Source organism: Erpetoichthys calabaricus, chromosome 2 (assembly GCF_900747795.2).
Source record: "Erpetoichthys calabaricus chromosome 2, fErpCal1.3, whole genome shotgun sequence".
NCBI classification, from domain to species: Eukaryota; Metazoa; Chordata; class Cladistia; order Polypteriformes; family Polypteridae; genus Erpetoichthys; species Erpetoichthys calabaricus.
In genome coordinates, this window is record NC_041395.2 from 34,343,621 (window position 1) to 34,487,799 (window position 144,179).

Genomic DNA, 144,179 nt, shown 5'->3' on the forward strand with positions numbered 1-144,179 from the left:
GCTTCTGGCTGCTTTGTCTTTTACATCTTATTACTAAATAAGGAGCCATTAACACACTGAATGCAGCTGTTCAAGATTGAAATAAGCAATTAAGGGCGGGGAGACTTAACAAGCGAGACCACTAAAATGAAGCATCAAACTATCACTTAAGCAATAAGTGTTTCATCAGCAATAATTGATTGCTCATTAAGAAACTGGGTTGGAACAAAAACCTGCAACCACTGCGGCTCTCCAGGACTGACGTTGCCTACCCCTGGTCTAGCTCCATGCCAACAATAGAGCCTGCCTTCCTCACCAGTTTGTCCAGGCGTGAGGCATCTTTCTTTTTAATGCTGCCTACCCAGCACACCACCGCGTAGAAGAGGGCGCTCGCCACAACTGTCTGATAGAACATCTGCAGCATCTAATTGCAGATGTTGAATGACGCCAGCCTTCTAAGGAGGTATAACCGGCTCTGTCCTTTCTTACACCGAGCATCAGTATTGGCAGTCCAGTCTAATTTATCATCCGACTGCACTCCCAGGTATTTATAGGTCTGCACCATCTGCACACAGTCACCTCTGATGATCACGGGGTCCATGAGGGGTCTGGGCCTCCTAAAATCCACCACCACCTTCTTGGTTTTGCTGGTGTTCAGGTGTAGGTGGTTTGAGTCGCACCATATAATAAAGTCATTGATTAGGTCCCTATACTCCTCCTCCTGCCCACTCCTGATGCAGCCCACAATAGCAGTGTCATCAGTGAACTTTTGCACGTGGCAGGACTCCGAGTTGTGTTGGAAGTCCAATGTATATAGGCTGAACAGGACCGGAGAAAGTACAGTCCCTTGTGGCGCTCCTGTGTTGCTGACCACAATGTCAGACGTGCAGTTCCCAAGACGCACATACTGAGGTCTGTCTTTAAGATAGTCCACGATCCATGCCACCAGGTATGAATCTACTCCCATCTCTGTCAGCTTGTCCCTAAGGAGCAGAGGTTGGATTGTGTTGAAGATGCTAGAGAAGTCTAGAAACATAATTCTTACAGCACCACTGCCTCTGTCCAAGTGGGAGAGGGATTGGTGTAGCATATAGATGATGGCATCCTCCGCTCCCACCATCCCCTGATATGCAAACTGCAGAGGGTCGAGGGCGTGTTGAACCTGTGGCCTCAGGTGGTGAAGCAGCAGCCTCTCCATGGTCTTCATCACATGTGATGTCAGAGCAACAGGCCGAAAGTCATTCAGCTCACTAGGACGTGATACCTTTGGGACTGGGGTGATGCAAGATGTTTTCCAAAGCCTCGGGACTCTCCCCTGTTCCAGACTCAGGTTGAAGATGCGCTGTAGAGGACCCCCCAGCTCCGATGCACAGACCTTCAGCAGTCGTGGCGATACTCCATCTGGACCCGCTGCTTTGATGGCACAAAGTCTTCTCAGCTCTCTGCTCACTTGCGCTTTTGTAATTATGGGTGGGGATGTCTCTCCTATTCTGGTATCAACAGAAGGATGTGTGGAGGGTGCAGTACTCCGAGGTGAGAGTGAGAGTGGGTTAGGGTGGTCAAACCTGTTAAAGAAGTTTGGTTTGCTCTCTTCACGTCTCTCTCGATGGTGGTACCCCGCTTTGAGCTGCAGCCAGTGATGATCTTCATCCCATCCCACACTTCCTTCATGCTGTTATTCTGCAACTTCTGCTCCAGCTTTCTCCTGTACTGCTCCTTCGCCGCGCTGAGCTGGACTCGGAGTTCCTTCTGCACGCACTTGAGCTCATGCTGATCACCGCCTTTAAAAGCCCTTTTCTTCTGGTTCAAAAGGCCCTTGATGTCACTTGTAATCCATGGCTTGTTGTTAGCATAGCAGCGTACAGTTCTTACTGGAACTACAATGTCCATACAGAAGTTGATGTAGTCAGTAGTGCAGTCAACAACTTCCTCAATGTTCTCACTATGTGATCCCTGCAGGATATCCCAGTCTGTAGTTCCAAAACATTCTCTCAGAGTCTTCTCAGCCTCAGGGGTCCACTTCCTGAATGATCATGTGGTTGTAGGTAGGACCCTCACTTTTGGTTTGTGAGGCTGAAGCAGAACCAAGTTATGATCTGCTTTCCCAAGTGCAGGCAGCGGGAAAGTATTTCTTGCAAGAATTTCAGTATAGAGATATACTGAAATGTATAATTTACTTCAAATTCATATTCTCTTGGCTCCAGTGTTGCTGAGAGTCTCTGCCTCCTCATGACCTTGAAATGAATTAAACAGGTTTGATAATTTTATGTTATTTTAATTGAGGTGTGCTTTTGCCCATGAGGTCAGCTAAACCCAAATGGTACAACTCTTGGGGCCGAAATGAGTCTAGAAACAAACTAGTAGGTGAAGATCAGTATATCAAATATATACACAGGAAGTATGTGTTTAAACACTTTTTAAATGTAGTAAAGAATCTCAAACTTCTTGCTGAAAACTGCAAAAATAAGCATCAGATAGGGAAATGAAAATCTGGAGGCCCTGTAATAAAGAATAAAAGAAAGTTAGCTTAACATAATTAAACTATAAACTATAAATAACTAAACTAGAAAAATTAACAATGAAATTTGTATGTTAATTTTCACAACTGATAGCTTGAATATCACACTAAAAACTAGAAAACCATTCTGAAAAATGCTAGCCATACGAAAAGGAATTATTCAGTCAATTAAGAAAAGGTTTTTCTTGCTAGGTTTCCTTCCTTGATGAGGCTTTCTATGCTTATATTCTTGGCTCTTATTTTTTCAATAGAGAGAACTGGTCGTACGGTTTTAAACCGTAAGACCAATGCCAGCTGCTGTTAGAACTTGTAAAAGGATCTGTCATTGGTCTAACGGGCAGGGGTTCTTAAACTTTTTAATCTGAGGACCCAAATAAGACACCAAACTTGGACCCAAGAGAAGGATTATTACCATAATGACAGTAGAACCAATAGACAATGGCCATAATAATAATAATAATAATAATAATAATAATAATAATAAAAATGATGATGATGATGATGAAGAAACAGTAAAAGTTGTCTTTTATTTCAAGCATATTTCTTACGTAAATTGTTCTAAAAATAGAAAGTAAACACATTGTTAATAAAAAACAATTAGTATCACTCTGGACAAGTAAAGATTCCTGAAGTATATCACTGACCGTGTAAATGCTTAATGTAAGCTTTAGTAAAGCTGAGAGAGAAGAATTCTTGGGTACAAATCTGACAAGGACAGAATGGTCTCTTTACTTGGCTGCTTGCTTAACTGTGCCACATAAGGATTAAAGTAGTCCAAAAATAATTATTCAATGCAATTTATTAATATCTTGTCTTGAATAGGATATTTATTTATTTTTTAATAATCATTTTTAAATGAGCGCCGCCATTAACAATACATAAATTAGTTCGCAAATAGTTTAGCATATTCCGCTTTTCATTTAACAGTTAAATAAGCTGGGAGAAAGTAGCTAAATTATTCCTAAAAATGCGCTATTTTATGCAGGGGATAGGATAATTCTTCAAGAATAATTAGGTGAAGCACTGCTCGTCTCGAACCACCCTTACTTAAAAGAAGAGGACGACATGCATCAAGACTCTTTGCAGTGTTGGCTCCTCAGTGGTGGAACGAACTTCCTCTTGCTGTACGAACAGCGGAGACCCTCACTGTCTTCAAACGTCGTCTGAAGACACACTTCTTTCAACAGCACTTGGACTAAAGTCCCCATACTTTTTTTCTACCCTTTTTCTCAAAAAAAAAAAAAAAAAAAAAAATTTTTGTACTAACAACTTACTATTTTCTTCTAGCATGGTTTTTGTACAACTTGGTCAGCGGTAACTTGTTTAATGACAGTAGATTTAATCCTAGCCTTAAATACTGAAGAACAGTCGTAGACTACTAAGCACTGTTGTAAGTCGCTCTGGATAAGAGCGTCTGCTAAATGATGTAAATGTAAATGTAAATGTGAAGTGATCCGTTTTAAATGTTTAATGCTGCCAAACGAGATTGTGCTGAATGTCTGTCACGTGGTCTTAGGAGTTTGATGTTTTCGGGTGTTCTTACGGTTCTCAAAGTTCCAAACATGTCTTTCACACTACCAATATATAGAAAAATTTTTGAAGCATTTTAAAATATTTTGACGAACTGGTATTATTCCTCACCGAGGCATATTAAACTTAACGCAGAATCATCCTTGCACCTCTGCTATAGATTTTGATTCAATATACGCCTTAGTGTCGAGCACTCGATGATCTTTTGCCCATGTCCACTAAAACTGCTTTTAGTATACAACATATATATCCCAATCTTATTCACTCGTCCTTAATAACACTCCGAAATTGTCGCATTCTTCTAGTACATCAGTTTAATTCAGTTTGAAATTTTAAACTAGCACCGCGGTTCCCTCACCTCACAATCTCATCTGTCATTCCTTCATTTTGCCCCCTTTCTTATTCATATCTATGCTTGATGGCCATGTCTTGTCGATTGACAGGGAAGATGGTATTGTGCAAGGGAAATTTTAAAAAAATATTTTTATGCCATACTTGAAACAAAAATAACGGAAATATGACGATAGTGAACTAGAGCTCGTGAGAAAAATCCATTTTGGAGCCGCAAAGTTTACAGAATGGAAAATATAGAAAGTAATAAAAAGTGAAAGGGGAAAAATAACAACAATCGTATATATAAAAAAACACGTTTCATTGCTTATTTCACACCATTAAAACTACAAGAAAATATATTTTTAAAGTGAAACACACCCTAAACGAAAAGCTTTTACTGTACATGCAAAGAAAGAAAGAAAGAAAGAAAGAAAGAAAGAAAGAAAGAAAGAAAGAAAGAAAGAAAGAATCTATGTTTTGAATCTTCGCTTATGGTTATTTAAGTATGTGTGGTTACGGAGTTGTGCAGCCCGCTGTGTTCCTGTGCGGCTTTATAATTCGTCTCACTCGCTGTGTCTCTCGCACAGTAATAGACTGCAGTGTCGTCAGCTCTCAAATCGTTCATTTGCATGTAAAAATTAGCGCTGTCTTTAGAAGGAATAAATCGTCCTTTTATTCCACTGTTATAGTACTCGTTCCCTGGGCTGGCATAGTAAATTAGCCATTCTAGTGATTTTCCTGGCGCCTGTCGTATCCAAGCCATCCAGTAGCTACTCGGGGTGAATCCTTCGACTGCACATTTCAGCTGAACACTTTCGCCGGGTTTCGCTTGCAGCGCACCAGGCTGTTTTAAAACGATCTCAGCCGAGGTATCTAAAAAAACAAAACATTTAAATTAGATAGATAGATAGATAGATAGATAGATAGATAGATAGATAGATAGATAGATAGATAGATAGATAGATAGATAGACCTACATATAACACATGCTGTAAGAAGATGAAGGCAGATGATTTTTTTGTCCATCATTTCATGCGGTATTCCTTTAGCTGAAGTATACATTATATGCCTGTGTCCGGAGTTTAAGTAGGGTGCCGCTGATTTGCATAGACGGGCTTTATCGAAACTAGGTCTTTAACTTTGTGAATTCTTGCAAATATTATTTATTATGTTTGCGTAATGTGATCCATAAATTGAAAATGTATATATTGGTCATAAAAAAACGTGATTCTCGCAGTTAAACATTATTCGTTACCCATTTAAAATTTTACTCCTAAATATTGCATATAGTCACCTGCCCAAGAACATCTCAAATGGCTTTCAAGGGCTGAATATTAAGAATGGATAAAATATTATCAATATTTTACTCTATGTACCCTCTTAAGGCTGTCTAGAATCAGTCAATCAATCAAACAAACAATCAATTAATCAAGTTAAATACTCAAAGTGCGAAGAAATTTCCAAATAAGTACCAACTAACTAAGCTACTCAGAAAAAAAATGAATTAATGTAAATATAAAAAAGCAAACACTAAGACTGACAGATTCCATGAAATTTTAAAAGTGTATTTGATAACTTTTTTCAAAAAATGTGAGATTAGACCCAGAAAGCAGTTATACAGTATTTGCAATTTAAAAGTGCAAAGAAGTGGTCTTAGCAAAGGAGACATAAATGTATTAGTTCAAGATGAATGGGCATATAATTTAACAAGCGAACAGTCCAAACTGGAAAAAAATAAAATAATAATAATAATAATAAGTGGAAGTGACAGTACCATCTCAGTGAAAAGAAGAGCCTGAAAAGGATTAATGTAGAGATGCCTGTTTAAAAGCCAGACAGAGCAGACGAGTCTTTGGTTAGCACTCCACAGGGTAGTGTGCTGAGGCACCATCTGTACTTCTTGTTCTCCTGTGACTATGTGGCCAGACACAGCTTTATTTTCCATCAATACATTTGCTGATGAAACCATGACCAAAATCCTAATCACAAGCAACAACAAGACATCATAGGGGTTTACTTGCCGATTCAGTTGTGCCAGGGAAACAATCTCAGCCTAAATGTCAGCAAAGCAAGGACTTGTCATGGACATAAGAAACCAGAAGGCAACACAGACTTCCATATGCATTGGAGGACAAAATGTTGAGAGGGCAATTAATTTTAAATTTTCTGGAGTTATTATTATTAACAAACCTCCTATGATGGAAAACAATTTTGGATGGCGTTTTCCCTTGCCCGGACGCGGGTCACCGGGGCCCCCCTCTGGAGCCAGGCCTGGAGGTGGGGCTCGATGGCGAGCGCCTGGTGGCCAGGCCTGCACCCATGGGGCTCGGCCGGGCACAGCCCGAAGAGGCAACGTGGGTCCCCCTTCCCATGGGCTCACCACCTATGGGAGGGGCCAAGGAGGTCGGGTGCAGTGTGAGTTGGGTGGTGGCCGAAGGCGGGGACCTTGGCGGTCTGATCCTCGGCTACAGAAGCTGGCTCTTGGGACGTGGAATGTCACCTCTCTGAAGGGGAAGGAGCCTGAGCTAATGCGCGAGGTCGAGAGGTTCCGGCTAGATATAGTCGGGCTCACCTCGACGCGCAGCCTGGACTCTGGAACCAATCTCTTTAAGAGGGGCTGGACTCTCTACCACTCTGGAGTTGCCCCCGGTGAGAGGTGCCGAGCGGGTGTGGGTATACTTATTGCCCCCCGACTTGGAGCCTGTACATTGGGGTTTACCCCGGTGGACGAGAGGGTAGCCTCCCTTTGCCTTCGGGTGGGGGGGACGGGTCCTAACTGTTGTTTGTGCGTATGCACCGAACAGCAGTTTGGAGTACCCACCCTTTTTGGAGTCCCTGGAGGGGGTGCTAGAGGGCATACCATCTGGGGACTCCCTCGTTCTGCTGGGAGACTTCAATGCTCACGTGGGCAATGACAGTGAGACCTGGAAGGGCGTGATTGGGAGGAATGGCACCCCCGATCTGAACCCGAGCGGTGTTTTGTTGTTGGACTTCTGTGCTCATCACGGATTGTCCATAACGAACACCATGTTCAAGCATAGGGGTGTTCATATGTGCACTTGGCACCAGGACACCCTAGGCCTCAGTTCGATGATCGACTTTGTGGTCGTGTCGTCAGACTTGCGGCCACATGTCTTGGACACTCGGGTGAAGAGAGGGGCAGAGCTGTCAACTGATCACCACCTGGTGGTGAGTTGGCTTCGATGGTGGGGGAGGATGCCAGTCAGGCGTGGTAGGCCCAAACGTGTTGTGAGGGTCTGCTGGGAATGTCTGGCAGAGCCCCCTGTCAGAAGTAGCTTCAACTCCCACCTAGGCAGAACTTCGACCACATCCCGAGGGAGGTGGGGGACATTGAGTCCGAATGGGCCATGTTCCGTGTCTCTATTGTTGAGGCAGCTGACCGGAGCTGTGGCCGTAAGGTTGTCGGTGCCTGTCGTGGCGGCAATCCCCGAACCCGTTGGTGGACACCGGCGGTGACGGATGCCGTCAAGCTGAAGAAGAAGTCCTACAGGACCCTTTTGTCCTGTGGGACCCTGGAGGCAGCTGATAGGTACCGGCAGGCCAAGCTGAATGCGGCTTTGGTGGTTGCTGAGGCAAAAACTGGGAGGAGTTTGGGGAGGCCATGGAGAACGACTTTCGGACGGCTTCGAGGAGATTCTGGTCCACCGTCCATTGTCTCAGGAGGGGGAAGCAGTGCAGTGTCAACACTGTATATGGTGGGGATGGTGCGCTGCTGACCTTGACTCGGGATGTTGTGGGTCGGTGGGGGGAGTACTTCGAAGACCCACTCAATCCCATTAACATGCCTTCCAATGAGGAAGCAGAGCCTGGGGACTCAGAGGTGGGCTCCCCCATCTCTGGGACTGAGGTCACCGAGGTGGTCAAAAAACTCCTTGGTGGTAGGGCCCCGGGGGTGGATGAGATACGCCCGGAGTTCCTCAAGGCTCTGGATGTTGTAGGACTGTATTGGTTGACACGCCTCTGCAACATCGCATGGACATCAGGGACAGTGCCTCTGGATTGGCAGACCGGGGTGGTGGTCCCCCTCTTTAAGAAGGGGGACCGGAGGGTGTGTTCCAACTACAGAGAGATCACACTCCTCAGCCTCCCTGGAAAAGTCTATTCAGGGGTCCTGAAGAGGAGGGTCCGTCGGATAGTCGAGCCTCGGATTCAGGAGGAACAGTGTGGTTTTCGTCCTGGTCGCGGAACAGTGGACCAGCTCTATACCCTTAGCAGGGTCCTGGAGGGTGCATGGGAGTTTTCCCAACCAGTCTACATGTGTTTTGTGGACTTGGAAAAGGCATTCGACCGTGTCCCTCGGGGAATCCTGTGGGGGGTACTCTGAGAGTATGGAGTACCGGACCCCCTGATAAGGGCTGTTTGGTCCCTGTACGATCGGTGCCAGAGCTTGGTCCGCATTGCCGGCAGTAAGTCGAACCCATTTCCAGTGAGAGTTGGACTCCGCCAGGGCTGCCCTTTGTCACCGATTCTGTTCATAACTTTTATGGACATAATTTCTAGGCGCAGCCAGGGTGTTGAGGGGGTCCGGTTTGGTGGGCTCAGGATTGGGTCACTGCTTTTTGCAGATGATGTTGTCCTGTTTGCTTCATCAGGCTGTGATCTTCAGCTCTCTCTGGATCGGTTCGCAGCCGAGTGTGAAGCGGCTGGGATGAGAATCAGCACCTCCAAATCCGAGACCATGGTCCTCAGCCGGAAAAGGGTGGAGTGCCCCCTCAGGGTTGGTAGCGAGATCCTGCACCAAGTGGAGGAGTTCAAGTATCTCGGGGTCTTGTTCACGAGTAAAGGAGGAATGGAGCGTGAGATCGACAGGCGGATTGGTGCGGCATCCGCAGTAATGCGGGCTCTGCATCGGTCTGTCGTGGTGAAAAAGGAGCTGAGCCATAAGGCAAAGCTCTCAATTTACCAGTGGATCTATGTTCCTACCCTCACCTATGGTCATGAGCTATGGGTAGTGACCGAAAGAACGAGATCGCGAATACAAGCAGCTGAAATGAGTTTCCTCTGCAGGGTGTCTGGGCTTTCCCTTAAAGATAGGGTGAGAAGCTCAGTCATCCGGGAGGGGCTCAGAGTAGAGCCGCTGCTCCTCCACATCGAGAGGAGTCAGATGAGGTGGCTCGGGCATCTGATCAGGATGCCTCCTGGACGCCTCCCTGGTGAGGTATTCCGGGCACGTCTAACCGGGAGGAGGCCCTGGGGAAGACCCAGGACATGCTGGAGGGACTATGTCTCTTGACTGGCCTGGGAACGCCTTGGGATTCTCCCGGAAGAGCTAGAAGAAGTGGCCGGGGAGAGGGAAGTCTGGGCATCTCTGCTCAAGCTGCTACCCCCGCGACCCGACCTCGGATAAGCGGGAGACAATGGATGGATGAATGGATGGATGGAGTTATTATCTATAATGAACTAGAGTGGACACATTTCATTTCTTGGTGAAAAGAAGGCAGCTCCAAACTTTTATTTCTTCAGGCTTCTGATTAAAGCTTTAATTTCCCCTTCTATTCTCACTGACTTCTAGAGCTGTTAGGTAACTGAAGTAACCACTGTACAAACTGTGCTATTCAAATAGATTTCATCAATGTATAACTGATAATGTGTCTATAACAGTTACAAACAGGTTTTTTTTTATTCTAACTTAACACCATAATAGACTACCATCATATAATTAAGTATATATTGCCTGTACTAAGCTCCTACATTTACAATTAAATGAAATATAAAGCAAAAACCCAATACATATTTTTCCACAGTCATGAACAAAAAAGATGAGCTTTAACTTGAATGTTTCTTCTTATACACTTAGTGATATTTTAATGGATCACAGTGAATCAGGCAGTGGTCTGAATAGCATTTTGGGATAAGGCCTAATCACCTCAGGACTGCAACACATGGCAAAAGTTGGCAAAGTCAACTTAGAATGTCATCAACACACAGCTGTGTTCTGTTTAAGACATATTCACATGCTGTTTTAGAAAAGTAAAAACTGTTATTGAAGACCTCAGCCATTTTGAATAGTCACTTTTCTACCACTTTCATTCTGGGAAATAGTACAGGAGTATTACGTATCTAATGGCAAGATTTAGTAACAGTTTGTATCCTCAAGACATAATGCTACTCAACTTATAACATACATGATCACACCTGATTATCCTTCTTCTCTTGTATTTAGTGTTTGATGTTGTATTCAATTAGTATTTATGTTGGCATTCATACTAATAGTCATTCGCCTGTGGAAAAAATGGAGGTGTGAATCTCATTGTAAAATGTACTATGTACACATGACAATAAAATTTAACATGAGCAATTACTTGCTGTCCATGCTCTATTACAGGGGTAGGCAACGTCGGTCCTGGAGTGCCACAGTATGTGCAGGTTTTTGTTCTAACCCAGTTCCTTAACGAGAACTCAATTATTGCTGATGAAGCACATATTGCTTAAGTGACATTTTAATGCTTCATTTTAGTGGTCTCGCTTATTAAGGTTCTCCAACCTTAATTGCTTATTTCAATCTTAAACTGCTGCATTCAGTGTTTTAATTGCTCCTTATTAGCAATAAGATGTAAAACACGGGTAGGCAATGTCGGTCCTGGTGAGCCGCAGTGGCTACAGGTTTTCATTCAACCCAATTGCTTAATTAGAAACCAATCGTTGCCAATCTCAGACCTTATTTAATTTTATGGCTTGTTAGTCTGTGCAATGTAAGGCTTTTATATCGTAGATTTTTTTCCTTTCCAAGGATATCATCCAAATGATTTGAAGCCTAAAACAGATCATTTTCAGTCTGTCACATTTTTCTATTAAGTGTTTTATTAAATCAAACCGTGCATGATGAACACACACAGATGTAATTGGAAAAAAGCTAGCTGGAGAACTGCTGGCTGCTTTGTCTTTTACATCTTATTGCTAATAAGGAGCAATTAAAACACTGAATGCAGCAGTTTAAGATTGAAATAAGCAATTAAGGTTGGAGAACCTTAATAAGTGAGACCACTAAAATGACGCATTAAAATGTCACTTAAGCAATATGTGCTGCATCAGCAATAATTGAGTTCTCGTTAAGGAACTGGGTTGGAACAAAAACCTGCACATACTGCGGCTCACCAGGACCGACGTTGCCTACCCCTGCTCTATTACATTCAATATGACATTTATATTAGTCTTAACTTACTAAATATTTCAAGCAAGTAACGCATTCACAAAATGAAACACTTACACCTGTTATATTCTATATAATGAATGAATTGTTTGAGAAATTGGTCCTTATTCAAAGCAATAACCATTTCAATGAGACTGATATATTTTTAATAATAATAATAATTCTTTGCATTTATATAGCACTTTTCTTACTACTCAAAGCGCTTAGCAATTGCAGGTTTAGGGCCTTGCTCAAGGGCCAACAGAGCAAAGTCCCTTTTGGCATTTATGGGATTCGAACCGGCAACCTTCCGATTCCCAGTGCAGATCCCTAGCCTCAGAGCCACCACTCCGCCACTTTTAGGGTGTGGCACGGTGACGCAGTGGTAGCGCTGCTGCCTCGCAGTAAGGAGACCTGGGTTCGCTTCCCAGGTCCTCCCTGCGTGGAGTTTGCATGTTCTCCCCATGTCTGTGTGGGTTTCCTCCCACAGTCCAAAGACATGCAGGTTAGGTTCATTGGCAATCCCAAATTGTCCCTAGTGTGTGCTTGGTGTGTGGGTGTGTGTGTGCCCTGCGGTGGGCTGGTGCCCTGCTCGAGATTTGTTCCTGCCTTGCGCCCTGTGCTGGCTGGGATTGGGTCCAGCAGACCCCCGTGACCCTGTGTTAGGATATACCGGGTTGGATAATGGATGGATGGATGGATATTTTAGAAGTTATATACTATATTTTAGAAGTTTCATTCTGGCTTTCATGTATGTATACTATAGCAATGAAATTACTCTTATGAAGGCTGTTAATGACTTGAGACTGAAAATGGATTCAAAGAAGCCTTCCATGATTATAGTGCTTGGTTGAAGTTTTGTTTTTGACACAGTCGACAATGATATTCTTATTGACAGATTATGCAAGTAGGCTAGCTGGTTATTCTGGTTCAGTTTTATTCTGCTTTAAAAGCTAACACACTGGCAGACCTGCTTAGTATCTACTGGTGATTTTTCATTTTTGTCAGTTTTTAGTTCTTGAGATGTTTCTTCAGTGTTCAGTTTTTGTTTGTATTTTGTTCAACTTGTAAATGCTCTCTTTTGGTGAAATCATCAGAAAACGTGACATACATTTTCATAGCTATGAAATGTAGATGTGCTTTTAAATTTGACCCTTAGCTTTTTGGCTCAGATTAGTTATTTCATTTGAACATATTTATATCATGTAAGAAATTTTTGCTAAAAGAAGCAATTTTCTATAGTGCAAAGTTTTATTTTTAGTAGGCTTGACTACTGCAATTGTCTCTTGTCTGTTCTGTTTAAGCCTCAGTTTATTCAGAATACAGCTGGTCATCTCCTTAGAATTCCAAGAGCAAAACTTAAAAGAAGTGGTGAGGCGGCCTTCTGCTGTTATGCACCTAAAATCTGGAATAGCCTGCCAGTAGGAATTCACCAGGCTAATACAGTGGAGCACTTCAAAAAACTGCTGAAAACACATTACTTTAACATGGCCTTCTTATAACTTCACTGTAATTTAATCCTGATACTCTGTATATCCAATTCATTATAATAACTATTCATGGTGGCTCTAAAATCTGTACTAACCCCTACTCTCTCTTCTGTTTCCTTTTTCGGTGTCCTTTTGGTGGTGGCGTGTGCCACCACCATCTACTCAAAGCACTGTGATGTTCTAACAGTGATGAATTAAAAGCCAGAAGTATGCATGACCATTGTCATCAAGTCCTTCCGTGAGAACCCTAATTACAAAGAGGACTATTTCATTTATGTTAGGTAGAATGCCCAGAGGGGACTGGGTGGTCTCGTGGCCTGGAACCCCTACAGATTTTATTTTTTTCTCCAGCCGTCTGGAGGTTTTTTTTTCTTTTTTCTGTCCTCCCTGGCCATCGGACCTTACTCCTTTTCTATGTTAACTAATGTTGTCTTATTTTAATTTCTTACTTTGTCTTTTATTTTTCTTTTCTTCATTATGTAAAGCACTTTGAGCTACTTTTTTGTATGAAAATGTGCTATATAAGTAAATGTTGTTGTTGTTGTTAGGTCTTTATAAGTTACATCATATTACACCTCTTTTAAAGTCTTTACTTTAGCTTTCTTTAAGTATTGGTTTGATTTTAAAATCCTTATTCAGTGAGGTCACTGCATTAAGGAGAAGTGGAGCATTTTTCCCCACCTCCAAGAAGACAGCACAGTTGTTGAAAAATTAAATGAATAGTAAACTTGCTTCAGTATTTTGACATGCTGTTAAAATGTTTATAGGAAAGTCAGCATTGATATTATAATGACATTTTTACAATATTCCGTGAAAAACTTTTTGCATTTTCTGATTTAAAGAAACATTTCTTTATTAAGTATGAAGAATGTTCTTTGTTCCAGGCCCCCCTCTAGGCTGTTTCTTCATTGCTTGGCCAGGTCCTCTGACACTGTAAAGTTCTCTGCATAACTTTCTTCATGTATGAAGTCGGCAGCTCTTCTCAGCAAAACATTAGTTCATTTATTCTGATGCATTTTAAAGGATGCATAAAATTTAGCATCTTGTTATTTCAGAGTAGTCATCGTTATTGTGAATCACATTGATTACTCATGTACAATATATTTTAGCATTTTGACTGTTGAACAACATCTGGTAATTTATGAATACTGTTTTCTAGTGGATGTACTGTATGACACAAGAATACATTGATAGCTCTTTAATTTGTATGATTTCCTTGTACCATTATTTGGCAAATATTTCATCATCACTGATTCTGGTAGCCTACTACTGTGTGAAATGCAGTTTTTATCCCTTTCTGCCTTATTTGAGGTTAGCCATGTCCTGCATTAGGCACTTTCTAATGTCATTGCTGACACTTTGATCTTTTAGGGCTCTTTCTATGACACTTAAATGATATTAATTTTGTCCTGCGGTGGGTTGGCACCCTGCCCGGGATTGGTTCCTGCCTTGTGCCCTGTGTTGGCTGGGATTGGCTCCAGCAGACCCCCGTGGCCCTGTGTTCGGATTCAGTGGGTTAGAAAATGGATGGATGGATGGATGGATGGATGGATGGATGGATGGATGGATGGATGGATGGATGATATTAATTTTTGCATATCCATTACCGGAACATTTGTGTACCAGGTCCACCACCTGCCACTTACTTGGGGGTCCGAGATAACACCATCTGCACTCAATACTCAAACTTTATCAGCAGATCCAACCTAAAATATTTACCATGATTGCCACTGGTCATATACTTGGGCCAATAGATTCGGACACAAGAGAGAGCCTACTATGTTTTGCTCTTAAAGTACTTGATCATCAATCCACCCTTCTCATACACACTTTAGAATGCTCGCACATACACAACCGCTACACACCACCTGACAGGATAGCTGCACCTGTTGTGGAAACAAATTTTCTCTGTCTTCAAAGAAGGCAGTTATAGAGTCCAGATGAGAATGCAGTACATTTTTTTATTTGCACAGAGTTATGCGCAAATGTTTCAGTCCATGGAGTGAGCCCTGAATTGAACAATTCATCTCCTTTAATACTATTTTATTACCACGCTTATTTTAACTTCACCTGTTTGTTGTCTGGTACAAATTTTGTAATCAATATTTAACCCACTTCCTATTGTCCAAATGACTTGACATTTTGTGCACTTACTCACTTCCAATGACAATACATGAATCAATAATCAGTTTCACTAATTGATCAATTAATCCATGCCCTTGTGAATTTCCCCTTGGGATTAATAAAGTATCTATCTATCTATCTATCTATCTATCTATCTATCTATCTATCTATCTATCTATCTATCTATCTATCTATCTATCTAATTAAGAAATGAAATTTTTATATGAAGAATAGTTTAAGATTTCACCAATAGATGGCGCTAATAACGGATAGAAATATTAAAAAATATTGTAAAATAAAAGCATCATCAATCAACATTCAAAAAACACTTCTTAAAATCTTAGCAAAAGTGCCCATCTTTTATTTTATGAGTGATATATGTGAGACTGGTGACTTCCTCAAGAATTTGTTCTTGACTTGTTAGAGGGATGCTTCATAACCATATCTTGGGTTTCTTCGACAATAAGACACGCCAACAGCCTTCTCAAATACAACACCCAATCTCCTCTCGAGCTTGATGCACCTCAAAACAGGAAACACCACCAAAATCGCCTGCCCATCCCCAAGTCGGTTCTGTAGCTAATCAGAGACATCTATACTGCCTCCCTCAAATGCTACTGCTGCTGCGGTGGCAGCTTTGTGGAAGTGCAGCTCTTCTGGGCTATTTGAACAACAAGGTCATCTTCTCCGTCATTTGCTCAAACACCTTTGGATATCTTTGTGGCTACTGATGAGGAGTGCACTAGGACAGAGTTAACCAAGCACACCCTCAACACGGGTGATGCCTTCCTTATTTGACTGTGTCCCCCACTTCTACTGCTTGCTAAATGTCAAATTGCTGAGCAAAAGATGAAGGAAATGACAGCAGCAGGAGCGATCAAACCCTTATCCAGTCCCTGGGCAGTAGCCGCCATTCTCGTATGTAAAACGTGGTCTTGCATTGATCACTGATTACCATTAGCTAAACAGAGTTACCATGCCCTAGATCGATGATGCACTAGATGTCATCAGTGGCTTGAGCTGGTTCTGTTCCTCACACTTGCACAGTGGATACTGGCAGGTGGCACTTGCATCAGACTCTAAGGAGAAGATGGCCTTTACCATTGTGTAGGGATAGTGGCATTTTAATGTCATCTCATTTGGTTTATGCAATGTGCCCACCATATTTGAGTGCCTGATTAGTTGCCAGTATACCACATGGCCGCAGAATTGTATATCTGGATGATCTCCTAGTGCACACCCTCAGCTTAAATAAACCGCTGCAGCATCCTGCAGAAGAATTCTCTGCCATCATTGCTGCCAAACTACAGCTCAACCCAGGAAAATACCAGATTTTAAGTTGTGAGGTCAATTTTCTAGGGCACTTGTCAGTGCCATGGGAGTTGCCACTAACCCTGACAAGGTCTCTGCCATGCGAGATTGTCCTTAACCCCTTAACATCTCTGAGGTCCACAGCTTCCTGAGTCTCACATCATATTATCAGAGGATTGTCTGGGATTTTACCCACATAACAGCTCCCTTGCATCAGCTCACAACCCAGGGCTCCCTCCAACTTATAATGGACCCCTGAGCGTAAAGTTGCCTTTTGTCAGCTCAAAAAAACCCTTAGCACCACACCTGTCCTGGCTGTCCCAGACCAGATGAAACCATTTATTATAGACACTGATGCCAGCAATCAGGGCATTAGATTGGTCATCAGGTATTTCAGCCACTGTCTGAGCAAGCCAGAGAGAAACTATTGTGTCACCTGGAGAGAACTGCTCACCATCATATCTGGTTTGTACCACTTCCAAGCCTACTTGTATTGTAAACCCTTTATTCTGAGGATGGATTATGTCTTGCTCACCTGGCTGATAAATGTCTAAGAGCCAGAGTATCAGGAGGCATACTGGCTCAAGACTCTGTAGGTACACCAGTTTGACATCAAGCACAGTGCCAGACCACAGAATTCCAACACCAATGCTCGTTCTCGCCATCCCTGCCTCCTAAGTGACTGCCATCACTTCACCCAAGCAGAACAAAACCAGGGAGCCTCTACTGAATGCCATGTGTTGACAGCAAAACTGACGGAACTAGCGGCAGTGGACATCCTGTGCTAGTTTCCTTGGTCTGAATCTGGAAACCACTATGTTCTCATTGCAATGGACTATTTTACCAAAGTGCCTGAGGCCTACGTGATTCCTGATCAGAGTGCCTCTACATGCACTAAAAGGCTTGTGGAAGAGATGTTTTGTTGATTCGGAGTACAGGAGGAACTGCATAGTTACCAGGGCCATAATTTTGAATCAGAGGTGATGAAAGAGGTCTGTAGATTCCTCCAAGTCTCCAAGACTCAGATCACTCCTCTGCCTCCCCAAAGTGATGGCTTTGTAAAGCGATTCTTGCGCACCCTGGTTACTCAGGTATCCATCCTAACAGAAGAGCACCAATGGGACTGGGATCAACAACTGTCAATTGTGCTGTGGGTGTATCAATTTGCTGCATGCTTGGACCACACATTGCTACTGTATGTTACATGCATGCATTGTAAATCTTTAATCCAGGAACTGAAACCCAAAATCAGAAGTAAAGTCCAGAAACAAGAATAAATCCAATCCAGTCCAGACCTCACAAATATGTACTATTCATCACTCAATGACTCTGGTCCCAATGTAGTGGTTTCATCATGTTCTCATTTTAATTTTTTCTTAGCAATCCCTAGATCACCAAAAATTATTTATTAATTGTTTTAGTTTTCTTGTAACCCAGGAATCCAGTGGTCACATTTTTTTGATTAATTAATCTTTTCTTAAGTTAGTTATTTTTGCCTCATCTAACAATGTTAATTTGTTGTTTTTTCACCGCCATTTTGGGACCTGTGTTGGCTGGGATTGGCTCCAGCAGACCCCCGTGACCCTGTAGTTAGGATATAGCAGGTTGGATAATGGATGGATGGATGGATTTTGGGACTTAGTGTTAAAGGTTGCTATGTGGTTGTTAGGGTGGCATCAGAGGTCATGGAAAGCATGATATCACAAAGCAAATAGTGCAAACGTCAGCCACTTTGACTTCCTGTTTGTCTAAATTTGGATTCACTAAAAAGACTTAGCATTCTCTTTGTTAATTTAAAGGCTCTTTAGTTTAGTTTTATTTTATTTGTGTGTGTATTCCACTATGATTTATAGTACTCATTTTGGCCCAGAATTCTTAAGCTTTAGATATACTTACTGCCATCTTTCACTACAATTGTGTGTCTTACGTTATGGACTTATTATTATTTACAGATACAAACTTAGCTTCCTTTCCCCAACTTCAATCTATCTCCTAATTCCATTATTAAAAATAACTGCTGCCATGCTATATCCAGCAGAGGGTGCACACTCGCTGGGAATGGGTTAGTTAATGATTGCAGCGTGGTACTAACCTATCTCTATATAAATATAATTTTAATGGTGATATCCCTCCCCAGTGATACTGTGGTAATGTTCATTAATAATCACTTAGGCAGCATACACTTAGCTTGAGTTTAATGTCGGCTTCCACTGCAAATAGTACAAAGATGAATGAAGCCAGTGACAAAACCCAGTCCTGGAGTGGGGGCTCAAGGATTGGAGTCTATCGATGTTGTCAGTGTTGATGTGGAAGGCATTCTCAGGAAAAGGTGGCAATGTCATCCATCCGTCCAATGGCTTCAAAGTGTGTCAAGCAATTTTCCAAGGCTTTATATTGTTTCTCCAAGTCCAGGTCCCCTCAGGTGAACATGAAAGTCCATACAAGGCCACAATGCTCTCCAAACAAGGACACAAGTTTATACTGACTTAACATATAGAAAACAGCACATGGTTACAGCATCCCACAGTTTGACTACACGGTTTCCATACACAATTACATCTTAAATATACAATTCCTATACACTTTTTTATGTACAGGTGAGAAACTTTGTCAAAGGGAACCTGACCCATTTCCCTAATTTTCCATTTATATTTACTCCAAAATATATTTTAGTAATTAAGAGAATGTAAGTCAAATTTCTAGACTTTGTTGGCTCATTTCACAGTGTTCACTTCTAGATGATTTCTTGGTTTCTTGGTTAATTATCTATGTTATAGTACACTGTGGTTGTTAAAGCTACTGATGATGATACTGATGATGATATCTTCATCTATTACAGTACCTACTTAATCCATTTCAGGCTTGCGAGACCCAATGTCTATTCTGGTAGAAAAGGGCACTGGAGCCAACTCCAGATAAGGCATCATAATAATGATTATGATGATAATTAATTATGACAGCACAGTGGTACAGTGCTTCCAGTAACCAAGGGCTTGAATCATATTTTAATCACTTTCCATGTTAAATCTCCATCCATGTTCACATGAATACTCCTTTCAGTACTGTGATTTTCTTTGTACCACCTATTAACTAAATAATATACCATTAATGGATCTTCATCCACACCTACTTCTTTCCTTGTCACATAATGTGATTTTTTAACTTGTTTAGTCCAGACCAGAGATGCAATGAGGGGCTGGAGCCTATCCCAGCTAGAACCAGGCACAAAGCAGGAACAAACCTTGTGCTGTCCCTTTCTTTCTTTGTACTTTAAGTAACCAATAGCAAAACTTTAGGCAAGAATCTTTTAAATCTCACACTAGTATTAAAAAACGTAATAAAGTATATCATTTTAATTAAACACCTCACTGTACTGCAGGAATTAGCACTGCTACCTCACAGCTCCAACAGTCTGGTTTTAAATTCTGCCCATTTACTGTCTGTGAGTATTTTGAATGTCCTTCTTGCAAGTTTTCTTGCATGCTCTGGATGATTGTATGCATCTCAAAGGCATGCATGTCAGGTTTATTGATTACTTTATGCTGTGGAAGGCTTAAACAGGGTAATGAAAGAGTTTATTTATCCATCCATCCATTTTCCAACCCGCTGAATCCGAACACAGGGTCACGGGGGTCTGCTGGAGCCAATCCCAGCCAACACAGGGCACAAGGCAGGGAACAAATCCCGGGCAGGGTGCCAACCCACCGCAGGACACACACAAACACACCCACACACCAAGCACACACTAGGGCCAATTTAGAATCGCCAATCCACCTAACCTGCATGTCTTTGGACTGTGGGAGGAAACCGGAGCGCCCGGAGGAAACCCATGCAGACACGGGGAGAACATGCAAACTCCACGCAGGGTGGACCCGGGAAGTGAACCCGGGTCTCCTAACTGCGAGGCAGCAGCGCTACCACTGTGCCACCGTGCCGCCCGAGTTTATTTATTATAATAAATAATAAAAGTAATAATAATTATTAATACTACTAGATTAGATTAGATTAAATTAAATTAGATCAATTTTTAATCTCAGGGGGAAAATCACATGCATACAGCAGTAGAAAAATAAAAAGCAATGATACAGACTAATAGGGAAAATAATATAGCCAATCAATCAATTGATAAATAAATAAATAAATAAATAAATAAATAAATAAATAAATAAAAGCTTCTTGCTCATATTTTGGGTTTAAACAGATATTGAAGCAGATTACCCGTCAAAGCCAAAGAAAAAAAAACAACTGCAGTTCTTTTATATTAAGTTTAGAAGAATGAAATAACTGGTGGCATTTGAAATGTCAATTAATTTTCTAACCCGCTTAATCCAGACCAAGACTGTGAGGGGGCTAGAGCCCATGTCAGCTAGCACAAAGCACAAGGCATGAACAAACCCTAGACAGGGTGCCAGTCCATCGTGGTTACACACACATAACACACTCCCCAAACAAACTCTCGTGCAGTAATTCTTAACCTTTTCTGAGTCATGGACCCCTTTAAGAATCTGATGAAAGCTATGGACCTCCTTCCCCAGAACTATTCACATAAACAAAACTTTGCATGCAATGAATACAATGTACTTTATTCGTAGAGATTTGATTGTCTTATACATATATGACATACACAAAATATTATTAAACTTTTAAGTAAACAACCTAAAAAAAACACTCCTTTTTACTCAAAAAGTCATGGCCACTCGTTATAATTATGAAATACAATCCTCTTCTGCAAATTAAAACAGATCTACTATTACTACGTTTTCTACTACAATTACTTCTATTACTACATCTACTCTCTCATTATCTACTTTATTTCAATGAGGAGGTTGTTCTTGTTTTCCTTGAATAAGAATATGAAACTGTGGAGTGGTCTTCGACAAGGTGACACGAACGTGTTCTTTGACATCCAATCTATTTCAGCTTTTCATTTTGATAGTAACAAGTGCTGAAAACCCTGATTCACAAAGGAAATCAGAACACTCATAGCTCACTTTATCAGACAAGTGTAGACTTGTATCAATGTACACCAGAATTCTCCAAGACTCTCCTAGCTGACACAGAGTCTGATTGCTTTTTCACAGCACTTTCACGTGCATTTCTCCATACTGCACCCACATGCGCACCACCCACACATAACTTTTCAGCCAACCACACTTGAAAGAAAATGTGGTCAATTAATCCTCACCAGTATATGAGAAGATAATCAAGCTGTTATAAACTGTAGAAAATGAGAAACAACACTTGCTCTTATGGAGTGGCACAAGATGAGTATGTAACTCTTGCATTAAGCTTAGATTAGATAAATACTTGACAGAAAATAATATGCAAGAAAAATAACGTGAGAAAGTTTATGAAAGAAAAATCAACAGCACCGGGCTGTATAGTGAATATAAATGTTAATTTTTATCTGACCCTCACGGACCCCCTGAAACCCATACATGAACCCCCTAGGGGTCCACAGACCTCAGGTTAAGAGCTCCTGCTTTATTGTCTCCAGTTCACCTAACCTGAATGTGTTTGGACTGTGGGAGGAAACCAGAGCACCCAGAGGAAACCAACACAGACACAGAGAGAGCATGCAAACTTCAAATGAGGAGAACTCAGGACGTAAACCCTGATATCCTTACTGCGATGCAGCAGTGCTACTACTGTACCAATATACCATCTCCATTTGAAACAGATGAGCAAAATAGAAAATGAATGGATGGGTACATTTTGAGTTTTTAATTGTATATTGAATAGATTGCTTTTATTTTTAATTTTTTTCAGTCTTTTGATATATCAATCTATTGCAGGACATTTTTTTTCTTTAAGTAAAATTTTTTGTAAATTCAGTTTGGTACTGGTTTTGTAAATGAAAAATTAAAGAATGTAATGCCACCATCCAACATTGCATTTTTTTAAACCCATTACAGTACTTCCATTTCATGACCATGGGGGCCTATTCATGCAGCATTTAACATGGGACAAAAACAAACTTTATATGGGATTACATACAAGGTACACTCAGATGCACACTCAAACTCACAACAGAGTGGTGAGGACATGGGAAAATAGTGGAACAGCTGCAAAAAACTGAGAGACAGAGAGAACATGCAAACTGGTCTGAACTCAACACTGTGAAAAATTGAGAAAGGAGTGGACTGTGCCAATATGAAGAAATGGAATAGAATATTTCATTAAAGGCATTACTAAGACTGGAGAAGTTTAGTAGGAACAAAACTTAAAAACATTAAATTATCAAAGAGCACAATTAATGAAAAATAATTTTAAAATATACTCCTGGAGAAGAGTTAAATCTTCATATCACTAAAAGATCAATTAAGGTTTTCCGAAAACAACAACAACACTATCAGCAGCAGAAGGGTCGGAAAATGGATGGATGAATTGATAATAAAAGAAAACGTGATAAATTTAAGGCAACATCTTAATATCACGTTAAAAAATGCCTTAAATACTTAAGAACAGAGCTAAAGGTAAAGGGTAAAGCAATTTTTAAAACTATACAGCTGTTGACTTGCAAAGAATAAAGTCTACACCAAAGCTGCATTAATTAAAAAATAAATTAAATTTCAATTTGAAAGTCCATCATACAAATAACAACAAATATGGAAATATCCTTCATATTTAATAAAGCTTTCATTTATAACATAATTATTGAAAGAAAAAAGTAACGAAGTTCACATTTCTTGTATTTTCGTGTAAACTTTGTTTTTGAATTAAGTGTTTCAATATAAGAACATATGTCAATATTTCCTCTAAAAGTATGTCGCTGTGTTTTTGTGCGGCTTTCTTATTCGTCTCGCTCGCTGTGTCCCTAGCACAGTAGTAGACTGCGGTGTCGTCGACTCTCAGATCGGTCATGTGTATATAGAAGTTTGAAGTGTCTTTCGAAGCAGTGAATCTTCCTTTTATTGAAGGGGCATAGTTGTTGCTAGATGAGCTGTAGTAGTATATTAGCCATTCCAGACCTTTTCCAGGCGCCTGTCTAATCCAGTACATGTCGCTGCTGCTTACAGAAGTCCCTTCCACTGCACATTTCAGCTGTAGACTTGCCCCTGGCTTCACCTGCTGTGGATCAGACTGCCTTAAAATGATAGCAGTCTTTACATCTAAAGAAGAAATTAACAGACGTATTAGATGTTTTAAAATTTAAGATAGATAGATAGATAGATAGATAGATAGATAGATAGATAGATAGATAGATAGATAGATAGATAGATAGATAGATAGATAGATAGATAGATAGATAGATAGATAGATAGATAGATAGATAGATAGACCTACACATAACACATGTTGTTAGGAGGTAAATGCAGATATACTTTGCTGACATGTTTAAACGTCAGTATTCTTTATTTTAAAGTGTTCAGAAGAGGTCCATGACTGCAGTCTTAAGTAACTCGCCAGTCTCCATATTTGCATAGACGCGCATTCGTTATAAGCGGGGCATAAAAGAAGAGTACATTTTTGCATAAAGTGTCCTGTTTTTTAAAGCTTACATCTTAGATCCTATTATAATTTCCATAACAATCTGTATGTTTTAAAGTGACACAATTAGAATACAAACCTCATAAGCTTCCGTTTAGGTTTGGTGTTTTTCACATGCTGTTTTTCTCGAGGCTTGCAGTGAAATGCGTAGGAGCACCTCAACCTTATCCTAACATTCGCTGATATACACTGAAACGATAACCATTAAAATATTTTTCATTCAAACAATCCTTATTTTATTTGGAGCTTTTAGTAACGTGCAAGACAATTTGAAGGGCAAACGAAATTTGAAATACTATATCAATAGTGAAAGAGAGCAAAGTAATTACAGAAGGTTAAATATATGAGATATAACTAATACAACAAATCAAATAAAAGCAAGAAATACTCCATTGAAATACCCAGGAGGATATTGAATCTACAGCCGCCCGATTTAAATGAACGCAGTAAACACATTACTTAAGTAACTGAGAGAATACGGAGATATTAGAGCATCCATTTCTAGACTTCATGTTGTGACAAAGTAAATGAGATAAGCCATTAGCAGTGGTATTTTAAGGCCAAGTCTTATACTTCAATATTATGTATAACTGATGCCACTCTCCCTGCTATCAAGTCATTTGTGCCAGTTTGTAGAAGACTTTTGCCAGGGAGTAGTTTTATTTGTTTTTGGTCTGCCTGCAAGTTGAATTGATGCTCACATATTAGGGTTCATCATTTTCTGTTGATTAGAATATAGCAATTGATTTGTTTTCAATCCTATTTTTTGTAAAAATGTATTTATTAGTATGGAATGATGATAACAAAATCAATAAAATAAAAAAAAGAATATCAGCATTGAGTAATTTTTTATACATTTGCAGTATTTCATATAGGGCGGCACGGTGGCGCAGTGGGTAGTGCTGCTGCCTCGCAGTTGGGAGATCTGGGGACCTGGGTTCGATTCCCGGGTCCTCCCTGCGTGGAGTTTGCATGTTCTCCCCGTGTCTGCGTGGGCTTCCTCCGGGGGCTCCGGTTTCCTCCCACAGTCCAAAGACATGCAGGTTAGGTAAATTGGCCCTAGTGTGTGCTTGGTGTGTGGGTATTGTGTGTGTCCTGCGGTGTGTTGGCACCCTGCCCAGGATTGTTTCCTGCCTTGTGCCCTGTGTTGGCTGGGATTGGCTCCGGCAGACTCCCGTGACCCTGTGTTTGGATTCAGCGGGTTGGGAAATGGATGGATGGATGGAGTATTTCATATAACTGGATGTGAAAATATTGCTTTCTTTACGTGTCCTGTTCTTGGGTTTAACCACACTAATACTGTAAATGGATAGCCAGAATATTTAGACACGAAGGGTCAAATAGTGAAAATGCAGGATTAGTGCAATTCCTTAAAGCTTTCCTTTGCAGCATTTGTTCAAGAAACTCATACAAATTATACAGTAATGCCTGCTTAAGTTACCATAATGTACCATAAGAGAGAATTCATCTTAAATTACTAGGGAGGCTCTGAATAAACACAATGTCATTAGCAGCTGGAGCTTTAGCTGCTGCATGAGGCACATGCTTTAGGTTGAAGGCCAGTAGACAAATTTGCATGGCCAAGAAAGATAAGTTTTGTTTTTCTAAAGTGGAGTTTCTCCAAATTAAGTTGCAATTCACTGTGTTGAAGGTAAAGTAGCACAATATAGTGTCAATAACTGTGTACTTCATTTAAGGTGGGCACCTTTATGCTACATGAATGTTACATACTTAATTATGTTACATAATTTTTCAGAATGTGCTTGGAGCAGATATTGGACCATGAGGTACCCTTGTAGACCAAAAAATGTTTATCATACATTATAAATGCAATTTTTCTCTTATGTTCTCTTGTAAAGCTATTTATAGCCAGCAAACACTGGATTTAATGAAAGGCTGTGTCAGTGAGCATCTGTCAAATAAACAAAAAGATAACTCTCATCCTGAAAAGATAAGATGGTAAGTGGCACAGTGTTTTAGCCGTGTAGCCTTCATCAAGTGTTTGTCTGGCACATCTCATGAAGTCCACGGCAGCTGAAATGTTGTGACTCTTATCTTCTTTTCTTTTAGCATGGGTGCAATGTTTACTTTTTTTGACCTAAGCAAAATGTAATTCAACAGCAGAAAACACCATAGCTCCCTGAAGCTAAGAAAAATCCTCTTTTATGTATTAAAGTGTGAGTATCTCTCATTTTCTTGGAGATTCATTCAGCATTTTCCCCATTTGTCAATCAGTTCGAAGGTAACACAAAATGAAAACATACAGTGCTATTGAGTCCTCACAGGTGGTGCAGTGGTAGTGCTGCTGCTTTGCAGTAAGGAGACTGTGGAAGATTGTGGGTTAGCTTCCCGGTTCCTCCCTGTGTGGATAGCGCTTTGAGTACTGAGAAAAGTGCTATATAAATGTAATGAATTATTATTTATCTGTATCTTCATTGTAAACTGTATTTTACACCAAGGAGACAGGATCATAAAGAGAAAATGTTGTATGTTAACATTTATATTAAGAAAAACAAAACAAACACAGATAATCAGTATAAACAACTATCAAAGAAATAAGAAATAACAATAGAAAAGAAAGAAGTAAGAAATAGCAATATTTTTTAAAAGACTATTAATTAAGAATACAGGGAAAAAAGCAGTCCTGTAATGAAGTTGGTAGATGTTGAAAGTTTAACAGGAACCCATTCAGCTTCAGGAGTGATAGAGAGCCATAAGCATCAATGACTACCTGGGATTCATGACATCCATGTACCCACTAATTTTGTTGATGTAAACCAATCCTCAATTTTAGGGCATGATATCCCCGCTAATCCCAAATATAGATGCCTCAGGAGTGTATCAAATTCTAAACTCTGTATTTTCAAAAGTCAAAGGAAAAGGAATTAGGAATTTTCACACAAGATGCTATTGAAGTGATCTTTTGCTAATGTAGAATAAAAAAGAGAACGGAGAGGTTTAGAGGAAAGAAGATGTGGGAGGGAAAGGGATATCATATTGATCTGGCAAGATTTTGCACTGCATGCCATGTATTGGTACAAATAAACCTTTTATTTGGAGAAAATTATTTGTACCCGGGACATGTGGCATGGTGGTTGTGTATGGAGTTTGGTATGCTGCAATGCCCCTTATAGTCACAGTGTTTAATGTAATGCCTTTTAAAGATTTTGTTTACTCTGCTCAATGATAATATGATTTGAAAGACATGTTTTATTGTTCACCTTGAAATCTAACTTGTTTAAATCTAAATATATATCAAACACTATGATCACTAAAATAGCTCTTAAAAGCTGTATCTAACAAATCAATGAATAAGGTAAATTAGATGATAATTCTTCAGCTCTTTGGAACAAGGAACTCCACTGCTATGTAAAATTCAATCTAAAGAAATGTGAATGCTTCATCTGTTTTGTTCTTTCTCTTCAGTCTTTAAACTAGTGCAGGAACCTCACCAGGTAACAGCATTCTATATTATGTGTAAATCTTACATATAGTCATAACAGAAAATTCTAGAAAAATCCAATTAACTTAGAAAGTGCATGTCTATTGGAAAGGTAGGAAGAAAGAGAAGCCTGAAGAGAAAATTCTCAAAGATGTGAAAAATGTTCTACCTTCCACATAGATGGGTACCTGGAGTGGCAAGTCACCAACACTAACAGCAACAATAGCAGGTATCTGAGAATTAAATCATTAAAATATTATTTTTTTCTGTGCTAGTTAGTAATAATAATAGACTTTCTAAAAGAAACTCTGTAGAGAAAAGCCAAGCAAAATGACACCTTTTATTGGCTAACTAGAAAGATTACAATATGCAAGCTTTCGAGGCAACTCAGGCCCCTTCTTCAGGCAAGATGTAATACAGAAACTGAAGTTTCCTATGTTTATATACACACTCTAGGACAAGAAACAACATTGGTAAATCTTTAAATGAGAGATTTTGTATGTAAAAAATTAATAGATTCATTCAGGCTAGGGTTAATTTAGCAAGAGAGAAAAGAACAATGTATTGTCAAGATCTCTGGATAAGATAACTGTCCAACAAAGTCTTTTGAAGTTTGTAATGAGTTTTTCAAAACAATGTGGGTCTGTAGACAGGTTGTCTGTCATTCTGAGAGATGTAAACAATCCTCATATCTGGCCATAAAACTCTTGTCTTTATTCAATCCATGTTGTAAAGTATTAAATTTTAGCATGAGTTTAACTTCCCATTCTTTTCTCTCTTGCTGTGTTTTGAAGTTGCCCATAAGCATTGTGACCTTAAAGTCCTTCTCACAGTGTCCATGGCTGTTGAAGTGGGCCGCCACAGGAACATCTGTGTTGCCATGTTTAATGTGGAACCTGTGTAAGTTCATTCTCTGGCGGAGTGTTTGTCCAGTTTCTCCCACATAGAGTGCAGTGTCAGGACATTTCATGCAGAAAATTAGGTAGACTACATTAGATGATCTGCAGGAAAATGATCCCTTGATGTGATGTTTGAGTCGGCAGTGTGGTATAACTATACGGTCTGTATCATAGATGTGGGCACATGTTTTGAATCTTTTCTGTAGGCATGGAGATGTGCCATTTTCTGCTGGTTCACTTAGGGAGCCTCGGACAATTAATTGTTGAAGGTTTGGTGGTTGTCTGTATGCCAGGAGGGGAGGTTCAGGAAATACATTTTTCAGTGTTTGGTCATTGTTTAGTATTGGCTGAAGTTCTTTTATAATTTTTCGAAGTGTTTCAAGATGTGGGTTGTAGGTGACAACAAGGGGGATGCGATCCTTGTTGTCTTTGTTTTTATATTCCAGAAGGTTGTCTCTGGGTATGGCAGTAGCTCTTCTTATTTGAGTGTCTGTTGTTTTCGGGGTGTAACCTTGTTTGATGAAATCTTGTCTGAGCTCCTGCAGTTGTTGATCCCGGTCTGTTGGGTCTGAGCAAATACGATTGTACCGTATTGCTTGGCTGAAAATAATGGAGCGCCTTATATGCTTGGGGTGGAAGCTATCATTTTTTTACTACATGGAACTGAAGACCCGGTGGAAGAAACTGGCACACATGGACAGCGACATCTTCTTCTTAACTAAATGCAAAAAGGAAAATCTTATCCCGAAAGGCATCATGATAAGGAATCCAACCATTCACACTTATAATACTCGGTTTGCAGAGCAACTTTGTTTTAGGACATCTGCAAGGATAAGAAACCACTTAATCCAAATTTTCTACAACATCAAGAAGAACACGCAAAGAGAGATCCAAAACCTCATCCTGCTCCTTGGAAATGACAGGCAGGAGATGGTAAAGGAGCTCCATTGCTATTACAAAAGACTCCAGAAACTCCTTATTGTTAACAAAAAGAAAAAGCTGCATAGACTACGAGAGAAAGCTGGACACTTAATAGCAAAAAACAAAGAGCAACAGACCTGCATTGTTAATCTCTCCTCATACACACCAAATGAAGCAGAGATGTCGGTACTTACAAAGGGACTCTCATATTGTCCTGCAAAGCCCATTGACAACATCAGACTCTGCAGTGATATGGAAGAATTCTTCAGAAAACTCAGACTAAAAGAATTTTTCCACAAGAAAGAAAACAGTAACACACAGGAACCAACAACAAGCAGTTACAACAACCCCACCAATAAATCCACATGGACACCAGAAGCTGGCAGAAACTCTACCCTGGATAATTATATAGACTGCTTCCAACAGAGAGTGAAAACAGGAATCTTAAACAGGCAACAAAATCGGATAGAAAACATTACTAGGGATGAGCGGAGAGCCATACATTCACTAAGGGAAAATACAGAAATCATTATCAAACCAGCAGACAAAGGGGGTGCTTTAGTCATCATGAACACGTCAGATTACATACAGGAGGCACAAAGACAATTGTCCAATACTATGCATTATCACAAACTGCAAGAAGACCCAACAGATCTCTACAAAAAGGAACTAAAAAAAATAGTAAGTAGCTTTCCTCTTGACATCAGGGATCATGTAAACAGTTTAATTCCTGAGAACCCCAAAATGGGTTACTTCTACATGCTTCCTAAAATCCACAAAGAAGGGAACCCAGGAAGACCTATAATCTCAGGAATTGGCTCCCTTACAGAAAATGTTTCAGGTTGGGTGGAGCAGATCCTTAAACCCCTCACCCGTAACACAACCAGCTACATCCAGGACACCACTGACTTCTTAAAAAAACTGTCTGCTTTAGGCCCCTTACCTGAGGGAACCTTACTGGCCACAATGGATGTTGAGGCACTTTACACTAACATCCCCCATGATGATGGCATATTGGCATGTGAAATGTACCTCAAACAACATGATTTACCCACAAAGTCAGTAATAGAAATGATAAAATTCACTCTGACACATAATCTATTCTCTTTTGGACAGGATTGCTACTTACAACAAATGGGGACTGCAATGGGATGTCGGTTTGCACCTCACTATGCAAATCTTTTTATGGCAAAATTGGAGGAAGATTTCATGTCAATGTGCATCGTAAAACCAATGTTGTATCTCCATTACATAGATGACATCTTCATAATCTGGACTGCCAGTGAAAAGGACCTCCTCCATTTTCATAATGAATATAATTGTTTTCACCCCAACATAAAGCTGAAGCTGAATTACTCAAAAACAGAAGTCAGCTTCCTTGACACCACCATTCAACTGAAAACCATTCAACACCCTTGTAACTTCTATTTTTCACAAACCGACAGACAGACGGACCTACCTGAAAAATGATAGCTTCCACCCCAAGCATATAAGGCGCTCCATTATTTTCAGCCAAGCAATACGGTACAATCGTATTTGCTCAGACCCAACAGACCGGGATCAACAACTGCAGGAGCTCAGACAAGATTTCATCAAACAAAGTTACACCCCGAAAACAACAGACACTCAAATAAGAAGAGCTACTGCCATACCCAGAGACAACCTTCTGGAATATAAAAACAAAGACAACAAGGATCGCATCCCCCTTGTTGTCACCTACAACCCACATCTTGAAACACTTCGAAAAATTATAAAAGAACTTCAGCCAATACTAAACAATGACCAAACACTGAAAAATGTATTTCCTGAACCTCCCCTCCTGGCATACAGACAACCACCAAACCTTCAACAATTAATTGTCCGAGGCTCCCTAAGTGAACCAACAGAAAATGGCACATCTCCATGCCTACAGAAAAGATGCAAAACATGTGCCCACATCTATGATACAGACCGTATAGTTATACCACACTGCCGACTCGAACATCACATCAAGGGATCATTTTCCTGCAGATCATCTAATGTAGTCTACCTAATTTTATGCATGAAATGTCCTGACACTGCACTCTATGTGGGAGAAACTGGACAAACACTCCGCCAGAGAATGAACTTACACAGGTTCCACATTAAACATGGCAACACAGATGTTCCTGTGGCGGCCCACTTCAACAGCCATGGACACTGTGAGAAGGACTTTAAGGTCACAGTGCTTATGGGCAACTTCAAAACACAGCAAGAGAGAAAAGAATGGGAAGTTAAACTCATGCTAAAATTTAATACTTTACAACATGGATTGAATAAAGACAAGAGTTTTATGGCCAGATATGAGGATTGTTTACATCTCTCAGAATGACAGACAACCTGACTACAGATCCACATTGTTTTGAAAAACTCATTACAAACTTCAAAAGACTTTGTTGGACAGTTATCTTATCCAGAGATCTTGACAATACATTGTTCTTTTCTCTCTTGCTAAATTAACCCTAGCCTGAATGAATCTATTAATTTTTTACATACAAAATCTCTCATTTAAAGATTTACCAATGTTGTTTCTTGTCCTAGAGTGTGTATATAAACATAGGAAACTTCAGTTTCTGTATTACTTCTTGCCTGAAGAAGGGGTCTGAGTTGCCTCGAAAGCTTGCATATTGTAATCTTTCTAGTTAGCCAATAAAAGGTGTCATTTTGCTTGGCTTTTCTCTACATTCATAATGGCTAACACGGTACAGCACCCTAGTACTAAAAGAAACTCTTAAATCAAACAGATAATCAAACAAGTCATTATGCATTGACTGATTTCTGTTTTTCACATTAACAGTACTTACTGCCATGTCTGAAAATGAAAGAATGGTTCATTTACATTTCTTTGCTTAGCATATGCTATTATTTATCTTGACCTACAAAAGAGGTTTACATAATCAAATAAATGCTGGTTTTGAGGGGCTGTTTTGCAACAAGTGATACAGAGCAGGGTTACACATTTGATCATCAAAAGTGAGGAGCTCAACATAACAACCCAAAACTAGGTAATCTTCCATTAGTTAGAAGAACCTATCATTGCCATTACCAATTAGACAGATACTCAAAAAAAAATCTTCAAATGCTTCTTAAACACATTTTGAGAGTCAGAAGTATGGAGGGCGGTGGGTAGCTTATCCCAACAGCTATGAGCTATGAAAGGAGTCTGGATTGAGATTTGATGCTAAGCAAAGGTGCCATCATCAGATGCTGTTCATTAAACAGTCCCGTGAGTGAGGCAGGGAGCATAAGACCTCAGATGTGTCTCCATATGTATATGTACTGACACACTGATTATACTCAGTACGCAAGCATCAATGAATTAACAAATGTTTCTACAGGGTGCCAGTGGAATGATCTGAAAAGAGGAGTGAGATCAGCCTGTCTTGGTTGGATGATTACAAGAACTGCCAGGCATGTCTGTTTGCATTTACCATTTCAAATCTGGAAAACTCTTTAGGTAGACTGACAGAAATAAAGTTTGAAATGCAGTTTGTCAGGTAAAAATACATATTTTACTTTGTGGAAAAATAATTGTCTATGACTTTAGCATCTCTATCTACACTGTGTTGAGGTATGTAAAACAAAAATACAGTTTTGATTAGTCACATACTTCTGAAATCATTTCACATATTTGAGCTCAATTCCATTGGTTATCTTCATGATTGCTTTAAATTTGTTTATCTGATCTATGCTTCTGGCGATTTTTAAACAGTTAAATGATTTGGAGCTCAATAATTGCCATTTCCAGTTATTGCAGCCAATTTCTTTAACAATACATCTTAAAATGCACTTTAAAGATAATTATTCAATTTTAAAAATATATATGAAAAAGAAATATTAAAAATAAAGTGTTTTCAGTCCATTGAGATTGTTCATTGTTTGCTATTTCAAGCACAGGTGTCTGAATTTGTTTAAAAACTGTCCAGAAAGACCATTTTAATAAATAAATGGGTTAACCAGCATTATTTCAAAGACTGAACACTTATACCTTAATTAAAGTAGGTGTACAGTTTAAGTTTTTTACGTTGAGCATAACTGTATAATCTGAGGTGGGCTGGCGCCCTGCCCGGGATTTGTTCCTGCCTTGCGCCCTGTGCTGGCTGGGATTGGCTCAAGCAGACCCCCGTGACCCTGTGTTAGGCTATAGAGAGTTGGACAATAACTGGCTGACTGACTGACATTTCTTATACATATTTCTCTTCTGGTTCGTCCTGCTTCCACTTCAAAACCGGTCCTGCCCACACGCAGCTGACACGGCATTTCTCGATTCCTATTTCGTCCTCTTCCATGTCATGCACTATACTGGCCTGCTGAGTGCAATACATCCAACAAGTACTCAAGGTGCTGCCACAACAGTAAAGTAGCTTTACCACCTTTGCAGGAGCCACCTGTGTCTTTACAACAGCTTCTTACACAGCAAACATCAGAAGCTAAAAATTATCATGAACACATTCGAGAATACAACTCTTCTCTAGCATTTGCTTCCATGGGTGCACAGATAACTCAACCTCCTGGCCACAGACCATGCTGTTTTAAAATACACAGGCAAATTTATCACCAAACCTCTCCACTATACACTAACACTTCTACCTCTCCAGGATATGGACAGTTGTATGTTTTTGACAAAGTGCAAGCTACTGAAGTACGCTTACAAAATAAAGCAAACTCTGCATGCAGCAAAAATATACTTCTCCAGCTAGATTCCATGCTCAGAACCATCAACCCCTTCGCTAAATCATACAAACACATGCATGAAATCGCTCAGTCCAATCCAACAGCATCTGTACGAATGGTTTTCAAGGAAAACCCTAGGCAGGATTTATGATGATACAATTACCCCGATATGTTACACCGACGTTGCAGCGATTTTCGTCGGAGAAGATTGCGAAATGCCTGCCTAAAGGGACATTTGCATCTATCCCATAGGCAAATCCTGTAAACAGATATCCACACTCAATATGAATTGCGATCCTATGGTTTATCCACTTTTATTTCCTTACGGACACATTGGCTGGCCCAAAGATTTACAACATGTTCCCGATAAAAGAACCGGCAAGCGAATTAGGCTTACTCAATGCCAATTTTAAGCGTACAGACTAGCAATGAGGAATACATTTAGTATTTTGCACTCCAGCGGCAAACTATTCCAACAGTACATCGTAGATGCGTATGTTAAAACAGAGGGCGCGTGTCTCAACTATCTCAGATTACATCAACAAGATCTGCGCGTGGAACTATCAGACAAACTGCAAGCAAACGCTGAAAATAACAACATACGTGTAGGCAAAATGATCATATTACCGTCCACATTTCCAGGAAGTCCAAGATACATGCAACAAAACTATCAGGATGCCATGGCTATAGTACATAAATTCGGAAAGCCTGATTTATTTATCACTTTCACGTGTAATCCTGCTTGGCCGGAAATTCTACATGCACACTGTGTCTTTCAAGAAGTATTTATTTCTTTTTGATTTCTGAATTCCTTTCTCACCGTTTTCCGTTCCTATTCTTACACCACCGTTTGCTACGGTGGGCATTAGCTAGTTACAAATAAACCAACTAGAGGGTACAGTACAGGTCAGGAAAGAACAGGTTAAGATGTCAGTGATCCTGTGGCATAGGGGAGGAAGCTGTTCCTTAAGTGGATGGAGCAAGCGGTGAGGCTCTGATAACACTTTCCAGAAGGAAAAAGCAAAAAATTGGGGATGAGCTGGATGGATGTCAGCAGAGATGATGGATTCAGCTGTCCTCAAAAAGATGGTGGAGCAGATGATATGAAGCTATGGGAGGTCAGCCCCAGTGATTTTAGAACCTGTAAAGGACCTCTTTTGTCCTTTGGAGGAGTCTGCGATTCTGGCAAGTTAGGTTACCTAGCCACAATATAATGCATTTGGTCATGATACTTTCAATAGTGCAGTAAGTAGAAGTTAACCAGTGTTTTGTTTCCCACCCTAAAGCTCTTTATTCTCCATAGAAAAAAAAGCCATCGCTAAGCCATTTTGAGTATGCAGGTGGTGCTGAGACACCATGAAAGACAGTCAGCTATCTGGACACCCAAGAGTATGAAAATTCTACCTGTCCGGACAAGGGAGATGATGAAGTGGATTGGAGTATGATTCCTTTGACCTCCTTTGTTTTGTTAACATTCATGGATGGGTTGTAGTAATGATACAATGCTGTCATTTCGTTTGCCTCCCTCCTGTAGGCAGCTTCATCATTGTCACTGATGGTGTCGTAAGCAAACTTGATGATACTGTTTCCTTCATGCTTTTCCACACAGCAGTGGGCTGAGGTAGCATTCTTATGGAATGCTAATATTAGTGAACAGAATGGAGAAATTTTTGTTGCCAGTCCTCAATGACTGCATCCTATTTGTCGGGGAGTTAAACACCCATTTAAAGATGGAGCTGATAAGACCAAGATCTCTGAGCTCCAACACCAGGCTGCAGAGCATATTGGTGTTAAAGGCAGAGCTATATTCAATGAACTGCATCCTGGCATAGGTGTTTTTACTTCCCCAATTTTCTAGAGCAGTGTGCAAGGCGAGGGAGATGGCCTCATCCACAGAACTGTTATGTTGGATTGCAAACTATATTGGATACAGGGTAGCAGGGATATTGTGCTTAATGTGGATCATAACCAGTTTTTCACACACATCATCACCACAGATGTTAATGTGATGAGCAAATAGTCTTTCAGGCAAGAAAAAATATTTATTTTCTTGAAACACAGAAGCATTGTAGGCACAGCTGTTGAGGTTTAGTAGTCCGCGATCACCAGCATATATTTTCACAATCAACCCAGATTGCTACCACCAAAATCATTTTCCAACCCATTTTCATTCAAATTTTTGCTACTTTAATCTCTTTCCATAGCTTTTACCTGGAGCTCTTGTAGTGCTCTGTGTCATTTGAATTAAAAGCAACTGTCCACTCCCTCAGGTACAGAGTGCTGTTCACCCAGAGCTTCTGGTTAAGGTAGTAGTATGCAGCTAGAGTAAGCACACACAAGTCTATACAGAACATGGCATAATTAGTTAGTGAGTTGTTGGATTTGTCAGATTCTCAGAAGAATCTTTAAAGATGAACCAGTAAGTCAAATCAAAACAGTACTTCAGTTTGGATTCATGTTTAGGAGTCCAGCATTGTACTTTCCTCACTGCTGACTCAGTACAATTTAGTATCCGTCTGTGAGAAGGCAAAGGGGAATCTCACTACTGAGACAAACCTAAGTACAAGTCACAGCAGAACAATATGAAGGAAGCATGCACACGGGATGAGGACTATCACCACCTACAATCAAACTGTAAAACTTGCAGAGGAAGAGAACAAGTATGGTGCAATGGGCAGTAAAGTTCTTTAAATGTTTGACTCATTCTTGTCAGTCCAGCCTTTCCCCAACACTATTCTATGTGCAAGATGAGAAGGTTCCAGAATCCCAATTGACATTTCTACCCTGCCACCTACAATGACATCATATCTGTGGTTTCCAGCTCTCTTCCACTTCCTGGATTATCTGTCTCTACTGATTAATTAAGGAGAGCACTGGTGAACTAGGCTGCAGGGTCAGGTGCAATCAGCCCATGGTGTTAAAAATGTGTCATTCAGCTTTGTGGGGTCTTCAGCAACTGTTCTCCCGTTCCTAGAAAACATCTTATGTTATCCCAATGCCAAAGCAAAGGCTTTCTAGTGATCCCAATTACTTCAGACCAGTTGTTGATACTTGGCTGATCCTGAAACAGCTATACCCCTGGTTTCACAATATCTTGATCTCCTGCAGCTTGCCTATCGGACACATATAGGTCTGGAGGATGTTCTGGTCTACATGCTTCAAAGAGGCTTCTTCCATTTGGACAAAACTGTCACCACAGTCATGATAATGTTCTTTGATTCTTTCCAGTGGTTTTAACATCATTCTGCCTCATTGACTGGAGGAAAAGCTCAAAGTGGTGCATTTTGATACCCCAACAATTTCCTGGATCATAGACTACCTGACCAATTGATAGCAGTTTGTGAGGCTCAAGATCTGTGTGTCAGAAATGGTGATGTGTAATATTGGAGCACTTCAGGGAACTGTCCTGTCCCCTTTACTGTTTACCCTCTACACAACAGACTGCCAGTACAATACCAGCGCTTGCCATCTACAGAAATTCTCAGGTGACTCCTCCATCAAAGGCTGCTTTGATAATAGAGATGAGTCAGAGTGCAGGGGGCTTGCGGAGGACTACATTTCAACAACAGCAAAACAAAAAAGTTGATGATGGACTTGAGGCACACCAAAAACCCTCTGTGGCCAGTCACCATTCAAGGAGATGACGTGGAAGAGGTGCATCTGGGCATTCACATAAACAGAAAACTGCACTGGTCAGACATCACAGTAGTGTTGTACAAGAAGGGCCAGGGCAGACAGAATATCCTGAGGAAACACAGATCTTTTGAAGTAGCTGCTAGAAGTGTTCTTTCAGTCCAAAGTAGCCAGTGTATTATTCAACGCTGTGGTTTCCTGGGAAAGTAAAATGATTTCAAAGGATGCCTGATTAAACTTATTAGGAAAGCCTGCTCCATCACAGGGCTCACCATTGACATGCTAGAAGCTGCTGTAGGAAAGAGGATGGTGGCAAAATTAGAATTTCAGCTTTTTGCTCCTCCTCTTCCTGATTTGCACGTTTTCCATAATTGGCTCCTGGTGCTTCTCATTATTCCCCCTTTTTGGCCTGCTACTTTTCAGTATGGCAGAACGCTTATTTGCAGTACAAGTATACCGTATGTATGATTTTTAGCAGCTAGTGATAAACACAGCCAGCACTTAAATATTTACTTTCATTTTGGATTCTTCCACAAACACTGGTTGTGCTCCTCAGTGAGATGACATGGCATGAGCTTTACTGATTTCATTTGTCTCAGCATGAGACAGTGTAAGTACATGTCGATTGGGTGTGTATTGTAAAGGACTGATGCCATATCCAGGGTTGGTTCATGCTTTGTCCCAGGTGCTATCTACTCCCTATTAACCTTTATACTGTATTATTGGGGAGTTCATTCCAAATGAAATACAAGATGCCCTTCTTCCCCTAACAGTTTGCAGATATGTAACACAAACTACAAAGTTATGTATTTGAATCAAAAACCTAGACAACTAAAAAACAACTGAAGATGATATTGGGAGAAGTTAATTATTAGACAATCTCATCAAACTAAATGTTCTTCTTCCATTAACTAGTTTTTAAGTTCTATTCAGGATTTAGTGCACAAATACACTTTATAATTGAATAAATGTTTTAAATAGAAATTTCATTGTTAAGCACCCTGTTTTACATACCAATTATCAAACATTATTATTACTTTGGTTGCACTCCAATTGGGAATTATTCATTTAAACTATGAAACCAATATAGCAAACACTAAAAATGAACAAAAAGAATTCTTTTCTGCTCCAGTGCAAACTAATTATATGTTCTAGCCCTTGTTAACATACACAATTACATCTTAAATATACAATTCCTACAACACACTTTTTTATGTACAGGTGAGAAACTTTGTAAAAGGGAACCTGACCCATTTCCCTAATTTTCCATTTATATTTACTATATATATATATATATATATATATATATATATATATATATATATATATTTACTATATATATTTATTTTATATTTATATTTACTCCAAAATATATTTTAGTAATTAAGAGAATGTAAGTCAAATTTCTAGACTTTATTGACTCATTTCACAGTGTTCACTTCTAGATGATTTCTTGGTTTCTTGGTTAATTATCTATGTCACAGTACACTGTGGTTGTTAAAGCTACTGATGATGATATCTCCATCTATTACAGTACCTACTTAATCCATTTCAGCTTGCGAGACCCAATGTCTATTCTGGTAGAAAAGGGCACTGGAGCCAACACCAGATAAGGCATCATAATAATGATCATGATGATAATTAATTATGACAGCACAGTGGCACAGTGGTACAGTGCTTCCAGTAACCAAGGGCTTGAATCATATTTTAATCACTTCCATGTTAAATCTCCATCCATGTTCACATGAGTACTCCTTTCAGTACTGTGATTTTCTTTGTACCACCTATTAAGTATATAATATACCATTAATGGTTCTTCATCCACACCTACTTCTTTCCTTGTCACATCATGTAATTTTCTAACTTGTTTAGTCCAGACCAGACATGCAATGAGGGGCTGGAGCCTATCCCAGCTAGCACCAGACATAAGGCAAGAACAAACTTTGGAAAGGATGTGGGACAAAGTACCGCTGTGCTGCCCCTTTCTTTCCTTGTACTTTAAGTAACCAATAGCAAAACATTAGGCAAGAATCTTTTAAATCTCACACTAGTAAAAAAAAAAAAACCTAATAAAGTATATCATTTTAATTAAACACCTCACTGTACTGCAGGAATTAGCACTGCTACCTCACAGCTCCAACAGTCTGGTTTTAAATTCTGCCCATTTACTGTCTGTGAGCATTTTGAATGTCCTTCTTGCAAGTTTTCTGGCATGCTCTGGATGATTGTATGCATCTCAAATGCATGCATGTCAGGTTTATTAATTACTTGTGGAAGGCTTAAACAGGGTAATGAAAGAGTTTATTTATTATTAATATTACAAGATTAGATTAGATTAGATTAAATTAGATAAATTTTAAATCTCAGGGGGAAAATCACATGCATACAGCAGCAGAAAAATAAAAAGCAAGGCTACAGACTAATAGGGAAAATAATATGGCCAATCAATCAATTGATAAATAAATAAAAACTTGCTCATATTTTGGGTTTAAACAGATTTTGAAGTAGATTACCCTTTAAAGCCAAAGAAAAAAACACAACTGCAGTTCTTTTATATTAAATTTAGAGGAATGAAATAACTGGTGGCATTTGAAATGTCAATTCATTTTCTAACCCGCTTAATCCAGACCAAGACTGTGAGAATGAATGGATAATAAAAGAAAACATGATAAATTTAAGGCAACATCTTAATATCACGTTAAAAAATGCCTTAAATACTTAAGAACAGAGGAAAAAAAATATGGGTAAAGTAATTGTAACAACTATACAGCTATTAACTTGCAAAGAATAAAGTCTACACCAATGCTACATTAATTGAAAAAGAAATGAAATTTCAATTTGAAAATCCATCATACAAAAAACAACAAATATGGAAATATCCTTCATATTTATAATAAAGCTTCAATTTATAACATAATTATTGAAAGAAAAAAGAAACGATATACACACTTTTTGCATTTTCGTGTAAACATTGTTTTTGAATTAAGTGTTTCAATATAAGAACATATGTCAATATTTCCTCTAAAGGCAAGTCGCTGTGTTTTTGTGCGGCTTTCTTATTCGTCTCGCTCGCCGTGTCCCTAGCACAGTAGTAGACTGCGGTGTCGTCGACTCTCAGATCGGTCATGTGTATATAGAAGTTTGAAGTGTCTTTCGAAGCAGTGAATCTTCCTTTTATTGAAGGGGCATAGCTGTTGCTAGATGAGCTGTAGTAGTATATTAGCCATTCCAGTCCTTTTCCAGGCGCCTGTCTAATCCAACTCATACCGTTGCTGCTTAAGTCAAACCCTTCCACTGCACATTTCAGCTGTAGACTTGCCCCTGGCTTCACCTGCTGTGGATCAGACTGCCTTAAAATGATAGCAGTCTTAACATCTAAAGAAGAAATTAACAGACGTATTAGATGTTTTAAAATTTAAGACGGAGAGACATATTGTAGATAGATAGATAGATAGATAGATAGATAGATAGATAGATAGATAGATAGATAGATAGATAGATAGATAGATAGATAGATAGATAGATAGATAGATAGATAGATAGATAGATAGATAGATAGATAGATAGACCTACACACAACACATGTTGTTAGGAGGTAAATGCAGATATAATTTGCTGACATGTTTAAACGCCGTATTCCTTATTTTGAAGCGTTCAGAAGAGGTCCATGTCTGCAGTCTTAAGTAGCTCGCCAGTCTCCATATTTGCATAGACGCGCATTCGTTATAAGCGGGGCATAAAGAAGAGTACATTTTTGCATACAGTGTCCTGTTTTTTAAAGCTTACATCTTAGATTCTATTATAATTATCATAACAACTTGTATGTTTTAAAGTGATACAGTTAGAATACAAATTTCAGCAGCTTCCGTTTAGGTTTGGTGTTTTTCACATACAGTACTGTTTTTCTCGAGGCTTGCAGTGAATAGGAGCATCTCTACCATATCCTAACATGCGCTGATACACTGGGACGATAACCATTAAAATACTTTTCATGCAAACAATCCTTATTTTATTTGGAGCTTTTAGATAGATAGATAGATAGATAGATAGATAGATAGATAGATAGATAGATAGATAGATAGATAGATAGATAGATAGATAGATAGATAGATAGATAGATAGATAGATAGATAGATAGATAGATAGATAGATAGATAGATAGATAGATACTTTATTAGTAACGTGCAAGACAATTAGAAGGGCAAACGGAATTTGAAAAACCATATCAACAGTGAAAGAGAGCAAAGTAATTACAGAAGGTTAAATATATGAGATATAACTAATACAACAAATCAAATAAAAGCAAGAAATACTATATTGAGATACCCAGGAGGATACTGACTCTACAGCCGCCCGATTTAAACGAATGCAGCAGACACATTATTTAAGTAACTGAGTGTATACAGAGATATTAGAGCATCCATTTCTAGACTTAATGTTGTGACAAAGTAAATGAGATAAGCCATTAGCAGTGGTATTTTAAGGCCAAGTCTTATACTTAAATGTTATGTATGACTGATGCCAGTCACCCTGTTATCAAGTCATTTGTGCCAGCTTGCACAAGACTTTTGCCAGGGAGTAGTTTTATTTGTTTTTGGTCTGCGTGCAATTTGAATTGATGCTCATTAGCGTTCATCATTTTCTGTTGATTAGAATATAGAAATTGAGTATTTTTTTATACATTTGTAGTATTTCAAATAATTTGATGTGAAAATATTGCTTTCTCTACATGTCCTGTTCTTGGGTTTTTACCACACTAATACTGTGAATGTGTAGCCAGTACATTTTGACACAAAGAGTCAAATAGTGAAAATGTAGGATTAGTACAATTCCTTAAAGCTTTCCTTTGCAGCATTTGTTCAAGAAACTCAGACAAATTATACAGTAATGCATACTTAAGTTACCATAATGTACCATAAGTGAGAATTCATCTTAAATTACTAACATGTCACCCCAGGGAGGCTCTGAATTAACACAATATACTCAATGTCATTAGAAGCTGGAGCTTTAGCTGCTGCAGGCACATGCTTTAGTTTCAAGGCCAGTAGACAAATTTGCATGGCCAAGAAAGATAAGTTTTATTTTTCTAAAGTGGAGCTTCTCCAAATTAAGTTGCAGTTCACTGTGTTAAATGTACAGTAGAACAATATAGTGTCAACATCTGTGTACTTCATTTAAGGTGGGCACCATTATGCTACATGAATGTTACATACATAATTTTTTGGAATGTGCTTGGAGAAGATATTTGAATGTGAGGTACCCTTGTGGACCAAAAAAAGTTTATCATACATTATAAATGTAATATATCTCTAATGTTCTCATGTAAAGGTATTTATATCCAGCAAACACTGGAGTTAATGAAGGGTTGTGTCAGTGAGCATCTGCCAAATAAACAAAAAAGGTAACTCCTATCCTGAAAAGATAAGATGGTAAGTGGCACAGTGTTTTAGCCTTCATCAAGTGTTTGTCTGGCACATCTCATGAAGCCCACAGCAGCTGAAATGTTGTGACTCTTATCTTCTTTTCTTTTTAGTGTGGGAGCAATGTTTATTTTTTTGACCTAAGCAAAATGTAACTCAACAGCAGAAAACACCATAGCTCCCTGAAGCTAAGAAAAATCCTCTTTTATGTATCAAAGCGTGAGTATCTCTCATTTTCTTGGAGATTCATTCAGCATTTTCCCCATTTGTCAATCAGTTTGAAGGTAACACAAAATGAAAACATACATTGCTATCTGTATCTTCATTGTAAACTGTATTTTACACCAAGGAGACAGGATCATAAAGATAAAATGTTGTATGTTAACATTTACATTAAGAAAAACAAAACAAACACAGATAATCAGTATTCCAACTATCAAAGAAATAAGAAATAACAATAGAAATGGCAGAAGTAAGAAATATCAATATGTTTTAAAAAACTTTTATGTAAGTATACAGAGAAAAAAGCAGTCCTGTAATGAAGTTGGTAGATGTCGAAAGGTTAATAGGAACCCATTCAGCCGCAGGAGTGTGGACAGAGGTCCACCAATGGACTGAGATAGAGAGCCATAAGCATCACTGACCACTTGGGATTAATGACATCAATGTACCCACTAGTTTAGTTGATGTAAACCAATTCTCAATATTAGGGCATGATACCCCCGCTAATCCTAAATACAGAGACCTCAAGAATGTATTAAATTATGAACTGTGGATTTTCAAAAATCAAAGAAAAAAGAATTAGGAATTTTCACACAAGATGCTCTTGAAGTGATCTTCTACTGATGTAGAGGAAAAAGAGAACAGAGAGGTTTAAAGGAAGGAAGATGTGGAAGGGAAAGGGATATCATATTGATCTGGCAAGATTTTGCACTGCATGCCATTCATGATGTAACCCTCCCCGTTTATCTGGACTTGGGACAGGCATGAAGAAAACCACAGGTAGATAGATAGATAGATAGATAGATAGATAGATAGATAGATAGATAGATAGATAGATAGATAGATAGATAGATAGATAGATAGATAGATAGATAGATAGATAGATAGATAGATAGATAGATAGATAGATAGATAGATAGATAGATAGATAGATAGATAGATAGATAGATAGATAGATAGATAGATAGATACTTTATTAATCCCAATGGGAGGTGTGTGCATCACCCCTGTGGCAATAATAAAGACATCATAAAGAGAAGTGAATTACCTGCTGATTCGTTTGTGCCAGGGCAACAATCTCAGCTTTAATAGCAGCAAGCACAAGAACTTGTCATAGACTTAGGAAACCAGAAAGCAAGACAAACCTCCATATTCTTTGGAGGAGGTCATGTTGAGAGGGCAAGTAGTTTTAAATTTTGTGGAATTATCAGTTATGACCTGAAGTGGACACAACACATTTCATCTCTTGTTAAAAAGGTCTCATCAGTGCCACTATTTCCTCACACCTCGGATGGAAGTTTTAGTTTCTCCATCTGTTCTCATGACTTCAACAGCTATTAGGTAGCTGAATTAACTGCTGTACAACTGTGCCCTTCATATAGATTTCATCACTGTGCAACGGATAATGTTGCAATAAAAGTTTAAAACATAATTTTTATTATAAGTTGTGGCAGACGGCTGGGGATCCTACCCAGCTGGGATGCCTGGAAGGACTGGGAGAGGGACAATGCCTCCCCTGGGCCACGAGAGGGCAGCCGCCCTGGTCTGCATTGGGGCCATGGGATCAGAGCTTGGAAGCTCATCCCTGTTGGGGCCTGTGGCCACCTCCAGGGGGTGCCCGGAGAATCATGAAGCCTTGGAATGCAGCACTTCCACCACACTCAGAAGTACTGCCAGAGAGGATTCCAGGTATGCCCGGAGTGCTTCTGGGTGCTCATGCGGCACTTCCGTCACACCAGGAAGTGCCATTGGAAGTTAATTATGGAGCACCTGGAGCACATCCGGGGCATGATTAAAGGGGCCGCCTCACTCCATTGGACAAGCCGGAGTCGGGAGGAAGGAGACCTAGCTTGTGAGGAGGGGAGTAGAGGCGATAGAAGAGAAACAGAAGAGAGAGAAAAGAAAGGACTGGGTTGGGCTGAATAGAGCATTGTGTTATGTAAAGAGAAGAGAAGGCAATAAACGTGTGTGCTTTGGACATTTGGTGTTGTGTCTGCTGTGTACAGGGGGCTGCATTACCACAAAGTTAACACCTTAAGACAGTGATTCTCAAACTGTGGGGCAGGCCCCCCTAGGGGGGAGCGAAGTAACAAAAAGGGGGGCGCGAAGATGTGAAAAAATGAAAACAAGAATCAAAAATATGAAAAATTCATCCATTGAAACCAAAACAAATTAACTTAAACTACATTCTGATACTAGAAAAATAAATAAAGAGTTAGATAAATGTCGATAAAAGTTAAGTAGGTATAATAAAATATGCATCTATGATATATCATTAATTAAAAAAGAACAAATTGGTATTAATGGGCTCCTTTCAAAAAAATGTTAGGGCGGCGCGATTAAAACTGTTATGAAATCTCGGGTCGCAAAGGTTGAGAAACGCTGCCTTAAGATAATGATATCATTTCACAAAGATTATATTTTCTGTGAACAATGCATTTATTCATAGACATGAAATCTAAAGCTAAAAGCCTATGTGTATTATACAACAGTCATGACAACATAAGATGAGTTTTAACTTGAATGTTTTGTTCTGTACTTAGTAATGTTTTTAATGGATCATGGTAAATAATGCAAATAATTATCCTTTTTGACAGAATAAAATCCTGGGACAGCACCTAATTGTCCGAGGACTGCAACAAATGGCAAAAGTTGACAAAGTCTGCTTAGAGAATCAGTGCCACACACCTGTTTAGGACATAAACACATGCTGTCTTAGAAAGGTAAATTACTGTTATGGAAGGCTTCAGCCATTTGGAATAGGTGCTTTCATTCTGAGAATTAGTACAGGAGTATTAGCTCTCCAATGACAAGACTTAGTAACAGTTTATATCCTTAGGACATAATGCTACTCAACAACTATTATAACAAGCATGATCACTCCTAATGTGTTCTCTTATAGTATAATCAGTCTTCTGTTGTTATTTTTAATGTATAATGTTGTATTCAATGTTTGATGTTAACATTTATACTATTAGTCATTCACTCGTAGGAAAAATAGAGGTATGGATCTCATTACATTATGTACTATGTGCACATGACAATAAAATTTAACATGAACATTTACTTGCTGTTCATGTACTGTTTTATATACTATGACATTTATTTTTTCTTAACTCACTAAATATTTTGAGCAATTAACACTTTCACAAAATGAAGCATATTCTTTACAATTAGTTATTAAAAAATGGGTATAAAACTAAAGCAAAAAATCAACTATTTTATCTCCCAACTGAGCAATTTTACACCAATTTCTAATTCCCATGTATTAAGTAAATTGTTTGAGAATTTGGTTCTGATGCAATTGAACAACCATTTCAATTAGATCAGTGTTTCCCAAACTCGGTCCTGGGGCCCCCCTGTGGTTGCAGGTTTTTGTTCCAACCAGCTTTTGTTTTTAATTGGACTCCTGGGCTAATTAAGTGATGTGTTATTTCCAAAGTTCTGTGTTTTGGGAACAATATAGAAATTAGAAAACTAAGTTACTAAACTAAGAAAACTAACAAGCAGTTATATAGGAATAATGTATTTTTGTCTTTTTAACAATATTTTCATCTTGATTTTCATTCTACGTTTCCAGGTATCAGACCCCCGTGACCCTGTGTTCGGATTCAGTGGGTTGGATAATGGATGGATGGATGGATTTTCCAGGTATTCTAATTGTTTAATGAATCCATTATTTATTAATCAGTAGGTCTCACGCTAAAGTTGCAGCCTTTGATTATTTAGTGTTGTCTGCCAGCGTGTCTGTTCTGCTCATTTTTAATTGTCATTAATAAGATACAACGAAGGGGAACAACAGCATAGAGAAAGAGCAAAATAGAATTAAATCAACAAAAGAGAGTTAAGCATTTAAATGTATAGAAAAAGCAGAAATATTTCTAAATGTCTTATAAATGTAAAAATCATGCTGCTGTGCTTTTCTGAATGTAGAATAAAAGAAATAAAAATCCCAGCTAATTAAATGAGATCCGTGCTATCAGGTGTTGTCACTGATTAGGAATCGGGTTGGAACAAAAACCTGCAGCCACAGTGGGTCCCCATGACCGAGTTTGGAGAACACTGAATTAGATTGTTATATTTCAGAAGTTTCATTCTGGCTTTCATGTACACTGTAGCAATGAAACTGTTTTTATGAAGGCTTTTTAATTACTTCTGGCTGTAAATGGATATGTAGAAGCCTTCCATTATTATAGTGCTTGCTTTATGCTCCGTTTTTGACACCGTGGACCATGATATCCTATTGACAAATTATGCAAGTAGGCTGTCTGGTCATTCTGGTTCAGTTTATTTCTGCTTTAAAAAATATCACACTGGCAGGCCTGCTTAATATCTACTGGTGATTTTTCCTCTGTGTCAGTTTCCAGTTCTTGTGTTCCCAAATGCTCAGTTTTGGTTTCCATATTATTCAACTTGTAAATGCTCTGTCCTGGTGAAGTCATCAGAAGACATGGCAAGTAGTTGCATAGCCATGAAATAGTAAGTGTGCTTTTAGATTTGGCCTTTAGCTTTAGTGCTCAAAATAGTTATATTGTTTTAACATATTTCTATCATGTAAGGAATATTTGCTAAGAGAAGTCCTGGGGGTATTTTTCATACGTGGATTACTCGTTTAGCCGGATGTAATTGTTGACGATTTGGCCTGATCCTGGATCTGTTGGTTTTTCGAAACTCTTGCTGGAAGTGTTGTCAAAGCAACACATCCTAATCCTCAAACCTGCTCTGAGCAGGTTTGTTCGATGTAAACAAGGATTAGCTCACACACATAATCAGTGTCCATTCGTGGAATTCATTCAGTCATGACCTCGCCGTTCATGAATGAGCGACCAATTGATATTGGTATGCAAATTATACGAAGAGAATTTCATATAGAGAGGGTTTGCGCGATTGGCAAGATTCTTTATTGCTGCCGGAGGAAATTCTTTTCGAAAGATTCCGCTTTAGCCGAGGGGGAATATTGTACCTCAAAAATTTATTAGGACCTTATATTCAAAGTCACAACCACACAGACAGTATGCATTGCTTTGAGGTTTTTTGCAAGCAGCACTTTTTATATAGTGTAGGCGATGCGGAAAATATATCTAAAAGTGCAGTTTGCCAGGCAATTCGTAAAGCCTGTTTGGCTCTGAAAGATTTCCTTCGGGTTTTCATTGTGCTTCCTGGACACCTGCGTGTGCAGACAATAGAGGCGTTTCATGCCATTGCAGGCAGGTAATACACAGGCAAAAACACCCACAGTTCCATAAAGAATCTCACAATCAGCCTAACATTCTCATTACCCAGGATTTCCAAATGTGATTGGGGCACATGGGACTGATCACAGTGGAGTTTGATCAAACATTATTTGGAAAATGTACCTCTCCTCCTGATGAATAATCAGACACAGTGTCTTCATCAAATATTTGACCTTCATCAATATCTCGTTGGTCAGACATAGGTTCAAGGGATATGACATTCCCTGCAACTGACCCAACAAAAAAAGAAGGCTATATGGAACATACCTATGGCACACATTGAGGACAAATATATGCAATGACCATCCTTTACCTGAAATGAAGTGACCACTGCATCCTGCCACTGGTTCTGAGGAGGAGCTTCCCCCTGGAATACCCTCAGAAACAGGGCAATGGGCATTTTGCTGGAGAGCAAACTCTTCTGCAGGGGTTAGGTCGGGAACGCGTGGACCTCCACCCAGTTTTTTGCTTGTCTGCCATCTTATTAGCTTTAAAATTAATGTTCTTTACATTATATATGATTCTTTATGTCATCAATTCTTTAAATAGTTATATACCAATATTTACTAGTTTGAAGTATATTCTTGTACTTCACTCTAACCTGTTCCCGTGTTCTCCTTGTGCTCACGTTTGATCTGGAAATATGACATATTAAATAATAATTACTCTGACACATAGCAAATGAAACGCTGCTTTCAGTAAGTACAATGCACATGCATTTAATTTGTCGGCCACTTTTTGCCAGCCATCTTTTCTGGTTTGGGTTGCTTTTGCAGTGTTACCCCTTGTGCATATTTAATCTTGAAATTCTTCATGTCCTTCAAATGAAAGGTCTTGCTCCGCTTGTGTGAAAAAAAAATGTGCTGAATATAAAGCTGGTTTTGCTAAAGTACTGAGACTCAGCCTCATGTTTTGGGGTATAAGACAGGGACTCACATGTCACATGGTACCAGAAGTGGGGACCTTGCAGCCATGGATCTCCAAGAAGTACAGCAACTCTTGGAGCAAGATGAGGCTCCGGCGGCGACCCCTTGGTGCGGCCACGAGATGTGCTGCCACTCCCTCAGATGACTCCCTCAGACGATCCTGAGTGTTTCCTATTCTGTTTTGAACGTATGGCAACATTGATGCACTGAGACAGGGGAGCCTGGGCAGCTATTTTGGCCCCGTTTTTAACTGGAGAAGGCCTCCAAGCTGTACGGAATCTCCCTCCCAAAATGCTTGATGATTATGACTACCTGAAGCAACAGATCCTCCTCCGCAAAGGCTGTCGGCTCAGTGGTCAAGTGGCGCCAGTTTCAGCTCTGATATTTTAAATTGAATCACAATATTCAAGGACAGATCCAGGGGTTAGTGGACCTGATTCAAAGCTGAATCCGTGGAGAACCTTTCAAATGCATTCTGGAGAAGCTCGCTATTGATGCAGTCCTATCAGGGACAGTCAAAAGACTTTGTAATGAAATGCTATGGAACGACATCCACTCGCTGCTGGATCTGACCCACAGACTAGAGGGTGCATGAGCCACCTGAAAACGACGGGGCTACCCAGGCTTGACCCCAATTTCAATCAAGCCAACACAGACCTTCAGGGTCTCCAGCGCCATGGGTAGAAGATGCCAGAGTGTGAATACCATAGTGTGGACTAAACGCATTTGCTTTCACTGTGATCAACTGGGACATCTAGCTCGGGAGTGTCACTTCACATATGCACAAACAATGGTTATTGGTTTGGCCCAGGTATGCAGTTCTCAAGTTTCCCCCAAGATGTTAAAAGAGGAACATTTTAAGGTCTTCATTACATTGGCTGGATGGGAATTCTCGACACTGTTGGACTCTGGTAATGACCTCTGCATAGTCCACCATGATTTGCTTTGGCAGACCCATTATAAGACCACAGACAAAGTAAATATCCACTGCATCCATGGGGATATTAAAACATACAAGACTATATTACTCCCTCTGAAATTTAAAGGGAAGAACTTTAAGGTCTGGACTGCCATATCAGATACAGTCATGGCCAAAATTATTGGCACCCCTGGAATTTTCCATGAAAATGCACCATTTCTCCCAGAAATGTTTTGGTATACACGTGTTTATTTCCTTTATGTGCATTGGAACAACACAAAAAAACAGAGAAAAAAAGCCAAATCTGACATCATTTCACACAAAACTCAAAAACCGGGTTGGACAAAATTATTGGCACCCTCTACTTAATATTTGGTTGGACGCCCTTTGGAAAAAATAACTGAAATCAAGCGCTTCCTATAACCATCAACAAGCTTGTTACAACTCTCAACTGGAATTTCCGACCACTCTTCTTTTGCAAACTGCTCAAGGTTTCTCAGATTTGAAGGGCGCCTTCTCCCAACAGCAATTTTGAGATCTCTCCATAAGTGCTCAATCGGATTTAGATCCGGACTCATTGTTGGCTACTTCAGAACTCTCCAGTGCTGTGTCTTCAACCATTTCTGAGTGCTTTTAGAGGTATGTTTGGGGTCATTGTCTTGCTGGAACACCCATGACCTCTGACGCAGACCCAACTTTCTGACACTGGGCCCTACATTGCGCCCCAATATCTTTTGATAGTCTTCAGACTTCATGATGCCTTGCACACAGTCAAGGCATCCAGTGCCAGAGGCAGCAAAACATCCCCAAAACATCTTAGAACCTCCACCATGTTTGACTGTAGGTACTGTGTTCTTTTCTTTGTAGGTCTCATTCCATTTTCTGTAAACAGTAGAATGATGAGCTTTACCAAAAAGATCTACCTTGGTCTCATCTGTCCACAAGACGTTCGCCCAGAAGGATTTTGGCTTCCTCCAGTACATTTTGGCAAACTCCAGTCTGGCTTTTTTATGTTTCTGTGTCAGCAGTGGGATCCTCCTGGCTCTCCTGCCATAGCGTTTCATTTCGTTCAGATGCCAACAGATAGTTCGAGCTGACACTGTTGCACCCTGAGTCTGCAGAACAGCTTGAATATGTTTTGAAGCTGATTGGGGTTGTTTATCTACCATTCGGACTATCCTCCATTGCAGTTTTTTATTAATTTTTCTCCTCCGTCCACATCCAGGGAGATTAGCTACAGTGCCATGTGTTGTGAACTTCTTGCTTATGTTGTGCACAGTGGACAAAGGAACATGAAGAATTATGGAGATGGACTTGTAGCCTTGAGATTGTTGATATTTTTCCACAATTTTTGTTCTCAAGTCCTCAGACAATTCTCTGCTCTTCTTTCTGTTCTCCATGCTTAGTGTGGCACACTCAGACACACAACAGAAAGGTTGAGTCAACTTTTCTCCATTTTAACTGGCTTCAGGTGTGATTGCTGTATTGCCAGCACCTGTTTCTTGCCACAGGTGAGTTCAAACAAGCATCATATGCTTGAAATAAAACGATTTACCCACAATTTTGAAAGGGTGCCAATAATTTTGTTCCGGCCCATTTTTGGATTTCTGTGTGATATGATGTCAGATTTTTTTCTCTGTTTTTTTGTGTTGTTTCAATGCACATAAAGGAATTAAACATGTATATACAAAAACATTTGTAATTGCAATAATTTTCTGGGAGAAATGGTGCATTTTCTGGGAAAATTCCAGGGGTGCCGATAATTTCGGCCATGTGTGTACCTCACTCTGACCACTCCTAATAAGAAAAAGGAATGCACTCTTTCCATGGGTCTTGGCCACCTGCAGAGTGCCTAGAGAGGGGACAATGCCTGTCAAAGAAACGGGTTTGAAATTGAACTGGAGTTATCCAGTGAGCTGGGGAACAAATCCTCAGGAACAGCTGGCAAACTTTTCTATGCTGTCGCATGCACCAACAGCCTCCACAGACCGGACACTCAATATGGATCTGGGCAAAAACGAAATAGCAGTGGGAGGTGAGTGCGATGCTGCATCAGACATGGTAGCAGTGGGAGGCAAGTACAATTCTGCATCAAACATGGAGGAAGCAAAGACTGCCATCCAGGCGGAGTTTGATCACTTACAACGAGCTGATAACAATTTGGATTTTGCATTCAGACAAGCCCACATTTCAAATGCCTCTTACTATCTGGGAAGAGAGGACGCCAGTAACACCATATTTTTTACTTAAGGATGGTTTTCTGTATTGGGTTACTTCTGATTGTATGGGTGATGAACATATTGAGCAGTTGATATTACCAAGTGAGGATAGGGAGAAGGTTTTAAAAATTGCTTACAGTCACGTTTTGGTAGGTCACCTTGGCGTGGAAAAAGATGTTGGAACGCATTTTGAAATGCTTTTATTGGGTGAATATGGTCTGGGATTTAGAGCAATTTTGTAAGGTCTGTCCCAACTGTCAAGCAACTTCCACTCACAGACCCGCCAGGACACCCCTTGTATTGATGTCTATTTTAGATGTCCCCTTTGAGAGGGTGGGATTAAATATTCCCAGGAGTTAAAGTGGCTTTCAGTATATGCTCTTGTTAATTGATTATGCCACAAGATATCCAGAAGTAGCAGTTCTGTGATGGGTAGTCGCCCGAACTATTGCAAAAGCACTCTCAGATATGTTCACAAGTATTGGTATCCCTTGCGAGATTCTCACTGATCAGGGTACACCCTTTATGTTTCGCATCATGAAGCAGCTATGCGGAAGTTTCAGAATTAAACAGTTACACTCCACGGTTTATCATCCATAGACGAATGGCATGACTGAACAATTTAATAAAACCCTAAAACAGATGATTCGGCATGTAGCCCATGACGATCCAACTTCCTGGGATACAGTTGTACTTTACTTCCTGTTTTCTGTCCGGGAAGCCCTGCAAGTGTCAATTGGGATGAGCCCTTTCGAGCTATTATTTGGCCGGCATCCACAAGGGCTGTTGGACATTTTTCAGGATGAATGGACGGGAACTTACGAGACAACCCCTGGGGAAAGGTTTGTCAAGCAAGTTGTTTCGCTGCAGGAGCAGATTACCAGATTGTCCTCTATTGCGGTGGAACATCAGTAGCACAAGTAGGAGGCACAAAAACATAATTATGACAAGACAAGTAAACTCCGCGGTTGCCTTCTTCAGGTTCGTGAGGTATTACAGGTGATTCATTCCCAATTTTGCACATCGAGCCCCCCCTTCACTGATTTGGCAAAGGGCAGAAATAATCGCAGTGTTGTCAGGACCGATGCTTGTTAGAGAGCTTTTGCGGACCTAAAAGATGCTTTATCATCATTCCCGGTGCTGTGCAATCCAGACTTTTGAAAGGAATTTATTCTGCAAACAGATGCTAGTACTTTCAGTTTAGGAGTGGTGCTCTCACAATGTTTTGAGGGGGGAGAATACCCCATCATGTTTCTCAGCAGAAAGCTGCTTCCCAGGGAGTGTAAATATTCGACTATTGAAAAGGAGTGCTTGGCAATTAAGTAGGCAGTGGAGGCCCTCCGTTACTATCTCTGGGGACAACGGTTTACCCTGGTGACTGACCACGCTCTGCTACAATGACTCTACAAACAAAAGGATACAAACACCCGGCTCACTCAATGGTCTATTAGCTTGCAGGCTTTTGCTTTTGAAGTTCGCCACCGTCCCGGAGCTGCACACACCAATGCTGACGTTCTCTCCTGTCTATCCAAGCCCAGCTTGGATCAGACGCTTTGCTCACACTGGTGTAGACAAAGCTGAGGGAGGAGATGTAAGGTTTCAAAACTCTTTTAGGACTCCCCTCAAAGGGATGACACACCAAGAGTGTCCTGAAGTGCAATTCCTGTGTCTGTGGAAGACAGCTTCTCCATTTCCGGGGCAACCACAGACTCCCAGCGCTGCAGCAGCTTGCCACAAAAGCAAATCCGAGCTGACCTCAATCGCACTAAAAGCACCTGTTGTCAATGGGTGATGCAAGGAATGTTACAAATGCAGGGAACAGTATTACTTGGCCACAACCCTGCCTGATTGCTGTGTCTACGTATAGGAGAGTGGTAGATCCTGCTACAATAAATAACCGCGCTGTTCCCATTTAAAGCTGAATAAAGCTGGTTTTGCTAAAGTACTGAGACTCAGCCCACCCTCATGAATAATATGGTCCTAAAATGGACACCATACTAGAAGTTTGTTTCTCATTGTTTGGTCAGAGACATTCACACCAGTAGACTGCTGGTAGTCATTTTGTAGGGCTCTGGCAGTCCTGTTCCTCCTTGCCCAAAGGAGCAGATACCGGTCCTGCTGATGGGTTAAGGACCTTCTATGGCCCTGTCCAGCTCTCCTAGAGTCTTCCTAGCCTGTCTTCTGGAATCTCCTCCATGACCTTGACACTGTGCTGGGAGACACAGCAAACCTTCTGGCAATGATATGTATTGATGTGAGAAGTTGGACTTACTGTGAAACCTCTGTAGGGTCCAGGTATCACCTCATGCTACCAGTAGTGACACTGACTGTAACCAAATGCAAAACTAGTGAAAAAACAGTAAGAAAAGATGAGGAGGGAAAAATGTCAGTGGCCTCCACCTGTTAAACCATTCCTGCTTTGGGGGTTGTCTCATTGTTGCCCCTCTAGTGCACCTGTTGTTAATTTCGTTAACACCAAAGAAGCTGAAATTGGTTAACAACCCCATCTGCTTCTTAACTGACCAGATCAATAGCCCAGACGTTTCATTGACTTGATTCTATTAAAAAGTGTTCCTTTAATTTTTGAGCAATATATATATATATATATATATATATATATATATATATATATATATATATATATATATATATATATATATATATATATATATATATATATATATATATATATATATATACACACGAGTTTATATATATATATATATATATATACACGAGTTTATATATATATATATATATATATATATATATATATATGTAAATGTAAACCATTAAGTGTCTTTTTTCATTTTGAGATTTTCATTTAGTGTTTAAGTTATTTACGGTGAGCATAACTGTGTAATACAGTATTTTAATTACTGAAAAGAAATGTTATAACTCTTGTTACACTGTTGGTCTTTGCACGTGCGTATTATAGCGGTGCAAATATGACATCTGTTTTGACATTCTACTTAAATCTTTATTAATATTATACAAATATTAAATTAATGGAACATGTCATTAGATCCTCTACCACACACACAATCAAAACAGAGATGTTTTTGTAAAGAAAAGTCGTCAGTACATCACTGTGAAGTTTGAGTACAGTAATACACCGCCATGTCATCCGTTGTCAGCGCGTTCATTTGCAGATATGCACCACTACTATCCGTCGTGATGGCGAATCTTCCTTTAACTGAGTCTGCGTGGTAGGTGTAACGCTTATCTCCCCTCTCCCCTGCCAACCATTCCAGACCATTTCCTGGAGGCTGTCGGATCCAATGCAGAAAATAGCCGCTGCTGCCACCGAAAGTGAATCCAAAAAACTGAACAAGACAGCTTGAGGGACAGACCAGGCTGTCTCTTTTCTGTTTCTGGCTGCTTCAAAATTAACTCACATCGAACATATAAAACAAATACAGGAGAGCACTTTCAGTTAAACAAACAAATAAAATAAACTAACAGGCAGACCCAGTGCTGTATGAATGTTTTCCTCAACCTTTTTTTTTTCCAGTTCTGTTGTGGTACATAAAACATGAGACATACAGCACAGGTAAGCATATGCAAGTCCATAAAGAACATGACATAATCCGTCACTAAGTCGCTGTCAGATTCATCAGATTCTCAGAAGAATCTTTAAAGATGAACAAGTAGTAGGATGTTAGCCATTACGGATGCAATGAGAAGTCAAGCAAAATGACACCTTTTATTGTCTAACTGAACAGATAACAATCAAAAGCTTGCATATTGTTATCTGTTCAGTTAGCCAATAAAAGGTGTCATTTTGCTTGACTTCTCATTGTAAAAATGAACCAGAAAGTCAAATCCAAACAGTCCTGCAGTTTGGATTCTTGCTTTGGAGTCCAATATTGTACTTCTCTCACTGCCGATTTAGTGCAATTTAGTGCCTGTTTTAAGCAGGCATGCGGAAAGCTCACTACAGAGACAAGCCTCCGCTCAAGTTACTGCAGAACAGTAAGGGAATGGGATGAGGAATATCCCAGCCTACAAGCAAGCTGTAAAACCTGCAGAGGAAAGGAACAAGAACAGTGTTAATGAACTGAACCAGTTCTTTAAAAGGGTTGTCTCATTGTTGTCATTCCAGCCTATGTCCAACATTACTAGACTCTGTGTACAAGTTGAGAATGTTCCAGAATCATAACTGATATCTCTACCCTGCATTACCTTCTACAATGACAACACACCTTTGGTTTCCAGTTTCTTTCCACTTCCTGGTCTATCTGTCTCTTCTGATCAAATAAGGAGAGAACTGGTAAACTGAGAGAACTGGAAGTGACCTCAAGGACTTCAGACCAGTTGTTCTTTCTTCATACCTTCTAAGGATCTATCAGAGGCTGGTCCTGAAACAGCTACAACCCTGGCTTTCAGAACATCTTGATCTTCTGCAGCTTGACTATCAGGCACACATAGGTGTTTAGGATGTTCTGATCTACATTCTTATAGCAAGAAGGTTATTTGTGCCAATGTAATTTGTGAAAATTATTTAACAAATCCATGAAATTCAGCTGAGAGAGAGAGAGAGAAAGAGAGAGAGAGAGAGAGACTGTCAAGGAGACTGACAAATGACAGCTGTAAGTCAGGTTAGGGAGACAGGCAGAAAACATGTGAAGGACGTAAGCAGGTTGGTTTGGGAAGTGCTGATATCTACTTAATCAATATGGTTACAAAACTATGAGTTTGTGAAGGTATTAATAACCAGCCAGTTCTGACATAAATTCTATGAATATGTAATTATGTGAGTGTTTATAATGACGAGTCACTATGCCACTGACATTCTCACTGCTGGATGGGACATCTGATTTGTCAGCATTCTCCCACTTGGCTGTGATGTCCCATGCTTCTCTCCAGCCTAAATATGTACAGTATGTATCTACTGTATACAGGGTTATGCATTATATTTCTGGGAATGAATGTTACTGTTAAAGTAAATTAAATGCATATATCTCTTTTTGTACCATATTTTCCCCTTTTGTAATTATTTTCCACCTGGGTACAAAAGGTATAATATTTGGGTTCAGGAGAAAAAAGACTTAGGAAATTGCTGGTCTGATTAATTTGAGATGAATTCCTCCAGTACGTTTTATAAGAATTATTTGTCTTCTACTGCAAGTTCTCATGGTCTTCCTCCTTTGAGTGTCTTGACATTCTTCATCGATATGTCACTTGCAAATTGGAGTATACTTTGCTTGATTTAAGTTTGGACTTGACAATTTCTGTGTTTTAGATTCTTTTTTGCTATCACTGTTAACTTGATTTTTTTCAGTCCGTTAAATCATTTTTTCACCCACTTTTAGGTTCTTTTTCCAAACAGGGGTGGGACTAGGAGCACAGAGATGTCAAATCCCAAGTGCACTCGTTTGAGTTAATCCAGTCCTGCCAGTGCAAACACCATCTTATATGTAGTAGAGAAGGTCCTGAATGTCATTTATGTTTCTAGAGTTGATGAAAATTCTTCTGGAAGAGCAACACAAATGACTGAGGAATGCAACCACAACAGAGTTATGCCAGTGCCCCATAGGACTCCAACAGACATTCAACCTAGTACAAACCAGGACCTTTAAGTGAAAAGGAAGCTATACTGTTATAGCAAGTATTTGCCACACCTTCTGGTCAATAAACTACTAATCTAAATCTCAGTTTAAAAAATATTTGACAGTAGAAATTAACAGTAAGGGGCAGCATATGGTTCCTGACATGGAGTGAATGAAGAGGTCACTACTATCATTGAATAGATGGGGTCAGAGGCTGTCTTGGAGTCTTGACATCTTTTGAAAACTCAAGGATACAGAAATGGAGTTTCAGTCTGGAGTCCACGTATAAAGGAAGCAAACCTCTTACTTTGCAAATGACTTCTGATGGTCACAACAAATGGTAAACCTAAAAAGTGTTTTAAAGCCATCTCAAGATACAGGGTGACTCTAGAATCAAAAAATGAGTTGGGACTAAGGCTCAGCTATATTAAGGGGTGTGGGTTAAAAAAGAGTTAACAAGAGACACAAATAAATTGGCATCAACCAACAGCTTTACTAGCATTTTGTTGAATTGATGCTTACAAAATGCAATGATGCACTTTTTAAATTAATTCCACATATTTCTCACACAAATACTGCTATTAAAGCTGTATTTGACATAGTTTTAATTAAGTCAAATCTGTAATGTATTTATTGGTTTTTAATTTATACTAAATTAATTACATAAAATATTCAATACATACTTAATTTTTCTGCTTCCTTAATTTAATTACTCAGAAGTACAACAACGCAAAAGAAAGAAATTCTAATGAACTATCTATCACAATAATAGCATATTTTAAGTATATTTTTTAAAAATATGTAATTTAAAATGCAGTTATTTATATTTACGTGAGGTAACTGTATTGCTGTGCTTTTGTGCGGCTATCTAATTTGTCACACTTGACTTGTCCCTAAAATTTTTTTAATATATCTGTATTGACTTGCAAGGCACGGAAAATATATTTATTAAAAATATATTATGGTACAAATAATAATAATAATAATAATAATAATCCATCCATCCATCCATTTTCCAACCCGCTGAATCCAAACAGGGTCACGGGGGTCTGCTGGAGCCAATCCCAGCCAACACAGGGCACAAGGCAGGGAACCAATCCTGGGCAGGGTGCCAACCCACCGCAGGACACACACAAACACACCCACACACCAAGCACACACTAGGGCCAATTTAGAATCGCCAATCCACCTAACCTGCATGTCTTTGGATTGTGGGAGGAAACCGGAGCGCCCGGAGGAAACCCACGCAGACACGGGGAGAACATGCAAACTCCACGCAGGGAGGACCCGGGAATCGAACCCAGGTCCCCAGGTCTCCCAACTGCGAGGCAGCAGCGCTACCCACTGTGCCACCGTGCCGCCCTAATAATAATAATAATAATAATAATAATAATAATAATAATAATGAAGGATCTTTAATAATTAAAAAAAGTTTTCATTTATAACACAATTGTTGAAAAGAAGTGTTACAATACACACAATTCACGTATTTTCGAAAAAAGTAAACTTTGTTTTTGACTTAAGTGTTGCAATATATGCACATATGATGTCGCTGTGTTTTTGTGCGGCATTGTAATTCATCTCGCTCGCTGTGTCCCTAACACAGTAATAGACTGCGGTGTCGTCGACTCTCAGGTGGCTCATTTGTATGTAGAAGTTTGAAGTGTCTTTCCAAGCAGTGAATCTTCCTTTTATTGAAGGGGCATAGCTGTTAGTAGATGAGCTGTAGAAGTATAATAGCCATTCTAGACCTTTCCCAGGCGCCTGTCTAATCCAGTGCATGAGGCTGCTGCTTACATCGGTCCCTTCGACAGCACATTTCAGCTGTAAACTTTCTTCTGGTTTCGCCTGCTGCGAATCAGACTGCCTTAAAATTATTTCAGCCTTAACATCTAAAAGAACAATTAAAACAAATATTAATAGATAGATAGATAGATAGATAGATAGATAGATAGATAGATAGATAGATAGATAGATAGATAGATAGATAGACCTACACATAACATATGTTGTTAGGAGGTAAAGGCAGATATAATTTGTTGACATTTTTGCAGGCTGCATTTTTCCTTTGAGACAGAAGTGGTGCGTCTTAAGTAGCTCGCCGCTCTCCTTTATTTGCATAGACACGCATTCCTTATAAGCGGGGCGTATAGAAGAGTACAATTTTGCTGACAGTGTCCTGTTTTGTTTATTTATTTTGGTAAGAAATACTAAAGCTTACATCTTAGATGCTAATTATCTTAACAACCTGTATGTTTTAAATTGATACCGTTACAAAACAGACTTCATAAAATTTCGTTTAGAATTGGTGCTATATTATTCCACTTTTTTGAGGCTCAAAATGCCTGAGTAACTCAAAGATACTTCCTATACACTGAAACAGATAAACAGTAACCTACTTTTGTGCTATCTCTATTTTGCATGGAGCTTCAAGTAACGTGCTAGACAATTTGCGGGGCAAACGGAATTTGAAATACCATGTCAGCATAAAAAAAATCAATATAGCAAATCTAAATAAAAGCAAAAAAATCTTAATTGAGATACCCAGGAGAAATCTGAATCTACAGCCGCCCGATTTAAACGAATGCAGCAGACACACATTATTTGGTAACTTCCTAGTGTGGCATGTTGTGACAAAGCAAATGAGATATGCCATTAGCAATGGTATTTTAATGCAAAGTCTTATACTTAAATATTATCTATGACTAACACCAGTCACCGTGTTATCTATCCATTCTAATGCCAGCTTGTATAAAACGTTTCTCAAGAAGTAGTTATATTTGTTTTTCATCTACTTGTAACTTGAACTGATGATCACAGATTAGGGATAGACAGTTTTCTGTTGCTCAGAATATAGGAATTAAGTAATTTTTAATAGTACTTACTTTTGCAGTATTTCATTTAATGATAGGGTGAGAAGCTCAGTCATCCGGGAGGGGCTCAGAGTAGAGCCGCTGCTCCTCCGCATCGAGAGGAGTCAGATGAGGTGGCTCGGGCATCTGATCAGGATGCCTCCTGGACGCCTCCCTGGTGAGGTGTTCCGGGCACGTCCAACCGGGAGGAGGCCCCAGGGAAGACCCAGGACACGTTGGAGGGACTATGTCTCTCGACTGGCCTGGGAACGCCTTGGGATTCTCCCGGAAGAGCTAGAAGAAGTGGCCGGGGAGAGGGAAGTCTGGGCATCTCTGCTCAAGCTGCTGCCCCCGCGACCCGACCTCGGATAAGCGGGGGACAATGGATGGATGGATGGGATTTAAAAACAGTGCTTTCTCTACACTACGTGTTCTTAGGTTTGAACCACACCAAACTGTAAATGTCTAACCAGTTAACTAAATGCTTTTCTTTCATTAAATAGTTTTAAGTTCTATTCAGGATTTAGTGCATAAATACACATTATAATTGAAGAAATATTTTATATAATAATTTCATCATCAAGAATTATCATTGATTTACTTGCAATCCAATTGGGCATGATTTGTTCAAAATATAAAACCAATGTAGGAAACACTTTAATGAACAGAAAACAATGCAAAATTATTATATGTTCTAGCCTTTCTTAACTTACTCAATTCTATCTTAAATATATTATTCCTGCAACATACTTTTTAAATGTACAGGTGAGAAACCTGGTCAAAAGGAACCACCCATTTCCCTAATCTTCCATTGATATTAACTCCAAATTATATTTTAGTAATTAGGAAAATATGTTCAAATTTCTAGACTATATTAATTCATTTTAACAGTGTGCACCTCTAGATGATTTCTTGGTTTTACTAATCATCCCTCCATCCATTTTCCAACCCGCTGAATCCTAACTACAGGGTCACGGGGGTCTGCTGGAGCCAATCCCAGCCAACACAGGGCACAAGGCAGGAACCAATCCCGGCCAGGGTGCCAACCCACCACAGGACACACACACAAACACACCCACACACCAAGCACACACTAGGGCCAATTTAGAATCGCCAATCCACCTAACCTGCATGTCTTTGGACTGTGGGAGGAAACCGGAGCGCCCGGAGGAAACCCACGCAGACACGGAGAGAACATGCAAAGTCAATGCAGAGAGGACCCAGGATGTGAACCCTGGTCTCTTTACTTCAAGGCAGTAGCACTACCACTGCATCAGTAAGACTTCCATATTTGAAATGGAGGACCAAAATAAAAAGTGAAAGGTGAATTTTGTGTTTTTACTTGTGTACTGAATTTTTTATTTATACTGTATTTTAATTTTTTGCAGTCTACTGATATATTGAGCATTGTTGGACAATTTTATTCAGTAAAATCTTGTGTAAATTCAGTTTGATACCAGTTTTGTAAATGATAAATTAAAGAAAGGGCGGCATGGTGGCGCAGTGGGTAGCACTGCTGCCTCTCAGTTGGGAGACCTGGGGACCTGGGTTCGCTTCCCGGGTCCTCCCTGCGTGGAGTTTGCATGTTCTCCCCATGTCTGCATGGGTTTTCTCCGGGCGCTCTGGTTTCCTCCCACAGTCCAAAGACATGCAGGTTAGGTGGATTGGCGATTCTAAACTGGCCCTAGTGTGTGCTTGGTGTGTGGGTGGGTGTGTTTGTGTGTGTCCTGTGGTGGGTTGGCACCCTGCCCAGGATTGGTTCGTGCCCTGTGTTGGCTGGGATTGGCTCCAGCAGACCCCCGTGACCCTGTGTTCGGATTCAGCGGGTTGGAAAATGGATGGATGGATAAATTAAAGAAAGTAATGCCAATTATCCATCAATTTCACAACCATGGGAGCCTATCATACAAGGTACACTCAGGCGCACACTCATACTCAGAATGGGGCTGTGAGGACATGGGAGAATATTGGAGCAGTTGGAGAAAACTGACAAGGAGAACATGCAAACTGGTCTGAAGTCAACACTGAAAAACTGACAAAGGAGTGCTTACCACAGTGCCAATATGAATAAATGGAATGGATTATTTTGTTAAAGGCATTACTAAGACGAAGACTGGAGTGGTTTATTTGTAACAAAAACTAAAATCATGCAGATGTGAAAAACAGAATTAACGAGAAATATTTCAAAATATACTCATGGAGAAGAGTAAAATCTTCAGATTACTCAAAGATCAATTAAGGTTAATAAAGACAACAAGAACAACAACAGCGACAGCAGCAAAATGGATGGATGGATGGATGGATAATACAAGAAAAAGATGAAAACATGTTACAATAAGGCAACATCCCAATTTGTCAAATGAATCTTAAATTGTTAAGAATAGAGGCATAAAAAATTTTAAAGGAAAAACAGTTCTTAAAAATATACACGTATTGACCTTTAAAGAAAGAACTGTATACCAAAAATAAATGCATTCAAAAAAATGAAAACACAATATTGAATAATAATAATAATAATATATTTTTCATAATTAAAGTTTTCATTTTTATTATAATTATTGAAAAAAAATGAGTAACAGTATACATATTTCCTGTATTTTCGAATAAGTAAACTTTATGTCGGTATTTCTCGCTGTGTTTTTGTGCGGCTTTCTAATTCGTCTCGCTCGCTGTGTCTCCGCGCACAGTAGTAGACTGCGGTGTCGTCGACTCTCAGATCGGTCATGTGTATGTAGAAGTTTGAAGTGTCTTTCGAAGCGGTGAATCTTCCTTTAATTGAAGAGGCATAGCTGTTGCTTACACCTGAGCTGTAGAAGTATATTAGCCATTCTAGACCTTTCCCAGGCGCCTGTCTAATCCAGTGCATGTAGCTGCTGCTTAAATCGGTCCCTTCGACAGCACATTTCAGCTGTAAACTTTCTCCTGGTTTCGCCTGCTGCGAATCAGACTGCCCTAAAATGATTTCAGCCTTAACATCTAAAAGAACAATTAAAATAAGTATTAATAGATAGATAGATAGATAGATAGATAGATAGATAGATAGATAGATAGATAGATAGATAGATAGATAGATAGATAGATAGATAGATAGATAGATAGATAGATAGATAGATAGATAGATAGATAGATAGATAGATAGATAGATAGATAGATAGACCTACACATAACATATGTTGTTAGGAGGTAAAGGCAGATATAATTTGTTGACATTTTTCCACGCTGCATTTTTCCTTTGAGATAGAAGTTGTGCGTCTTAAGTAGCTCGCCGCTCTCCTTTATTTGCATAGACGCGCATTCCTTATAAGCGGGGCGTATAGAAGAGTACAATTTTGCTGACAGTGTCCTGTTTTGTTTATTTATTTTGGTAAGAAATACTAAAGCTTACATCTTAAATGCTACTTAGCTTAACAACCAGTATGTTTTAAATGGATACCGTTACAAAAGAGACTTCATAACATTTCGTTTAGAATTGGTGCTATATCATTCCGCTTTTTTGAGGCTCAAAATGCCTGAGTAACTCAAAGATACTTCCTATACACTGAAACGGATAATCAATAACCTACTTTTGTGCTATCTATCTCTATTTTGCATGGAGCTTCAAGTAACATGCAAGAGAATTTGCGGGGCAAACGGAATTTGAAATACCATGTCAGCATAAAAAAAAATCAATACAGCAATTCTAAATAAAAGCAAAAAAAAAAAACATTCTCAATTGAGATACCCAGGAGAAATCTGAATGTACAGCCGCCCTGTTTAAACGAATGCAGCAGACACACATTATTTGGTAACTTCCTATTGTGGCATGTTGTGACAAAGCAAATGAGATATGCCATTAGCAATGGTATTTTAATGCCAAGTCTTATACTTAAATATTGTCTATGACTAACACCAGTCACCCTGTTATCTATCCATTCTAATGCCAACTTGTATAAAACTTTGTTTTTCATCTACTTGTAACTTGAACTGATGATCACAGATTAGGGTTAGACAGTTTTCTGTTGCTCAGATTATAGGAATTAAGTAATTTTTAATAGTACTTACTTTTGCAGTATTTCAATTAATAGGATTTAAAAACAGTGCTTTCTCCACACTACCATGTTCTTAGGTTTGAACCACACCAAAACTGTAAATGTCTAACCAGTGTAGTTTAGACATAAAGTTTCAAAGAGTGAAAATTCAGGACTAGTACAAATACTTAAAGCTTTACTTTGCTACATTTGTTCAAGAAGCTCACACAAGTTATGCAGCTATGCATAAAGAAGATACACTAGTACCCTAAGTGAGAATTCATCTTACATTAGGAAGCTGTCACTTCAGGGAGTCTCTGAATCCTTAAACTATACAAAATGTCATTAGCAGCTGGAGCTTTAGTTGTTGCAGGCACATGCTTTAAGTTGAAAGCTAGTAGACAGATTTGCATGGCCAAGAAAATTCAATTTTTCTAAAGTAAAGTTTCTCCAAATTATGCTGTAATTCAATGTTGTAAGGGTAGCACAGTACAGAGTGTCAACAACTGTGCAGTTCAGATAAGGTGGGTACCATACTGCTTCATTAATGTTTTGTACATTTCTATTTGGAATGAACTTGGAGCAGACATCAGATCAGAAGATACACTTGTGGATCAGAAAAGTTTCATACATTATTAATGCAGTATACTGTATATCTGAAGTTCTTTTGTAAGGGTATTATACAGCAAGCAAACATTAATGTTAATGAAGGGTTGTGCCAGGGAGCATCTGCAAAATAAACAAAAAGGTAATCCTGACCCTGAAAAGGAAAGGTGGTAAGTGGCGCAGTGTTTTGGCCATGTAGCCTTCAGCATGTGTTTATTTGTGCAGGCCACAACAGCTGAAATGGTGTGTCTCTTATCTCCTTTTCTTTTCAGTGTGGGAACATGTGACACCCCGTGTAGTGGGAATTAGGATCACCAGCCTACACTCTAGATGTCTAGTATGTGATACCGAGCGTGACCAGGATGATGGTGTAAGACAGGGAGACACGGACACATAAAGGGTTGGGTTTTTTGTAAAATAAAGTGAGGTTTTATTTACAGGTGCACTTACAGAAAACAAAAATAATGTCCTGCAGAATTTATATATCGATACACACTCCAATACCGCAAAGGACACACAAAAACAGTAATCAAATGGAGCCCAAAAAAATGACTATATACAGTATTTACAGTTCTGCCTGAAAGTCCCAAATGGAAAAGTAAAATACACACAAACTAGTGAACCCCATATATACACAAACCAAAATGAAGCTGTCTTCCTCCAGAGTTCTCCAAGTCAGGAAGCTGCTCCCTCAAACAGTGTATACAGGATTCACCAAAAAAAAAATATTCATCATACATCTTTTATAAAAAGAAATCCTGTCCCCTGTCCTGATAGTCTACGATATGTGATCTTTCTCGGAAGATAATTTAAAGACCCGCGAGACGAAAGATACCTGCCACGGTGCGTCTCACGGGAACATAGAACGAGAGTCTTGCAAGACACACCCTACTTACAAGCAATATCAAAAAAAAACAAATCAGTAGTGTAAAGGCAGTCATGCAGCACACACACCTCCAGGGCTCAGTGCATATAAAGTGTATAAGGTCAATACCATAGAAATAAAATGAATACGGTAGAAATGAAACATCGACGATTAAACGAAGAAGAAAGAAAGCGCTGAGAAAAGAGACCCAAATGCATTGGACAGAAAAAAAGAGCAAAAAAGAATAATGAAGGTGCAAATTCAGAAATTAAGGAAAGTAATTATCAGCCTGGAACAAGTGGAATTGAAAAAAAAGCATGTCCAATCCGGCTCTTAATTAAATGACAGTGAGTAAAATGACAAAGTAGAACTTCATAGAGATGTTTACAAATGTTGGAGCTAAACACATGCAGAGCAGGTTAGAGAATATGAAACCAGGGAAATTAGAAAGGCTCAAAAAAAAAAAAAAAAAAAAAAAACGTTGGCGCTATACACATGTGGAGAAAGTTAAAGGATATGAAAGTAGGAAAATTTGAAAATATAAAAAAGTAAAGATTGCAGTAGCGCAAACAAACAAACTGCCTCATTTAACTATGTACCAGTCTAACTTTGGTTTTAAACAATAATTATTACACTATTGCACCTTAACACTTAATTCTAGTTTATTCACATAATTTTACTTATTTATTATGTTCTACTATACTGTTATCTTTCGATCTATGACTTTTTGTTAATCTAACTGATATTCTTTTAACTTTGCACAGTTTTTGATAAGCGGATCAGGATGCATTTCACTGCGTGTTGTCCTGTATAACAATGCATGTGGCAAATAAAGAATCTTGAGAATTTCAAAAACGGAGTTTACCGCATATGCATTTATTGGTTACTTTGTTAATGTATATATATTTATCTGTCTACTTATTTAAAAACCTAAATTTACCCCAGGAGTCAAAAATGTTCTGTCTAGCCCTTGTACAAAAACCTAGACAAAAGCTGGGGTACCACCTTGATAACTCCATGTACTTTTGGAACTGTGAGAGGGAAATAGCAGGACTTTACAGACAGGAGTCCAATGCAGAACTCTACTTACTTTGTTACTTTGTAAAAAAAAAATGATTAAATGCTGATGATGTAGATCGTTTTGTCTGTGCTGAAATTCCAAACAGAGAAACTTATCCTGACCTCATTAAAAAGATTCAGCATATTGGGGCTCGCAAGATTACAAATAGTTTTTACAGAAGTTCTGAAATAAAAGTGAAACTAATGAAATAGCAACAATTCAAAGAAAAAACAATCTTAAAAGTGTGTATCCGGAAAACCAAATACGGGGGTTGGTGAGCGAAGCGAGCAGGGGGCTTAGCCCCCTGGTAAATATATGTATATATATATTGAATAAGGACCTATTTAAGCGTCCAACCCGGCACAGATTCACACTGAGGCACGTATAAATTGAACAAAAATCTTTTTATTTTCTCTTCAGCCGTGGGGCACGTCTTCCCCGTGTCCCACAGGCCCAACACAGTCCCACAAGCACTTAATGCAATAAACACAAATAAATCTTTTTCTTCACCTGTGGGGCACGTCCCTGGCTGTCCTCCACAATATATATATATATATATATATATATATATATATATATATATATATATATATATATATATATATATATATATTGATATATGCACATACTAAATCGACAGGACACACATTCAACTGGGACAACGTGAAAGTAAAATTTAAGGCCAGTACAAAAAGCGCCAGAGAGTTGGCCGAGTCTTGGCTATCAGATGAAAACGCCATCAACATACACTTGGACATAAACCCAGCATATGCCAACTTAAGAAGGACATATGCACTTTAATTAAACGATACACCCCCCCGCCCCCCCTTGATCATACTGACTTAGTCACCGCCCACCACCCCCCCATCCCCCCCCCCAATACTGAATGTGATGCTATATATTGCCTTTGATTCTTGTAAGTCTAAGCATTATCCTCTGATGAAGACCCCTGATAGGGGTTGAAAGCTCAGGAATAAAACTATTCTGCTGTACATCATCCCTCTGTGGGCAGGCAATGACATGAACACGTCTGCGAGAGGAAACGTCCCACACAAACATTAGAGCAGTCGGCACACGCGAGCATATCTGTGCCGGCTTTTGAGACGCGAACTGTGCTTCTCCCAAAAGTGAAAGTAAGCATTTTTCATTTTTTTTCCTCCTTCCCTGAGCTACAGCACAGACAACTACAAACACGGGATCCCTCTTCTAAACCGCGGTAAACTAATATTAAGGCGCTTCACACTTTCTTTTACTCCTTTAGTGTTACGATGTCGCGGGAGGCACACGCAAGAGTGGAGGACCGACAACGCCATCCCGGTGTTCGGATCAGGTTTGTTCGATGTAAACAAGGATTAGCTCACACACTTGATTAGTGTCCGTGCATGGAATTCATTCAATCATGGCTTCACCATTCATGAATGAGCAACCAATTGACATCAGTGTGCAAATTATAAGAAGAGAATTTGATATAGAGAGGGTTTTGCGCGATCGGCAAGATCCTTTATTGCTCCCACAGGAAATTCTTTTCGAAAGATGCTGCTTTAGCCGAGGGGGAATATTGTACCTCAAAGATTTATTAGCACCTTATATTCGAAGTCAATCTAGGCAAAATCAGGCTCTCACAACCACACAGACAGTATGCATTGCTTTGAGGTTTTTTGCAAGCTGTACTTTTTTATATACTGTAGGCGATGCGGAAAATCTATCTAAAAGTGCAGTTTGCCAGGCAATTCGTAAAGTCTGTTTGGATCTAAAATATTTCCTTCGGGTTTTCATACTGTTTCCTGGGCACCTGCATGTGCAGACAATAAAAGAGGCGTTTCATGCCATTCCAGTTAGGCAACACACAGGCAAAAACACCCACAGTTCCATGAAGAATCTCACAATCAGCCTAACATTCTCATTACCCAGGAGTTCCAAATGTGATTGGGGCACTGGATTGTACGCAGATCCGATTAATCAGACACAGTGTCGTCATCAAATATTTGACCTTCATCAATATCTCATTGGTCAAACACAGGTTCTAGGGATATGACATTCCCTGTAACTGACCCAACCAAAAAAGAGGGCTATATGGAACATACCTATGGCACACATCGATGACAAATATATGCAATGACCATCCTTTACCTGAAATGAAGTGACCACTGCATCGTGCCACTGGTTCTGAGGAGGAGCTTCCCCCTGGAATGCCCTCAGAAACAGGGCGATGGGCATTTTGCTGGATTGCCAACTCTTCTGCAGGGGTTAGGTCTGGACCTCGTGGACCTCCACCTGTTTTTTGCTTGTCTTCCTTCTTATTAGCTTTAGAATTAATGTTTTTTATATTATATATGGGTCTTTATGCCAACAATTCTTGAATACCAGGTTGAAATATATTCTTGTACTTCACTTTAACCTGTTCCCGTGTTCTCCTTGTGCTCACATTTGATCTGGAATTATGACATATTAAATAATAATTAATCTGACACATAGGAAATGAAACGCTGCATTCAGTAAGTACAATGCACACACATTTAATTTGTCGGCCACTTTTTGCCAGCCGTCTTTTCTGGGTTGGGCTGTTTTTGCAGTGTTACCCCTTGTGCATATTAAATCTTGAAATTCATCATGTCCTTCGAATAAAAGGTCTTGCTTCGCTTGTGTGAAAAAAAATGCGCCCGTTCTTTCGTCATTTTGTTACAGCCTACCAAAGACTTGCTGATCATGTTTTCTAGACTGAATATATATGGGCTTTTCAATCAGCGCGGGTGCGCGCATTCGTCTCAGATGATTAGATCCAGCTAGACTAATCTACTACACGGCTGCATTTCAAAAACCGACTTATCCCGGATGAGTTTCACTGGCATTAACTCATCCAAGATGAGGCATCTGATCTTGGATGATTTAAGTGACGTATGGAAAATACCCCCAGGCCGGTCAATGGCAAGGCTGTCTCTCCAGTCTACGCGAGACCCACTGCGACACTCCCGAAAAGGCGCTAATATGGTCAGTGAAGACGTCTGTCTGCATTATATAAAAAGGAAAAATGCAAGTTTTCTTTCTTTATACTTTTTTAACCTTTTTTTCTCAAACAAATGCCTCTCTCAACACCATGCAGAGGACATTTAACTAATTTTATTTAATTACTGGTAATGCCAGTAAGGCACATTACCACAGAACAATGCCTACTTTATTTGTCCTAAGCAAACTTTAGATTTAAAAAAAAAAAATCTTTAATGTAAAGTGTGAGTATCTCTCACCCAAAACTTTATTCTTTTCTTGGAGATTCATTCAGGATTTTGCCTATTTGTCAATCAGTATGAAGGTAACACAAAAGGAGAAAATAACATTGCTGCCTGTTTCTTCATTGTAAACTGTTGCTATCTCCATGAAGACAGGATTACAATGAGACAATGTTGTGTGTGTATGTTAAATTTTACATTAAAAAAAACAAAACAAAGATAATAATAGTAATAACAATAACAACAATAACAATATTTTTAAAAAGATGTTTAAGTAAGAAGACAGGTAAAAAAAACAGTCCTGTAAGGAAGTTTCTAGATAGTGAAAGGAGTTAACTGGGACACTCATTCAGCGCACAGGAGTGTGGACAGTGGGCAACAGATGGGCTGAGATAGAGAGCCCTAAGCATCCCTGATTACTTGGGATTCATGACACCCATGTACACATTAGTTTATTCAATGTCACCCAATTCTCAGTATTAGGGTAGGATGACCCAATAATCCCAACTCCAGAGACCTCAAGATTATCAGATTACAAAAAGTGTATTTCCAAAAATCAAAGGAAAAATAATTAGGAATCCTCATACAAGATACCATTGAACTGATCTTCTGCTGGTGTAGAGTAAAAAGGGAATAAAGAGGTCTAAAGGAAGGAAGATGTGAGATGGAAAGTGATATCAATGAAAAGTGTAGAGAAACCAAAGCCAGAACAAAGAACCAAAAATAAGAGAGGGGAACCAACCCAAAATCTGTTGATGAACATCACAGCAACATTGAGAGAGAAGTAATGGTATATTCAATATGTGACAAGTTCATAACAGGGGTGTGTGATAGATTATATGTAAATATCTGAAATGTGTTGGTTTGTGAATAAGAGTGCCATTAAAAAATACTTTTCCATATAAATGTTCTGGTAGGCCAATAGATCAAAATTAAGGGACTTGATCTGAAGACAAATCAGAAAGCCAGTGAAAGAAAACCAGATCTCTCAAAAATCTCAACATTAAAACCAAAAAAAAAGCATAAATAAAAAAGCAAGAATTCCAAAACAAATATTCTTTATGAAAACCACATGTAGAAAGGTGTTGGAAATGATCCACAACCTGGAATAATCCAATTGCTGTCAGACAAACTGTGACTTCCCAGAACCACAACTTTAGCAATCCCTTTAAGTGAGATTTAGAATGGCAACACACATGGCAGAAATAAAATGTCAACACAAAGTAACAAAATATGAAGAAAACATTAGTTAATGTTTTTTTTTAATATATATTTAAATATAAAATGAATAAAAGAAATTAAGGTAATGTTAACATCACTGCATTTTACAGTTTAAGGACAAATGTAGCAGAACAGTGGAAAAAAGTCTGTCTTAATTAAAAAATTAAAGAAATGAAATAAAATCATGAGAATAAACATTTTTGGAAGATGACATGAATGTGTCACAAGAGACAGATGAAGAAGAGGAAGAAATATGGGACAGCCTCTTATAGCACTTCAGCAATTTCAATTGGGTTGGGAAATTTCAGAATTTTAAAAAATAACTGCCGATGGAAAACCATGAAGTCTTAAGCATACTTTTAAATTCTGCTCCAAACCCATTCACAATTAAAACCCATCATAGAAAGGTCCAATTCATGTGTTCAAGAGTATTTACAGCATTAGTGTGAGAACATCAGGATTATAGAATAAGGTAGAGGCAGGATCAACTGCTCACAAAAGGTAACAAGTGCTGTCTGGTGCCTTCTTATGAATGACATATCTTTGTAAAGTTTAGCCAGCAGCTTGGTACTGGAGTTCATCAAACATATAAAGATATAACTAAAATAATAGTCCAGTTTTGGCACAGGAGACATTGGAGCCACATTCATTGCAAAGTTCATTTCTTAAGGAAGTAGCAGAAAACAGAATTAAAAAGAGCAGAAATAGACAACTGCTTCCAGAAAGAGAATTAAACATCAACTGAGATGCTATCAGGGCTCCTCAACGTTCCATTGTATTCAGGACATCCATAAGCTTAGGGATTGAAAAAAGGGGAATGCGATATGAAGGTTTCTTCTTCTTCTGTAAAGCTGGGAAGGGAAAGCTGTTTTAAGAAAGAGTTACATTGCAAAACAGGTATTGAAAATAATTCTTAATAGGTTTTAAAAACTGATAATCTTGAAGGATTTGTTAGTATTGAGCAATGTGATTTAGGTTTGATTGATTGAATGGTGAAGGCAAAGACATAACATTCATGGAGCCAGAGTGCTAATGGTTTACTAGATTTAGCCCCAAACACACATTACTATTCTCTCATATGATGGATTTTGATCTCAACATTTTTTAACAGCAAGGTGCTCAGCTCATGCTATTAGTGATCTGTGGTCCAGCATGTAAAAGTACACTTTATTTAACAAAGAAAGATGCCATTCTAGTTCAGCAATTTTCAAACAGTTCCCTGCACTCCTGGAGGTTGCAAAATGAGAAGTTATATTAGAATCCTTGCTTATCAAATATGACAGAGAAACACTGATAGGCAGGATAAAATAGAAGTGTAGAAATGAGAGATTAAGCATCAATAAATTATTCCAGAGACAATGTGATGTTGCCCAGGGTGTTTTGGAACCATGATTAAAAACAGTGAGGTAATGATTGATTAAGAAAAAAATAAATGTAACGAGCTGGAATTAAACAGGATTTTTCTCATTGACAGAAAAGCATGTTAAACATCACACAAGCCTTATAACCTGCACGACAGTATTTCTATATCAAAAGATCATACTTAGCTTTCCATATGTCCCTGAAGTTATGTAGACTGGGACACAGACGTCAAGCAATGGGACTGAGGACAAGTGGAACAGCAAACAGAGGCTACTCCACAAGTGCACCTGCAAAAATTCATCGTTTATTAAGGAAAAGTCTTAAAAATACATTCTTTTTTAAAAAAAAGTTCAAGTATATTTGTAAATCCTGTGAGCAAATGATAAGTAGTAAAAAAACAGAATCCATTAAAATCACTGTAAATTGAAGAAAAAAACATTATTAAGCAAACATCATAAAAAAATATATATTTTTAAGGTTCATGTATATTTGTAAAATTAAACAATAAATGTAAACAACAGCAACTATTAAAATCTCATTTAAAAAAAAATCTCCCATCTTTTACTATTGCACTCACCCCTTTACCAAGTCTTTTGCAATAACAAAAAGTCCTAATAGATCAATAAACACAATTAAAGCACTTCCAGTATAGCTATTCTTCACTGTCTCTTTCTCACTTGAACATATTCGAGAGGGAAGAAAACATTTATCTGTTATAATGATTACCTGGATGTCAAGCAAAAAAAAAAAAAAAACAAGCACCTACTCTCATAAAGGAATACAATCTAACATCAAAAACAGAAGAAAATAGAAGAAATCTTGGGAAAGGCAATTCATGAGGAGACCCCTTTCTAGGTAGGCTGGGCATGCAATGGATGTCAAAAATGGGGTAAAAACAATACACAAAACAGAACCCAAGTAATCCTCTTCACAGAGCTGGATGGTAAATCTATTGCCATCTCAGAAATACAACGCAATAACACAAACTACTTTGTTCTTGCACAACGCACCTCGCCAAGTGCAGGCACAGAGTGCGGCAGCAGCTCTGCAGGTAAAATGCAAAAGTAGATGATAGATCTCATTAAATACAAAACTTTCAAATATAAGGATTTAAATTTGTTGAAATACATCAAAAACAAAGTAGAAACTAATTAGCATAAATGAAAAATAACAATATCTGTCCAACAGTCAATTGTAGAACCACAGCCAGATTGTATACAAGGAGTCAGACAAGCCAGACGCAGTTAGAGTTCTGGAGACCTCGGCCAGTAAACTGCTCCTCCACTGGCCATTCTACAGTTGAATCAGTGCCTGCCAATCTGATCAAAGGAGCCTTCTACCAGTGGCGTAGCGTAGTGGGGGCGGCAGGGGCGGCCCGTCCCGGGCGGCACTTTTAGGCGGCGGCAAAATTTCACAATAAATAATAATAATATCTTGTAAAAATTTGAACCATACCTAAATAAGGGGGCGGCGGAATTTTCCTCCGCCCTGGGTGGCTGACACCCACGCTACGCTACTGCCTTCTACCCCATGATTCCAGTGCTTCTTTATCAGAGATGACATTTCCAGACAGATAAATAACTTGGTAGTAGATCAGTGAAACCAAGTGCCACATGATGATACTGAGAAGAAAAAAGGAATAGGGGTGGGTTAGTAAAATCATATTACTCATACTTTAGCACTAACGAGTAAAAACAGAGTTTCTGTGTGCACAGCTAATTTCTATCTCTTGTCAGGGTATGCTAAACTGAAGTAGTGGATTTAAAAGCAGAGACTGAAGGGTCATCTTTTATAGTAGAAGGCAGACCATTCCACAGAATGTTTTAACTTTGTCACTATGGGTTACTGAGTAAAAATTGGTGGGCCAAAATGGCAGATTCATCTATTTAACTATAAATGTCCAACACAATACTGTGTGCAAAAACTGAAGGTTTCACCATCAGTCGTGATGGAATCGCTAAACAATGTACTGTACATTTACGGTTTGTTAACACAGATGATCTCTTTTGACTGTTAGCAAGATCTAGCTGCTGAAGTCCTGAAACCATTATGAAACTATTGAAGTGCAACCGAATACCTGCTTGGGGCAAGTCCAAGTGTTTATGATATAGCTATGTATAAATTATAACATGACATCAATATTTTCCTGGATCACTCTCATGGACAAATTATGTATTAATGCTCAACACAGGTGAGTCTTCATGATAAGCCTTATTCTTCTAACACTGGTTAGCCTGTACCTCATAGGCAAAGGGCCACATTTTGCTTAACATTGAAGGCAATCAATGTCCAAAAGTTTTTTCTTTTTAAATTGAGTGTGAAAGGCAAAGAAATGCTTGAAGAATATTGAGTTTTGCCAAGCTTTCCCTTATTTTGCATCTTTAAAGATTAAAACAAAATTCTTTTTAGTGTTAAGTTTTTACTGTGTACTATTTTAGTACACACACTATCAGAGCTGCTCCATTTTCAGTGCACTTCTTAACTTATTCGTATTTTTGCAAAAACACAGACATTCTTTCACTGTGAGGCAGAAATTAAGTCAAAATGACCCATTCAAATTAAATTAACATAATCACATACATGGTATAATTATTACAAAAACATAAATTACTGATTTAAGAGTCATGTTGATGTATATGTTATTTTCTTTATGTAGTATCAATTTGAACTAGTATTTAACAAGAAGCCATATATAAATGTTTTAAACCTGCATGTTCTTCCCGAGTGAAACTGTTGGTTCCAAAGAAAATAAATAAAATAACAGAAAATAATACTCTCAAAATAACTTAATCTGATTAATCATATATCGGCAGCATAGGGGGCATAGCAGGAGACCTTAGTGGGCAGGGTGCAGTCCATCACAAGGCCCAAAAACTGAAATCACAATGTAAAATCCTATGTAATATAAAACAATTCTATAAAATAATTCTATGTGTTAGTTTTGTTAGACACTGATAATCAAAAATAAAAAATAGAAAAATTGAAATTATTTTGTTTAAAATCAAAATTTCTAATTATGTATGTATTGCAGGTTTAGATGTGCTGTCAAAACAAAAAAATCTTGTTGGATATTCTAATATAGTATTTAATGGCAAAACATTGTATTCATAGATATTTTTATTTTACAATTTTAATTGTGGTACTATAAGTAATGACATTCTTATTCATTTTATCCTGTATTTAGTATTAAAAAGTTAAAAGTTTTACTTTTAAATTAATTAAAAATAAAAGCAACTAATAATAGTTAAGAAGCATTTAAATCTGTTCCTAATGTCAACTTTAACAAAGCGTTTGAGGTGTAACAAATACGATCGGCAGTAGTGGTTTACAGCCCGCTGTGTTCCTGTGCGGCTTTGTAATTCACCTCGCTCGCTGTGTCTCTCGCACAGTAATAGACTGCAGTGTCGTCAGCTCTCAGATCGTTCATTTGCATGTAAAAATTTGTGCTGTCTTTAGAAGGAATAAATCTTCCTTTTATTGCACTGTTATAGTACTCGCTCCCTGAGCTGTGATAGACAAGTAGCCATTCTAGTGATTTTCCGGGTGCTTGTCGTATCCAAGCCATCCAGGTGCTACTAAGGGTGAATCCTTCGACTGCACATTTCAGCTGAACACTTTCACCGGGTTTCGCTTGCAGCGCATCAGACTGTTTTAAAACGATCTCAGCCGAGGTATCTGAAAAACAAAGAACATTAAAACATTTAAATTAATTAGATAGATAGATAGATAGATAGATAGATAGATAGATAGATAGATAGATAGATAGATAGATAGATAGATAGATAGATAGATAGATAGATAGATAGACCTACATATAAAACATGCCGTAAGGAGGTAAAGGCAGATGTAATTTCTGCACATCATTTCACACGGTGTCCCTTTAGCTGATGCTGTACACATAAAAGGGCGGTGGGAGTTTAAGTAGAGTGTCGTTATGCATATTTGCATAGACGGGACTTTCAAGGTGTGTTAAAGTGCGAATTTCTGCAAATATCACTTATTAAATTTGCTTAATTTACTTAATATTGAGTAAAATACATTTTGCTCATTTACAGTTAATGTGGTTTGAGTCAGTTAAAAATTATTCGCTGTCCATTTGTAATTTTATTCATTTCACTATTATATTGCTTGCATAATTATCTGCCCAAGGACATCTCAAATAACCTTGAAGAGTTGATAATTAAGAATGGATGAAATATTTATAACTTAATTTTCACAGTATATACCTTCATAGGACTCAACAGTAAAAAATATATTACAGCAGCATTTCAAATATAAAACTGCAAAGAAGACAGCAGTTGATTTTCAAAATAAAATAAAAAATTAAGTAAAATTATTAGATATTAAAAAAATCAAAAAGAAGAACCGACAGATTCCTTGTAATTTTTGAAAGAATATTTAGCAGACGGTAACATTAAATTTTAAATTAGGCCAGGGACATTCAGTCATGGTAAAAGATGAATGGGTATAAAAATTTACAGGCCAGATGTCCAAAGTTGAAAATAGTCCCATTATGGAAGTGACCTCACTCTCTCAGTGAAGAAGGGCCTCACAAAGCCAAAAAAAAACCATCTTGGATGTCTCTAGCTGTTCTTCTAACTATTAGATTTATAAGGTAGCTGAATTACCCATTTTGTGATTGTTTTATTCTTGCAGATTTTTGAAAGTTCGATTGGAAATGTTTCTGTAAAAGTTAAAAAAAAAATTCTTATAAGTTAACACCTCATGAAAATGTCATCATATCAAGTATTATATTGCATGTGACAGAGAGCTCATGTATTTCCATGGAAATTAAATCTAAAGCAAAAAGTTAATGGACCTTAAACCACAAATATGGAAACATAAGATGGATTTAGCTTGACTTTTTCGCTTTCTTACTAGGCAATATTTTAAATGAGTCAGATTGCATGATGCACCAATGCTTTTACTTAATCTGACATCTGAAGAAAGCCTCCACAAAGCAGTGTGTCCTCAATCGATGAATAACTTGGGATCTGTTCATCTCAGGACTGAACTGAAATGAATGAAAACATGATGAAGTCACCTCAGAATATCAATGGCACAGAGCTGCATTCTGTTCACAACTTGTAATACATCTAAGAATATCTATAAGACCTCAGCTACTTTGAAGAGGCACTTATCTCCCTCCATCATTCTGGGCAGTTAATACAGGAGCATTAGCTTTCTCGTGACAAAACTGAGAAATTGATTTTATCCTCAGGTCATAAAGCTGATGGCAAATCTGTAACACTGATGTATGCATGATCACACTAGATGTTGTTTTTCTTATATTATTCCATCTTCTGTTGTTGTATTTAATGTATGGTACTGTATTCAGTGTTTGATGTTGACATTCATTAGTCTGTGGGAGAAACTGAAGTAACATTCTCATTGTACTATGTATACGTGGCAATAAAATTGAACTTGAACTTTAACATTTACTTCCTATTCATATGTGGTTGCAGTGAATATAACATTTATATTATTCTTAACTTACCAAACATTTCTGTCAATTAATATTTTCACAAAATGAAATACCTGCATCTATTTTACTTTGTACAATGAGTTAATAATGAGGGTGGTACAGTAGTGGTGGTGCTGCCTTACAGTAAGAAGGCCAGGGTTTATGCCCTGTGTCCCCCCTCCATGTTCTCCTCATGTCCATGTGGGTTTCCTTTTTGTGATCCGGTTTCCTCCCACAGTCCAATGATATGCAGTCTGGATGGATTGGCATTGCTAAATCAGTCCTATTATGTGTATATTAGTGTGGTCACATTGTGATGGACTGGCACCCTCTTTATGGAATTGGTCCTGCTTTGTGCCCTGTGTTTGCTAGGATAGGCTCTGGACCCTGTAACCCTGCTTGAGATAAAGCAGGCTTAGAAAATGGTGTGATATGAAATTAATAATGATGGCTATGACACTGAAGCAAAAAACAACCTTGACTCTTCCCAACTTTGAGCAAATTTAAAGCACTCTCTGATTCTCCTATTTTTAATAAATTACTCAAGAAACTGTTCTTAATTCAATTGAAAAAATATTAAGGCTTATATCTTTGAGAAGTTTCAGTCTGTCTTTGTCGCACACTATAACACTAAAACTTGTCAAGGTTGTGAACGAGATGAAGCTAAATTTGTCCATGAAGAAGCTTTCTATTATTATTTTGCATGCTTTATGTTCCATGTTTGACACAAAAGACTATGATAATATTATTAACAGGCTATGGGGGTGAGTTGTCCCTTTTGGTTTAGATATACTGTATGCTACTTTAAAAGTCATCACACTGGCAGTGCCTGTTTAGTTTTATTTGGGGATTTTTGCTGTATCCGTTAAAATGGCATGTGGTCACTCTTGGTGAAATTATTAGAAGAAAATGCATACATTGTCATAGCTATAATAATGACACTCAGCTATATATTGCAGTCTCCTCTGATGTGTCTCTGGAAGATATTAACAGTCAGATCAATTATAATGTCTTAATATTAGTTATGCTATGATAAACTTTTAATTATAGTTTCTGATCACCCGAGAGAATTAAAAGATAAGTTTGATATGATTTAAATTGAAATTATTTTGATCAGTCATGCATTGTATTTATAATATTGCCACATGAAAGTGATGTATTTTTTATAAATTGTAAAACACAACTACCCTGTTCTTACATTTTAAAGTGGAAGTCATGGGGCAGAGGTCCAAAAGTGAAAACAAAAGTCTGAATATCTTATGTCAGTTTTGATGCAGTATAGGTTTAAAAAGCATTCTTCAGCATTTCTGATGCATAATTTGTCATCAGAAGTATAAATAAAGTAAAATAAACATCACAAATTCCTGGTACTGTTTGTGTGAGGTAAGAATATGTTTTCCCTTTCATTTGTCTGCTTACACTGGGCCTTGTGGGTAGAGGTTTGACATTTTCCACAGGTGCACTTCAAATTCAAAATTTTTTATACCTTCAGACTGCATCTTATCCTAATTTTTTGCATGACACTGCTTTTTTATTCTCTCCTCTGAATATACCTGCCTTCATTCATCAATCTTCCCAGTCTTGCAGAATGTAGTTTGAGCCATCCCAAGAATTGTGGAATGCAGCACTTTGTGTGTCTGTGTGACAGATAACTGTCAACAAGGCATCCAGTTTTACCCATCTTCAGCTATAATATTTTGTTGATGTGATGTCAGGATTTAATAGTAAAAAATGTATTAAATGTATGCTATAATTGTTTCCTTTAGATGATGGCAGGGTTCTGCGGGCAGGAGCAAAAAGATAGGTCTGCTAATATAGGTATGCAGCTTGATATTTATTTATTTTTCATAATTTATTATTTTTTCTGCAATCATTTCTAAAACACATATTAAGAAAATTTTAAATCACCAAGCATACTGTATTGGAAAGTTTTAAATGGTAGTATTGTGCAAGAAAAATATTTTACAATATGTATTAAATGTACTGTCATCTCTAGGAAATGTTATAGTATAGTTAACATAAAGACTTTTAGATATTAGCTGTTTACATTTACAAGCAACAAAACTATACATTACTGTTTTCCCTTTCATCCAAATGCATTGAAAATTGAATTAGTGGTTCAATGAATTGTTTTCATGTAGGTCTCCAATTTATACCTTGATGTTACTTGCTGGTTTATTTAGTATCACAATATGTCTTCTTACTGCAACTAGGAACCTTTTTCAAAGCCCAAACAACCCACATTATATGCAAAGCACCTTTTCCAGAATGAAATGATTCTTTGTCTAGCAACGATTCTACAAGGAACCACACAACCTAGTAAAGTGCTATTAAAGAACCATCATTTTTAGGAGTCAACTTTATCAGCCTGTTCATGTGTTCTCTTGAATGTTACTGGACTGTAATCGTCACATTTAGAACATAGTTCAATAAACAATGTCCCAGAAAAGAAAATCTGCACAAATGGAAAAATATGCAGACTCCACATAGACAAACTTTAAATGTGCCACCAGCTATTACATACTTGTTCTGTTAATGAAGCCTCTCAGATATCCTAGGGAAGAGGGGGAAAGGGATCTTTCAATTGGCATGTCAGAAAAAGAGTGGAACCTAGCCATATATAGAATACACTTTGGTTCTATATGAGACAAGCATTCCATTATTCAACTATATGCCTTTCATCAATTAAATTTATTTTGTTTAAAACTGTCCAAAATGTGCCAAGGGTAAGACTAACCTGTGAGTGTTGCCATCTAGCTCCAGCATCACTAGGGCACATTTTTGAGAATGCACTAAATTAACATTATCTTGGGCAACAATCTTTTCACATTCCTCAAATTGTCTTTGTTATTACAATCACTCCTTATCCATAATGGTGATATTTAGTTTATGTCTGGAAGACATTAAAGTGCTTTGGGAATAAGTCCATAATAACAGCCTATACCACACTACTAGCTCACAGACTTATCTTGTTTAACTGGAGGAATCCCAACCCACCTTCTATAACTGAATGAGTAAGTGATGTTCTTTATTATCTTAAATTATAAAAAATTTCATCATCATTCATCATTTGTATGAAAATGTGCTAAATAAATTAATATCGTTGTTGTTGTTGTTGTTTAGAATTATATGGGGTCACTGGGTGGTGTCCCCAACTCTTTATCGTTGTTTGTGCTTTGGTTACACTATCTATCATCTGTCTAAAAGTCTTTATATATATATCTCATAATCAAAGGGTATAACCCAACCCAAATGAACACAAAGGCTACTCTATGACTAATCATTTTGTTTTTTAGCTTGAATGGGAAAACCATTAAATATTATAAGGAAATAGAATTTTCAAAGATTTTCATTTCTGCCATTAAAAGTCTGAATATTTACTTGTGGACTGATTTTATCACCCATAACAATGTTCTATAATTTTAGGTGCACATTCTATCTTATTCTCATCTCTCTATTATTAAAAAAAAATCCTGGGAGAGAAAGACGGGAGACGAGACTTGATCTTCACGTTAAGATCACGGAAGACACTTAAAAGACCCAGAGATTGAGATTGACCCAGGACCGTCTCACAATGACGTAGAACATAAGATTCTTGCAAGACACGCCTTTCTTACAACCAAATATCAAATAAGACAATGGGCAGCAAAACATTCAGTCGTCTAAAGAACTTGAGCACACACAGATCCAGGGTCTCAGCGCATATAAAGCATATAAGGACAATACGTTATAAATGAAATGTCGACAACTAAGTGAAGAAGAAAGCAGCGTGGAGAAAAGAGACTCAAAAGCGTTGGAGAGAAAAAAGAGCAAAAAAGAAAAAAGAATAATCTAGGTGCAAATTCAGAAAATAAGGAAAGCAATTATCAGCCCGGATCAACTGTAATTGAAAAAAGCACATCTAATCGGGCTCAGAATTAAAAGACAAAGAGTAAAAGACAAAGTAGAACTTCATAAAGATGTTCACAAACGTTGGCACTATACGCATGCAGAGCAGGTTAGAGATTATAAAAGCAGTGGAATTCGAAAGGCTCAAAAAAAAAAGCTGGCGCGAAACACATGTAGAGAAAGTTAAAGAATGTGAAAGTAGGAAAATTAGAAAGTATAAATAAAGAAAGTAAAGATCACAGTAGCACAAGCAAACGCAAATTATTACTCAAAAAGGGAAAATAATCACCACAGACCAGGTGTCATTGAAAAAAAAGCAGGACAAAGCAAGGTCAGAAATGAAAGACAGAGTAGAAAACAAAGTTTTACTTTGTTGTTCAGTAGACATTGTAACAGTAGGGGGCGCTATTGCTCCCTTGAACCCTCAGGTACCACGCCAAACACCAGGTAAAAGTCCAATACTTATTTATTTTATAATAATAAAGTGCACTAAGCACCCTCCACTCCACACTACTCATACAACTCAATAATCAATAATCAATACTCAATACTCAATCCTTCTCTCCCAGACACTTAGCCACCCTTCTTCCCAGCTCAGCTCAGCGTCTGGGCTTTCCCAAAGTCCTTTTATATCCCCTGACCCGGAAGCGGTTCCAACCCTACAGTCCATGATTCGTTATCTCTTCCGGGTCAGGTTAAAAGTCCTTTTCTTCATTCCGGAAGCACGTCGTTCCTTCCAGTCATGTGATCAGGACGCACTTCCGGGTTACAGGGCATGTAGCACTCCGTAAAGCCAAGCAAAATGACACCTTTTATTGGCCAACTAGAAAGATCACAATATGCAAGCTTTCGAGGCAACTCAGGCCCCTTCTTCAGGCAAGATGTAATACAGAAACTGAAGTTTCCTATGTTTATATACACACTCTAGGACAAGAAACAACATTGGTAAAAATTTAAATGAGAGATTTTGAATGTAAAAAATTAATAGATTCATTCAGGCTAGGGTTAATTTAGCAAGAGAGAAAAGAACAATGTATGGTCAAGATCTCTGGATAAGATAACTGTCCAACAAAGTCTTTTGAAGTTTGTAATGAGTTTTTTCAAAACAATGTGGGTCTGTAGACAGGTTGTCTGTCATTCTGAGAGATGTAAACAATCCTCATATCTGGCCATAAAACTCTTGTCTTTATTCAATCCATGTTGTAAAGTATTAAATTTTAGCATGAGTTTAACATCCCATTCTTTTCTCTCTTGCTGTGTTGTGAAGTTGCCCATAAGCACTGTGACCTTAAAGTCCTTCTCACAGTGTCCATGGCTGTTGAAGTGGGCCGCTACAGGAACATCTGTGTTGCCATGTTTAATGTGGAACCTGTGTAAGTTCATTCTCTGGCGGAGTGTTTGTCCAGTTTCTCCCACATAGAGTGCAGTGTCAGGACATTTCATGCAGAAAATTAGGTAGACTACATTAGATGATCTGCAGGAAAATGATCCCTTGATGTGATGTTCAAGTCGGCAGTGTGGTATAACTATACGGTCTGTATCATAGATGTGGGCACATGTTTTGCATCTTTTCTGTAGGCATGGAGATGTGCCATTTTCTGTCGGTTCACTTAGGGAGCCTCGGACAATTAATTGTTGAAGGTTTGGTGGTTGTCTGTATGCCAGGAGGGGAGGTTCAGGAAATACATTTTTCAGTGTTTGGTCATTGTTTAGTATTGGCTGAAGTTCTTTTATAATTTTTTGAAGTGTTTCAAGATGTGGGTTGTAGGTGACAACAAGGGGGATGCGATCCTTGTTGTCTTTGTTTTTATATTCCAGAAGGTTGTCTCTGGGTATGGCAGTAGCTCTTCTTATTTGAGTGTCTGTTGTTTTCGGGGTGTAACCTTGTTTGATGAAATCTTGTCTGAGCTCCTGCAGTTGTTGATCCCGATCTGTTGGGTCTGAGCAAATACGATTGTACCGTATTGCTTGGCTGAAAATAATGGAGCACCTTATATGCTTGGGGTGGAAGCTATCATTTTTCAGGTAGGTCCGTCTGTCTGTCGGTTTGTGAAAAATAGAAGTTACAAGGGTGTTGTCTTTCAGTTGAACGGTGGTGTCAAGGAAGCTGACTTCTGTTTTTGAGTAATTCAGCTTCAGCTTTATGTTGGGGTGAAAACAATTATTTTCATTATGAAAATGGAGGAGGTCCTTTTCACTGGCAGTCCAGATTATGAAGATGTCATCTATGTAACGGAGATACAACATTGGTTTTACGATGCACATTGACATGAAATCTCCCTCCAATTTTGCCATAAAAAGATTTGCATAGTGAGGTGCAAACCGACATCCCATTGCAGTCCCCATTTGTTGTAAGTAGCAATCCTGTCCAAAAGAGAATAGATTATGTGTCAAAGTGAATTTTATCATTTCTATTATGGGTAAATCATTTACATCTCTCAGAATAACAGACAACCTGTCTACAGACCCACATTGTTTTGAAAAAACTCATTACAAACTTCAAAAGACTTTGTTGGACAGTTATCTTATCCAGAGATCTTGACCATACATTGTTCTTTTCTCTCTTGCTAAATTAACCTTAGCCTGAATGAATCTATTAATTTTTTACATTCAAAATCTCTCATTTAAATTTTTACCAATGTTGTTTCTTGTCCTAGAGTGTGTATATAAACATAGGAAACTTCAGTTTCTGTATTACATCTTGCCTGAAGAAGGGGCCTGAGTTGCCTCGAAAGCTTGCATATTGTAATCTTTCTAGTTAGCCAATAAAAGGTGTCATTTTGCTTGGCTTTTCTCTACATTCATAATGGCTAACACGGTACAACGCCCTAGTACTAATAATAATAATGTAAGTATTTTTTATAATTAATAAAGTTTTCGTTTCTAACACAATTGTTGAAAAAAGGAGTAACAGCACATTTCCTGTATTTTCGAATAAATAAACTATACGTCGATATTTCTCGCTGCGTTTTTGTGAGGTTTTCTATCTGTCTCGCTCGCTGTGTCTCCGAGCACAGTAGTAGACTGCGGTGTCGTCGACTCTCAGATCGTTCATTTGTATGTAGAAGTTTGAAGAGTCTTTCGAAGCGGTGAATCTTCCGTTTATTGAAGACGCATAGTAGTTATCTGATGAGGTATAGAAGTGTAATAGCCATTCCAGACCTTTTCCAGGCGCCTGTCTAATCCAATACATTCTGTAGTTGCTTAAGTCAAACCCTTCGACTGCACATTTCAACTGTATTCTTGCCCCTGGCTTCACCTGCTGTGGATCAGACTGCCTTAAAATGATTGCAGTCTTAACATCTAAAGAAGAAATTAATAGACATAATAGAGTTTTAAAAAACTGTAAACAGACAGCGCAGCAAAAATAGATAGATAGATAGAAAAATAGATAGATAGATAGATAGATAGATAGATAGATAGATAGATAGATAGATAGATAGATAGATAGATAGATAGATAGATAGATAGATAGATAGATAGATAGATAGATAGAAACCTACACATAACATATGTTGTTAGCAGATAAAGGCAGATATAATTTGTTGACATTTTTCCACGTTGTATTCTTTCCTTTGAAATGTACAGAAGAGGTCCGTGTCTGGAGTCTTTAGTAGGTCGCCGCTCTCCGTAATTTTCATAGACACGCATTCTTTATAAGCAGGGCATATAGCAGAGTACACTTTTTCGGACAGTATCCTGTTTTGTTTGTTTATTTTGCTAATAAATATTAAAGCTTACATCTTAGATGGAATTGTAATTATCTTAACAACCTGTATGTTTTAAAATGATACAATTGCGATAAAGACTTAAAGATCCGTTTAGGTTTCGTTCTATATAACATACTGCTTTATTGATCGAACAATCAGTAACTTTGTTTTCATGCAATCCATCTCTATTTTGTTTGGAGCTTCTAGTAACGTGCATGACAATTGGCAGGGCAAACGGAATTTGAAATACCATCTCAATAAAAACAATACAATAAATCAAAATAAAATTAAAAAAAAAAAAACTCCATTTATAAACCCAGGAGAATATTGAATCTACAGCTGCTGGGTTTAAATGAATGTAGTAGACACACATTATTTGGTAACTGCCGTTGCAGACTGTGACAGAGCAAACGAGATACGCCATTAGCGGTGATATTTTAATGCCAAGTGTTATACTTAAATGTTGTCTACGACTGACACCAGTCACCCTGTTATCTGTTCATTCTAATGCCAGGGTGTACAAAACTTTTGTCACGAAATAGTTCTATGTGTTTTTGATATACATGTAAGTTGAACTGATGAACACAGATTAGGGTTAGACAGTTTCCTGTTGCTCAGAATATAGGAATTAAGTCATTTTTAATAGTACTTACATTTGCAGTATTTCAATTAATAGGATCCGAAAACATTGCTTTCTCTACACCACTGTGTTCTTGGGTTTGAACCACACCAATACTGTAAATGTGTAACCACTTCGACATGAAGGGTCAAAGCGTGAATATTCAGGACTAGTACAAATCCTTAAAGTTTTCCTTTGCCACATTTGTTCAAGAACCTCACACAAAATATGCAGGTATGCATAAAGAAGATACACTTAAGTACCCTAAGTGAGAATTCATCTTACATTAGGAAGTTGTCACTCCAGGGAGGCTCTGAATCCTTAAAGTATACAAAATGTCATTAGCAGCTAGTGCTTTAGTTGCTGCAGGCACATACTTTAGGTTGAAGACCAGTAGACAATTTTGCACGGCCAAGGAAATTCAGTTTTTCTAAATTAGAGTTTCTTCAAATTAGGTTGTGTGATAAACCCTGGGCGTCAGCGAGCCCCAAACTCCAACACGAACACACTTGTATAGTCCTGGGTTCAAATAATCAAAGGTTTTCATTTTAAATACCTCCAAATATGACACAAACACAGGTCTTCCTCTCACAGTACCTCCTTTCTTCCTACTGCACTACCCTCCTTCACTCAGTCGTTGCTCCACTACCGCCCAGCTCCGACTCACCTGAATAAGGGAGTGTGGTCCCTTTTATTACAGACTCGGGAGTACTTCCAGTGCCAGGGCGACTGCCCAATGAAAGCACTTCCGGGTCACATGGAAGTTCATAATAGTGAGCTTATCTCCCTACAGCACCCTGTCATGGCACCCAGTGACCCCAGCAGGGCTGCTCTGCCAGACTACATATCCTTGCATGCCCTGGTGGTTTCCTACTGTGCACCAACCTCTGGGGCTGCTGCCATCTAGCATGCTGGGGGAATAAAAAAACCTCCATCAATGTCTTCTGTTTTAATCGGCTGTCTGTCCACACTTTCCATTCCTTCCATCCACGTCTTCTCCCTCTCCTGGCCAGGATGCCCATCCAGCCCGTGTGGCATCTACAGTAATTCAATGTTGTAACAGGAGCACAGTACAGAGTGTCAACAACTGTGCAGTTCAGATAAGGTGGGTAACCATGATGCTTCATTAATGTTCAGAAGATAAGAAGATACCCTTGTGGACCAGAAAAGTTTCATACATTATTAACGCAGTATATATATGATATTCTTTTGTAAAGCGAACATTAGAGTTAATGAAGGGTTGTGTCAATGAGCATCTGCAAAATAAACTAAAAGGTAATCCCCACCCTAAAAAGGAGAGGTGGTAAGTGGCACAACGTTTTGGCCATGTAGCCTTCATCAGGTGGTTACCTGGCACACCTCATGAAGACCATATAGTTCACTGAAGCAGAGAAAAAAAATAATTAAAGTAAAGTGTGAGTATCTCTCACCAAAGCTTTATTTTTTTCTTGGAGATTCATTCAGCATTTTGCCTATTTGTCAAACAGTATGAAGATAACGTGAAAGGAAAAAATACATTACTGCCTGTTTCTTCATTGTAAACTGTTTTTTACTTCATGGAGACAGGATCACAAGGAGAAAATGTTGCATGTGTATGTTAAATTTGACATTAAGAAAACCAAAACAACGATAATCCATCCATCCATCCATCCATTTTCCAACCCGCTGAATCCTAACTACAGGGTCACGGGGGTCTGCTGGAGCCAATCCCAGCCAACACAGGGCACAAGGCAGGAACCAATCCTGGGCAGGGTGCCAACCCACCGCAGACAAAGATAATCAATAGTAATAAAAATAATAACAATAACAATATTTTTAAAAGATGTTTAAGTAAGAAGACAGGTAAAAAACAGTCCTGTGAGGAAGTTTCTTGATGGTGAAAGGGGTTAACTGGAACTCATTCAGCCATAGGAGTGTGGACAGAGGCCCACAGATGGGCTGAGATAGAGAGCCCTAAGCATCACTGACTACTTGAGATTCATGACACCCATGTACACACTACTTTAGTTGATGTTAACCAGTTCTCAGTATTAGGGCAAGATGACCCATTAATCCCAAATCCAGAGACCTCAAGATGTATCAGATTACAAAAAGTGTATTTCCAAAAATCAAAGGAAAAATAATTAGGAATCTTCACACAAGATAAAATTGAAATGATCTTCTGCTGGTATAGAGTAAAAAGGGAATAAAGAGGTCTAAAGGAAGGAAGACATGAGAGGGAAAGGGATATCAATGGAAAGTGTAGAGAAACCAAAGCCAGAACAAAGAACCAAAAAAATGAGAGAGGGGAACCAACTCAAAATCTGTTGATAAGCATCACAGCAATATTGAGAGAGCAGTAATGGTATATTCAATTTGTGACAAGTTCATAGCAGACTGATTACAGGGTGTGAGATACCAATATATGCATATATTTGAAATGTGTGGGTTGTAAAATAAACACAGGGACAGTGTCAAAGGTTTGGGGAAATTCCCCATATACTGTTGCACACAGAGAAATTGACATCTTTACAGACAGAGTTCAAAAAAGGAACTGTCCCAACAGAAAATGAGGGTGGTGTGTATAGGTGAGTCTGCAGGAAGTGACGTGTAGAAAGAGACATGATCTGTAGGTTTGAAACCAGAAGTGACATGTGGAGGAGGTGTGATCTTGAGGGTTGGAACCAGAAGTGATGTTACTGGGCAGTTTCTTCACTTCTGCCCGGAGAAAGGAAAGAAGAGTTAGAAGTAACTACATTTATTTGAGCCCGTAAACTGTCTCCCAAGCGTGCGTGTGTGGGGGTTTATGAATAAGAGATTGTCATTAAAAATAAAGGAAGGGACATTTTATTGCCAGATTCAATGCCAAAGGAGGAGATTATATTCTGTTTTCCATGTTTCAACATGAAGAATTGAAGTTGTCATTTTATGAGGAGAAACAGACTGGGAAAAGGTAAGTAGCAGATATAAGGGATTTGGAGAAGATAATGAAATTCCACAAGTCTTAAGAGCTGATCTTAAATAAAAATAATAGAACAAGGCAAAGGGAAAGATGGAGAATCTGGATCTTAACAAATGGAACATGTAGATGTCTGGTTCAATTCCAGATATTTTAGAGGGTTTTAGTAAGGAGAATAACTAAACCCTATTTAGGAAGGTTTGCATTGATTTTCAAAGTGGTGAAAGGAAAAGCAAAAAGAAGATTGTGCTTACCAGAGTAAAGTTGATTGGGAACCAAGATCATGGTTTAACAGGAGTTCTGAGCCAATTCTGAATTATTGGCATGTCCAATAATATAGTTTTATATCTGGAAGAGAGATCCACCTGTCTAACTTCTTTTGGGTCAAGGTAGGGTGCTTACTGTATGCTTATTTGCTATTTCTGCCAGGATTCCTTCCCTTGCTGAGGTTCAGATGTCTCATTTGTGTATTGTTGTGTTTTCTTCTTCTTCTTCTTCTTCTTCTTCTTCTTCTTCTTCTTCTTCTTCTTCTTCTTCTTCTTCTTCTTCTTCTTCTTCTTCTTCTTCTTCTTCTTCTTCTTCTCCCATTACAACGTCACGGCAGAATCATCTTTTTCCATAACTTCCTGTCCTCTGCATTCTGCTCTGTTACCCCCATCATCTGCATAAACCTTCTCTTAGGCCTTCCTCTTTCCTGGCAGCTCTATTCTTAACACCCTTTTCCCAAGATACCCAGCATCTCTCCTCTGCACATATCCAAACCTAGCCAATACAATCTTGCCTCTATAACTTTGTCTCTAAACCGTCCAACTTGAGCTGACCCTCTAATGTCCTCATTTCTAATCCTGTCCATCCTCGTCACACCCAATGCAAATCTTAGCATCTTTAACTCTGCCACCTCCAGCTCTGTCTCCTGCTTTCTGGTCAGTGCCACCGTCTCTAACCCATACAACATAACTGGTCTCACTACCATCCTGTAGACATTCCCTTTCACTGTTGCTGATACCTGCCTGTCACAAATTACTCCTGACACTCTTCTCCACCCACTCCACCCTGCTTGCACTCTCGTTTTCACCTCTCTTCCACAATCCCTTTACTCTGTACTGTTGATCCCAGGTATTTAAACTCATTCCCCTTTGCCATCTCTACTCTCTGCATCCTCACCATTCTTTTCAGCCTAGAGACATCCCAGCTGGGCAAGGGCCCCAGCCATATGCCACAAAACAAAAGAATCAAAAATGAACAAAGATGAAAGACAAAGATTTATGCCCCTAATTGAAGTATAACATCTAAGACTTTATGCTTGGGAACTCTAAAGTTCAAAGCAATTCCAAAGAAAATGATGAAAATGGGATTTGACTTCAGGTCAATTTTTAAAGGGGATAGAAAGGGGAAGCATGAAAATAACCGAAAGTATACAAGGTACAAAATTTAAATTAAAAATAAATAACTAATGGCTGGAGATGTCAATGCCAAGGTATTTAAATCTGTTAGTGGAATATGTGGAGGTAAGACAGACTGTGTAGAGAAGAGGGGTCAGTAAATTTTATAGCAGAAGATAGTTTAGTATAAACCAACCAGATTAAGACTATAAAGCAGATTAGAGACAGCATTACCAAGGAAAAGTAAGATGTTGTTGTCATATAAATGTTCTGTCAATTGGCAGGCCACAAGGGCACAATAAAGGGACCAGATTTGAAGATGAGTCAAAAAGCTAGTGATAGTCATCCAGATCTGTCAAGCCCAATATGCAAAACCAAAAAAATGTCTAAATAAAAAGCAAGAATTGCAACTTTTTATGAAAACCACAAGTAGAAAGTTGTTGGAAATGATCCACAATCTGGAATAATCTGATCACTGTTAGACAAGCTGTGACTTTCCAGAACCAAAACGTTAGCAATCCATGCAGTTGAGGCTCAGAATGGCAGCACACATGGTGGAAAAGAAATACTGTTAACACAAAGTAACAAAATATGAAGGAAACATGCAGGTTAGGTGGATTGGCGATTCTAAATTGGCCCTAGTGTGTGCTTGGTGTGTGGGTGTGTTTGTGTGTGTCCTGCGGTGGTTCGGATTCAGCGGGTTGGAAAATGGATGGATGGATGAATAATAAAATTGAAGGTTATATTAAATCACTGTGCTTCATAGTTTAAATTAAAAAAAAAAACAGTGGAAAATGTCTTTCTTTCATTGAAATATTAAAGAAAAGAAATAAAATCTTGAAAATAAACATTTTTGGAAGATGCCATGAAGACTAAAAGTCACAAGAGACAGATCAAGGAGAAGATGAAATATGATACAGCCTCCTGTATCAATTCAGCAAATTTAATTAGTTTGGGAAATTTCAGAATTAAAAGTTACTACTGATGAAAAACAATAAAGTCTTAAACATACTAAATTCTGTTACAAACCCATTCACAATTAAAACCCAACATCGAAAGATCCAATTTATGTTGTCAAACATATTTTCAGCATTTAATGAGAGAACATCAGGGGTATATAATGAAGTAGAGGCAACATCAACTGCTCACAAAAGGTAACAGATGCTGTCTGGTGCCTTCTTATAAATGAAATATCTTGTAAACACTATATAAAAAGCTTAGCCAGTAGCTTGGCACTGGAGTTCGTCAAACATATGAAGATATAACTAAAGCAAGATATTGGTCTTTGTCCAGTTTTTGGCACAGGAGAAACTGGAGCCACATTCATTGCAGAGTTCATTTCTTTAAGGAAGAATACAGAATTAAAAAGAGCAGAATTGGACAACTACTTCCAGAAATAATTAAATATGAACCAAGCTGATACCAGGGCTCGCTAAGCTCCCATCGTTTTCAGAGCATCCTTAATTTTAAGGATTGAAAAAGGGGAATGTAACACAAAGGTTTCTTATTCTGTAAAGCTGGGAAGGGAGAGACTTTTTAGAAAGAGTTATGCTGCAATTATGAAAATAATTCTTAGTAGACTTTGAAGAAACCGTTAATCTTGAAGGATTTGTTAGTATTGCGCAATGTGGTTTAGGTTTGATTGAATAGATGTAAGCAAATAAAATCACATTAATGGAGTCTAAGTGCTAATGGTTTAATAGCTGTAGCCCAAAACACACATTCTTGTGCTCTCATATGACGTATGTCAATCTTAACTTTTTGTAAGAGCAAGGAGTTCTGCTCACGCTATTAGTGATTTATGAACAGCACATGAAAGTTAATTTTATCAAACATAAAAAGATGGCATTCTAGTTCAACAATTTTCTAACAGTTCTGGGCTGCAAGGAGAAAAGTTATCTTAGAGTCCTTGCTTTTACAGCTTCAAATATGACAAAGAAACAGTGCTGGGCATAATGAGATGGAAGTGTAAAGGTGAGAGATTAAGCTTCAAACCCCAAAATGCAATAAATGATTCCATACAAAATGTGGCACTAAACAGAGAGTTTTGGAATCTTGACAAATAAAGTGAGATACTGAACGATTAAGTAACAATTTAAATTTAATGCAGAGTAATTACACAGGGCTTTTGTCATTGACTGATGAGCAGGGTAAACATCACACAAACCTTATAACCTGCATGATAACGTTTGTTTATCAACAGATCACACTTTAGCATTTAATATATTCCTGAAGTTATTTAGATTGAGACATAGATGTCAAGTAAAGGGACCAAAGACCAGTGGAACAGCAAAGAGAGGCGGACACCCGCAAAACTTCAGGGTTTTTTAAGCAAACATCTTAAAAATAAATAATTAAAAAAAAAATGTCCAAGTATATTTGTAAATTCTGTGAGGAAACAATAAATTGTTAAAAAAAACAGCATCCATTAAAATCACAGTAAATAGAAGAGAAAACATCCATTACTTTTGCATGCACCCCTTTACCAAATCTTTTGGAATAACAAAATGTCCTAAGAGTTAAAAAAAATGTAAGCAGCCCCAGTATAGCTATTCATCCCTGTCTCTTTCTTGCTTAAAAATATTCTAGAGGGAAATAATCATGCATCAGGTCAGATCAGGTCAGATTGGGAACCATGTACTAGTACAGCGTGTTGCCACACCCACCACATGACAAAACAGCTCAGGATCCTGGTTGGCAACCCCCCAGGCAGACACGCGGTCCAGTTCCACCCTTCAGAAACACCATCTATCTGCCACAGCCAGGTGCTACGTGGGTGTAAACCTTGACCTGGTCCAGCCACTTGGATCCACAACAATAAGGGTCCTGCGAGCTGGATCACCCTTGGGGAATCACACCACATGACTGTAGTACCATAGTTGATGCTCCCTCACAATGCAGGTAATGCGCCTCATTCGGGACTGTGTGAGCAACCGCTCATTCAATACAAAGTCAAACCAGTGGTACCCAAGGATTCTCCGAAGAGAGACAGCACCAAATGAATCCATTCTTCGTCACAGATCATGGGATAGCATCCACAGTCTTGCAGCCATATACTGTAGCAAGGCAGGAAAACCAGGACTCTAAAGACTTGGACCTTCATTCTTTTTCATAGATATCAGGAGTGCCACCCACCTCTTTCCAGCAACCTTATGACTACCCTATGCTCTCCCATTCCGTCTACTGTTGCTGGGTAAGGATCACGCATCCATCATAATATAAACTCTCCAAAACAAATACAATCTAACACCAGATTATCAAATTTTCCCTTAATAGAGCTAATCTCACACCAGGGTCCAAAAACAACTAACTTGCTCCAATTAGCTGATCCCAACCAACCAATGTCTCCTAAAGAGTATCTTGTACAGCTTTTATTCTCCCCATGATGGGAAAGTCAATTCAGAGTGAGACCAGCTTCCAGGTAGGTTGGGCGTGCAATGGGTTTCAAAAATGGGGTAAAAACAACTCACAAAACAGAACAGAAGTAATCCTCTTCACAGAGCTGGATGAGCAATCTGTCATTACCACCTCAGAAATACACAACAGTTGAAACTACTTTGTTCTTGCAAAGTGCTCCTCACAAAGTGCAGGCACAGAGATGTACAACAGCTCTCCAGGTAAAATGAAAGAGTAGATTATACCACTCACTAAATACAAAACTATCAAATATAAGAATACAAATTTGTTCAAATACATCTAAAACAAAGTAAAAACTAATTAATTTAAATGAAAAACAACAATATCTGTCGATCAGTCATTATAGAACCATGGCTAGATTGTCGAAAAGGAATCAGACAAGCCAGACACAGTCAGAGTTCTGGAGACCTCGGCCAACAAGCCACCTCCACCCTACTGGCCATTCCATGTTAAATCAGCAATGGGCCGGCCAGTCTGATGAAAGGACTCTTCTACCTCATAATTCTAGTATTCGTTCATCTGAGATGATGTATCCATAGACAGCTTGTTGGCAGAGCAGTGGTACCAAGGGCCATATGAGGATCCTGAGAAGAGAAACGGAATAGGCGAGGGTTATTAACAGTTTATAAATATCATATTACCTATACTTTAGTACTAATGACTAACAACAGAGGTGCAGTGTGCACAGCTAATTGGCAGCTCTAGTCAGGGTATGCTAAACTGAAGCAGTGAGTCTTCAGCCTGGATTTAAAATGGCTAACAGAATATCAGGTTATATAGTGCCTTGATGTGTGGAGTACAAGTCATAGGAGGTTCTGCTCAGGCTTTAAAACACACTGGTGAGGCCTCATCTGGAGTCCTGTGTGCAGTTTTGGTCTCCAGGCTACAAAAAGGACATAGCAGCACTAGAAAATGTCCAGAGAAGAGCAACTAGGCTGATTCAGGGCTACAGGGGATGAACAAAGAGGAATGACAGAAGGAGCTGAGCCTTAAAAGCAGAGACTGAAAGTTCACCTTTTATAGTAGTAGGCACCAAAATTGCAATTTATTCTATTTAAATTTAAATTTGTAGCACAATAAGTATGCAGAAATTGAAGGTTTCTCCATCAATCATGATGGGATCGCTAAGGAGTGTACATTTAAGTTTTATGTTAACACAGATTATCTCTCTTGTCTGTTAGCATGATCCATAATAGCTGCTGAATTCCTGAAACCATTATGAAACAACTGAAGTGCAGCTGAATACCTGCTTGGAGCAAGTCCAAGTATTTATGATGTAGCTATGTACAAATTAAAATATGCCATTATATTTTCCTGGATCTCTCTCATGAACACATTATGTATTAATGTTCAACATAACTGAGGCTTCCTGAAAAGCTTAATTCTTCTAATATTGGTTAGCCTGTATCTATCGCATCAGTAAAGGGCCACAGGTTGCTTAATACTGAAAGCCATTAATGTCTAAACATTTTGTCTTTTTAATCTGAGTGTGAAAAAGCAATGATATGATAGAGGAATATCAAATTTTGGCAATGTTTCCCCTTTTAACCTCTTTAAAGATAAATGCCAATATTCTTTTTAATGTTAAGTTTTCACGTGTATTATTTTAGTACCCACTAGAAGAGCTGTTCCCTGTTGAATGCACTTCTTAACTCATTCTTATTTTTACAAAAACAAAGGAATACTTCCAAGCATCAGCTATGTTGTTTTTGTATTATGTCTTCATTTGTCCTGACAGCTGTGCTGCTCTGGCACAGTAATATGTTGCAGTGTCCTCTGGTGTTAATTTAGTCATTTCTAGAAACACTACACTTTTTGAATTGTCTCTCGTGATTGTAAATCTTCCTTTTACTGAAGTTGCATATTCGGTACGACTTGCATCATACCAGATAGCACAAAGCCATTCTAGGGGCTTCCCTGCACCCTGGCGTATCCAATGCATGCCATAATCACCAAAATTAAATCCTGTTCCTTTACAAGAAAGCGTTATGGACTCTTGCGGTTTCTTCAGTTCTGGTCCAGTAGGAATAGAAGTCAAACTGCTCTTCACACCTGAAAAATAATATATAATTTTAATGGTCAAGAATAATATATCATTCTTAATGTGGTCACTATGATGCAGAAATTAGGTCACAATGACCAACTCAAATTAAATTAATATAATCACATACATGGTATAATTACTAGAAAAATGTAAATTACTGATGTAAGAGTCATGCTGATGTAAATGTTATTTTCTTTCTGTAGCATCAATTTGAACTAGCAGTTAGCAAGAAGCCATATATAAATGCTTTCAGTGCAAACAATTTGCATGTTTTTCCTGACTGAAACTGTTGGTTACAAAGAAAGCAAATAAAATAACAGTGCAGAACACTCTCAGAATGACTTAATCCAATTAATCATATATCAGCACCACTGGGGGCATGGAAGGAGACTTCTGTGGACAGGGTGGCAGACCATCACAGGACCCAAGAGCAGAAATCACAATGTAAAGTTCTATGTAATATAAAATAATTGGAGATGATTCTACGTGTTTGTTTTGTTGTGAGACTCTGATCATTAAAAAAATAAACTTTATAATTATTATTTCTAATTATGTCTGTATTGTAAGTTTAAATGTGAAGTCAAAACTAAAAAATGCTTGCCAAATGTTCTAATATAGCATTAAATGGCAACCCATGTTATTCATATATATTTTTATTTTAAAATTGAAAGTGCTATAATGTAAGTTTAAATTATATATTTTTTTATCCTGTGTTCAGTATTAAAACACAAAAGCTGTTTTAACATTCAAATTAATTAAAAATAAAAGCAACTAAAAATAGTTCAGAAGCATTGAAATTTGTTCCTGGAAAACAAGCGACTGTTCATTTTTTCTGTGGCTAAATTTGTGATACATTTCTAGCATGCTTCATATGCATTTTAAAGCACTGTTCTGCTTATAACATTATATTCAGACTCTCTAGCGTGCTTCAAAAAATATGTGCCCTCATTTTACTACAATGGTACCAATTTTTCATAAACACTTGCATGTCATAATTAAAGATTTGTGCAAATAATTCATGTGTTTTCTTCTACAATTGGCTCATCCTCTTCAATTTGATTTCTTTTTGTAATTATTCATTCAGAAGTAAGACACATCCTCTGATCATCCTTCTAAAGGAGACAGAATGTTAGGTTAATATGTTAGCTTAACTATACTTTAATTTACGTAACTGCCGTATTTTGCTATAAGAACACAAGGATAAAGTTCCCTCTAGTGACTCTAATTTGCCCTTCCAGGACATCGAGTACACAAAGGGGACTTGCAGCTCCTTAGTGGTCCTACACTCCGACTAGCTATGATGCAAAAAATAAGTCATAACAACCAATGCAAATAAAATGAGCACAAAAACATACATGGTATAATTATTAGAAAAGCATAAATTACTGATGTAAGAATCATGTTGATGTAGATATTATTTTTTTTCTGTAGTATCAATTTTAACTACAGTATAGCACTTAGCAAGAAGCAATACATAAGTGCTTTCAGTGCAAACAATTTAACTTCCTGACTAAACTGTTGGTTACAAAAAAAAAAAAAAAATACGTAAAATATGTAAAATTCTATATAATACACAACAAGCAGAGATAATCCTACATGTTAGATTTGTTCTGAGACTCTAATAAGCAAAAAATAATAATAAATTGGTATGGAATAGTCCATACAGCACTTCAATGTAAATTCTACTTTAGTGATACCGCAGGAATTTCACAACAAAATATTTTACAATACAATACAACCATTGTATGATATAATATGAGGAACATTCAAAAAGTTTCTGCACTTTTTTAAAACTCTATTTATGAAGAATTTCAAAAACAAATTACATCACTTTTCTGCATAGTTTTCTACATACCTTCATTCACGATGCAATTTTACCAGTACTGTACCAACTTTTTAATGCCCAATTATTACTCCCCCTCCCTTAAACTTTTCCAAAGGAACATAAAAGTGCGAAAAAATTTTGAACGTCCCACGTAATATACAATCACTCAATTAAATTGTGTAATATATTATGTACACAAATAAATGTTGAGTAAAATGAACAAAAAATTGAATTGAATTTCATTTGAAACAAAATACTTGTATATTGGGTTAAATGAAGTAAACAACCTGCATAGTTAGACAGATGAGTACAGGGGTGGCTTAATGTATCTGTGCACATTGACCTTTACAGAACAATTGTGTGTGTGCATGTGTGTGCATGTGCATATACATTTATATTTTCTGTTCATCATTGAGCTTAAGTTCTGGTATGGCAAACATGTCAGCTATTTCACTTTTACATTTTTTTGAGAGTGTGTTTGTGTGTTTGCGTGCTCACACATGTACATGTGTATTTTGCGATTGTATGTATTTTTAGGAAAACATGTGTGGGAATTATTTTCTTTTTTGAAGTCTGAGAAGTTGTGCCAGGGGTTTAGGGGTCTATGATGCCATCAAGAGGTGGAGGCTGGTGAAAAATATTTGGGCTGTGGTGCAGTTTTTGGGGGAACAAACTGAAGGAGCACTTATCTAATATACAGTATAGTGCCTTTTATAGCTATCTATTATATAGTGCCTTTCATATCTATCTATCTATCTATCTATCTATCTATCTATCTATCTATCTATCTATCTATCTATCTATCTATCTATCTATCTATCTATCTATCTATCTATCTATCTATCTATCTATCTATCTATCTATCTATCTATCTATCTATCTATCTATCTATCTATCTGGTCATTCCACATGCTCTTGTGGTTCTCACCATAGCATCAATGCACATCATGGCCTGTCTAGTACCAGATCCGTAGGACAGATCCAGGATAAAATGTAGTATTATACCCTTTCCATCATGCCGCCCAATATGATGCCAGCATTCCCATTTCTAGTGTGCTCCAAAACTGTATTCCATGACATCCACAGTCCCCTTTTTCTTCCCATAACTTGCCCTATAGGTGTGGAAAGGAACAGGTACATCTGCCACCCAGATTTTATACTACACCTCTCTCTAAATTGCCCAACCCTCTGCCAACTTGCCCAGTTTCTCCATTGTGCCAAATCCCACACTATAATATCCACACCCCAGCCTCCGTAATCTTTCAATAACATGCACTTTCATCTGTCCTATAACACATTCATAGCATAAGCTCAATCTAAATCTTATTCTGCCTCTGCTAATAGAGTGCTCAGTCCTTTGCTGTATTCCATATACTAAATCTACATCATCCAATCACTAGTCCTTTTATATTTCTCAAGTCTTTATTATTTAACAAACCCACAGAGTCATTCCCAACCTAATTTTATACTACACTTGCTGCCAGTCTGCTCAGTACTATGCAAGATTGCCAGACTTATTGTAGTTTACCTGGGCACAAATTTACATAGTAAGATCCACATAACTCACCCCCAACCTGTCTTGTACTATACCCACAGGACAAGTCCAACCTAAATCTTATTCTGCCTTTATGATCAGGATACCTATATTTTCTTAAGCATAAATTTTGCTCTCCTTTCCTTCAGGTCTGAAATGAGTCATTTTACTAAGGCTGCCAAAAAATTTTGCTTTATACTATTGTCTAGATCAGTGTTTCCCAACCTGTTTTTCTTTAGTGTTATACTTTTTGTAGCCAAAATCATCCCAAAGCACACCACCATTTTACTCTCCACAAACACATATATATCTCATACACAAGCTCAACTTCCAAAACTTCTGGGACTACCGGAGAAGCCAAAGAGCTCCATGATTAGCATTCCCAGACACCACACTTAGTGAGTACTTTGGTTTCATTTCCAAGCTGCTTTACCCCTTTGCCTGCAACTCGTATGCCTACTATCCACTAGCCCTGTGAGGCTTGCTGGTGACCACCACACACCCAGGGCAGATGGACTCTGGCAGCCAGGAGACACATCCAAAGTGCTCTAACATGACGATCATAGAGCTGGTTTTATGCCATTTTCTTAAGACAGGCCTTGACGTTCAGAACCAAGTGCACTACAATATTATTTCCACGGTGCACCACTGTTAAAAAACATTGGTCAAGATGACTGTGGCTACTCTCATGGTCCTTGCATTTTTCAAAAATATGTTTCAGGTCTTGCACCCCTGTCATTTTTCACAATGCTTAGGTAGGGTACTGACACTTTGAAACAGGTATTCAGACAGAAATTAAATATAAGTTTGAACCAATTTTTAAACAATTTTGAAATGTGCTGACACCATGCACATTCTGCAAATAACTTTATTTCATGATTATTTCATATTACCTACTCAATTGAATTAGAGTATTTAAAGTATTTGAAGGGGGCAGCACCCCAGTGCCCCACATTACAAACCGCCACTACCCTCAAGTACCTAAAACTGGTGTAGTCAGTAGGATTTCCTAGCTGTTTGTTTGGCAGGCACCTGCACATCAAAGATAGTGCAGCAACCATGACCCAGACAAAAGCTTGACTTGACATAATTGTTGTTTGACTGTTATAACTGTGGGATGGGGAAAAAACTTAATAAAAGTACTGGAAAACCCTAAGAGATTGCAGTACTTGATGGTATCACTCCCCAACAAACTTTCCTGGACTCTACTGATGAAGACTGATTGCAAACACGAAGAACCAATTATCATCCATAGAGTCAAGGGGAGTACTGCTTAGCATGTAAAGAAATTATGATCCTGTGTGATTGTCTAGTGAGGGGTTAAACACAGAGGTTTGTGCGCCACTGGGTATGGCAATCTAGGTAATGAGATATATATATCATCCTCTGTTATTACCTCACTAACAGTGAAAGCACAACATATTGTTTTCCATGCATCTATAGTCCCAGTCAAGATAGTGAGAATATGCTAAGGGGCCAGATGGATAACCAAAAGTATGGACCACCGTTGGAGGAGGACACACATCTGAATGACCACAGGGAACCTGAACTGATATAAGTAACGGAACTGGGTAACATTAGTTCCAACAGTGGTACAAGCCAGGAGGTTACTGGTTTTGACAAACCAAACTATAGAGGTCAGCATGGGGATTAAAAATTAAAGTGCAGAATGGACTTTAAAGCGGAGATCCAAGTAGCACTAAATCTGCAAATAAAGCAATATCATCTGTGCAACTTTTAGCTGTTGGCTTGGCTCAACCTGTGTGTGCCGTAAAGAATTAAAAGTAGCTGATGATGATAGAGTGAGCTGATCTTTCCAGCTCAACATGTTTCCACTCTAACCCTTACTAAGAAAAGTAGAATGAAAATAAAGTGAAATGGATGAATGGGTCACAGTGGATTAGTATGTTAGACACAGACAGCAATCTTATGGTTTGGTTTAAAGCCAAATGCTCAAAATACTTATTTATATAGCACATCTTCTTAGAAGAGTGTAACTCAAAATGATTTACAAGTAATAAAAATAAATTACAATTACATTAATAAATTAAATGTAAAAACAGAAGAATTTCCAGTAGAGGTGAAAAGAAATTAGAGTACAAAGGAATTAAGGTAGTTTGCAAGTTTCATATCTAATATGATAGCATTTGTTTTGGTCAAATGGTCAGAGAGGAGGAGAAAACAAAAACGGTAGTCTAAGATGGAGAAAATACAGCTCATAGGGCAAAAGACTTTCTAGGCAAAACATTAAAACCACTTGCCTAATATCATGCAGATCCCCCTTGTGTTGCCAAAACAGCTCTGACCCATCAAAACATGGACTCCGCAAGACCACTGAAGGCATCCTTTAGTAAGTGATACCAAGATATCAGCAGCAAATCCTTTAAGTCCAGTCAGTTGCATGGTGGGGCCTCCATGGATTGGAGTTGTTTGCTTAACACACTCCACAGATGCTCAATCAGATAGAGACGTTGGGAATTTGGAGGGAAAGTCATCACCTTAAACTCATTGTCATGTCCCTCAAAGCATTCCTGAAAATGTTTTGCAGTTTGGTAGGGCACATTATCCTTCTGAAAGAGGCCACTGCCATTATGAAATGCTGCATCCTGCTTCCACCAATGTTCTCTTCAATGTTTGAATATCTAAAATTATGATTATGGATGCAAGGTGTAAATGAAGCACTGCAAACAAAGAGAAAGAGTTGGGGCACCAGGGTACTACCCATTTAATATCCAGTTGCCAAAAAAAAAAAAAACCTGTGGAAAAATAACGCTTTTTAACAATGTTGTTCTAAACATAAATACTGTATGTCAACTCATCTCTGTGATTTACATCTTCCTCAATCTCCTGGTCATCACCAACAATATGTCCAGTGGTCAGATGGTTTTTATGGAGGCATTAGGGAGATAAGTCCTCCTCCACTCTAAGACAATAGGAAATTGGGTTAGTACAGGTGTTACATTCAATTGTTTTTCCACATTCCATAACTGTAAGGCAAGCTCTTTGCTTGAATGCCTTACAAAGGAAGGAAGAATTCTAAAATCTAGGAAGGTGAAAGATTGCTCAAAGGAGTACTTTGAAATCAGCCCTAAAAGACACTGGCAGCTAATACTGTATAATGATGTCTATTGAGGTGAAATTTGTTAAAAATATATGGTATCTGTTTGGTTAAAATTCCTGATGCAACATTTTGAACAAGCTGTAGTCTATGTGTAGTCTTTTATCAGTAGACTTGGTAAGAATTCATTACAATAGTCTAGTTAGCTAAAAAGAAAAGCATGTGTTGATTGTTCATACTATGGTATGGTATGCTATGCTATGCAAAAATCAGAAACACATGTCTAGTAAGAGTTCACAGAATTGGTCACTAGCCCAGAAGTAGGGTGTCAACTAGACAATAGTTATCACATACCTACAGTCTTGTTATTCAGTCCACCAAGTAACATTGTAATAAGTTGATTGAGATGTATGTTTCTGACATTCTACAGTCATGTGTGACTTTGGTGATTTTTTGTCCAAGCTGAAAAAAGCATGTCAGGTTATATCAAACATAAAGACAACTATATCACATTTTTCATTATTAGCTGACTTGTTAATAAAGAATTTCTCCATTATAAGACTGTTAATTGGTGAAATTACCCTGAATTGCTAAGGTTTCTGTAGAACAGCATTAGGTAAAAAATGTCCAGACAAGTGACACATGCAAAACTGTGTTTTGCACCATGACAGTGCAACTGCACAGACCGTGTTGTCAGTCACAGAGTTTTTGACCAAAAATAAAGTGGTTGTTGCCCAGATTAAGCAGATCTCGCTCCCGTGATCTTGTTTTGTTCTCAAAATTAAAACTGAGATTGAAGGAAAGACAATTTTCTATCATGTCAGAAATCCAGAAAAATATCACTGGAGGCTCGGGACATGGTAACAAAAGATGTGTAAGGAAATGTTAACAGGAATGGGGAAAATGCAGTAAAAGTGTGTTGCACCTCAATATAGTATTTTAAAAGTGACTAAAAGGGAATTACTGCATGTTTCAGAATATTTTTTTAACAATTCCAGGAATTTTTTAGGTCTGCCCTTGTATGGGTTTGAAAATTTATTTCTAAGTTTACAATAACTCCTAAATTCTTTACTTCTGGCTTGGTCTGCAGGGACAAGTAATCAATGTTTTTTTCAGCATTCAGTGTTGCTAGTAATACTCTTATTTAGTGGGGTTGAGAATTGTGTGGTTGTCTGGCGCTACAGATTGGTAATGGTAATTCACTTTTTTTTTTAAGGAAATAGTCTGATCTAATATGAACATGTGAATAAATAAAGGGCATAGGATTTATCGTTGAGCTATACCTTATGTAATATAATGTATTTCAGGCATACAGCCATCATAACCCATAAATAATTTTCTCCCTGTTATACATATATGATAGAAACCAATTTAAAACACTACCAGGAAGGTCAACTGACTGCCTAAGGGCAGGTGTACTCTGCAATCAGGTAGTCTCTCACACTTAATAACTCATTTGTAATGATAGCTGATCAGAAGCAGGCATAAAACTATGCAATTATGTTAATAAACTATGCAGTATGTGTCAGAGATGTGGGTTTGTGTTAGGCAAATACAGAGAAGGACTTTACTGTGACACCACCGCTAACGTTGACTCTGTCTATTTTTTTAGAGTGAAAAGAAAAACCCTGAGGACTATTGAGGTTATGTCTGGTCAGTTTGAGACCTCGCTCTCACTCGAAGGAACTGTTCAATGGTGGTCCATCTTCAAAGGAAACCAGAGTTAATTGCTTCTGTTTTTGCAACAAAGTGCAGACTTATTCATTAAATGGGGCATCCTCCAGGACCCCAGCCCTCATTTACCTGTTTTATGTATTAATTTACAATAGTTAGACAGTGCTTTATTTATCTGAAGTGGAAATTTAGCTTTTACTGAAGCTCAGGAAATATAGAAATACTGTAACAAGCAGCAACATCAACAACTTTTCTACAGACAAATACAAGAAATACAAAAATTCATATAACATTTCATCACACTCTCCTGCTGAATAATGTGTTGCCTAAAATACTCAGTGCTAGTGAGTTATACAGAGAACATGCAGTACTGTTTATAACAGCCATCAGTTTTTTCTTCATTCTCTCCTCTGCTACTACTGCCAGTGTGTATCCCATAATTGAGACTTCTTACTTAATTAATTTGTTGATTTGGTGGGCCTGTTTTGAAGTGATGATCTGAAACTAAACATCCATGTTAAAAAATTCACTATTGTGGGAAGTCACAAAGAGACTTATGGTACTTCTTCTGGAACTGCTTTTCTCTATAGCAGAGATAGGAGGAGGTTCATATTCCATGACAATTGGATAAAGACTAAAGTAAACTCTGAGACCAAGTGAATTGCTCTTCTGTAATGAGAATTTATCTTTTTAGCTTTAACACTAATTATGTTAAATGGGAGTCATTGTGAGAACACCATAGTTACCATGAAGATACAGAGATTCCTTTCACATGAAGGCTTGACAGACACATAAATATATAATTCAAATTATAATTTTATATATATGAGGGATGTTCAAAAAATTTCTGCACTTTTTTTAACTCTGTTAATTAAGAATTTCAAAAACAAATGACATCAGTTTTCCACATAGTCACCTTCATTTGTGATGCAACTTCCCAGTCACATGACACTCTCAGACACGACCAATTATTGCTCCTCCCGCCTTCACCATTTCCAATGAAAATATGAAAGTGAGGAAACTTTTTGAATGTCCCTCGTAATACATACATAAGATGTATTCTACAGAGAAGGCACAGAGGTGCAATATTGATGCTACTGCATGTGAATGCAAAGCCCTGTGTATGGTTCCATGCTTGGTGTTTCTCTGTGAGAAATTTGTGTCTGCATTGTTTTGCTAATTATATCACTAAAGACACATAAAGATACAGATTTGTAAAAAAACAAGGCCCAATACAAATGTTAAACCATGAGTAAAAACCGAACAAAACTGTCATCTATGAAAAAAACATGAAAATAATGTAAATTAAATAAATACAATTCACAATAAAAAAAGCTTCCATGCCTCTGCATATGCACGCCCCTAATTTTACCTTCTGCAGAAAACACTGGCTCCTGTAAAATCCAAGAAAGCTGAAAGTTAACTGAATAAGAATTGATAATGTTTTATATGTCTCGATGTGAAGCAGCAGTACTGATGAGAAAGCAGACAACTCTATTGCCATAAAATGAACTTTTCTCTGATCTTCAACGAATTTTACCGAGTTGGGTAAAATAAAGACGTTCTGGGACTATCATTTTAGTATGTCCGCGTAATTCTTCTGGAAAAGTTGTTTTATACTAAAAGATAGGTACAATATCACATGCATTTCCACTGCAATTAATATACTGAAGAATTAAGTGAGTTAATAGTACTGAAAGAATATTGTTGAAAGTAATTACTAATGATTATTTATTTATTTATTTATTTTTAAAAGATGCTCAAAAATTACATAATCTGTCAAGGTCGCTATTAGAAATTGCGTTAATTTGGTTTAAGTGGACTTGTTACAAAGTTTATAAGAGAGTATTTGCATAAGCGATGTCAGGAGTCAGTCAAATGTTTTCAGATTTTTCTGAAAAACAGGGAGGCCCTCTCCTTCAAGATAAAATACAGTTAGTTTCTAGTATAATAACGAGACTTTTCCTGTACAGTAGAGACACCACTGTAGTTATGCACGCTGCCTGACTTCTCCTGAGATTCGCATCCAAATCAGCGTCTCCAAATTGACACAAAAGAGAAAAATGCTCTTCAGGTGCTTTATCTTTTATTGTATTGCACTGCATTGTATTTATTTATTTATCATTCTCTCTCTCTATACCGGTTTGCACTCTAGTGAAATGAGAAATTCTCCGGTGGTTGTATAAAAGTGCGGTGCTTCTCTTTACGTTTTATTGAAGTCCTACGTATTTGTCTGATTTTGTTACTATCTTTTTAGCTTTGCAGAGTGAAACAACAATTATGTAGACATCTGTTTAAAAACGGGGTCACTGAAAATTCACAACATTTACGCTTTCTTCGTCACTGCCGTTATGTATTTTTGTCAAGGTAACGCAGTTCGTCTCGTACACTGTGTTTCTCGCACAGTAGTAGACTGCAGTGTCGTCGACTCTCAGATTGTTCATTTGAAAGTAGAAATTTGAGCTGTCTTTGGAAGCGGTGAATCGTCCTTTTATTGTCGAAGCCACGTACTCATCCCCTGGGCTGTAATAGCTAATTAGCCATTCTAGAGCTTTTCCAGGCGCCTGTCGAATCCAGCTCATGTAGTAACTGCTTACAGCAAACCCCTTGACGGCACATTTTAACTGTAAATTTTCTCCCGGCTTAACCTGTTGCGGATCTGATTGACTTAAAATAATCTCCGCTTTTGCATCTGGAGAGAGATAAATAGAATTATTAGATTGGTTTTGAAGCTATAATAGATAGATAGATAGATAGATAGATAGATAGATAGATAGATAGATAGATAGATAGATAGATAGATAGATAGATAGATAGATAGATAGATAGATAGATAGATAGATAGATAGATAGATAGATAGACCTACAAATGCCACAGAGAAGGCAAAGGCAGAGGTAATTTGCGGACTTCATTTTCTATGGTATTCCTTAATACGGCGCACAGAACAGGCGAGTGTCGAACTCTTAATAACACGCTGCTTTACATACTGTATTTGCATAATCTTAATAACCACGTATGTTCGGAACTTAACATCCTCCTCCTACAATATTTCAATAGCTTACATTAATTCGTTCAATATTTTCTGTCATTAGGTTTACATTAAATAGTGCGAATTAGCATTCAAAGTAATTATTTAAAGTGAAAAAATGTGCTTTTTCTTACATTCGTAGCGTCAATTTTCAGATTGTATATTGTGAAATGGTGTGTCTTCAATTAACTTTAAAAGTGTCAAAGTAACCCTTAAAGGTGCATACAGTATACTTAAAGAGTGGACCAATATGATATTCACAATTAATGTACATTGGTTCTTTTGCACTGTACAATGCTTACAATGTAAAATGATTTGATTACTGGCATTACAGGGTGTTTGATGTAGTTGATACTTTACGTAAAAGACTATGAAAGTAAACACTGAAATAATTCAGAAACCAGGTTTCTGTGAATGGCAAAGTCTCCATCCAGAGTCTTAATCTGGAGACAAGTTAATGCTGTTTAGTTTAATTAAGCCTGTAACAAATTGTCAGTTTATATGTTTTAGTTCAATTTCATTTGTTAACATATTTATTTTGTATTTTGTTTGTATTTTTTGTTTGTTTCTTTTTTCTCAAAATGAACAAGCTGGCACTGAATAACTACCATCCATTATATGTACATGTTATCCTATTTGCTCTTGTTACATTTCAAGGAATGTAATTTATTTACAAGCATTTAAAGCTGAAGACTTGTACCATGAAGTCTAAGAAAAAAGTTATCTTCTTGTAAACTGTACAAATTAGGCTACTATATTTAATGTGTTGCCTTTCAGATATTAAGAAACAAATATGCTAATGCTTTTGTGCCGTCTTTTGTGTCACTGTTACTTTGAATCAAAATTTGTACAGCTATTACAGAGGACTGGATTTAATAGGTTAACAGAAATGCAAGATTATACTGTAATATTGTTTCATGATATATTTTTTAATATGGCTACAATTATATATATAGATTGTGGCGTGTGGCTGGGTCCCATGCCCAGCCGGGACTCCCCTGCACACTATATTCAGGGGGAGCAGCCCTGGACAGTGCAATACCTCCCCCTGGACACTAGATGGCCGCCCCCCTTTGTTAGAGCAGTGCCTCGGTTTCCCGCAGGGCTCCATGGGAATTGGAGTTGGGTGCAGCCCTGTTGGGTCCTGCAGGCACCGCCAGGGGGTGCTGTGTTTGGGACTCCTGAGCCACTATGGGCAACATGTTCATCACACTCGGAAGTGCAGCCGAAACTCGGTGATCAAGCACCTGGAACACTTCCGGGTGAACTATAAAAGGAGCCAGCAACCACCAGTCAGAGGCCAGAATCAGAAAGAAGAGCACGAGGTTGCCAGGGAAGAGTGGTGGTGCCAAAATGGGAGTGTTATTGTGTTTGCTTTAGTGCTTTTGGGACTGTGTTATGCCTGTGGGGTTCACGAGGAAGATGTGCTCCACAGGTGAAGAAAAATAAAAGTCTTGGTGTTTTTACACGTGTCTCTGTCTGAGTCTGTGCTGCATCTAATTCACTATATACAGCATATATATATATATATATATATATATATATATATATATATATATATATATACAGTATATATATATATCCTGTATATAGTATACAGTAATCCCTCCTCCATCGCGGGGGTTGTGTTCCAGAGCCACCCGCAAAATAAGACAATCCGCAAAGTAGAAACCATATGTTCATGTGGTTATTTTTATATATTTTAAGCCCTTATAAACTCTCCCGCACTATTATAAACATTTCACGCACAAGTATACAGCATAAACCCTTTGTATTCTCTTAGATATTAGGTAAGATTCGTTGAAATTATGTATGTAAACACAGTAAAACCTAAATATTATTTTAAAGGTATCGAGCGTCTCCGATATCACATATGTTACAGCCATTACGACAAACAAGCCACCATCAATAAATACGTACAATGCAAGAAAAATTGTATACAATAAAATGTGTGTACAGTGACACTAAACTATGTACATGTAATAAGTACTGTACGTAAATAATTAATTATGGTTACTCACCAACAATGACACGATGACTTGTCCGATAACTTTGAGTTTAATTTTACTACACGACAAAGGATAGCGTTGCAGCTTTTCTAAAGGAGCCTCTTCAGGCGACTGTTTAGCACCGCCATTGTTCTTCTTCCATCACTCTTCAATCCAAATCCCTAAAGCAGGTTCCATCCAGACTACTGCCTTACAACGTCCACTTGCATCTCATTTTGCGCCCTGGTTAAAAGACACTGCGGCCGTAGATCTTATATGCTTTTCCTCCTTTTTAAATAAAAAGAATCGTGGACTCATTTATGCTGTAATGGTGTCCTACAGGCGGAGTAGCTGTTTCCTTCCTTCAACATATCCAAAAGTTTTACCTTTTCTGCAATCATTTGCATCTTCTGTTGGCGCTTGTGCACGTTAATGCTGAATGAGTGAGATTAGTACTTCCTGGTTAATGCAGCACTCCGTCGCTGAGCCAATCAGCAGCACACAGGAACTTAACCGCATGCTCTGATTGGGTAGCTTCTCAGCCATCCACCAATAGAGTCCCTTGTTTCAATTCAAATGCGTCCCTTGTTTGAATTCAAATGGGCAAATCAACTGAGGAAGCACATGTACTGTAGACTGCAGACATCCGCGAAGCAGTGAAAAATCCGTGATATATATTCACATATGCTTACATTTAAAATCCGCGATGGAGTGAAGCCGTGAAAGACGAAGCGCGATATAGAGAGGGATCACTGTATATATATATATATATATACATATATATATATATATATATATATATATATATATATACACACACAATTAGGGGTTTTGACACATGTACAATTTAAATTCCACATTCATTTTGGAAATATATACATACTGTATTTAAAGTAGATTCAATATTCTTACATCTTACCACAACACCATGTCATTTTCCTTTAAGTGCCATGTTGTAACTACAACACTGCTATGCTTGGATGTACAGAGGTTTGCTTTGGCAATGTCATCAACATGATTATACAAAGGACATAGCGTTGACTCTCTTATTATCAGAGACTGTGTATAACACCAAAAAATTGATTGATTCTCTCGTTTAAGAACTTCAACCATTATATGTTGATAAAGATTTTGGGCTATATTTTGGTTTTGGTAATAGATGGGAGACAGGTCTGCTGAAATGGAAAAGGGTCTTCCCCAAACTGTTCCCACAAATTTCGAAGCACACAATTGTCTAAAATACCTTTGTATCCTGTGACCATTAACAGTCCCCTTCACTGGAACCATGGGGACCTAGACCTTGAAAAACATCCACAGACCATTATCCCTTTACCAACACAAAACCTCACAGTAGGCACTATGTAGTCAAGAAAGTAGCACTGTCCTATGCCAAACCCACTTTTGTTCATCAGACTATCATGACGAAGTGTGATTTACCACTTCAGCGAACATGTTTCCACTGCACCTGAGTCCAATGGCAGCATGTTTTACATCATTCTAGCATTGTACATAGTGATCTTAGGCTTGTAAACAGCTGTTCAGCAATGGAAACTCATTTCATGAAGCTGCTCAACACTCAGTTCTGGTGCTGATGTTACTTCCAGAGGCAGTTTGGAACTCAGTTAGCAGTGTTGCAACAGAGGACAGGAGATTTTTATGCACTCTGTGAGTTTGGGTGATGTAGCAAATTTCTATCAGTAAACGATTCCGTAATTTAGGTGCATAACAGCAGAAGGCTGCCTTACCACTGCTTTTAAGTTTAGCTCTTAGAATTATAACCAGACACTCATTTGCAGATCTATGGTTACAATTTGTAGTGTAAGGTGAGAGGCATTTTGAAATACAGGACGGAATGAGATCATTTAAGGCTTTGTAAACCATAAGCAGTATTTTAAAGTCAGTTCTGAATGTCACGGGTAACCAATGTAATGACATCAAAACTGGAGATTAGATTTTCTTTTCCTAGTTAAGATTCTGGCAGCTGTGTTCTTCACTACTGGCAATCAATTGATGTCTTTTTTGAGTAGTCTAGTTGACTAAAATCAAAAGCATGAACTAATTTTTCTTGCAAAGTTATAAGTGAAAAAATACTTAAACAAACAAGCTTGATAGACTGAATGGTTTCTTGTTATTTGTTAAATTTCTTATGTTCTTATGTTGGTAATGGGTGTGGTTGTAAAACCTGAACTCAATAATTTGGGGGGCTGTCCACATACTTTTCAATAGATTGTGTGTGTAAAATCAACACATACAGAAACTGGGTTGAGGTCTGAATCCTGTCTCCTGTGAGAGAATAAATATTTTGCAATGCATTCATGAAAAATCTTTAATGACATTATAAAGGTGAACATTTGAAACTGATTTTGTTATATATTAAACTTGGAAGAGAATATTATTTATAAAGATACAAAATATTATATTATATTATATTAGGGTCCGGTTGTGTTATAGAAAATTATTCCTCCTGCTCCTCCTCAATTGCGATGTTGTCATTAACTTGCCTTTTTTTTTTTTTTCATTTTTTACAGTTTCTCTTTGCCTCAAGAAATAATTGTGGGTTATATGGATCAAAGAATCTAGTCATCAGATTGCTTTTTTGAATTAAATCAATTTTAATGGTGTTAAAAATAAATCGTGCCTTCCACAGTGCCATCAATGGCACCAGTTTGTGAGCTGTGTTGTCCAGGACTTGTGTGATGCGTAACATCATTACCACAACTGGATAAAGGTCATCATAGTACTGGCGGCCTATCCAGGGTTGGTTTCTGCTTTGTACCCAATGCTACTGAGATAGGCTTTGACCCTCTGTGGCCATGAATTGGATTAAGAGACTCTGTGGTGCCATTTTATGTTGTCTTTATAAATGTGCACAACATTGTGTGCTTGTTAGTGGAAGCGTAATGTGAATACAGTAGTTTTAAATAATAAAATTAGGACAGGATCCTAAAGCTTGTACAATTATCTCTCTAGTACAAGAGACATTATCACTATATTCAAAAAGTAAATGTTAAATTAATGGAATATGAAACAAACAGTACTGTACCAACCACTCAGAGTGTGTGATCAGGATTGCAATCAGTGATTTGAAAGCGTATAGTTTCAAACTGTTAGACCAATGACAGCTCCTCTTACAATTTTCTAGAACTGCTGATCACAATCCTGTCCTGGCAATGACAGAGAGTATAGCTGAATAGCAGCAGAAACAAAGCAGCAAGGCAGCAAGCTGAGCATCAACACACTGTGATGTAATGTGAATATTTGGTTAACAACTCAGATGCAGGCACTATGCAGAATATAAAACAATAGTGAATTTTCTCTTGTACTGATGACAGTCATTTGTGACATTGTATGAATGTTATTGTATGTGTTACCTAACACATGAAAACGTGTTATGGGGAGTGCTTTCATGGAACATGATAGTTGTGTTAGAAGGTAGCAATTAAAGTTCTGAACAAGGTGGATCCATGTGTATTGTTGATAGAAGACAGCAAAGCTCAGAACAATTTGGATCTATGAGTAAGTTCATATGTTCAGTGGGCACTATAATATTTGGCATAACTAAAGTTTAAAGTTTTGGCATTAACTTTAAATTACTTCACATTAAAAGTTTATTCAATTAAATAAATAAATAACCCACAGATAGTTTACAAAGTATTTTAATTTTAAGTGGCTTACTCTTGTTTCTGAAATATTATATTTACAGTGTCATCCTCTTAAACAAAAATTAAATATTTGACATACAAAAATGTATTTCAAGGAAACTCTGTATTCAATTAAATGTATGTACATTTTATTAAATTGTCTTTTGGGGGGGGGGGGGGACCCCACAATTTTTTTTTCATAGACCACTGATGTACTAGCTACATCACTGGACACAAACTTGCAAATTAATTAATCGGTCATGTTCTAACCCTATACATATTAGTAGCTAGAGATCCACAAAGGGAGAAAGAAAATGAGTCAGATATGTTAAAAAAAAATTTATTCCTAAGCTTTCGACAACCTAGCAGGTGTCATCAGCAGAGGAAAGTGATTAGACATACAGGAATCAAAGTCAATATATAGCAAGTGAAGGGTGGCTTGTAAGGGGGTTGGGGGGGGTTAGGTGTGGATTAATAAGGTGTGGTTCAAAAGGTGTTGGTCATAAAGTCTTTTTAATTATTTGGATGTTCTTCTTTTTAAGCCTGCATATGTTGGGTTCAAGTCCAAGTGTCTGTTAGTGGCATTTTCTGTAGAGAGCCAAGATTCCGCCAGCTCTCCGGCACTCTTGGTATTGGCCCTGAATTTTACTTTCACAGTGTCCCAGTTAAACGTATGTCTGGTGGAACTTGTATGTGTGTAAATCAGCAATCATGGTTTTTTCCTTCTGATGGCATTGCAATGTTCATACATACGTGTTGCGAGTCTTTTAGATGCTTGTCCCACGTATACTGTGAAAAATGTTACCTTTTTCATCTTTTCACATAAAATGATTACCCCAAGATGTTTATTAAACACTGCCTATATAGGAGATGCCACAGACCTCAGCAAACAGTTGACTCCAACTTGGTTACTCATCGCACTTACCATATCCCCCCTTATCACTGTAGCATGTCAGAAAGTTCAGCACATGTCCTGTCCAGATCCAAAGCAAAAAATCAATCACAGAGGCAATAAACGCAGATTACAGCATTCAATGCAATGCATGCCCAGTGGTGATAACACCTGGTAGACTGTCGGAAGCTTAGGAATAAAAAACAATTTTAAGATACATGACTAGTTTTCTCCTTTTGTGGATATCTAGCTACAAATGTGCAAACCGTATCACAGACCTTTGCTTCTATATCTCTATACATATAAAATACAACGTACTTCTGTCTGTCTGTCTGTCGGTCTATCCGCTTTTCACAACAGAACTACTTAACGGATTTAGAATATAATTTGCTTGAACATTCCGGTTGATTTTACAACTTCTCTCATCGCGCTAAGTATTATTTATTTGCGCGTATCTGAGAGAGATGCAGCGGACTGAGTGGAGAGGGGTGGGGCCCTCCTCACTCACACTCACACTCCAGCCTCGGGGTTTACCTTATCTCCGCTTAGCTAGTGAATGAGAGAACTACTTAACGGTTTTAAATCAGGTTTTTTTCAGTAATTTGCTTGAACATTCCGGTTGATTTTGCAACTTCTCTCATCACGCTAAGAATCATAGTTCGCTTGCAGAAGTGATATATATTTGCAGTAATCCGAGACAGAGGCTGCGGGTCAAGGGGAGGGGAAAGCGTGACATCAGGAGTAGGGAGCCAGGCAGGGCCATCCTCTCTCACACGCCAGCCTCCATTCAAGTCAGTCAACCTCTGCATTTTGGAGTGTACCTTGCCTCCACTTGGCTAGCGATATCTGTTTGTTTATTGATTTCTAAAGTCTGTCCTATTTCACTACAACACAGGCGGAGCAACCAGGGATGGCTAGTACAGCGGTTCTCAAACTGTGGGCTATGTATATATATATATATATATGGTTGAAATAGTTTACTGTCAAATAATGCAAAGAATACGCGACACGTGTTTCGCCGTAATTCTGGGCTCATCAGGCGTACACACTCACTGCACCCTCCCTCTCAGGGAATCGAACCTCGGACGTCAGCACTAGAGGCGAAGCCTCTAACGTTGCGCCACGGCGTGTGGTTCGTTCATTTGACAGCATGTAGATCGGGGTAATTACATTCATGGCATTCGTAGTCTGAATCACAATCTGATTGTATGGGTGGTTATCTACCAGGTAACGCTTGTCGATTCCCCGAGAGGGGGGTGCAGTGAGTGTGTACGCCTGATGAGCCCAGAATTAGGGTGAAACACGTGTCGCGTATTCTTTGAATTATTTGACAGTAAACTATTTCAACCATTCTATGATCTGCTTCTCGCAACTGAAAGAGGGCACCGTGGCAAATGTTAGCCGACTTGCTGACCAACCAGCAAGCCCGAATACTCCAGCTTCACAAAAATAATTGGAAATTTAAAAAGTGGGAGGGGGGATACCCATGAAATATTTATTTGAACATTTGTAACTAAAGGTATACTTTCATAAATGTATTATTATTATTATTATTATTACTATTATTATTATTAGAAAGCAAAGAAGAACAATGTACCCAGAGGTCATCTGCATCAGACAATTTGAAGAGATAAAAAAGTTCTGGTGGGTAGTTGGGCTAATTTTCTTGTAAGAACTATGTATTAGTATCATATGAGCTAACCAAGTTTAGAATTACACTAGAATGCAAAGTTCAAACTTTAAAATATTGTTGTTCTTTTCATGGAGTGGGGGCATCAGAATTCCTTGGAGTTCTGCAGTTACATTGACAAAGGAGTGGTGGTGGGAGTATCTTGTCAGATCCCACATCTCACAACATTACTCACCATCTGAGAAGTAGATGTGACTTTTTTACTTGCATGATTTTGAGGCATCAGCTCTGTAGGATGAGTGTCATTCTTTTATTTCACTCCTGAAAGCAAAACAAGCTCTGCATGGTGGTCAAAAAATAATGTATGACTGAATAGACACTACATAGTGGGAATGTAAAAGGACTGATTACAGAAAATGGCTTTTGATGTTTTGAAACTTAAATTTTACTGAAAATAATTATTTTCACAAATTGATTATATATTGATTACAGTGAGTGACTTCTGCCCTTATTAATTGTTAGCTTTTACCTTTAGCACTGTAAGCATTTTAATTAAAGTCTCTTGATCTTTAATCCAGTCCCACTGCTACTACTCTGTAATGTATTGATAGGAAAACTAGTATCTAATGTAGCAGAATCCTGACACCTGGGGTCCTGTTTATCAGTAATTAACAATGACATGAGAAATGAAACTTATCACGTACTTCTGTAATTGACAAAGTGTATTTAAAATGTGTAACAACCATCTGTAAGTCAGTTATATCTTTCCATGCTCTAGAGTGACTCCGCATGCATGCCAATGAAGGTATTCTTCTAATCCTGGACTGGTTTAGTGATTTAAGTTTGACAATGTTCATGTTCATCAATACATCTAACAAAACAGCAGCAAATAAAGAAATACAAAATACAAAGTGCAACTTCGATTGAGGAAAATGAAATGCTAGGCATGGAAAATGAAATTCATGCACTGAAAAGCAAGCAAACAGACGTTGACAACTAGTTCAGACAAATTGCTTTAAGAAATAACTGGCCTGAGTGAAGAGGCTGAGTGAACCAATCTGCCAAAATGGCTCACCTTCCTTGGTTTTGAGACCTCAACCCATATACAACCAGAAGATAACTCTGTTTGCCATTTCATATATACAGTATAAGAATATAAGACGTAGGACAAACTCATTATGCTAGCTAGCAGCTAAGCCGTCCCAATACAGTATACAATCCAGATACTTTTTGAAAGTTGTCAAGGTTTATGCAGCAACTACATGACTTGTCAATGTGTTTTACTTTCCCAGAACTCTTTGTGTGAAGAAGTGTTTCCAGGCTAAAATGCACTTCTGATTTTCACTAGACAGCCTCAAGTTCATGATTCACTATTTAACTGAATGAAATTTACTGGATCAATTATATTCATGCTTTTCAGAACTTTGAAGATCTACATTAAATGTCCATGGAGACTTCTCAGCATGTAACTAAAGAGGTTTCCTTCTTTGTCACAGAAGGATGTCTTCTATATTGGATACACTTGGTTGCTCATCTCTGCAAAAGTGCTATTATAGCACAATTTCTCCACTTCACTGACAGCATGCTAGAATTAACACAAAAAATCAACTTACTGTTTTGATTCTGAATTCAAATCTCTCACTGATTATGAAAGGAAGACATGCAGCCTAATTATTCTAAAGGTAAAAACAACAAATCATCAAGCATTCCAGATTTTTCCAGGATTTTTATTTTCTTTTCATTCTCATGATCTGTTGTCCAAAGCTTTATGTATGCCTTTACACTTACAAATAGTACAATTATATGTCAGATTGACGTCATCAAACTTGAAATTGTCATGTATCAAATATTACTCTTTACCCTACACTATGCCACTGTTTGGTTACCTATAATGATTATTATTATTTTATTATGTGTGGTAAGTTTGTTTATTTAAATTTTGACTGTTCTATAGGTAGACTCATTTCATTGTTTCAAAATGGGACAACATTTATGAACCAAACATCATTAGTAGATATACAATATAATACACTTTAATTAAAAGAAGTGTGCTTTATGAAAAGGTATGTCCAATCCAAGAATGGGGGCAGGGAAATTCTGCAACACAATGTATAAAAATGGGACGGTCCCACAAATAATGTGACATCTGGTCATTCTATTGATAGGCGAGAAATGGATGACTTTCCTGGTATACAGAGTTGTTTCCCTGTAACATCAGATTTTTGTAGGTTTTTCTTGGCCTGGGAGTAGAGTAGATTAGAGGTGGTGAGGTAGTGTTGTTCTGTGATTTAGTTAGTAACATCTCTCTTAAGTCAGTGCCAGGTTATCCATCCACCCATCCAGCCATATATATATGTATATATACAGTGTATACAATTTTCATAATTTTGGTTCTGTGCACCACCACTTGGTTTTGAAATGAATCAATCAAGATGTGATTGAACCGCTGTCCTCTCACTTTTGCAGCATTTGTCTGAAACTGAACAGATAGTATAGCCCTGTACACTTCAAAAATCATTGTGAAGCTTTAGTCAGCAGTTATATCATCAATAAATATGGGCAGTAACGCATGCCCATGCCATTACTCTGCCTTCACCATGTTTCACAGATTATGTAGTATGCTATAGAACGTGAGTTGTTCCATCTCTTCTCCAAACTCTTCTCTGTCCATCTTTCTGATACATATTGATCTTAATTTCATTTCTCCAAAGAAAACTGTTACCAAATCTGGACTGCTTTTCTTTTTTTTAAATTTTTCTGCCAATGTCTAACCTGTCTGTGTTTGAGAATTACCAGTTTTTTGCACCTTGTGGTAAACCCTCTGTATTTTCTTTTGTGAAGTCTTCTCTTGATTGTAGACTTTGGCAATGTTATGCCTACCTTCCAGAGAGTGTTTCTGGTTTGGCTAAATGTTGTGAATTGTTTTTTCTTCACGAAGGACAGAATTCGGCGATCATCCAGCACAGCTGTCATCCATGGTTGTCTAGGCCTTCTGGTTTTGCTGAGCTCACTAGTGTGCTCCTTCGTTTTTTAAGAACTACCGGATGGTTGATTTGACCACTCCTGGGGCCTCATGTACATATGCTTAAAAATGTTGCATAAGCCCGTTTCCACACTCACTTCGAGATATATAAAAACAAAACCAGCTGTAAAGCCATGCACAGTTTCATTTTTCTACTCGGTTTTGCAAACTGACTGCACCCAGTGCCAAAGCAGTGCTACTGTTTCTGTGATCTGCCTTTCTTTTTTACATTCTCATCAATGACATGGGATTTATCAAAAACACAGAAATTAATTGCTTTTCATTTACAAATTTAATTTACTTGATTGTAATCATTCCATAATAGCATAATGGTGCACGGAATGGCCAAACTATTCCAACTACCATAGCTGCTTTGGTGGTGTTAGAAGATACCAGGAAGCCCGCGATTCTCGAAAGAATCACAAATCCAAGAATGGCAATCACTTTCTGTTCACTGTGATACTTGGAGGGATAAAATGTTATGGAGGGTGGGTGCATCCTGGGACAGTTCATTTAATTAAATAAACATATTTGTACTACAGCGGTTTCTTTTTGGAGCTGTGACTCAGTTGTAGGAGCCTTCATTTATTGTTTTCAGCTATACAGTCGCGTGTTTGTTTTTCTATGGCTGTGTCGTCAGTGAGAAGTCATTTGCTGACAGCGGCGGATTCGCGTGCTGAAGTGGCCATGGCGGCGGATCCAGGCATGGAGGGCTACATTACTAAACGAACGTGGTATATGCGGTGGTGTGGGCGGTCGCGCTCGGGCGGCTGTACAACCTGGCATGCACGCTTTACTTCAGGTTTAGTGTACAGGTTGTAGCCATGGTAAAGTTTTCATTTAATTAAATAAACATATTTGTACTAAAGCGGTTTCTTTGTGTGGGCACCCTCGTTCATTCTTTTTATCCATACGGGCTCGTTTACAGGTCGTAGCCATACGGGCTTGTGTTTGTATTTAGTTGAGCTCTTTCATTGTGGATTAGTTGAGCTGTTTCTTTTTGAAGCTGTGACCACGTTAGCTATAAGTTGTCTACTGTTAGGAATTATAATCACACTTACGTTTAATACGGAGCGTTCGTTTATTGTTTTTTTCCATCTGGTGTCGTATCTGTGTTTTCTGTGGCTGGACTGTTAATAATGTATTACTGTAATACTGTAATGTGATTCAAATATGCTGTGTAGTCTGGACCTTTGTGGATTCCATACTGTAATACTGTAATGTGATTCAAATATGCTGTGTAGTCTGGACATCAGGGGATTCCGTACTGTAATACTGTAATGTGATTCACATATGCGCTGAATCGTTTCGTGTTTATTTTCTCCGTGGCTGTGTCGTTAGCTATGGGCTCGGATTTGTATTTCCGTTAGTTGAGCTGTTTCGTTTTTGAGCCGTGACTCCTTTGCCTGGGAGCTGTTTTGTGCACTTCATTTGTCTAGCGGGTGTGTTTTCTGTGGCTGTGTCGTTAGCTATGGGCGGGCTCGTTGCATATTGCAAATGAAAGAATTAGAAAAAAAGCATGTATTTATAAATTATGATGACTGGCTTCTAAATCAATTTCAAATTCCAAGAGCTATCCTCTTGGAGCTGTGTGCTGAACTGGCGCTGGCTTTACAAAGGCAGACTTGGAGGAATTGTACTCTACCTGTTCCTTTGCAAGTTCTATTCCACTTTCAGGTTTTTAGCCACAGGAGCTTTTCAACATGAACTCGGTGACCGAACAGGCACCATGGTAGCTGTATAGAATGGTATTATCTGCTTCTCATCCAAATATATGATTTCCTTGGTTGAACTAGGAAACATCCAAGCGTCCGGTTTTCCAAATCTAATGGAAGTGGTCAACTATATGTACATTGCTATTGCAACAATGCTAGACAAGTTACGTCAGACAGGGGAGAATCACCAAAAGAATGAGCTGGCATTACATTATCCATAGCAGGAGAGCCTATAAACACGGCAACTCTGCACAGTCATAGGTGCTTTTTCCAACTAGTGTGGCAAAAAGCAAGTAGTCCTTCTAAGGATAGTGAATCACCTCAAAGGGTCATGTAAAGTATAAAGAATCTATCTGTTGTGGCACTCAGTACCGATGCTACACTATAAATGCCATTTGAGAATAAGTCATTTTTATGTTACTGTGTAGTGTTTTAAATAATTAACTGTAAAACAAAAAGTTTGTAATTGTTTCCATTATACATCCATCTATTTTCAAACTTGCTTATCCTGAGCAGTGTCACACAGAAGCTACAGCCTATGCCAGCAAGCATCGGGCACAAGGCAGGAATAATCCTTGGACTTGCCGCTATTCCATCACAAATACACACTAATTGTCAGCTTAGCAACACCAGTTCACCTAACTTTCATGTCATTGAACTGGGAGCACCCAGAAGAAACCCATGAAGACACAGGGAAAACATGCAGACTCAACACAGGAGGACCCGAAGCTTCAACCCTTGGCCTCCTTGTTGGAAGTAGGCAACATTACCACTGTGCCACCATATCACCCTTGATTCCATCATTTAAACCCATTCTGGTGACTGTGTGCTATTTGAAGAAGTTGTTATTTGTGATCAACACTTGAAAATGTGCGAGACCAGAGACCAAGTCATGAGGCAATATGGCAAAAGAGCATCATCAGTGTTTTATTTTGGGGATACTGATAGGACCGACTAAAAATAAGGTGAGAGATACAGTGTAACTAAAAAAGTATATGTGGGAACCTGCTACATGCAGGAAACATTTTTAAATACCTTAATCTGTTTTTGTATCATTCCCAGACATTTTTCTGCATTGTGATTCTCTAGCACAATAATAGGTGGCCGTGTCTTGTTGCTGCAGGTTTTTTCCTTCTAGGTATAGTATGTTTGAGTTTTTGGTGATAAAAAAACGATTTTGAAAACTCTGTGAGTACACTGTGCCAGTGCCAGTATCAATGTACCCAATCCACTCCAGTCCTTTTCCTTCAGGCTGTCTGATCCAGTGCATGTACCAGCTACTCATTGAAAATCCTGACACTTCACAGGACAGCATTACTGACTGTCCAGGATTTACTTGTTTGCTTTCTGGCTGAGTTAATTTAATATCACAATGACCACCTGTAAATTAAAAAAAAATATCAAAAAGCAGGAGAGATTAGTTAGATAGAATTTTCTAAACATTTTTATATGCTGAAATATTGCACAATAAACAACACCAATGTAACTTACATGATATTAAAATTAACATTACTGTTGCAGAAGTAAAGTTCCACATGGCCTTGTCTAAAATTTAATTTCTCAAATCTGAACAGAACCGATAACCTTCATCACAGGTTTATTATAAGTAAATAGGTGTTGGTTCTTAATTTGCATAGGCAACGCATTCAACTATAAAAATGCAAATTAGAGCTGACAGTGCAAACATAGTCAATAACACATGAACTGACAAAAACTGTAAAAATGTAAAGAAGACGAGTACAATCAGGAAAGTCAGAATAAAAAAACGAATCATTTATGTTTTAAATTTTCTGTTTTCATGGTTTTCAACTTATTACTCAACTGTGTAGTTTATTGTTCACATAATAACAAAAGTTTAACTTGGCAGAGGAGTTTTGTATTTAATACATATAAAATGGAAATAACACAACATTGTCATTCTTGATTAATCTCATGTACGGTCACAGTTGCCAGTCCATCACGGGACCTACTCACATCCGCACTGGAACATCCAGAGAACCAGACCTGTATATCTTTGGGAAATTGTTAGGAAATCCAGAGTACCCTGAGGAAAACCCACACAAACACCATTAGGATGTGCAAACTCTACATGGACAATGTGAGGATGTAGCACTTGCACACATAACACTGGATCCATTTGGCGTTACCCACTGTACCACCATGCATCACACACCACATGTACATATAATTAACATTTTCTATTCAGAGTCCTTGTCAAACAGTATGCTGTACGCCAACTTGTAGATACATCTAAACTACACCTAAGGTTATTCGGTTTGAGGATGCTGTGCTGCATCATAAGCTGGTGTTAATGTGTCCTTTTGAGAAGAAAATTCAAAGAGTGTAACAGTAAGTAATACATCAATTGAAATGATAGTATATTAAAGGTTTAGCAGATAAGTGTCCCCTTAATTTATTTGAGAACAAGTGCTTATTTCTACAAGGTATTTACTTTACCTATGCCTGCCCTCTAGTGGGAATGCATAGCATTACTAGTAATATTTATGGCATGTCCATCCATTTTCCAACCCGCTGAATCCGAACACAGGGTCACGGGGGTCTGCTGGAGCCAATCCCAGCCAACACAGGGCACAAGGCAGGGAACCAATCCCAGGCAGGGTGCCAACCCACCGCAGGACACACACAAACACACCCACACACCAAGCACACACTAGGGCCAATTTAGAATCACCAATCCACCTAACCTGCATGTCTTTGGACTGTGGGAGGAAACCGGAGCGCCCGGAGGAAACCCACGCAGACACGGGGAGAACATGCAAACTCCACACAGGGTGGACCCAGGAAGCGAACCCGGGTCTCCTAACTGCAAGACAGCAGCGCTACCACTGCGCCACCGTGCCGCCCATTTATGGGGTGTGTGTTTATATAAAGTATAAGTTTCCTTTTAATTAATATTTTTGGATACTCTCCACTATTAAGAAAGAAAGAAAGAAAGAAAGAAAGAAAGAAAGAAAGAAAGAAAGAAAGAAAGAAAGAAAGAAAGAAAGAAAGAAAGAAAGAAAGAAAGAAAGAAAGAAAGAAAGAAAGAAAGAAAGAAAAGTATAAAAATACTGCAAAAATAATAACTAACGGTGGAATGCAGAGTGGGAAAGAATGGTCAAGCTGAAACTAAACAAACAAAAATTCAAAAACACAAAGGAGAATTTTTAATTTGAATCCAAATTGAACCAAAAAAATCATGACCAGAAAAATCCAGTCTACGCAATAAGATTAACATTCATTAAGCATTGCCACAGATGAATAGTTGATTCAGGCTTGGAATCTCTTTGTTGCAATTCTTTTTATAACAGAACATCACCTAATCAAACAAATGAAAATAACATGAGAAGTACAAAAGTATATTTCAAAAGCAATCCCTGAAAATCAGTATGAAACCCCCACCATACAAGAAAAAAAGATCAGAATATCCCATCTTATTTATTTATCTATTTATTTATTTATTTATTTATTTATTTATTTATTTAATTCATTTATTTTGTATAGGGTAAATTAGCGAATGGGCAGCATGGTGGCTCAGTGGTAGCGCTGCTGCCTCGCAGTAAGGAGACCCGGGTTCGCTTTCTTGGTCATCCTGCATGAACTTTGCATGTTCTCCCCGTGTCCGGTTGCTCCGGTTTACCTCCCACAGTCCAAAGACATGCAGGTTAGGTGCGTGCATTGGTGATCCTAAATTGTCCCTAGTGTGTGTGTTTAGTGTGTGTGTGTGCCCTGTGGTGGGCTGGTGCCCTGCCTGGGATTGGTTCCTGCCTTACGCCCTGTGCTGGCTGGGATTGGCTCCAGCAGACCCCCGTGACCCTATGTTAGGATATAGCGGGTTGGACAATGACCGACTGACTGACTAAATTAGCAAGTACAATTAAAGGACAGAGAACAGGCCCAGTATGTTTGCTGTGTGCCAGTAGTTCTCTAGTTGAATACGCTGTAGCTGCAGGTTTTTATTCCAGCCATTTTCATAAATCAATGAGTTATTCTTATGTTTAATTGATGTGCTTATTTCATTAGCTGGCCTTTTTTCTTATGCCATTTTTGTGTTCAGAAAAGATCTCTTGTAAGATATTTACACATACTGTAAAAGTAATTGAGATATTTATATTTTTCGTTTAAATGATTAACTTTCTCTGGTGATCAATAAATTTAGTTATAAACACTATGAAATCATTTCAGGTTGTTTTCAGTCAGGTGCTCTCCTGACTCAACCTCCATATGTCATGTATCATTTGATTTGACTTGATGTCTAGTCATGTGCGACATTCGCCTTTTTGATGTTCCCATCTCTTTTTGGCCCTCTTGACTACCAAAAAAATTTTTTAAAACTATTTTTGGACTATATATGTAATGTACAGAAAATTATGCCATTAGAATAACCATTGGGATTAATAAAGTATCTATCTATCTATCTATCTATCTATCTATCTATCTATCTATCTATCTATCTATCTATCTATCTATCTATCTAAAGAATAAATCAATAGTTGTGTTTAGGAAAAATAATCATAATGACCAACTATAAGTTTTTCATGCCGCATCAACTAATCACAGGGCACAGCCCCTATTGGGATATGAGGGGTCAAAATTACTTCTTTTCATGAAACTTCAAAAACAGATATCTGTAATAAAGGCATGTGAAGTGTCATTGTATGCTATTTTGAGGTTGCTGATAATGAATGTGATAATATTTTTGATATTTCATTCTTTACCAAAAGTCCTAGCCCTCTAATATCACCCCCAGAAGGTTGAAAAATGACAAATTTCAAAAATAAGCATGTGGGGTATCGTTTAGCGTATTTCAAGGTAATGAATATGATGTTATTTTTGATTTTTGATCCTTTCTAGAGATCTAGCCCTTTATGGACCTCTATTCAAGACTAAAAAATTACAAACTTCTATTGCGATTAAGAAAATTTAAACTTTAAACGTTTAAATTGAAGCACACATTTACAGATTTGAAATATATACAGTAATCCCTCCTCCATCGCGGGGGTTGCGTTCCAGAGCCACCCGCGAAATAAGAAAATCCGCGAAGTAGAAACCATATGTTTATATGGCTATTTTTATATATTTTAAGCCCTTATAAACTCTCCCACACGATTATAAACATTTCACGCACAATTATACAGCATAAGCTCTTTGTATTCTCTTAGATATTAGGTAAGATTCGTTGAAATTATGTATGTAAACACAGTTTACATACAGTAAAACCTAAATATTATTTTAAAGATATCGAGCGTCTCCGATATCACATACGTTACAGCCATTACGACAGACAGGCCACCATCAAAAAATACGTACAATGCAAGAAAAATTGTATACAGTAAAATGTGTGTACAGTGACACTAAACTATGTACATGTAATAAGTACTGTACGTAAATAATTAATTATGGTTACTCACCAACAATGACACGACGACTTGTCCAATAACGATGAGTTTAATTTTACTGCACAACAAAGGATAGCGTTACAGCTCTTCTAAAGGAGCCTCTTCAGGCGACTGTGTAGCACCGCCATTGTTCTTCTTCCATCACTCTTCAATCCAAATCCATAAAGCAGATTCCATCCAGACTACTGCCTTATCACGTCCACTTGCAACTCATTTTGCGCCCTGGTTAAAAGACACTGCGGCCGTAGATCTTATATGCTTTTCCGCCTTTTTAACCCCTTAACCGCCCTCTGCCGGATATATCCGGCATCGTAGCTTTATTGCTGACGCCTTACTGCCGGAATTATCCGGCACATTTGCCTGTGGTTATGTGAATGCCTGGCGCGTAGTATAACTGACGGTTTGGCGTGGGTATTATTACTACGTTGTATTTTGACAACTCTGCGCTTGTATTGGCCGATCACGTGATGTGATTCAAAAGTGAAAGCTGTGAATATGGCGAAACGTAAACTGACTTCAAGTGAGGTTTTGCAGGCGATTTTGGACAATAATTCTGATCATGATTGTAGCAGTTCTGAAGAAGATTTTAGCGACAATGATGATCAGCAACGTGCGCTGCATAATACTGTGAATGACGACGCATCGGATGATGGTGATGAGTGGGTGTATCCCCAGCATCTCAACTGGTCTGCTGCCCGTTATCTGAGCCAGATATGAAAGATCCAAACCGTGACCGCTTGTTCAAGCTACGTCCTTTGATTGACCATTTATTTGAAACATTTCAGCAGGTATTTCAGCAGGTAAATACTGCTTGAATAAATGTAAAGTAAAAAAACGAAAATTGTTCAGATTTCTCCTGGCATGGGGAATATTTAGGGAGTTGGCGGTTAAAAGGTTAAATAAAAAGAATCGTGGACTCATTTATGCTGTAATGGTGTCCTGCAGTGGTGTAGCTGTTTCCTTCCTTCAACATATCCAAAACTTTTACCTTTTCTGCAATCATTTGCATCTTCTGTTGGCGCTTGTGCACGTTAATGCTGAATGAGTGAGATTAGACTTCCTGGTTAATGCAGCACTCCGTCGCTGAGCCAATCAGCAGCACACAGGAACTTAACCGCGTGCTCTGATTGGGTAGCTTCTCAGCCATCCGCCAATAGCGTCCCTTGTTTCAATTCAAATGCGTCCCTTGTTTGAATTCAAATGGGCAAATCAACTGAGGAAGTGTCACACGTACTGTAGACCGCAGACATCCGCGAAGCAGTGAAAAACCCGCGATATATATTCACATATGCTTACATTTAAAATCCGCAATGGAGTGAAGCTGCAAAAGACAAAGCACGATATAGCGAGGGATCACTGTAAAACAAATTTTCTTGTTTATTATGTACTCTTACCTCATCAAGGATAGGGTATTTATCTTGCTACTTAAAAATAAAAAAAATATCCACCATACATCTAGAAATGTCTCAGTGTAATAAACCAAAGCCTTAATCCAGTCTTCCTAGCTCGGCAAAGGCAGGGCTAATATACATTAACAATGTGGCTTGGGCTCAACACACTGTAACAATTTTTGTTTTCCATTACAAAAACGTACAGCACAATTAAAGATCTTGCCTGAAGAACGCCCCTTGCCTTGAAAGCTTGCATATTGTAATCTTTCTAGTTAGCCAATAAAAAGGTGTCATTTTGCTTAACATCTCACTACTGTCATTACTCAATAAATTTTCATCTCATTGGCAACCTTTTCATTCATTGAATAGAAAGTGAGTAAATACTTGCAAGCATAAGGCACTTCTTTTCTGCTACAATCCATTGGCCTAGGTGTAAGGCCACCAGTAAGCCACCCAAAAGGTTCCTGGCTGGGATCGGCTTACAGAGTTGGGTAAAATGAGCACAGATGGTCATACCTCAGACCTGAGTGGTATGAGGCAGAGCCAGCAGCGGGAATGTGTAGACTAACAGTGCATGAGGAAGATGTGAGCACATGAAGCTGCATGGAAGGAGCCCAGGAATATTGGTGTGACAAGCTGGCAGCACCACTACTGAAGGTTGACTGAGGAAGGGGACAGTGGTTTCAGCTGTGGTATATACCTTAAAGAGTAATATAATTTGTTTTCCACCCCAAACAACTTAAAAAAGTGTATTTTAGTGATTTTCACATTTTTTATTATTAATTTTTCTGTTACTGTGTATACTGTGTAGTGTTTTAAGTAATATACAGTATTGCGAAACAAAAATTTTAGAATTGACTACTTCTTCTATTCATCTCTTTTCAAACTTGTTTGTCCTGAACAGGGTCGCACGGAAGCTGGAGTCTATGCTGGTAAGCATCAGGTGCAATCAGGAACAGTCTTTGGACATGGCACTATTTTATCACTTGCTGAAAACATTCACAGGCAGCAGGCAGAAACAAGCAGCCGGTTTAGCAACACCAATTCACCTAATCTGAATGTCCTTGGACTGTGGGAGGAAACCTGAGCACCCAGAGGAAATCCATGTGCTGTGTGAAGAATTTCTTTTTTCTGTTTGCAGAAATTGTATTTGTTGTCAATAGTTGAAAATGTGCAACATTGTAAAGTTATGGATTTTAGTTTCGCTAGTAACTCTGAATTGTGTATGTGAAGGACTATTGCCTTTTGATAGACTCATACTATTTCTAGAGCTGTTTGCCCCTGGTATTGCTTGTGTAGATTTCATTTCTGTATTCTTATAAGCAAGTTTGGAAAATAAGGAGTTCAAAAGTTAACTTATTTTAATGAGTTAAATCAGCCAATTTTCTGCTTAAAACAAATGTTGAATGATCACCAGTGATGCGTGTCATGAAGTAATATGGGAAAAGAGCAACATCAGGATAATTGAAATGTTTATGTTGAACTGACCTGATTTTATTTTTTTTTTACTGATAGGACTGAATAAAATAAGCTGAGAAATGCAGTTTAACTTATAAAGTAAACATGGGAACTTTTAATATGCAGGAATCATTTTTTTTAAAACCTTAATCTGTTTTTGTATTATTCCCAGACATTTTTCTGCATTGTGATGTTCTAGCACAATAATAGGTGGCTGTGTCTTGTTGCTGCAGGTTTTTTCCTTCAAGGTACAGTATGTTTGAGTTTTTGGTGATAAAAAAACGATTTTGAAAACTCTGTGAGTACGCTGTGCCAGTGCCAGTATCAATGTACCCAATCCACTCCAGTCCTTTTCCTTCAGGCTGTCGGACCCAGGTCATGTACCAGCTACTCATTGAAAATCCAGACACTTCACAGGACAGCTTTACAGACTGTCCAGGATTTAGTTGTTTGCTTTCTGGTTGAGTTAATTTAATATCACAATGCACGCCTGTAAATTAAAAAAAAATATCAAAAAAAGAGGAGAGGTTAGTTAAACGGAATTTTCAAAACATTTCTATATTCTATAATCATGCACAATGAGATGAATAACATTGAAGTAACTTACATGATATTGAAATTAACACTGCTGCTGCAGTAGTAAAGGTCCACATGGCCTTGTCTAAAATTTAATTTCTCAAAATTGAACAGAACCAATAACTTTCACCACAGGTTTATTATACCTAAATAGTTGTTGATTCTTAATTTGCATAGGCAATGAAGTCAACTATAAAAATGGAAATTAGAGCTGACAATGCAAACACAGTCAATGACACATGAACTGCTGAAAATTGTAAAAATGTTTAAGAAGGCGAGTACAATCAGAAAAGTCACAATAAGAAAAGAGACATCATTATTTTTTTTAATTTGCTGTTTTCATGGTTTTCAACTTATTTCTGAACTGTGTAAATTATTGTTCACATAATAACAAAAGTTTAACTTGGCAGAGAAGTTTATTTAATGCATATACAATTGACAAGACACAACATTGTCATTCTTGATTAATCTCATGTTCATTAACAGTTGCAAGTCCAGCACATCCACACTCCCAGGATGCCAGTCTGGAACAGCCAGGGAACCAGACCTGCATGTCTTTGGAAAATTATTAGAAAATCCAGAGTACCCAGAGGAAAACCTACACAAACACCATTAGAAAGAGCAAACTCTATATGATCAATGTGAGGACATAGCACTTGGACGCAGAATGCTGGATCCATTTAGCGTTACCCACTGTTCCACCATGGCTCACATTCCACACATATTTTCTGTTCAGATTCAGTACAGTATGCTGTACAAAGCTTGCAATTGCATATAAGCAACGCCTAAAGTCATTGTGTTTGTGGATGCCATGCTGCATCATAAGCTGGTGTTAATGTGTCCTGTTCAGAAGAAAATTAAACACTTTCTTATGTAGACAAGGGAATAGACAGAATATGAAAGGTTCAGCAGATAAGTGCCTGCTTAGTTTAGTTGAGAGCAAGTGCTTATTTTTACAAGGCATTTACTCTACCTATGCCTGCCCTCTAGTGGGAATGCATAGCATTACTAGTGATATTTATAGCGTGTATTTGTACAAAGTCAGTTTTACCTTTAATTAATATTGCATTTTTGGACACTGTCCACTCTTGTGAAAGAAAGAAAGAAAGAAAGAAAGAAAGAAAGAAAGAAAGAAAGAAAGAAAGAAAGAAAGAAAGACCTGTACTCCTATATTACACTGCAAAAATAATAACTAAAGATGGAATCCAGAGAAGGAGAGAATGGTCAAGCTGAAACCTAACAAATAAAAATTTTAAAACCCAAATGAAACTAAAAAAACATGACCAGAAAAACCCAGTCTACACAATAAGATTAACATTCACTAGGCATTGCCACAGATGAATAGCTGATTCAGGCTAGGGATCTTTTTGTTGCAATTCTTCTTATAACAGAACACAACCAAATCCATCAAATGAAAATAACATGGCAAGTACAAGAGGTTGTTTTAAATGCAATCCCTGAAAATCAGCATGAAACCCCCACCATACAAAAAAAAATATCTGGATGTCCCATCTTAATTGTTTGTCTTTTTTTTACCCATCCATCCATCCATTATCCAACCCGCTATATCCTAACTACAGGGTCACTGGGGTCTGCTGGAGCCAATCCCAGCCAACACAGGGTGCAAGGCAGGAAACAAACCCTGGGCGGGGTGCCAGCCCACCAAAGTTTTTTTTTTATGTATAGGATAAATTAGCAAATACAGTTACAGGTCAGAGAACAGGCTAAACATGTTTACTATAAACCAATAGTTCTCTAGTTGAATACGCTGTAGCTACAGGTTTTTATTCCTGCCAGTTTCATAAATCAATGAGTTATTCTTATGTTTAATTGATCTACTTTTTCATAAGCTGACCTTCTTTCTTATGTCGTTTTTGTGTCCAGAAAAGATCTCTTATTTTGTATTTACACATAAAAGAAATTGAGATATTTAAAATTTTCCACTACTTTAAATGCTTAACTTTCTCTGGTGTTCATTAAAATTAGTTACAAATACTTTTTTGGGGGGTCCAGCAGTCTCCTGACTCAACCCCCACATGTGATACATCATTTGACTGGACTTGATGTCTAATTATGTGAGACATTTACCTTTTTGTTATTCCCATCTTTTTTTGGCCCTCTTGACCACCAAAAAATAATTTTTAAACTATTTTTAGACTATATATATTTTGTACAGGAAATTACACCATTATAATGAGGAGTAAACCAATAGGTGAATTTAGCAAAAATAATCAAAATGTTGAACTAGAAGCTGTGCATGCCACACAAAATAATTGTGGGGCTCAGCCCATATTTGGGACATGAGGGAACAAAGCTACTCCTTTCACGAATCTTCAAAAAAATAGGTATCTGTAATACAGGCATGTGGAGTGTGATTGTATGCTATTTTGAGGTTGTTGATCATGAATATGATAATATTTTTGATATTTCATTCTTTACCATAGGTCCTAGTCCTGTAAGAGCCACTCCAAAAGGTGAAAAATGACAGCTTTCAACCATAAGCATGCAGGGTGTCATTTTAGCCTATTTTAATGTCAGTAATTATGAATATGATGTTATTTTTGATATTTGATTTTTCTAGGGGTCTAGCCCTCTATGGACCTCTATCTGAGACTACAAAATTGTAAACTTCTATTTCAATTATATTTAGACTTTAAACGTTTAAATTGAAGCACACATTTTAATATTGCATATATTTAAAACAACTATTCTTGTTTATTATGTACTCTTATCTCATTAAGGAAATCATTACATCTCTTATGAATTCAGACTTTTGACTACTTTGTTTTTGGTAGATGCGAAAAAAATTCATTTTAAGTTCTTTAACTTTTGCATGCATGTTACTGCTAATATAACGTAAAATAAAAACCTTTAAGATCTTTCCGAAGGGGCGTTTTATCTGGAATGGGATTGTACAAAACCAAAAATGCATTATTATGTCAAAATGGTTCAGCCAATAGTATTAAATTTGGTATATTAGTTAGGTTTGGCCCTAGTTACAGTGTAGGTTACATTCCACGTCAGTGCTTCAATGGAAATGACAGTTGGGTGGGTTATTGGTTTTAGAACTATTGACTATTTAAAGGAGTTGCTTGACATCTTTTTTAAGGTGGCTTAGACAGGTACTACTGTATTATTTTACATGCTGCTGCTTTTGCTTTTAATGAGGCATGCTTCTTTTTCACTTGCCTTGTTTTTATGCACCAAAGACACTGTTTTTTGAGGGAACTGAATAAACAAGTTTTTGTTTTGGGACATGGTGGCTCTGCTGGGCCTTTTGATTCATCAAAGTCTAAACAAGTGTCCACTAACCTTCAAGGCCATCCATCCATCCATCCATTGTCTCCCGCTTATCCGAGGTCGGGTCGCGGGGGCAGCAGCTTGAGCAGAGATGCCCAGACTTCCCTCTCCCCGGCCACTTCTTCTAGCTCTTCCGGGAGAATCCCAAGGCGTTCCCAGGCCAGTCGAGACCCAGCGTGTCCTGGGTCTTCCCCGGGGCCTTCTCCCGGTTGGACGTGCCCGGAACACCTCACCAGGGAGGCGTCCAGGAGGCATCCTGATCAGATGCCCGAGCCACCTCATCTGACTCCTCTTCGATGCGGAGGAGCAGCGGCTCTACTCTGAGCCCCCTCCCGGATGACTGAGCTTCTCACCCTATCTTTAAGGGAAAGCCAGACACCCTGCGGAGGAAACTCATTTCCGCCGCTTGTATTCGCGATCTCGTTTCTTTCGGTCACTACCCATAGCTCATGACCATAGGTGAGGGTAGGAACATAGATCGACTGGTAAATTGAGAGCTTCGCCTTGCGGCTCAGCTCCTTTTTCACCACGACAGACCGATGCAATGCCCGCATTACTGCGGATGCCGCACCGATCCGCCTGTCGATCTCACGCTCTATTCTTCCCTCACTCGTGAACAAGACCCCCGAGATACTTGAACTCCTCCACTTGGGGCAGGATCTCGCTACCAACCCCTGAGAGGGCACTCCACCCCTTTTCCGGCTGAGGACCATGGGTCTCGGATTTGGAGGTGCTGATCTTCATCCCAGCCGCTTCACACTCGGCTGCGAAACGATCCAGAGAGAGCTGAAGATCACGGCCTGATGAAGCAAACAGGACAACATCATCTGCAAAAAGCAGTGACCCAATCCTGAGCCCACCAAACCGGACCCCCTCAACACCCTGGCTGCGCCTAGAAATTCTTCAAGGCCCTTAAACTTAACGAAAACTAAGTAAACTTGCACATTAGCACATAAACTCTTCAGACGCATAACCATTTTTAAATTGCATTTAATTTTATATATTAAGGCTAATTAATATTCTAGATAATCAAGTTAAAAGAAAGCTGCATTGTGTTAGCTAAGATTGAGCTATACAGTAGATTAAGAGTTGATTATCAAAGCAGCCATTTGCATTCCGATCTAGCAGCTTATCAGTAAAGCTGTGTGCTGCTCTTACCAGCACAGCTGTCTATGATTTCAGTCTTACTGGATGCTGGTGCAACAAGCAATTATTAATTGAGCAGTTCAGTTTCTCATATGTGTGTTATCCTGGTTCCAACCTAATGATGACAATTGATTAATTAAAAGGCCACCAATTTTATTAGATCAAGATTAGGAATGTGAGAATGTGAGGAATGTAAAACATGATCAGATGTTGGTCATCTCCAGGCCGGGTGGTAAGTACGACCTCCGAGACCTAATGATTGTTATGAAAAGATTGGTTACTATTAGGAGAAAGATGTTTTAGAAAGTGAGGTAATTGTTATGAAAGAAGGTAGAGCACAAGGTCATTATTATGAAGTTAACATGTAGCAAACAGGGATGGAAATAAAAATGAGCTACGCCCAATCCACTGGGCTCATTTCATGAACTGAGATGGCTTTGTATGCTCTATAAAGGCTTTCTATGCTCTGTAATAAAGTCTAAATTCTTACTGCCTTTTTGAAGAATCTGCTCATTTTTTCTGAAGATTTCTCCACTACAGCAGCTAAGCTGTCCCAATACAGTATATCAACCGGATACGTTTTGAAAGTCATCAAGATTTTACGGCAACTACATGACTAGTCAATTTGTTCTAGATTCCCAGAACTCTTTGTGTGAGGAAGTGTTTCTAGGCTTTAGCCTAAAATGCGCTTCCTCTTGGTTTTCACCAGATAGCTGCCAATTAACGGCTCACTATTTAACTGAATGAAATTTACTACATTAGTTATATTCATGCTTTTGAGAACTTGTGAAGATTTTAATTACCGGTAGATCTCCATGGAGACTTCTCAGCACGTAACTAAATAGTTTTTTTCCTTAAATCTGTCACAGAAGGATGTGCCCTTTATTGGATATACTTGGTTTCTCATCATTGCAAAAGTGCTATTATAGTGAAATTTCTCCACTTCACTGACAGCATGCATGTTAAGGAGGCAGCATGCTAGAATTAACATAAAGAATAAGTTTATTGTTGGGATTTTAAATTCATATCCTTCACAGATTATGAAAGGACAACCTAATAATTCAAATGGCTAAAAAGCAAATCATCAGACATTCCTAATCTGTCTAGGATTTTCATTTTCTTGGGATCACCTTTGTCCTCTTTTACTCACTGAAAACCATATGCAAATCTTTCTCATGGTCTGTTGTCCAAAGCTTTTTGTATGCTTTTACCCATAATGAAAAATACAACTATTTGTCAGATTGCCGCCATCAAACTTGAAGTTGTCATGTATAAATTAAAATACTACTCCTTACCCTACAGTCTGCAACTGGTTAGTTACTTATAATAACAACTATTATTTTATTATATGAGTAAGTTTGTTTATTTAAATTTAGACTGTTTGATAGGTAGAGTGACCAGATTTTCATAGTCCCAAAATGGGACAACACCTATTAACCAAACAACCCTGGCAGACATAGAATAGAATGCACGTTAATTACACGAAAATTTGTACATCGAATCCTAGAGTAGGGGCAGGGCAATTCTGTGACACAATGCATAAATATGGGACGGTCCCACAAAAAATGTGACATCTGGTCTCCCTATTGATAGACGAGAAATGGATGACTTACCTGGTATATGGAGTTGTTTCCCTAAAACATCAGCTTTATGCAGGTTTTTCTTGGCCTGGGAGAGGCAGAGGTGGTGAGGTAGTGTTGTTCTGTGATTAGGTCAGTAACATCATTCTCTCTTAAGTCAGTGCCAGGTTATCCATCCACCCATCCATCTATCCTTTTATCTCTTACTGAACTTAAAATTAACATTATATAGTAAGATTAAATTGAATTTTAGATTTTTTGAAGTGGCACGTCATGATCACAATTCCAAAGTTCTTTACACATAATTGCAGAATCCTCATTTTATGTGTTTCATAGGGGAAATGTATTAGATATCAGGCTTGCTTTTGTAGCGGCTTTAGAATGGCTGCTGGTGATTTGGAAGAAGACAGACACAGCAATACCCAAATTCTGCCGTTTATTCTACAAAAGCGTCATCCACTTTTTTCTACAAGACAAGCAGTAAAGGGCACAGTCAGCACATGTAACGTCAGGCGCTCTGTCTCCTGCAAAAGCGTCCTCCAGCTTTTTTTTTTTTTTAATTAACCATATATACACAAATACGATAAATACAAATTTAACAATTGAATATAAACAGCAACAATGAAGGACAATAATTAACGTTGCAACATACCTACAAGACAAGCAGTAAAGGGCACAGTCAGCACATGTAACGTCAGGCGCTCTGTCTCCTGTAGCAAGCCAAACAAAATACCAATGAGGTTGGATCTCCGCTAAACCAAACACTTTTAAAATCCACTTCTGCCGACCAAAAGTGACAACAGACCCTCAAAACACATCAGCAACCACGTGGTGTGATGTTTCCACTCAGTTTCAGACAGAAAAACACTCATTTAAAACTTGTCAGCTTATACAAGAGACGGAGAGCATTGAGAAGCACCTTACCTGCAAAAGCGTCCTCCAGCTTTTGCCAGGAGCCTGCTGTACGTCACATGTGCGTCCTATGGGTGTTACATTAATAAAAGCCCCCCCCTGCTACAACAGACAAATAAGAACTATATACAACAGATACAATGATTACATTCACATTAAACAAAATTCACAATATATAAAACAGAAGAATTTCAGTATAAAAAAATATAGTTTTGAGAATGTTCACAATAAAACAAACTAACTCAGCCACACTTTCACTATCCCAAGCTTTCATTTTCACATATCACTTGATAGTTACTGAACTTTCCACATCATAATATCTAAATTATGACTTCACAAAATGTTGCGTTAGATTAAAAGGTTTTAAGTATATTACTGTTAAACTGTGTAATTTTTGAGATTTAATTTTCTCATACTAATGTTACATATAAACATTTCTTCTAGATCCTAATCTAAATATATATAATCTAATAATTTATATAATCTAAAAAAATGAATAATCATATATTTTGCATTTACACAATATTTATGTAAATATATTGTGGCCTGCAGAGGGTGCTCATGCCGCCCAAACCCGACTCACACAGAAGGAGGGCACAAGTTAAGCACACACGGTTTTATTTTCTTTGTTTTTTCCTTTTGTACAGCACAGTTACACTTCAATTTCTTCCTTTTTCCATCTCTCTTTTCCTACACTCCTCCTGGCAAGCTATATCTTTTTCCACCCAACTCCCGGAGTAGTGGGTGCTGGCTCCTGCATATAAGGGCTCAGCAGTCACTGCAGCACCCCATGGTGGTACCCAAGAAACCCAACAGGGTTACATCAAACCTCCAGCACCCATGGAGCCCAGCGGGAGTCCAAGGCACTACTGAAAGCCAGGGGGACTGCCACCTAGAGCTCCGGGGGGAGGTAATGTTCTGGATACACTCCGTCCCCTGGTTCCTCCAGCATAGCAGCGTCCTGGCATCTGTTTCAATTACTCACAGATTGTTATTCTATATTGTAGAACTGGCGCCATGTGCCAATTGACTCTAGCTCTTCACGTTAAAGGGACTGCTCACTTGTGCCACACGAGTTGGAATTTAAATGTGACTGTGGCAGGCTTGCTACTTTTATAGTCTCCTGCAACTGACTCTGAAGCTTGCATGATGGAATTGTTACAAGCCACAGCAAGAGACCCTAAAAAGATGAATGAACAGAGAAAATAAACAAAAAAGAAGAGATTTGTGTCATTTGTCTCTGACCTCTCATCAGAAATAGTTTTGTTTTGTTTTCTTTTTTATTTTGTGTGCTTGTATGTTCACAGTTCTCATTTACAATGTCAGTGGTGTAGTGATGGGAAGTTCGGATCATTTTACCGACTCGGACCTTTGAGTCTCGTTCAGCAAAATGAACGAATCCTTTTTCGAGTCATTTCGTTCATTTCGTTCATTTAGCAAAATATAATTAAAATGTTACCTGTTACCTCCCTAACACATCTACTGCTTACACAAATGTTGATCACACTACAAACAACACAAAACTATAATGCTATAAGAAATAGAAAATATTAATTCATTGTTTGCCTGGGTCTTTAGTCTATGATTCGCTCACCTCGCCTCTTATCTGACAAGTTTTCGGGTTGGTTTCGTTCGTTCATCACGTGACAGCCCAATTAGCTAACCAAGGCAGTCTGAGCCGGAAAAGAATTGATTAGTTCATCTCTTGAGTCTTCGGGTTCGAGTCGTTCGTTCATCACGTGACAGCCCATAAGCTTAACCTAGTATGCAGTCTGAGCCGGAAACAGGATTGATTAGTTCATTCCTCGAGTCTTTCGAGTCGTTCGTTCTTTTGTCACGTGACCACTTACCGGCTCAGTACCTCAGTCAAATACTAACGTAAAATTCCATTTGTTGTATGTTGGATCATATTTAGAAATTATCATAAAATTATCAAAAATATCTAAAACACATTTTCTTATAAATAAAAAAGGTCTGTCAATTTCTGTCACTATGATTTTGTTATTGTTTCTTGAGGATCACTCCCACGAGATGACTCGTTCTTCCCGAGTCACATTAAAGATTCGTTCAAAATGAACGAATCGTTCAAGAACTACCCATCACTGCAGTGGTGGTTAACATCCTGGTGAAGCATCCTCATTAGAAGGCTACTCATTAAGAGAGGAATCATTTTGTGACTTGCTGGTTCCTCAACCAAGAGGAGTATATTCACTTGCTGAAAACATGCACACACAAGCACAAACTAGCAGCCAGCTTAGCAACACCAATTCACATAATCTGAATGTCCTTGCAATGTGGGAGGAAACCGGAGACCCAGAGGAAATCCATGTGCTGTTTGAAGATTTTTTTTTTTTTCTGTTTGCAGAATTTTATTTGTGGTCAACACTTGAAAATGTGCAACATTGTAAAGTTATGCATTTTAGTTTGACTAGTAACTTTGAATTGTTTGTGTGAATGACCGTTGCCTTTTGATAGACTCATACTATTTCTAAGTCTGGTTGCACAAAGCTAGTGTAGACTTCATTTCTGTTTTCTTATAAGCAAGTTTGGAAAGTAAGGAGTTCAAAAGTTAAATTACTGTAATGAGTTAAATCAGTTAAATTAGTTTTCTGCTAAAAAATATTGTTGAATGATCACCAGTGATGTGTGTCATGAAGGAATATAGTAAAAGAACACCATCAGGATAATTGAAACTTTTATGTTGAACTGACCTGATTTTTTTGGGGGGTGTAGGGGGATACTGCTAGGACTGAATAAAATAAGCTAAGAAATGCAGTTTAAGGTAAAAAGTAAACAAGGGGACCTTTAAAGTGCTAGAAACATTTTTATAATACCTTAATCTGTTTTTTGTATTATTCCCAGACATTTTTCAGCATTGTGAATCTTTAGCACAATAATAGGTGGCCGTGTCTTGTTGCTGCAAGTTTTTTCCTTCTAGGTAAAGTGTGTTTGAGTTTTTGGTGATAAAAAAACGATTTTGAAAACTCTGTGAGTACGCTGTGCCAGTGCCAGTATCAATGCGCCCGATCCACTCCAGTCCTTTTCCTTCAGGCTGTCGGATCCAGTGCATCCAGTAGCTACTCATTGAAAATCCGGAGACTTCACAGGACAGCTTTACAGACTGTCCAGGCTTTACTTGTTTGCTTTCTGGTTGAGTTAATTTAATATCACAATTTACACCTGTTAATTAAAAAAACATCAAAAAAAGAGGAGAGGTTAGTTAGACAGAATTTTCAAAACATTTCTATATTCTATAACCATGCAGCACGATGAGATGAACATCATTGAAGTAACTTACATGATATTGAAATTAACACTACTGCTGCAGTAGTAAAGGTCCACATGGCCTTGTCTAAAATTTAGTTTCCAAAGCTGAACAGAACCAATAACTTTCACCACAGGTTTATTATACCTAAATAGCTGTTGATTGTTAATTTGCATAGGCAATGAATTCAACTATAAAAACGGAAATTAGAGCTGACAATGCAAACACAGTCAATGAAACATGAACTGCCGAAAATTGTAAAAGTCACAATAAGAAAACAAATCATTTATGTTTTTAATTTTCTGTTTTCATGGTTTTCAATTTATTACTCAACTGTGTAAATTATTGTTCCCACAATAAAAAAAGTTTAACTTGGCAGAGAGGTTTTGTATTTAATACATAATGTATACAATTGACATAACACAACATTGCCTGCACGGTCACAGTTGCCAGTCTATCACAGGGCCTACTTACATCCACACTCACAGGAGGCCAGTCTGGAACAGCCAGGGAACCAGACCTGTATGTCTTTGGGAAATTGTTATGAAATCCATAGTACCCAGAGAAAAACCCATACAAACACCATTAGAATGAGCAAACTCCACGTGGACGATGTAAGGACACACAATGCTGGATCTTTTTGTCATTACGTACTGCACCACCATGCAACATACACCACATGTACATATAATCAACATTTTCTGTTCAGAGTCCTTGTCAGAGAGTGTGCTGTACACAACTTGTAATTATATCTAAGTTATACCTAAAGTTATTGGGTTTGTGGGTGCCGTGCTGCATCATAAACTGCTGTTAATGTGTCCTGTTCATAAGAAAATTCAACACTTCCTTATGTACACTCACAGAGTCTAATGGTAACTAATGTATCATGTGAATAGATAGAATACGAAAGGTTCAGCAGATAAGTGCCAGCTTAGTTTAGTTGAGTACATGTGCTTATTTTACAAGGCATTTACTTTACCTATGCCTGCCCTCTAGTGGGAATGCATAGCATAGCATTACTAGTGATATCTAGTGTGTTTGTAGTTTTAGTTTGTCAGTTTTACCTTTTAGTTAATATTTTTTGGACACTCGCCACTCTTGTGAAAGAAAGAAAGAAAGAAAGAAAGAAAGAAAGAAAGAAAGAAAGAAAGAAAGAAAGAAAGAAAGAAATATTCCAATATTACACTAGAAAAATAATATCTAAATCTAATCTAAAGAAGGAAAGAATGGTGAAGCTGAAACCTAACAGATATAAACCAAAAAAACATGATCAGAAAAATCCAGTCCACACAATAAGATTAACATTCACTAGGCATTGCCAGAGATGAACAGCTGATGCCAGCTGGGGGCCTTTTTGTTGAAATTCCTTTTTATAACACAACACAACCAGATCAAACGAATAAAAACAACATGGCAAATACAATAGTATCTTTCATACAGGCCTGGCATGTTTACTATAAACCAGTATTTCTGTACTTGAGTATACTGTAGATGTAGGTTTTTATTCCGGTTATTTTTAAAAAATCAGTGAGTTATTCTAATGTTTAATTGGTCTACTTTTTTATTAACTGTCATTATTTCTTTTGCGATTTTTGTGTTCAGAAAAGATCTCTTGTTTGATATTTACACATAAAAAAATTTTCATTGCCTTTAATACTTAACTTTCTCTGGTGTTCATTAAAATTAGTTATAAACACTTTGATAACACTTCAGGTTTTTTGCTTTTGGTCTGGTGGTCTTATGACTCAACTCTCACATGTCATATATCATTTGACGCAACTTAATGTCTAGTTATACAAGATGTTGACCTTTTTGATGTTCCCATCTATTTTTGGACCTCTTGACCACCAAAAAAAATATTTTTTAAACTATTTTTGGGCTATATATACTTTGTACAGGAAATTATATACAGTAATTGTGATAAAGAGTAAACCAATAGGTGTATTCAGCAAAAAATAATCAAAATGATCAATCACATCAACTAATCGCGGGGCTCAACCCCTTTTAGGATATGCAGGGTCAAAGTTACTTCTTTTCACGAAATTTAAAAAAATAGGTATCTGTAATACATGCATGTGGAGTGTCATTGTGTGCTATTTTGAGGATGCTGATCACAAATATGATAATATTTTTGATATTTCATTCTTTACCATAGGTCCAAGCTCTCTAAGAGTCACCCCGATAAGGTGAAAAATTACAAATTTCAAACATAAGCACATGGGGTATCGTTTTAGCCTATTTCAAGGGCAGTGATTATGAAAATGATGTTATTTAGATCTTTGATTCATTCTTCAGATTTCGCCCTCTATGGGCCTCTGTCCAAGCATAAAAAATTACAAACTTCTATTACAATTAAGTATATTTAGTTTTAAAACATTGAAATTGAAGCACACATTTTAATATTTCAAATATTTAAAACAACTATTCTTGTTTATTATGTATTCTTACCTCATCAAAGATATCATTACATTTCTTATGAATTCATACTTTTGACTACTTTGTTTTTGGTGGAGGCCAAAAGAATTAATTTGAAGTTCATTATCTTTTGGGTGGTAGGGTGGGGGGCTAGGGGTCATCTGAAATGGGATTGTGCAAAACCAAAAATTCATTATCATGTTAAAATGGTTCAACCAATAGTAATGAGTTTGGTTTATTGTTTAGGTTTAGCCCTACTTACAGTGCAGGTTACATTCCAAGTCAGTGCTTCAATGGAAGTGACAGTGGGTGGGTTTCTAATGTGATGGGGGACCAACACAAAATCACAAAAATTGCACATCACTCAAAATTAGTATGTGTTCACAAAATTTTGCATTTACATTATCTTTCATGTAATTAAAAATATAGGCTTCAATAATTTCATTTTTTACAACAATTGGAGGGCCAACTCCAAAATAACTAGGTGTTACTCCAAAACAGCTGAATGTATGTTCATGAAATTTTGCATGTATATTACAGTATACTCAATATACAGAGTTTATAGAATTTGAATAGTTTCATCATGAATAGGGGTTCAGTAGAGGGAACAACACAAAAACAGTAGTTTTCAACATCTTATATGTAAACCAGGAAATAGAAAGAAGTAGCATTCATGATTCCAACACAGCAAGGAGTTGCAGCAATTATGGAACCCAATCAGACACAACTCATGAGAGCAAGCAAATTGATAGAGAAGTAATGTTGGAAATGGATGGGCCACTTACCTTTCAGCAAGCAATGACAAAATGATCAACATTTAAAAAGCACACAAATACTTGCATACTTACTTACTTACTTACTTACTACTTACATTAACCCTTTATACAAGTATACCTAGGCAATGGTCGATAATTCAGCTGGTCAATATTAAATCTTTAAATTTCACAGTGATATGTGTTTTCCATAAATTGAATACAGTATATGTTAAAGCAATCTGTAATAAGTGATTCAGAATTATCATATACAGAATCCACAGATTAAAGCTTTCTTGTCTTAAAATATATTCTTCACTTTTTCCATATCTTTAATTAATGGTGTAACCACCTGGTTGCTGGTAAATTGACAATAACTAGTGTAGACTGGCGCACAGAGCATAACAAACAAGAAGACTTAAAACAGGATTTCCTTTGCATTGTAAATCAAGCAGGTGTAGATTGGTGGGCTACCCCCAATTTCCAATATTTTTTACTAATGTTAGCAGACCAATAATAGAACCGAACGTAATCTAGCATCATGTCACCTTCTGTTTTACATCTCTGCCTTCCTGAGTTCCAACTAAATGATGTTATAATTAGTCTTATTGTTGGTTCCTGGTTAAGACAAAAGGTGTTCCTTTTTATTACTTAAGCATGTTTTCTGCTCCAGGGGCCTCATGCATAACACCGTGCATAAAATTCACACTAAAACATGGCATATGGACAAAAGTGGAAATGTGCACAAAAAATCCAGACGCATAAATCTGTGCGTACGCCAATTTCCACGTTCATCTGCTACACAAATCCTGGTCAGCGTGAAAAGTAACGTATGTGCACGCGCCTGCTGCCACTTCCCAACTCCTTCCAGAATTACACCTCTTTGAATATGCAAATCAATATAAATAGCCCTTAAACTTAGCATTCTGTGAAAAGACAATGGTAAAAGCACAATGGAAAATAGAAGAAATTCACTGAATACCAGTTGGAAGCAAGGAAAAACTTACTATTTGTTGGTTTAAACAGTGGTATAAACAAGTAAAGGAAGTTGATCGACTGACTGAGTGGCGGAGAAACTCGAAAGTTCAAGTTCACAAAGTCGCACAGTGCCCGAAATAAAAAAGAAGCTGTCAGATATCGAAGTCACCGTATACAGACGAGTCGTAGCCCACCATCTGAGAGTCATACGGAAGCTTATTATGGTACAGAGAAAAGAAAAAAAAAATAGCCACACAGTGGGGAAAAAAAGCTCGAAATGTCAACTTCAATCTCGAAATTTACACTTTAATCACGTAGTTTTTTTTTTTGTTCTT

General features: G+C 38.2%; 1 gene segment (V, D, J or C); it reads right to left on the reverse strand.

Moving 5' to 3' along the window:
• Positions 1 to 23,089: 23,089 nt before the first annotated feature.
• Positions 23,090 to 86,205, reverse strand: LOC127526598 (Ig heavy chain V region-like). The segment is given in 3 exon segments: positions 23,090 to 23,503; positions 85,814 to 85,857; positions 86,058 to 86,205. Coding segments are annotated over 3 exon segments (606 nt in total).
• Between the last annotated feature and the right edge of the window lie 57,974 nt (positions 86,206 to 144,179).